General features: G+C 41.3%; 2 protein-coding genes across 3 annotated transcripts; one reads left to right on the top strand and one right to left on the bottom strand.

The window, feature by feature from the left end:
* Positions 1–54,531: 54,531 nt before the first annotated feature.
* LOC122625155 lies at positions 54,532–110,935 on the bottom strand. Its single transcript, XM_043805098.1, has 4 exons — positions 110,926–110,935; positions 110,617–110,855; positions 54,787–55,139; positions 54,532–54,720 (listed from the first exon to the last, which is right to left on the bottom strand). The coding sequence occupies exons 2-4, from the start codon at positions 110,774–110,776 to the stop codon at positions 54,679–54,681; spliced, it is 555 nt and encodes a 184-aa protein (XP_043661033.1). The 5' UTR covers positions 110,777–110,855; positions 110,926–110,935; the 3' UTR covers positions 54,532–54,678.
* Positions 91,429–92,073, top strand: LOC122625156. 2 transcript variants are annotated; one of them, XM_043805099.1, is made up of 4 exons: positions 91,429–91,577; positions 91,642–91,728; positions 91,812–91,896; positions 91,967–92,073. In XM_043805099.1, exons 1-4 carry the CDS (start codon positions 91,444–91,446, stop codon positions 91,979–91,981), a joined length of 321 nt encoding a protein of 106 aa, XP_043661034.1. In that variant the 5' UTR covers positions 91,429–91,443; the 3' UTR covers positions 91,982–92,073. The 2 variants fall into 2 exon arrangements, with proteins under 2 accessions (XP_043661034.1, XP_043661035.1); XM_043805100.1 differs by having other exon boundaries at positions 91,438–91,577; positions 91,637–91,728.
* Positions 110,936–118,514: the final 7,579 nt, after the last annotated feature.

Genomic DNA, 118,514 nt, shown 5'->3' with positions numbered 1-118,514 from the left:
GCTATTGTCAGTTTTTATGTGTGGGGAAGATATTTCCCCACGGTCACAATTGTTGTCTGATTTATTTCGTGCGTCAGTATTTGCAAGCGCGGGATTTTTTGAGCGTCTGTCCGGGCTAGTATTGATAGCCTTGCTCGTGTGTGTGTATTTAAGAGAAAGTGGGGAATGAGAATTGGAGTCTATTTTGGTTGATGTGCTAAGATTTTTGTCCGTTCTATTATCACTGTGTGTGAGGTAGGGTCACTCTTTTTGTCGTCCGTGTAAGTGGCTGTAGCTGTATTAGTATGGAGCGCTGAGTTGGGTATGCTCGCTCTTAAGTGTGTGTTAGAGGGGGCAGTTGTATTAGTGTGGGTCACTGTGGTCAGTTTATTCCCCCTATTAGTGTGAGAAGGAGAAGGAGGAGAAGCCAATTTCCCTTTTGAGATGCTTCTTTTGGCGCCATCTGTTGTTTCGTTAGTATTAGTAATTGAGAGCAGGTCATTTTGGTAATTTTGGTCATGTTCGTTATTCGTGTCCTCTTTTCCCTTGTATGAAAGGGAACAATTTTTATGGCAGTCTCTGAAGGGTTTTTTAATCTTTTTATTGCTGTGTCAGAGGATAGATTCTTCAGGTTTATAATACTAATATTAAGCTGAGAATTGTCAGATCCGTGGGACATGGGCGATGTTTCAAGGAAAAACGGGGTATTTCGCCGTTCTGGGCTCGAGAAAAGTGAGACCACCTCGTCATTGGATGAAGCATCAGAGAATATTATATTAGCCATAATATCTGCTGTGTTTCTGTCTTATGATGCGATACTTGTAATGGTATAAATACCCTTGCTTTTAGTTTTGTCGGGTCCCGTGATTTAATTTCGTTTCCTTTGTGCTTCTTGTCCTTCTTCCTTGCCTCTTTTGGCTTTCTTCCTTCTTTTCATCTTAGTGGTTGTTCTTTAAAAAATAGCTACAGCTCGCTGGGTTTGTCCAAAGACATTAAAATAATAGTTAGTTAGTTAGTTAATGTCCCAAGACATTAGAATAACTATTATTCTAATGTCTTTGGTTTAGGGGTGCAGTTTTTAACAGAAAATTCTAACGTGTCCCCTGTGCTTCGTGGAGTATAACTCATTTTCTGACAAATGTTAAACACGGCAGTTTGTACCTTTAACTATTGTCTTTGACGGTAAACTAATATCTTGTGCCCATTTTTGCTCGTTTTCTAAAAATTTGAGTTTATATAGGCAAGTTCGAGTTCAGACATTGCGACCTCCTGGACATTTGGAGGTGTAACAATCGGCAAATAAGGTTTGTTTCAGATTACGTTTATTCCGCAATCAACAACAATAATCTGGAATCGAAAATGACAGAAAAGATTGTGACGTTCAGACGTGCCTCGTGTAGTCAGGGCTGGCCAGGGTCGTCCAGGAAATTTCTTTGTTTCAGGATAGTGGTGCTAGAGAGGAATCCCCGACCCGAGTCCCAGTGATAACGCGCAGAGTTAACCTTAACTAGGCTTAAATATAGACGCAGAGTTTATTCATTCCTTTTCTTGGTTACAACAATTACGTAGAACTGTACGGGGCTCCCTCGGCCTAGTTTCCGGCTTCCACAGCGGGGCTCTTCGTTAGAGCTGGAAAACCATCGATGGCACTATCGATACTATCGATGTTTTTCAGTTTTTTCAAACCATCGATGGTATTCGAAAACAATCGATGGTTTCTCCGCACTAACAAATAGCAAGAGGGACGAGTAAGTTCGGTAAATTTTATAAGGAATAGAAATTTTAGTTTTCTTTTTCAGATTAGAGAAACAGTTTGAACAGTTTTATGAGTTTTGGTGGTGTTAAACAAGGTTGGGAAATGGAGAAGAGGGTGGATAAACATGTGAAAAGTAAGTACTTAGTGTGAATAAATGCATGGCGTCATTTTAATACATACACACAAAACGACGCGTCCGCGTACAGTGTGCAAATGTGTATGTGTAAACATACTCGTATGTGCATGTAGCCACAAAATATGCATATAAGTTAACAACTAAGAGTACCAACACTTTTGTCACCAATACACAAACACTAGTACTTCATATAAACAATGCTGACGCGCCCCAACCGAGTTCAGCGCTCCGCGCTACGAACGGTCAGCAACAGCAAACGGACACCCCTTATCCGGGGTACCGAGCTATGTTGCATAAATGCTGAGTCGGCTTGCCGACCATGGGTTTATGGCGTGATGCATTGGAGCCAGAGTACATCCACACTTTCATATTCTTTTGTATTTAGTCTTAAGCCAGAGCTTTAATAAAGAGCAGCTATTCACTCCGGCACGCAGCCGTAAAATATCATTTTATTATTTGAATACTCTCGCTGAGCCAAAAGGCCAGCGATCGACAAAGAGGGCAAAGTCACGCCCTCCAACCTAAACTTCGTAAGAAGATATAAATCCCTGGTGGCAGCATCGTACCGGATCCCACGGGAAGGAATATCCGCACCGTCAGGAGGCCATAGGACCAACCACGACGGAGGAACATATTAATTGGCGCCCAACGTACATTTAGTACCCGCACCTAATAATATCTTAACATAACAACGTAGTTAAGTGTACAGGCCATGTAAGTTTGATTAGTGAAGTCACTCGGCAACCTAAGGAATTTTGTGTGGAATATTTTTTTAATTAATTAACATCTTTATTTAATATTATTCAGGAACAGATCAATTAAAGCCTTTAACCTAAATGTTGTCTTAAGTAAATAATCTCTTAATTATAAAATATAATTTGTTTTCATCTTAATATATAGGAATAGGTCAAATTTCGAGTAGTGAGGTTTCAGGTAAATAATATATTCATACTAACATCTTAGAAGCAGCCCAAAATGTCTTCTTTTGAGCCTGCGAATCGGGATAGCCCCCTGTAATTTCCGGGCGAGACGATTACGGTGGGCAGTTAGTCGGTCGTTGTATCTGCTTGAGAAGAACGAGATTTGGTCTTCAACAAGGCTCAGGTTTAAATCATTGTGAAGCGTTTGGCCGCTAACGAACCAGTCACAGCCAGTGATTTGTCTTAATGTTTTGTTCTGGACGGTTTGGAATCGTTTTCGGTGGGACGCAGCCGCCACTCCCCAAATTTGGATGCCGTATCTCCAAGTAGGTGCGATGATTTGCTGATAAATCTGACGCTTGCATCTTAAAGGTAGTTTGCTTTTCTTATTTAGCATCCAGAATAGTTGGTTACGCTTTAGGTTGCACATTTTGACGACTCTGGCAATATGATCGCGGAAGGTTAGGCGTTTGTCCAGTGTGAGGCCTAGGTATTTCGCCTTAGTTGCTTGCTCTATGTCCACATTACTAATGTGTACCGCAGGAGTTGTGTTACGGCGTAACGTAAAGCAAACGTTTACGCATTTGCTTTCGTTAATTTTGATGTTGTTCGCCATGGCCCATTTCTCGAATTCGTTGAGATAAGTTTGCAGCATTTGTGACGACTCGGTCTCACTGTTCGAGGAGCTGAGAAAGCAGACGTCGTCAGCGAAGCTGGCCAACAGCATTTTGCTGTTGTCATAGGTCATTTCATAATAGCTTGGCTTGGGGATGTCTGCTGTATAGATGGAGTAAAGTATCGGTCCTAAGACGCTTCCTTGAGGTACGCCAGCTGCAATGGCAACATTTACAGAGGTTGCGTCTCTGGACTGGACGCAAAACTCTCTGTTTGTGAGAAACGATCTGATGAGCTCAAACAGGTTGGCTGGCAGCGCTGTTTTGACTTTGGCTAGTAGTCCCGGGATCCAAACTCTATCAAATGCCTGTTGAATGTCGAGGAAGATTCCGTTGCAGTATTCTTTATGGTCATAGGCCTTCAGGATATGATTGACTACACGGTGCAGTTGCTCAATCGTACTGTGGCCAGCTCTGAAACCGAATTGGTGCATTGGGATAGTATCATTGTCTTCTAGATGTATTATAAGTCGGGAAGCTATCAGCCTTTCCATTACCTTCGATAAGGAGGGCAGGAGACTGATAGGCCGGTAGGAGCTTGGATCCTGTTCCGGCTTCCCTGGCTTTAGAATCATACTGATTCTAGCAGTCTTCCATTTTTTGGGAAAGTATTGCACTCTAAGTATCGCATTGAATATCAATGTGATAAGTAATAGTGCTCTCTTGGGAAGGATTTTAAGTACTGCGTTGCTTATTAGGTCGTGACCTGGCGCCTTTCGTCTTTTGAGGGTACGTATCATGTTTGAGACTTCTTCCAGACGGATAGGTCTTATTGGAGGTGACATCTGGAATGGGCGCTGTAGTACTTCGTTTATACTGTTGATATCCCCCTCGGATGCGAAATTAAACGCAGTGAATCTGTCGCCAAGGTGTTCCGCAAATGTTTGTACTTGCTCTTCTAAGGAGCGACACCAGTTAAATAAAAAAGCTAACAGCCCTTTTTTGCATGCTTTTAGGGAGGATTATTTTCCACAGCATACTTTTACCAACAGAAAATTCTATAGCATACCCCAAACGTAAATTCTACTTTACTTTACCTCGACCCATTGATTTTACACAGCCTACTTTTTACAAGAGTAAATTCTGTCGCATACCCCAAGTTACTTTTACCAAACGTAAATTCTACTTTACTTTACTTTGAGCTATTGCCCAAAGAAATTAATAAGGAATAAATATTTCTTCTGTGCAGACCTTTTCTTTGTCTTTTTTAGGGGAAACACCTTTTTCCCTTTGTGTCGCCTTATATTTCTCGCGCGTGCAAATATCACGCCTCGCATAGCCGATCGACCGTGCTCGGAAAGAATTAATTTGCGTGGTGTCAACCAATGGTAAATGAGTTGGACGGATATAGAAACATAAAAGTCGAAGACGATAGTGACGACGAGCTTAGTTCAGAGCCAGTAGGTTTTTGTCCGAATACTACAAGTAGCACTGCAGCCATGGACGCCGCACAGCCACAAGCTATTATAGCTGGAGCTGTTAGCCAGGCTTTGGCTGAACAAGAACACAGACTAAAGCAGGACTTCCAGGCACAATTAGATGAGGTTAAACAGCAGATGCAAAACTTGCGTGTAGAAGCACCACAGGTAGAGGCATACAAAAAAATAATCCCAAACCCTGACGTACGGTGCGAGGTCAAGCTTGACATTGTGAAGACCTTGCCAGACTTTTCGGGGGAACAGGACGACTATGTGTCATGGCGGCAGTCAGCCGTAGACGCATACGAAATCTTCAAACGGTATGACGGTAGCGAGGCACATTACCAAGCTGTCTCGATTATCAGGAACAAAGTTAGGGGGCCAGCGAGAGGGCTACTAGTTGCCCATAACACAGTCCTAAATTTCGATGCCATTATTGCTCGACTGGATTGTACCTACGCGGACAAAACGTCGCTGCGCGTACTTAGGCAGGGACTCGAAACAGTTAGGCAAGGAGAGCTTAGCCTAATGGAATATTACGACGATGTAGAGAAACGATTGACGTTAATAACAAACAAGATCGTTATGACTCACGAACCGGACAGTGCGATTCTGTTTAATAATGAAGTTAGAGAGGATGCTCTCCACGCATTTATTGCCGGTCTTAGGACACCCTTGAGGGCCATAGTCTTGCCGGCGCAGCCCAAGGATTTGCCCTCAGCTTTAGCTTTGGCTAGGGAGTCCGAGGCTACCATAGAACGCACAAACTTTGCCAATACATATGCAAAGGTTTTAGAGGACAAGGCAACCACCTATGAGCACCGAAAGGATCGAAACCGCTCATAGGAGCCGCATGGAAAATATAGCAGGGCCGAGGACGGCCTAGGGAAAAACCCTCATTTTTACAAGAAGCAGGGTAAACAAAATAATTTTGCCCAGAATAATAACAGCTATCAGAATCAAGCACCTGAGCCTATGGAGTTAGGCTCCACTGTAACCCAACATAGGCAACCGACCTCCTTTGGAAACGGTCAGCCTACAAACGCCAAGGCCGAGAGTACTCGAGGCCAGAAAAGATTCGGCTCCGCTCGCATGACCGGGCAGAGGCGTCAGAGATTGCGGAACACTATGCAACAGGCTGAAGAGAATAATGACGGCGAGTATGATGGTGCGGCCGCAGCGGCCGTTACCGAGATAGATGACGAATCGGATGAAAATGATCAGATCAATTTTTTAGGGAGCGCTCCCGACTGCCGTTCATTGAACGACAGCTCCAAGGGAGACTACTAAAAATACTAATTGACACAGGGGCGGCGAAAAACTAAATCAAGCCCGTAAAGGAGCTTAAACATGTAGTGCCCGTCGATTCCCCTTTCACGGTTAGTTCCATTCATGGTTCTAACAGGGTTCACCAAAAATGTTTAATGAATATTTTTGGAAAAACATCTGCGTTTTTTCTTTTGGACGCACTGACACCATTCGATGGTATAATTGGATTTGATCTCCTAGCTCAAGTAGGAGCAAAACTCGACGCAGAGAAAGGTACGATAAATTATGGTTCTGATTCTGAGAAGCTTCAGCATCATAATTGCGATAATGTTAATTTTACTAACGTAAATGACATCGCCGTACCAGAGCCTGTAAAAGCGCAATTTCGAGGTATGATCGAAAACAGATCTAAGGCACTTTCAGCCTCTAACGAGGCACTGCCGTTTAACACCTCTGTTGTCGCCAGAATTCGCACAAGCGATGATAAGCCGGTATACTCCAAGCTATACCCGCATCCAATGGGTGTATCTGAGTTTGTTAAGCGAGAAATCGCAGACTTACTTCAGAAAGGCATCATTAGAACCTCTAAATCGCCTTACAACAATCCAACATGGGTTGTAGACAAAAAAGGCCAGGATGAATTGGGGAACAAAAATAAGCGTTTGGTTATAGACTTTAGGAAACTTAATGAAAAAACCATCGCTGATAAATACCCAATGCCAAACATCTCCATGATACTGGCGAACCTAGGAAAAGCTAAGTACTTTACGACGTTAGATCTAAAGTCTGGCTACCACCAAATATACTTGGCCGAGCAGGACCGCGAAAAGACCTCTTTTTCGGTAAACGGCGGAAAGTATGAGTTTTGTCGGTTACCGTTCGGGTTGAAGAATGCGGGAAGCATCTTCCAAAGAGCGATCGACGACGTCTTACGAGACCAAATTGGCAAGTCATGCTATGTTTACGTAGATGACGTCATTATTTTTTCTGAAAACGAAAATGACCACGTCAAGCATATAGATTGGGTTTTAAAAAGCCTGTGCAATGCTAATATGAAGGTATCCAGCGAAAAGACACACTTCTTTAAGCAGAGTGTTGAATATCTGGGATTTATTGTTACCAATGGAGGTGCAAAAACCGACCCAGAAAAAGTAAAGGCCATAAAGGAATATCCAGAGCCTACAAATTTGTATGAGCTAAGGTCATTTTTGGGTCTGGCCAGTTATTACCGTTGCTTCGTGAAGGACTTTGCGGCGATCGCGAGGCCCTTGACAGACTTGCTGAAAGGAGTAAACGGCTCTATCAGCAAACACATGTCCAAGAAAACACCTATTGAGTTTAGTGATTTGCAGAGAGATGCATTTGAGAGGCTGAGAAACATCTTGGCTTCTGAATATGTAATGCTCAGATACCCCGATTTCAAGAAGCCATTCGATCTGACGACGGATGCTTCTGCGAACGGTATTGGTGCGGTTTTATCGCAAGATAAAAGACCCATCACTATGATCTCTAGGACCCTGAAAGAAAGCGAGTCACACTACGCCACAAATGAAAGAGAATTGTTGGCCATAGTGTGGGCCTTGGGCAAGTTACAACACTACCTCTACGGCACTCGCGATATAAATATTTATACGGACCATCAGCCGCTGACATTCGCGGTGTCCGATCGGAATCCAAATTCGAAGATAAAAAGATGGAAAGCGTATATCGATGATCATAACGCAAAAATCCACTACAAACCAGGTAAAGACAACCATGTGGCTGACGCTCTTTCTAGGCAGAACATTAATGCCCTACAAAATGAGCCTCAGTCAGACGCTGCGACTATCCACAGCGAACTGTCATTGACCTACACGGTCGAAACGACAGACCAACCGGTGAACTGCTTCAGAAATCAGATTGTTATAGAAGAAGCACGTTTCCGACTAAAGCGAAGCTTGGTGTTGTTTCGTAGTAAAACTCGCCACCTTATCAATTTCGCCGACAAAAGCACCATTTTGGAAATGCTGAAGGAGGTCGTAAACCCCGAAGTCGTGAATGCGATACACTGCGATCTGCCCACCCTGGCAAGTTTCAGCTACGCAGTTCCGATACTGTAAGAATATGGTTATACGAGCCCCAACCACTATTAATTCGAACAGCATGTGATTTTTTCAGTGTGCAATGTTCAACACACGATAGTTTCGATACTATTACAGATAGCGTATGTCAATGTATTTTTTCTTAAAGAGAATTTTGTTCTCTTTACGATGATAAAAAAATATTTCTTGTATTTACAACAACAACAAAAATATGAGTACTTTATTCAAAACGTAGACTTAAGAGATAAGAAAAAATTGACCACTATTAATTCGAACGCTGCGCAAGCTTACCGTTATCTCAAAAGAAGAACAAAACAAAAGCAACCAATCTAACGGAATCACTATCTAGTTAAAATCTGCAAATAATAACACAATGCAGAATGCAAAAAAATTTAAATTACTGCAGATCAGTCAAAGTTTAGCAACGATGGCACGTGGTAAACCTATTTGCACCGAAATCAGAATATTGATTAGGGATTATTATAAATCTGGGAAGACAATCACAGATATAAGCAAACAACTTAACTTGTCTAAGTCGTCGGTCCATGGGGTTATTCAATTGTTCAAGAAAACTGGGAACATTGAAAGTAATATCGCAAAAAGAGGCCGAACATCAGCAATAACACCCCGTGACAAAAGGGAACTGGCCAAAATTGTCAAGTCTGATCGTCGCCAATCTTTAAGAAATTTGGCTTCAGAGTGGTCGCAGAAAATTGGAAAAACTGTGAAACGAGAATGGACGCGACAGCAGTTAAAAAATATTGGATATGGATTCTATAAAGTATGTTTTATTATACTTTTTATATCATAACCAATAACTTATCTGACTCGTAGGCCAAGGAAAAACCCTTGCTTACGCTTCGTCAAAAAAAAAAGCGTTTGCAATGGGCTCGTGAAAGGATGTCTTGGACTCAAAGACAATGGGACACCATCATATTTAGCGATGAGGCTAAATTTGATGTAAGTGTCGGCGATACAAGAAAACGAGTAATCCGTACAAAGGGAGAAGCATATCATAAAGACTGCCTTAAAAGGACAGTAGCCTTATGGTATGGGGATGTATGTCTGCCAAAGGGTTAGGAAAACTACATTTTATTGAAGGAACGGTTAACGCTGCAAAATATATTAATATTTTGGAAGATAGTTTGCTGCCATCAATACCAAAACTGGCAGACTGTGGTGAATTCACCTTTCAGCAGGACGGAGCATCATCGCACACAGCCAAAACAACAAAAAATTGGCTTCAATATAAACAAATGGAGGTTTTAGATTGGCCAGCAAATAGTCCTGATCTAAGCCCCATTGAAAATATTTGGTGGCTAATGAAAAGAAAGCTTCGCAATGAGCCACAAAGGAACATTTCTGACCTTAAACTCGATTTCTCGAGAACATTGCCAAAATTTGTTGAAATCAATGCCAAAACGTATTAAATGTGTAATACAGGCCAAAGGTGACGTTACACAATTTTAATTTATATTAATTTGTTATATTAAGCAGCATTTGAATTAATAGTGGTCAATTTTTTCTTATCTCTTAAGTCTACGTTTTGAATAAAGTACTCATATTTTTGTTGTTGTTGTAAATACAAGAAATATTTTTTTATCATCGTAAAGAGAACAAAATTCTCTTTAAGAAAAAATACATTGACATACGCTAGTCTGTAGTAGTATCGAAACTATCGTGTGTTGAACATTGCACACTGCAAAAATCACATGCTGTTCGAATTAATAGTGGTTGGGGCTCGTAGACGTTACGAATAGAAATGAGCAGTTGGAAATTGTCACGACAGAACATAATCGTGCACACAGGGCGGCTCAGGAGAATACCAAGCAAGTCCTCCGCGATTACTATTTCCCCAAAATGAGCAGCCTAGCAAAGGAAGTGGTTGCAAATTGCAAAATATGCACCAAAGACAAATACGACAGGCATCCTAAAAAACAAGAGCTCGGGGAAACACCCATACCAGGCTATACCGGCGAAATGTTGCACATCGATATCTTCTCAACTGATAAGAAGCAATTCTTAACATGTGTTGACAAGTTCTCGAAATTTGCAATAGTGCACCCAGTGCTGTCCAGAACAATAGTGGACGTCACGGGGCCCCTGCTTCAACTCGTAAATTTGTTTCCCAAAATCAAAACGATATATTGCGACAATGAAGCCGCCTTCAATTCGGAGACTATCACCTCCTTACTTAAAAACAACTACCACATAGACATTGTAAATGCGGCCCCGCTGCATAGCCTGTCAAACGGTCAAGTGGAACGATTCCACAGTACCTTGACAGAAATAGCCAGGTGTCTTAAGTTAGACAAAAAAATCAGCGATACGACAGAATTAATATTGAGGGCAACAATAGAGTATAATAAGACCCTACATTCTGTCACTCAGGAGAGACCAGTCGAGATTCTCCACACGGGTTCTGATGATCGCTGCCTAGGCATAAAAGACAGGCTGGTAAAGGCCCAGCAAAACAACATCGAAAGATGCAACCCAGCTAGGCAAAACCGTGTTTTTGAGGTAGGAGAAGAAGTGTTTGTCAAAAACAATAAAAGGTTAGGAAATAAGCTCACCCCGTTATGCACAGAACAAAAGGTGCAAGCAGACCTGGGAACGTCTGTTCTCATTAAGGGGAGGGTGGTCCACAAGGACAACCTCAAATAAAATTCCCACTTTTATTTGCCTATTCCTAGTAGTAAGCCAGATTTCAGTATTTGTGCCGTGGTCTCATTCTACGTTTGGTTTGTAGGTTCGCCATCATAACACTCATCACCCTGGCAGTGGCAAGTGCTCGGATTACCGACTTTTCCCACGCCAAATACATTCCCGTCGTAGATGGAGATGTATTGGTGTTCGAGCATCGTAATTGCCTGAGGCATTCGAGCAACCTGTCTGATTATATTTACATGGTAGATGAAACAAAGAAATTGTCCGCTTCCTTTCCACAATCGCATATGCGCAAGTTGTTAGACGTGGATACAGATCACATTATAAACTTGTTGTCCGTTTTAAAAATACACCACCGTATCGCTAGAAGCTTAGATTTTTTAGGTACAGCTCTTAAGGTAGTTGCAGGAACTCCCGACGCCTCAGATTTTCTAAAGATCAAAATGACCGAAGCCCAGCTAATAGATTCCAACTCCAGGCAAATTAATATAAATTCCGAAACCCAAATACAAATAAACAAACTGACCGACACCGTGAACAAAATTATTAAAGCCCGAAACAACGACTTGGTCGACACCCCGCATTTGTATGAGGCATTACTAGCGAGAAATAGAATGCTGACAACAGAGATCCAAAATTTAATTCTCACAATCACATTGGCTAAAGCTAACATAGTAAATTCCACAATCCTTAATCATGCCGATTTGAGCTCATTAATTGAACAAGACACTCCAATAGTTAGCTTATTAGAAGCCTCTAAGATTAGCGTTCTTCAGTCCGACAGCATTATTCACATACTAATAGCCTATCCTAGGGTGAAGGTCAGATGTAAGAAGGTTCTCGTATACCCCGTATCACACTATCAGACAATCCTGCGACTCGATGAAGACACCTTAGCAGAATGCGAGGAAGACACCTTTTCGCTCACCGAGTGCATGGAAACCACTCACAGCACTTTCTGCGAGCGATCCCGACGCGAAACCTGCGCCCGCTCACTCCATGCGGGAAATACAGCCCAATGCCATACGCAATCCAGTCACCTTAGGGCAGTAATGCCTATAGATGACGGCATAGTTATCATCAATGAGGCAACAGCTCGCATCAGCACGGACGGCGGCCCAGAGGTGCTCGTCAAAGGAACACATCTTGTGACATTCGAACGATCAGCTACCATCAACGGAACGAGTTCGTAAACTTCCGGAAAACAATAGACAAGCAGCCTGGCGTAGCAAGATCGCCGCTACTGAACATCGTCGGCCATGACCAGGCACTGAGCATGCCCTTGCTACACCGCATGAACAACGATAACCTGCGCTTTATCCAAGGGTTCAAAGACGAGGTTGACGCCGCGGGCCCCCCCAAACTTTGGTTCGCGGCTGGAGTAGTCATTAACATTGGTCTGATTGGTTCACTCATCCTTTTTCTGGCATTAAGGAGAAGGCGAGCCTCCGCTGAGATTCAACAAACCATCGATAAACTCAATATAACCGAGGACGGTCATAATCTTAGAGGGGGAGTAGTTAACAACTAAGAGTACCAACACTTTTGTCACCAATACACAAACACTAGTACTTCATATAAACAATGCTGACGCGCCCCAACCGAGTTCAGCGTGTTTTTATTTATATTTAGTAACCACTATGTTCTTGATTTCAGACCCTTCAACAACTGTGGATAACACGACTCCAAATCGTAAAAAAGAGCTTTCACTGGTTTGGGACCATTTCAAGAAGACTAAGGACGCTCAAGCAGCGATTTGCAACAGATGTGGTAAGCTCTATAAAACTTCCGGGAACACTAGCAATCTATTGGATCATTTAAAACGAGCACATCCCGAATATCTGGAGGCTGGCAAGGTTGCTTCTACGACTTGTTTGGATCGGTTCCTAAAGACTGACCTCACTTATCAAAATGGATAAGCAAAAAAAAACGGAGCTGGACAAGGCAGTAATGAGAATGATCGCGGTGGATGTCCAACCTTTTTCTATTGTAGAAGATAGGGGATTCTGTGACTTAGTTCGAAAACTAGACCCGAGGTACAAGCTACCCAGTAAAACCCATCTCAGGAATGTTGTTCTGCCACGTGATTATGAATGTTTGAAATTAAAGTTGAAGGAGGATTTAAATTACGTTGACAATGTATCCATAACTACTGATTGTTGGACCTCGCGTGCTAATGAAGGATATCTCACTATAACGTGCCACTTCATTAACGAACGTTATGAACTAAAATCAGCAGTTTTGTCCACGCAAAAACTAGTAGATGCAACTAACCACTGCGCAAGTAATATTGCCGACCCACTGAGCGCCGTTCTGAATGAATGGAACCTTTTAAATAAGGTAGTATCGATTGTAACAGACAACGACGCGTCTATGAAAAAAGCGTGCGAAATAATGAGAATCAAACATTTGCCATGTGTCTCGCATACTAATAATCTTTTGGTGCAAGATCTCCTGAAAACAGATTCAATAGTACCCTTACTAGCAAAGTGTATGAGGATCGTAGCGTTTTTTAAATCGAGTTCAATCGCAACAGAAAAACTAAAAATTGCACAAACTTAAGAGTCACGCTATGGACTTTTACAAGAAGTTCCAACGCGTTGGAATAGCGCATACTTTATGATTCAACGGATTATTTTTGTAAATGACTCGATTTCTGCAGTGCTTCTAAACTCAACCAAGGCTCCAAGTCCATTATCAGCCGACGAAATGATTATTTTGAATGAGATTTGTCAAGTTTTAGCTCCGTTTCACGAAGCGACAGTTCAGATATCGACTAACAAAACGGTTTCGATTTCGCTAATAATACCTCTTATTTATGAGTTGCACCAAAAATCATGCAAAGTATACAGCCAAGTAAAATCACAGCCTGCGCTTGATATTTGCGAGGTCGTAAAAAAAAGATTGCCAGAGCGTTTCTCGCATTACGAAACTCGATACTATCGATATTTTCTTAGCAAACCATCGATGGTGCCCACCATCGATTGTTTTCCAGTTTACTCTTCGTACCTCGCGTCTTCGTCCGGGGACGCGGCCTTTCGTATGCGGCCGCTCCGAATTTCGTCGAGTACCTCTCCAATAGTTACCACTTGTTGATCCTGGTCCTGATCTTGCTGTTTTGCTGCTCGCTGGTGACTTCCACCTTGGTCGACTCCGACCACCGACTGGTCATTCTGAGGCCAGCCGCCCGCTTTATATAGCGCTTGGCTTAGTGTGCCCGTTGGTTGCCGATTTGCCCGACTTAGTGTGGCCGGGTTTCGGGGTTAGTGTGCCCCTCTGGTTATTTATGCGCGCGTGCGCGCCTTGTTTGAATTTGAACTTGTTTATGATGGTTGTGCGCGGCCGCGTCACAAGATTGACAAAAAATTAGTCCATTTTAAATTATTATTTAAAAAAAAGAAAACTGCTCGAGTGTAACAGACAACTAGACTGATTTATTTCCAAACATACTAAGTGGATGGCGTCTAAGATAATAATTCTTGCTTGTGATTTTGAAAACTCCAAGACACCACAGCAAATGGGACGCCGAAACTTATCTTACCAAAATGCAGGAGCAAGATTAAAAAGGAAATCCAATCCATACAATCTGGCAAGTGAAAGTGATCACGACACAAATCTGTTGATTCATGCAGCAACTGTTTCTGCTAGAAAAGAATGCAAAAGGGACGTTGCCTTTGTTCTTAAAGGAACTTTAAAAATACCAGAATTTCCAAGCGATTCGAGGATGCAAATTCAATGGCAAAAACCAACTCCTCTTTCACCAGATGAAGCTCTATCTTATCTCCTGGAAAACACGCTGACAAAACACGCCGGGCCCCGCGATCAATTTTTTGAAAAAATGAAATAAAAATGTTTTTAATATAAGATTTTAAGGGGGCCCCGCAAAGGGCCCCAAATTAATTGATGACGTTGAGATTGAAAATCGACAAAGACGCAGAAAGAGAAAACTTTTACCAGGTGAGCTAGCCACAGAATCCCACTTGACCGTCCTAGAGGAAAATCGAAGATCAATGTACGAGTGTTTGGATCGTTTCGTTCAGGAACTTCAAGAGAGGTTAAGCGCAACACAGAAAATTTCTGATACATTCCAAGTGATCCAGTCTAATTTTCTCATGACTGCGTCGGAGGCAGATATTTCATCTGCTGTAAAAGAATTAAATCTTGTGTATGATGATTTTGATGAAGAAGAGATTTGTCAGGAAGTGAAAAGATTGCGGAGAAATATTCGAGTGACGAATACAACGATCGAAACAGCCAGTTCATGGACAAAGGAAACGCTTCAGTTTATCGTCATGTGGGACTTCAATGAATCTTTGCCAAATCTTTGCCTCATTTTGAAGTACTTTTTAACTATATGTGTGTCAGTAGCTTCATGTGAAAGAAGTTTTTCGAAATTGAAACTCATTAAAAATTACTTGAGGTCTACGATGTGTGAACAAAGATTAAACAGTCTTGCCATCTTGTCGATCGAGAGAAACATCGCGTCGACAATAGATTTTGACGAAGTAATTAACAAATTCGCTTCACTTAAAGCAAGAAAGCATAAATTTCAATTTGTTTGATTGTAAAACGCTCGTGTCGAATTGTAATTTAATATTCTGAATAAATTTATTTCTTGTGTATTTATGAAAAGCTGAGGGGGCCCCCGACTTAAACCCGCCCCGGTCCTCAAGTGTCCTTAGTTTGCCACTGCGAAGCAAGCTTCAGCCTTGTTATGATTGGATTCGGTTTATCTAGTCATAAAACAAAATGGTGATCAAAAATAGTCAGTCCCTAATGTGTACAAACGAGACGGGAATAGAGAGGGCGGCATCACCCGACCAATGAGATGGCTGTCCCAGCATGCACACTGCGCCATTGCAGTTATTTTGCATGTGTGTGTGTTTTGCTATCAATGCGTAAGAAAGGGACAGATAGTGAGTACTGGGAAGTTTGTAATGGCGTACAGAACAGTGATGCTCTTTTGACTTTGTAAGTGGTCTTGATACAGGAAGAGCAATCGCGTTATTCACGTGCTAAAAGTTAACAAGGGAGAAGGCTCGACTATCAAATACCCGTTACTCAGCTATTGGAAGTGCGAACGAGAAAGTTCAACAATCTTTTTGTCATATCTATGTAAAGTAGAGTTGGCTATCGATAGCTATCAACGTGCCCACTAAGGGATAGCATTACGATAGTTTTTAAGGAAGTAACATCACTAGCGTCGAGAAAATATAGCGAGTGCAAGGCATACGAAGAGCAGAAAATTACCATAAGATCGTAAAAAGTTAGAGTCCAGTTGTCAAGTTGAAAGTAGCCGTCGAGGGATCAAGTCCGAGCATATAAGTTGGTGTGTCGGAGGGTCAAGTCGTCGAGTCGTTGAGTCTTCAAGTTGCAGCCATCGCCAGCAGAGCCGAGGAGGCGCCATCTCAGTTAATTGTCATTCCGCAAGCTTTTGTTACACATCCAGCATAATTCTATTAATAAACTGGCTTTAATGCCTTACATTTGGGGGCTCGTCCCGGTCTAAAGCCTTACATTTGAGGCCCGATCCGGTCAAATCAGTTGGATACATAAGCTATTTGCAATCCGTGGTGAAATTCAAAGCGTCAGTACGTCATCAGAAGAGAGCGTGTACTTAAGCATAAGCGACGACGAGCGAGAGCAAGAGAGAACGCATGCTTTAACACGATCGCAAACGCGCAACGGAAGGGAAGTTGGAAAAGGAGAAAATCAAAAGAAAAACAGAAGTGAACTGGAAATACAAACTCAGGAAGAGATGAATAACGAGAGTCTTCAACAAATAATTCAGCTTCTAACGCTGAAAATTCAAGCAGACGAAGCCACTGACAGGGAGCGGAATAGAACCACAATTTCAGCTGAAAATTTTGCGAATGTGGTTCCGGACTATGACGGAGAGACTATTCCTGTGGAGAAGTGGTTCAATAACTTTGAGCAAAATGCCGAGGCATATGGCCTGAGCGAACAACAGAAATACGTACAAGCACGTGGAAAGATTTCAAAGTTGGCAAAACTGTTCTTGGATTCGGAAGTTGTTAATACGTTTGAGCAGCTGAAAAACGTATTAATAGGAGAGTTTAGGCGTACAATGAGAAGTGCCGATTTACATGCCCAACTGGGAGATCGAAAGAAAAAGAAAGATGAGAGCTTCCAAGAGTATATTTTGATAATGAAAAATATAGCAGCACAAGGAACGATTGATGAAGAGTCTCTTATTGGATACATTGTGGACGGGTTAGATATACCAAGTGAATTCAAATTTAACCTGTACAGCTGTAAAGAATTTCACGAACTGAAAGAGAAATTCGAGATATATCAACGCAAGTGCATGTCCAATCAAGCCAAGTCGTACAGTGGTGGCAAGAAAAACATATCCAGTGCCAGTCACCGAAATACTCGTTGCTTTAATTGCGGGTCAGCGGAGCACCTAAGGAAGGATTGCAAGATGGATACCAAGTGCTTTAAATGTGAAGGCGTAGGACATATTGCAAGAGAATGTCCACAAATATCCAGATCTGTGCAGGTGGTTCAGTCTTCAAAACGACATAAGGCGATTAACGTGAACGGAATTGAAATAAATTGTCTGGTGGACACTGGAGCGGATGTGTCAATCGTTTGCAACTCAGTTTATAGGAAACTGACCGACGTGAAATTGGAAAAATGTTTCACCGTACTGCGAGGCCTAGGAAATGTTAAAACCATGCCGCTGGGTACATTTACGGGAGCTGTGAGCGTCGATGGAGCTGAGGTGGAACAAAAATTTTTTGTGGTTCCGGATAAAAATATTGAAGATGACGCACTGCTTGGTTTTGACTTCGCTTCTAAGTTCCGGGTCACGTTGGACGAAGAGGGATTCACTTTCACCTTTATGATGGTTGTGCGCGGCCGCGTCACAAGATTGACAAAAAATTAGTCCATTTTAAATTATTATTTAAAAAAAAGAAAACTGCTCGAGTGTAACAGACAACTAGACCGATTTATTTCCAAACATACTAAGTGGATGGCGTCTAAGATAATAATTCTTGCTTGTGATTTTGAAAACTCCAAGACACCACAGCAAATGGGACGCCGAAACTTATCTTACCAAAATGCAGGAGCAAGATTAAAAAGGAAATCCAATCCATACAATCTGGCAAGTGAAAGTGATCACGACACAAATCTGTTGATTCATGCAGCAACTGTTTCTGCTAGAAAAGAATGCAAAAGGGACGTTGCCTTTGTTCTTAAAGGAACTTTAAAAATACCAGAATTTCCAAGCGATTCGAGGATGCAAATTCAATGGCAAAAACCAACTCCTCTTTCACCAGATGAAGCTCTATCTTATCTCCTGGAAAACACGCTGACAAAACACGCCGGGCCCCGCGATCAATTTTTTGAAAAAATGAAATAAAAATGTTTTTAATATAAGATTTTAAGGGGGCCCCGCAAAGGGCCCCAAATTAATTGATGACGTTGAGATTGAAAATCGACAAAGACGCAGAAAGAGAAAACTTTTACCAGGTGAGCTAGCCACAGAATCCCACTTGACCGTCCTAGAGGAAAATCGAAGATCAATGTACGAGTGTTTGGATCGTTTCGTTCAGGAACTTCAAGAGAGGTTAAGCGCAACACAGAAAATTTCTGATACATTCCAAGTGATCCAGTCTAATTTTCTCATGACTGCGTCGGAGGCAGATATTTCATCTGCTGTAAAAGAATTAAATCTTGTGTATGATGATTTTGATGAAGAAGAGATTTGTCAGGAAGTGAAAAGATTGCGGAGAAATATTCGAGTGACGAATACAACGATCGAAACAGCCAGTTCATGGACAAAGGAAACGCTTCAGTTTATCGTCATGTGGGACTTCAATGAATCTTTGCCAAATCTTTGCCTCATTTTGAAGTACTTTTTAACTATATGTGTGTCAGTAGCTTCATGTGAAAGAAGTTTTTCGAAATTGAAACTCATTAAAAATTACTTGAGGTCTACGATGTGTGAACAAAGATTAAACAGTCTTGCCATCTTGTCGATCGAGAGAAACATCGCGTCGACAATAGATTTTGACGAAGTAATTAACAAATTCGCTTCACTTAAAGCAAGAAAGCATAAATTTCAATTTGTTTGATTGTAAAACGCTCGTGTCGAATTGTAATTTAATATTCTGAATAAATTTATTTCTTGTGTATTTATGAAAAGCTGAGGGGGCCCCCGACTTAAACCCGCCCCGGTCCTCAAGTGTCCTTAGTTTGCCACTGCGAAGCAAGCTTCAGCCTTGTTATGATTGGATTCGGTTTATCTAGTCATAAAACAAAATGGTGATCAAAAATAGTCAGTCCCTAATGTGTACAAACGAGACGGGAATAGAGAGGGCGGCATCACCCGACCAATGAGATGGCTGTCCCAGCATGCACACTGCGCCATTGCAGTTATTTTGCATGTGTGTGTGTTTTGCTATCAATGCGTAAGAAAGGGACAGATAGTGAGTACTGGGAAGTTTGTAATGGCGTACAGAACAGTGATGCTCTTTTGACTTTGTAAGTGGTCTTGCTACAGGAAGAGCAATCGCGTTATTCACGTGCTAAAAGTTAACAAGGGAGAAGGCTCGACTATCAAATACCCGTTACTCAGCTATTGGAAGTGCGAACGAGAAAGTTCAACAATCTTTTTGTCATATCTATGTAAAGTAGAGTTGGCTATCGATAGCTATCAACGTGCCCACTAAGGGATAGCATTACGATAGTTTTTAAGGAAGTAACATCACTAGCGTCGAGAAAATATAGCGAGTGCAAGGCATACGAAGAGCAGAAAATTACCATAAGATCGTAAAAAGTTAGAGTCCAGTTGTCAAGTTGAAAGTAGCCGTCGAGGGATCAAGTCCGAGCATATAAGTTGGTGTGTCGGAGGGTCAAGTCGTCGAGTCGTTGAGTCTTCAAGTTGCAGCCATCGCCAGCAGAGCCGAGGAGGCGCCATCTCAGTTAATTGTCATTCCGCAAGCTTTTGTTACACATCCAGCATAATTCTATTAATAAACTGGCTTTAATGCCTTACATTTGGGGGCTCGTCCCGGTCTAAAGCCTTACATTTGAGGCCCGATCCGGTCAAATCAGTTGGATACATAAGCTATTTGCAATCCGTGGTGAAATTCAAAGCGTCAGTACGTCATCAGAAGAGAGCGTGTACTTAAGCATGAGCGACGACGAGCGAGAGCAAGAGAGAACGCATGCTTTAACACGATCGCAAACGCGCAACGGAAGGGAAGTTGGAAAAGGAGAAAATCAAAAGAAAAACAGAAGTGAACTGGAAATACAAACTCAGGAAGAGATGAATAACGAGAGTCTTCAACAAATAATTCAGCTTCTAACGCTGAAAATTCAAGCAGACGAAGCCACTGACAGGGAGCGGAATAGAACCACAATTTCAGCTGAAAATTTTGCGAATGTGGTTCCGGACTATGACGGAGAGACTATTCCTGTGGAGAAGTGGTTCAATAACTTTGAGCAAAATGCCGAGGCATATGGCCTGAGCGAACAACAGAAATACGTACAAGCACGTGGAAAGATTTCAAAGTTGGCAAAACTGTTCTTGGATTCGGAAGTTGTTAATACGTTTGAGCAGCTGAAAAACGTATTAATAGGAGAGTTTAGGCGTACAATGAGAAGTGCCGATTTACATGCCCAACTGGGAGATCGAAAGAAAAAGAAAGATGAGAGCTTCCAAGAGTATATTTTGATAATGAAAAATATAGCAGCACAAGGAACGATTGATGAAGAGTCTCTTATTGGATACATTGTGGACGGGTTAGATATACCAAGTGAATTCAAATTTAACCTGTACAGCTGTAAAGAATTTCACGAACTGAAAGAGAAATTCGAGATATATCAACGCAAGTGCATGTCCAATCAAGCCAAGTCGTACAGTGGTGGCAAGAAAAACATATCCAGTGCCAGTCACCGAAATACTCGTTGCTTTAATTGCGGGTCAGCGGAGCACCTAAGGAAGGATTGCAAGATGGATACCAAGTGCTTTAAATGTGAAGGCGTAGGACATATTGCAAGAGAATGTCCATAAATATCCAGATCTGTGCAGGTGGTTCAGTCTTCAAAACGACATAAGGCGATTAACGTGAACGGAATTGAAATAAATTGTCTGGTGGACACTGGAGCGGATGTGTCAATCGTTTGCAACTCAGTTTATAGGAAACTGACCGACGTGAAATTGGAAAAATGTTTCACCGTACTGCGAGGCCTAGGAAATGTTAAAACCATGCCGCTGGGTACATTTACGGGAGCTGTGAGCGTCGATGGAGCTGAGGTGGAACAAAAATTTTTTGTGGTTCCGGATAAAAATGTTGAAGATGACGCACTGCTTGGTTTTGACTTCGCTTCTAAGTTCCGGGTCACGTTGGACGAAGAGGGATTCACTTTCACCAAGGTGTCAGCGCGACCAGACAGCGCTGGACATAATGAGCTAAGTATTTACAATATTGTCGAGACCGAGAATAACATATGCGTTTCCGAACAGTTCAAGCCGATAATTCAGCCGTTGGTCGACAGTTACAAGCCAGCTGAATCTCCTATCGAGTGCCCTGTTCAGATGAAGATCGTACCGGACGAACAAATAAAACCATTTCGTCACCAACCAAGCCGATATTCAGCTGTGGAAGCGACCGCCGTTAGAGATCAAGTGGACGATTGGCTTAAGAATGAAGTAGTACGGAAGTCATCGTCAAATTTCGCAAGTCGAGTTGTCATTGTGAAGAAGAAGGACGGAACAAACCGAATTTGTATTGATTTTCGTCAGCTGAACCGGATGGTACTCAGAGACAGTTTCCCTGTACCCTTAATTGATGAAGTGCTAGAAAAGCTGCAATCTGCGAAAGTATTCACTGTCATGGATCTCGAGAACAGCTTCTTACATGTACCGATCGAGGAGTCTAGTCGTCGCTACACTGCGTTTATCACCAAAGACGGTTTATTTGAGTTCTGTAAAGCACCGTTTGGATTTTGCAACTCACCTGCCGTGTTTAACCGTTTTGTCAATGCCATTTTTCAAAACCTGATACAAGAAGATGTCATGCAGATCTACGTCGACGATATAATCATATTCGCTCAAACAAATGAGGAGTGCATAGTCAAGCTAAAGAAAGTCCTGGAGGAGGCAGCTAAATATGGATTGCGCATTAAGTGGAAAAAGTGTTCCTTCTTGGAAAAGAGGATCAGCTTTTTGGGTCACACAGTGGAGGACGGCAAAATCTGGCCAGGAAAGGAAAAAACACAGGCTGTTCAGAAGTTTGCTCGACCCAAAAACATTAAAGATGTCCAATCGTTCTTAGGATTGACAGGATTCTTCCGGAAATTTGTACGAGGGTATGCAGTAATAGCCCGACCGCTAACAAATTTGTTAAAGAAGGACACCGAGTTTATATTCGAAGCCGAGCAAATGAGCGCAATGAACCAGCTGAAGGATATACTGTCGAATGAACCTGTCCTGCAGTTGTATAACAGAGAAGCACCAACCGAACTACATACTGATGCTTCTATGAATGGATTTGGTGGCATATTAATGCAGAGATTCGGAGGCGAACTTCATCCAGTTGCATATTGGAGCAAGAAAACTTCAGCAGCAGATTCAAAGCGCCACAGTTATATTTTAGAAGTTAAAGCTGCGTATCTGTCGGTCAAGAAGTTTCGCCATTACTTACTGGGAGTCGAGTTCAAGTTGCTCACCGATTGCTCAGCGTTTTCTCAGACGGTGAATAAGAAGGATGTACCCAGGGAAGTAGCTGAATGGATTCTGTATCTTGAAGATTTCACATTCCAAGTTGAGCATCGTGCTGGAGATAAAATGAAACACGTCGACAGTCTGAGTCGCTATCCGATGGATGTTTTTGTAGTAGCGTCGGAGATCTCAGTTCAAATAAAGGCAGCTCAGCAGAAAGATAACTATATCTCAGCAGTTCTCGAAGTTCTCAAGTCGCAGCCCTACAAGGACTTCCAATTAAAGGGAGGATTACTTTTCAAAGTAGTGGATGGTAATGAGGTCATAGTCGTCCCTAAATCAATGGAGAACGAAATAATAAAGGAAGCACATGATATTGGGCATTTTGCCCTGCAGAAAACTATGCATTCCTTGCAGCAACATTTTTGGATCCCGCATATGGAGAAAAAAGTAGGCCAAATCATCAACAACTGCGTGAAATGTATTCTGATAAACAAGAAGGTTGGAAAGAAAGAAGGTCAGCTGTTCTGTATTGACAAGGGAGATAAGCCACTACATACTCTTCATGTTGATCATCTCGGACCGATGGATGCGACTTCTAAGCAGTATAGGTTTATCTTTGCAGCCGTGGATGCATTCACCAAGTTTGTGTGGTTATTCCCAACCAAAAGCACTGGAAGCGACGAGGTCGTGAAGAAGTTGCAGGGATGGTCAGCTGTCTTTGGCCACCCACTTCGTCTCATAAGCGATAGAGGAGTCGCGTTTACGTCAAATCAATTCCAAGAGCATATGACCACAAATGGAATTGAGCATGTGTGGACTACAACAGGAGTTGCCAGAGGAAACGGACAAATTGAACGTGTAAACAGATGCATTATCTCAATGATAGCTAAATTGTCTGCTGAAGATCCATCCAAGTGGTATAAGTTTGTAGCGCAAGTTCAAGGAGCTATAAATTCGCATGTCCACTGCTCCACAAAGAAGACCCCGTTCCAGTTACTATTTGGGGTACAAATGCACAACAAAGTGAGCGATAATGTGTTGTCGTTGCTGGAGGAAGAAATAGCCAATGATTTCGATCAAGAAAGAAACCAGATGAGAATGGAGGCCCGAAGACAAATTCAAGAAGCCCAAAAAACGTACAAGAGGAACTACGACAAGAACCGAGTCATGGAAAGGCTCTACAAAGAAGGTGACCTGGTTGCTATTAAGCGAACTCAATTTGTGGCTGGTAAAAAATTGGCCAGTTCGTTCATCGGTCCATACACAGTAACCAAGGTGAAGCGAAATGGGCGTTACGATGTTAAGAAGGCAGCATTCGGTGAAGGACCAGCTCTTACTTCTACCAGTGTTGATAACATGAAGCTTTGGAAATATGTAGCGGATAACGAAGATGCTGCGTCGTCTGGGTCAGACTCAGATTATCAGGATGGCCGAATGTAAAGTAGAGTTGGCTATCGATAGCTATCAACGTGCCCACTAAGGGATAGCATTACGATAGTTTTTAAGGAAGTAACATCACTAGCGTCGAGAAAATATAGCGAGTGCAAGGCATACGAAGAGCAGAAAATTACCATAAGATCGTAAAAAGTTAGAGTCCAGTTGTCAAGTTGAAAGTAGTCGTCGAGGGATCAAGTCCGAGCATATAAGTTGGTGTGTCGGAGGGTCAAGTCGTCGAGTCGTTGAGTCTTCAAGTTGCAGCCATCGCCAGCAGAGCCGAGGAGGCGCCATCTCAGTTAATTGTCATTCCGCAAGCTTTTGTTACACATCCAGCATAATTCTATTAATAAACTGGCTTTAATGCCTTACATCTATAAAAATTGACAAAATAATAAAATTTAAAAAATAAAAAATATTCAAGTGACTCGAAGGTTAGGGAGTAGGAGTAGGAGTGGCAAAAAATGTTTGTCATACCGATAGAAATTTAAAAGACAAATAAAATGAAAAAATGTCAACACATTTTTCAAGTGACGTGAAGGTTAGGGAGTAGGAGTAGGAGTGGCAAAAAATGTTTGTCATACCGAAAGAAATTTAAAAGACAAATAAAATGAAAAAATGTCAACACATTTTTCAAAACTGTGATCGTTGCAGTTTGTGGGCATTAGGGTGGGGTTGGCAACATGGGTTAACGCTCTTGCGCTGCGTCTATGTCTCTAAAATCAACATGCTAAGGCCTAGTAACAAACAACTTCATATAAAAAGTAGGAACAACATTTTTGGGACAGCATTGTGGTCGAAGTCTTTGGCCGGTATTATTCATTCGGCCAAAAAAACCACTATCGAGCACTCTCGATAGACCGCCGCGTTTTGTTTCAAATCTGGAAATGAGTTTTGATCATTCATAACCAATGCTGTAGCAGCAACTACAGCATAAGTTTAAATTTTTTTAATTACTATGTCCATGTTTATATTTGAGTTCTTATTAGTTATGTATTTATACTCGTTACTCGTAAAGTAAAAAGTATGTAACAGGCAGAAGGAAGCGTTTCCGACCATATAAAGTAGATATATTCTGGATCAGGATCAATAGCCGAGTCGATATAGTCAGAAACTATAAAACAGACGCAGCGCAATGTTGCCGCGCCGACAAACCGCCCAAAACTGCAACGCCCACACCTTTGAAAAATGTTCTGATATTTTGTCATTATTGTATTAGTTTTGTAAATTTCCATCGATTTGCCAATAAACTTTTTGCGACGCCCACTCTAACGCCCACTGAAGACTCTCATTCGCACTTCCACTAGCTGAGTAACGGGTATCAGATAGTCGGGGAACTCAACTATAGCGTTCTCTCTTGTTTATTTTAGCCTGTAAGTATCTTGACCGAGAAATTTATGGCTGAACTAGTTATTTTTGGACCAGTTTCTGTTTGCGTGAGTACTGGACCTAAACAGCAACGAGCTTAAGCTTAGCGCCTCTACCGGAATAGCGCTCTCCCTACTGTTCTTCCTATCGTTGTTGGACCAGGACCACCTATTGCGCAGTGAACTGCTCTCTACATCAATTACTGTCCAGTGTAGGCGCTACTCTTTACCGGTCGTTGAAATAGCTTATCGTCGTGCTATAGACGAACTGAAGAAGCTGCTGCATAAAACAAAAAACGACTATTTCGGTAATCTACTTCGCAATGCTGATCCCACAAAAGCGCATGGATTTTACCTCTGGAAAGCAGCTAGATCAGTAACACGGTACCCCCCTTGCAGAATCCCTATAAAGCGTGCTGACAACACTTGGTGCAGAAAGCTCCAGGATTCGACGGAAGTGATAGCAGAGTTCCCAGGGCTCTGCCAAAAAAGGGTATACTGTTTCTCGTGCTCCTGTTCAGTGGAAGTGTGCTGTGATATCGATGATGCCAAAGCCAGGCCTGGTTTATTCAATTGGTCTTGATTATATAAAAATATGGCTGTTCGCCGTACTTATTGTAGTACTCTTATCGAACCTTGACTCGATTTTGGATCTGTTTGCTTGTCTGTCTGTTTCTGACACGAATGGGAAACAGCTTTTTGTGGCTTTATTATAAAAAGGCACACAAAATGCGCGCGTATTACAAGTCAGTATAGAGAGAATGACGCTTAATAATTAAGTGTTGCCGTATCGCTTAAATCTAGTATTATTTTAGGGTAGCCAGCGCAGCGACAAAAGCGCCACCTTTGTGTTGAGGAGGCCCAGCTTCAGCTGATAGATCCAGCTGGTGGGGCAGAGGGGGCTGCCAGACCTTACGGATACGTGGGTGTTTACCAACACTAGATAACAGCTGATCTTAATGTTGGTATTGGTAGAGTGACTGGCATCTCCAGCGGAGGCAGACGAAGTTGTGAAAAAGTGCAGAGAAAATGGCTCTGCGACGCAGCGGAAAGCGACCCGTGGGGCGGTGCCTGCAGGATGGTAGTTGTGTGAACCAGCACCACGATGCTGAGCGAAGATCGACGGCCAGCTCTCTCTCTCGCGCTCTCGGCATTTACTTTACGTGACTCTCTTGTTATACATACTTGGTAGTGGGAGTCTGGCGTTGACTTTGGAAGCAATCACATTGGAATCTAATAAAATAAGTTGACAATCTGAATTGTGTGTGTTGTCCCTTAAAGTACGGGTTGTTACAGTAGTTAAGCGCATGCCGGCACCCAAGCTCTATCTGACCCGACTGCACTGGAAAATATCCTGGCGTGGAGCCAAAAAGGCACCAGGTCCGGATCGGATCAGGGCAACCAAGCTGCTGTCGTCCAAACACCCGAAGGAGACCGCGGATTTGTTCAACAGACGATGGAGGCACTCAAGGCCTAGGCTACTTGCTGCAGCTCGTAAGCAACTACTTCAGTGTTGAAAATGCAAAAGTCACACATATACAATATTGTGTGTATGTAAGAATGAGAAATCAAGAAGATCTTGGGAGGAGAGAACGCGCTCTCTTATGGTTCTCTTTCACACAGTTGTTGGTGCCTCTCAATTTTATGTTCTAGAGTAATAATTTCTTTCATCTGCAGACAACGAGAGCGTGCGAATGTGTCGGTTGTGTTGTATAAGGTAATCAATAAAAGAAAGATTTGCGACCAGCTATGAAGGAGTAATAACATCTTTAAAATTAAAATTTAATGCTTGAAGATAGTGAACTTATAAAAACGTACAATTATTTGAATTTGAAAAACACAATTTGAAAAACACAAAAACCAAGAAAATATTGAACGCCCTCTATTTGTAATTCATTCTGATGAATGTGGTCCGATTACGGCCTCAACTATTGATAATAAAAACTACCTTGTAGTATTTGTTGATCAATATACACATTACTGTGTGCCGTATTTAATAACTTATAAGTCGGACGTGTTCGTTGTATTTAAAGACTTTATAGCAAAGAGTGGGGCTCATTTCAATATAAGAAGGTAAGTCTATATAATGATGACGGCAGGGAATACTCTACTGAAAAGCTTGAATTTTTGATAATAGTTTTTTTTGGGAAAGTATGTGGCCGCCATTATATCGGAGAAGACTTTGGGCTTTCGAATCCTCCTTGTTTTGCTTGGTCAACCCTAAGCGATAGCTTTTTCAAAATAATTGCTGAATGTCCATTTTTCTTTCCGAAACCATGCTTTTGTCGACGAGACTCTCGATTCTTCATTTCTCTACACCGATTTTATATCCAGCATGAAGTACAAATTCAAAAAATCTAATCCAGCAATGTAGTGGATTTACACCATGTTTTAGGTTGCCCACAGTCGGTACAAACTTAAGGCTCTTAAAATTGTTCTTGCACAAAAAATCTTTTGGAGTCGCATTGCAAATGGGGCAAGCCTGGAATGAGTTCGTATTTGTAAGGGCGTTAAGGAATTATCCGTCAATAACAGTCAAGTACAAATAAAACTTAACGTAAAGATTTTTATTATTATTGAGGATTACTTTGCATGATCTTAAATTTTTGATTTCCGCTTGTACTATCAAATTTTCTTAAATAATTACATTTTTAGATTCTTTTAGAAGCTCGAGTTTCAAAGGCCGACCAAATCGTATGCTTTCCGGGTACGATTGTTTCACAAAACGTTGCCTGACGAATCTATAAGGCGCAGAGGCGTTACTGTCGTTGTAAAAAGGGATGCATCGTCTTCATCTGACCGGGAATCAGTGTGAGCCTGGTTGTATTTAGATTGTCCAGTGCTTCCATCAAAAACGTAACTTAATATCAACTCAGTGGATCTTGTAGGCTTACTTGCGCTACGGTATCTGTAACATATTGACTGGACGACATCATTCTTTTTCAGCCACTACCTTATAGTTGGGATAAATTGCAGCCTTTCTGTTCTTAGCGTCCTCCTGATTCGAACAGTACTGGTCCTTTGCTGTGTCATAACGCACAGAATTTTGTTCGGGCTTGCTTATCCACTTCCTAATAATCTTCGCTTTAGCTGGATTAAAGGCTTTTATATTTGGCACTGCAGCCAGATCATTGAGCCCATTATTACGTGCAGCTATACTCGACGCTTGCAAGAATAATCCATGGTTATGTTTCTGGATGCTACTTCACCTATACCCTCGCTTTCAATTTCATTATTTTTTCCCTTTCCTTAGCTGCTAATTTATTAATATATCTAGAGCCAACCATTTTCTTCCTTTGCTAATTTTAATGTCGACAGTAGAAAGACTTTTTTTTGCGTATTTAATTGAATATAATTTACTTATTTTTTTATTTATTTATTATATTATTTAATCTATTATAAGCTTTATCATTGTTGTGGCGCTTGGGTAAGAAATAAATAAATCACCCGTAGCACAAAAAACGACACTTTAACCCAAATAAGGCGACGCACTATGGAAAATTGTACCCCTCTTTCTGGCCAAAACCCATTTTCTGAAGGTCGGAATATTAATTAAGTGTACGCTAAAGCTGGGAAACTATCGATAATTGGGACATTCGATATTTCCGATGGTTTTTATTGAAATATTCGATACTATCACGATAATACTTTATTTTCTAAATAGTGGTTATACCCATTGTAAATTGAGAAAGAATTTTTTGGCTTATTTACTAAACGACTTTTATAAAACACAACATGTTTGCTTAAACTCATATATAATATTTATACCCGTTACTCGTAGAGTAAAAGGGTATACTAGATTCGTTGAAAAGTATGTAACAGGCAGAAGGAAGCGTTTCCGAGCATATAAAGTATATATATTCTTGATCAGGATCAGTAGCCGAGTCGAACTGGCCATGTCCGTCCGTCTGTCCGTATGAACGTCGAGATCTCAGGAACTACAAAAGCTAGAAAGTTGAGATTAAACATACGGACTCCAGAGACATAGACGCAGCGCAAGTTTGTTGATTCATGTTGCCACGCCCACTCTAACGCCCACAAACCGCATAAAACTGCCACGCCCACACTTTTGAAAAATGTTTTGATATTTTTTCATTTTTGTATTAGACTTGTAAATTTCTATCGATTTGCCAAAAAACTTTTTGCCACGCCCACTCTAACGCCCTCAAACCGAAAAAAACTGTCAGTGTTGAAGACTCGCCTTCGCACTTCCACTAGCTGAGTAACGGGTATCAGATAGTCGGGGAACTCGACTATAGCGTTCTCTCTTGTTTTTTTTAAAAACAAATAACATTCTTTCATAGAATTATATCACATTCGTGGATAGAAAATTAAAAATTCGATGTATTGATACGGCCTGCTGATTTTGATGGGGCAAGGCCGGCTAGCCAGTCATCAACAGGGCGGATTCTTCCCCTGTGCCCACAGGTCGCACCATAAATTCCACTCGGCTTGGAATCCACAAAAACAACAAAGAAACATCAACAGAAACTACAAGTGAAAGACTACTACCGGACGACACGACGCAGATTTGGGTCTTCGATGGAAAGGACCCTGACGCACCCATCCCTACCAAGGATCCGTCTATTTCCCATTTGAGGATCTCCCTGGCATGTGGTTCATCGGCTTCCTCCAGGTTATCGGCTCATCCGTTCATCGTCCCCCCCTAATTAATACACTCTAGCAATTCATCGTTATAATCTTTACTTATTTAAATATTCAATTATACTAAATAACATTTTTCAAATTTTCCAAAATTTCAGGCTTCCATCGCCCTAGGCCAAAGCAAAGACGATACAAAAAAAAAAACGACGAAAGAGCTGGAGAGGACAACAAAGACGCGAAACTACTGCACGGGTATTGACATATAAATATATATAAATTAATAAAATTAATAAACCCTCATTTCACTTCAGAATTCCTGCCTACATGGAGCTCCAAGGAGGATCAGGGGCTGAGACGGGTCAGGTGGTTATTTATGAAAGGTCCATACCCCTACACAGGATCGGCCTGGTCTTCTCGGAGGTCGTATCTCAAGATTTAGATTTAATTTTGCTTGGGCTCGGCGCGATTTAATTATACATAAGTTATTGGTTATTTATATCATATTTATAATTTTTTTATCATCGTTTTACGTGTTTTAGGTTTTATCGTCTTTCAAACAAATATTTGTGTGTTTGTTTATGGCATGCTAAACGCCACTAAAATAAATAAATAAATAATTACACACAGACGAATATTTCACATAATTTTTACACGGGCACATAAATAAGTTAAATAAATAAATAAATAACGATTAATAAATAAATGGAAATAAATAAATAGATGCGAATAAATAAGGCGGATTAAATAAATAAATAAATAATTGTAAATAAATAATTATTCTAATTTTTTTTTTTGGCGAGCTTCTCCCGGGCGGTCTGGCTTGGTCCTCGGCGGGATTTTAGGTTGGAATCCACCACGGGTTCCAGAAAAGGTCTCCCCGGGTCCAAACTGTGGATATCCCGGGGTCAAGAAAATGCCTGTATACCCTCTGCAACCCAGATATATAAATATAATGCCTATGCCCTCTCGGAACGGACTCACATTTATTTTCCACTTCCGGCTGCCGGGTCTTCCTGTTCTGCTCCCGTCCTGCTCCCGTCGATCTCCGGATCGGGTTAAATTATCTGAATTTTCCTATACCAACAATAAAAAAAACATCACTAAACGTTTCTTCGGAGCTTTCACCTCCGGTAGACCGACCGCACTCACACGTTTATGTGTGCCACCGATTTTAAAATACGGCCGTTAGATTTAGTTCGCGGCAGCGGGTCGTCCGATTCCCAAATTTTCTCTGGCCCACATGGCGGTCACCTTGCCCTATTTATGGGCTCGGCTCTGCCGGTTCCCTTTCCTATTCTTTTATTTTCCCCTTTCCCTTCACATAGGTCGAGAACCGACTTCAAGGCCAATGCCAGTGCTCATTTCCCGTCTTAGTGTGGGTGGATGCACTTCGTCGGTGTTTTCCTCTCTCCACATACCATCCACACTTCCCCTTTCTTGGGTGTGGACGGTAGGGGGCGCTCTACATACATCCCACTTTCCCCTTCTCCTCTTGGGACTGCCAACCTCGCCTTAGGAGCTCATTCCAGACGATATTTCTTTCGCCCGCGGCTATCGATCACCGTCAGAATGCAACAGTATTGCTACTTGTTTTATAAACTTTTGCACAATAAATGCACTTGGCAGACCGACCGTCGTTTGACTGGTCAAAGTGACCTCACGCTTTTGGTTTACCAACTTTTACTTTTTTCGCAACATGTGATTTATCCTTTTCTTTCCCCTTACCAGCAATCAAATATTCGATAGTGGCTTGAGAAGTAAATATTCAATATATCGATACTATCGTGAGTGGTCGCCCAGCTCTAGTGTACGCATTCATAATTGACCAGTCTTTAGTGCTGCATACTAGAAATTTTAATAGATGGCGCCACAACAAAGAAATCAGCTGTTGCGCGTGCAATAAATATTTATCTGCAACGATAAGTTTTTCCTCTGATACAAATATTTTAATATCCTTTGAACCAAAGCGTTATTTTTCATTCTGCAAAATGAGTTTTATTCAGTGTGGTTTGTATTATGTGTTTGTGATAGTCAATAGAAAAAAAAACTTGTTTTGTCCCAGTAATTTGGAAAAAATGTAAGTTGCTTTACAAGAGTACTTTTTTTTATAATGCCTTAACTTTGAATAGAGATTTAAAGTGATTCCAGCAGAGTCCATTGATGAAATATATCTCATGTTGTAGCTTATTTAATTCTTGTTTAGATAGTTGTAATTAAAAATTACACTTTTTACGATTTTGGGAGATATTTTAATTTTTAGGTGGTAACCTCACTTTTCAAAATATACATGTGTTCAATATATGGCTACAAGCCAAAGGAAAAGCTGCAAAAGAGGACGCCTTGTTAAATTATTTAAAAGCTTCTAGGCCAGAAGTTGAACAGGACCTGCATTATGGCATTTTTAAACAAAAAGCTAGAAATATTTGCTATCGCTTGGCTGAAATGTGGAAAAAAGCTGGATTCCAAAACGGTCATAAAGTTTCCGAAATCCAAAAAGACCGTGGGAAGGCCATCACTACCTTATAATGCAAAGAGCATTAGATCTCGAAAAAGACGTGCTGCAGGTCTAGCGTAAATGAATCTTAATATGCTTATTCATGCAGCGAGCATGGCTGCGCGAAAAAAAAAACTTGTAGATCTGCTCCCTTTTGATATGTCCCGGTAAGGCGAAATATATACGCAAAATTATGGCTCCAATGAAAAAACCAGAAGCTGTTTCTCCTGACGAAGCATTAGCTCTACTCCTGGACCAGCAATTCACAAAAGAGCAATATTGTGCTGTAAGGGAACTGTCAAAAAGAAAGCATTGCGATATTTATCCACTATAGCAGTCAGTTGCTGAATGTAAAACATGTGCCGACCTAATGATTTTTCAGTGTGCGATAAAAAAGCTGAAGTAACGCTTCAAAGTCTTTTAACCCATACTGCAACTCGCATCGTCCAATTGCGAGCTGACGTCGCTGAAAATATTATGCAGGACCAGGGGACGCAGTTTTTATCGGCGGAACTTATTTTAAGTTATGGATTTGATGGAAGCTCTGGCCAATTACAATCAGAAGAACTCATCAGGATTTCTTGAACTAAGTTCCAGTATATTTGCTACTACCGTAACGCCTTTACGACTTTTAGATGGGTCAAGCAATGTTTTATGGAACAACCGCACACCGCAATCCATTCGATTTTATAGGCCATTAAAATTGGAATTTGTTAAAAAGAGTAAGGACTGCATTACAAAGGAAGACGAATATGTGAAGCAACTTGGTTCCATGCAAAATTTTCTAAGACAGCTGAGAAACAAGGGTACTTCCCGAAGGAGTGGAAACGCGCCGAAATAATCGTCCTCCTTAAGCCTGGAAAGCCTGAAGCCCATCTAGCCTCCTATCGTCCGATCAGCTTACTGGCAATCCTCTCCAAAATACTCGAAAGAGTATTTTTGTGCAGAGTATTGCCAGTAATGGACGAGGCCGGACTGATCCCTGATCACCAGTTTGGCTTCAGACGCTGCCATGGAACACCCGAGCAATGCCACCGACTAGTTAAGCGCATACTGGAGTCATTTGAAGAGAAAACCTGACAACCTGCACATATGCCGACGACACCGCATTTCTTGCCTCATCTTCTGATCACCAAGAAGCCTCAAATACAATCCAAAGGCAACTGGACACGCTACATCCCTGAAAAGGTGGAATATCGTAGTGAACGCGGAAAAATCGACCCAAACCTCATTCTCGCTACGCAGAGGAGAGTGTCCTCCCGTTCTGCTAAACGGAGGCATTATCCCCAACGCATCCACTCCAAAATACCTGGGGCTGACGCTCGATCGCAGGCTCACATGGCGCCCTCACGCAGAGTCTCGTCTCAGGCAGCTACAATGGCTCAATGGGAGAAGGTCTAAGCTTCGACCAAACATCAAGCTGCTAGGTCTATAAAGCATTTCTGAAGCCAATCTGGACCTACGGGGTATAGCTGTGGGGCACGCAAGCCACTCAAACCGGCTTCAAATACAGCGGTTCCAAAACAAATGCCTGAGAATTACTCTCCAACGCACACCCCTACCATGAAAACTCGGTCATCCACAAGGAGCTTGGTATTCCGTCAGTCGCTGAAGAAATCTCAAGGCTCAGCGAGAGATATCTGAAGAGGCTCGACGACTACCCCAACCATCTGGCTATCAACCTGCTGGATAACAGCCAAACACTCGGACGACTGAGGAGGAAACATCCACTGGACCTTCCCCAACAATAAAATCTCTTACATCCCGACCCACCTACATCCTATTGTAATCCCTTAAGTTAATGTCTCCCCTTGAAAATTTAATTATTGTCTATCTGGACAGATTTTAAATGAATAAAATGAACGCTACCACAAATAAAACTTTTAGCCTGTATTTAACAGTAATAGACGGAAAGGTTAAAACCTGCGCTAACGGCTACCAACTCGTCTCAAGCTTTTCCAATTTGCGGAGCCACACTCTCTGATTTTCTTGGGAACAAGGACTTCAAGTGCGCAAAGTTTTTACCATTGGTCAGTCACTTAAAACACGGTCTAAGCCCTCTGCACAGCTGGATTCGTATATTCGGTTTTATTTAACATGCGGGCTATAAATGTAAGGTGAAAATTTGGAGAATTTCAGCAGAAAACGATATAAAGAGTTTCTTCAACAACAAAAAGAAGTTCAGGAAGTGTTTTGGGAACACCTTGCCTTGAAAGTCGATCAACCGAAAGTTGGAGGATTGGGAAGTACAAACGATGGAAACACAGCTCGACGTGCCTTTTCTGATCCTAATGTCTTATCCAACATCACAGGAATTGATGAGCAGCTCATTGCAAACTTGCAAACCATTTTAATATGCCTCTCGTGTCAGCTGCCAATAGCTATTCGAAAATTTCAAACCTTTTGTTATTACACGACCGAGTTAATTATTGATAAATATACTTGGCTTCCAATGAGAGTAACTGTGCACAAAATTTTAATTCACTTAAGTGATATTATTGAAAATAATTGGGTATTTTGGAGAAGAAGGAGCCGAATCTCGCAAGAAATATTATAAGTCTGATCGTTTACTGTTGTAATTATTACTCTTTTGTAATCAATAAACAAGAGAAGTTTTAGTTTTATGTTTTATTATTTTACTTAACCGCAACACCAGAACCACAACTTACCTCGTCCAAGAAAAAGGAAAGAAGGAAGATAATAATGTGACCAAAAGCTATTCATATAATGCCTGAAGTGACATATACTAAAAATGGTATTTCTGAATAGGGATGGGACATTCCAACATTTACATCACCCCAGAAAATGTGGAAAAATACAAAACCTAACAGACGTGTTTAACGGAGCAATCGAAACTTCAGATCCTATAATATCATCAGTAAATTTGGATAGGCGAATTCAACGACAAAAAAAATGTGTCTTCCTTCAGACGTATTGGAGCTTTTAGAGTGTCCATCCAACTTGGATGATTCAATAGAGGATGAAATAGAACTAGAATCTGAATTTCAGTACAATATTGAATTGGAAAACGAAGAGCATGAGTTTGTATAAAGAATTACACAATTTTTACAAATTATTTATATATGCTATTAGTTGCTTACAGGGCTGCAAGATTGTTTTTCTTCCTCAATTTGTTATTTTTTGTTGTAACTACTACTACTGATTACTGCTGTTGATTTATAAATATATATATAATAAGCAACCGAGACACGTGCTTGAGGCGCCACCATACCCGATGCATCGGGCATCAAGACAGGCAAATTTTTACGGCAGAGCAGCAGCAGCAGCAGCAGCTGCTGCTGTTCCAACAACAACCAATATTACATCTATTCCCGGCCGAGCGCTTAAATAATTGCCTGGAGAGGATTAAGTAGCGCCAAGCGAAGAAAACCCAATTTTTTTATATAATGTGTGAGGCTTCAGCCACTGCGAGTGCACGTGTGTTGGTCCAACAACAACCAAATCAGATAAAATCAAATTAATTTCCGGCGGGGTCCTATAGTTTCAACCTAAATCAGGCTGAGCCGAAAAAAAAATGTAGCTTAAAATCGCTGCTTTAGTTAAGTTAGTGATTAAAATCTAGGTTAGTTTTTGCCTTCTCTCTTAATTAATTTTCACTTTATTTTTTTATTATTTTTTTATTTGAAGAGTTGACTTAAGCTTGAAAGTTTAAGTGAACAGTTTTTGGAGCCATGGCTACTGAGGCCTTCGGCTAATGTACATTTGTCTGTTTTTTTTTTTTACATATTTACAGGATGGTATGATTATTATTTATATTGTTAATATAAAATTCTACAACTATGATTAACCTTATGAATCTTAATTTATTTTATATTATATGATATATGTTACATTCTTTTAAATATTTTATAATGGTTCTTATGTTGTCAGATGTTGGGTTTGTTACTAAAGATTTTAATGAAGATTGAGAAAAATATTTTAATCTGATTTGATTAAAGGTGGGACAAAAAGTAAGCAAATGTTCGAGGGTAATCGAGTTGTTCGTGTTACAAAAAGGACATAAGGCAGAGGCATTTTTATTCATATAGTGTGCATGTGTTAAATTCGTGTGTCCCAGTCGGATGCGAATCAACTTAATCTCATCTTTGCGAGGTATCATTAATTTATCCTTATAGTTCAGATAGTTCTTTATATTCATTTTATGTAAATTGATTGATTTGTACCAAGTGGATGTATCGGTGAACCTATTTAGTTGGTTTGTAAAATAAAATTTTTTTATGTGATTCTTTAAGTCTGTATTATTGTTGTTTTGTGTGTATGTTAATGGAAAAAGTCTAGAGTCTTTTGCTGATTTATCAGCAAGCTCATTTCCTGTTATATTAAAATTTTCACTTATAAAATAATTTGTTCGTAGATTTCTCTGAAAATAATTTGGCGTAGTAAAGAACGAAATATCTGAAATAAAAAACAAAAACCTGCGGAAAGAAACCAAGTTAAAAGTGAAGTGAAACATAACAAACAATATAAGTGAATATAAGCCTCCCAATATAAAATGATTTAAATAAAATGTGTGCGTTGAATATCGGTTAAAACAAAACCACAACAAGAGTAGCAGCAAAACATACAAAATTGATTACAGCTGCAGGTGCATTGCTCTTCTTCCTGTGCACAGCTTTCGCTGCACTGAGAGACGAAACAGTTGAAATGAATATAGTTATTTAATAATACAAATAAATTCAGTTGAACATTTCAATAAGTTAATAAATAATAATTCCTACTTTATGAGTAATTAAAATTAGAGTTACCGAGAAATATAATATTTAAAAATAACTCCTTCCCTGCGTGTTCTGGCAGTGTATGCCTATGATTATGCCAAATATTTCCCCGTTATAGGAAAACAGTTTTGTTATGATGGCATGCGCTGACAGAAATTGGTTGTTGAAATTTTGGAAGTGAAATTAATTTTTTAAATACTTTGAGCATTCTTTATAACGCAAATACAAGTTAATATTAAATAATAATTTTTGAATATTTATAAGTAAATTAAAATTTTTAAAATTAATTCAGGTATGCACGCTTATATTTAATTTTAATTTTTTATTACATTTTCGTCATTTTATATATGTAAATTTACTTCACCTTATCGCCAATAAAATGAGCCAATTAAAAATAAACGAAAATGAATAAATTAACATTATAAACAATTTATAATTAAAATAATAATGGAGTAAAATGAGGAACTATAAGAACTAAAATTGTTAAAATAATGAAGTCGAACTAAATACCTTGGCTGTAGCAAGCGATCGGTAGGGTGGGGTTAATGGGTGCTAAACAACACCTCAGCATCCATAACTTGTTGCCTTCTGCCACTCTCTTCCGGTTTTCTCTTCGGTCTGTCACCTCTCTCTTTCTTTCTTTTTGCCTTCCTCTGCACGCGAATGCATATAATTGCTAAATAGTATCGATTGCGCGAGTCTTTGCGAAAGCAGCTTCTCTCTTACTCCCACACCTATCTACCGAACTAATTTTGAGCCGGAACCAGCGCGTGAGTTACCATAACAGCGACAACCTTGTCTTTCATCACGAACTCGTCTCCTCTCTGTGCACATCGAACAACGGGATCATAAGCACCGACAAATATCAATAGCGACTTACACAAACATCCATAAGCTTTCGTCTCTACTCTGCGACCGTCGACTAACGGGATAAAAAGTTCTAGCATAGAAGCATATGTCGCATTACGAAGGTATTTTGACCACAGTATGTTTCTGTCACATTATTAACATAGTTTGACCACTGTGCTTGCAAGTCGCATCTGCGCAATGAGTTTGTTACATTTTGAAATCATTGTTAGAATTTGACTACGACGCATAATATGGCTGGCGCCAAAGTACCGCAACGAGTGAGGCGACAACGTTGTCGCGCTGTCGCCTAGTGTAGTCCAGCAAGCGTGTGTAAAGCATAGATCGGTATGTAGGAAATGCGGGCAGTCGCATGCAGACGATTCCACACGCCGGTTGGAATTCGCTTCACTCGAGGGGTTTATGTGTCAACATGGAAAATCAGGCGCAAGAAAATGACAACGCTGCAACACATACATAATTATTTTTCCAATAAAGCTCTTTCATTCTGAGTTGTACCATTTACTTGAACAGTCGATCGTTTTAATAGTCGCAAAGAAAATCGTATGTGTATGGATGCACATCGTAGCTTCCCACCGTCTCGACCTAGGGCAATTTGGTAACTCGTGCAATCCTCTGCTCTCTCACACTACCATCTGCTCGCATCAAAAACATTCGTTGTATGTTACATCATAAAATAATCATTAAAAATAATAATTACCACCAAAGAAGTCCACAGCAAAAAGCAACTAAAAAACAAAATTGCGTCACATAAAAAAATGTTTTAAAAATGTCGCGTTCAAAACCATATTTTGACTAAATTTCTATATTTCCTTAAGCGCAATATTTTTAAACCAATATTTTTATTTGGCGCAATTTTAATCAGGCATGCTCCGGTAATCGTAAGTTTTTTTCGATTTCGATTTGAGCCAAATCGTACGATTTCGTTTTAAGGTGCTCTGGTTTTCGTAAAATGTTTGCTATCGGAATGTTTCGTTTCTCATCGCTTCTGGCAGCGCAAACACCTGTTTTTATTTTATAAATATTTATCTGTTCATAATCCCAGATAAATAACTTCTATTCGGACTTCATTATAAATTTATTCATTAAAATGTTGTGTGATGTGTCCGGTAAACCCATAAGTTTGTCACAGTGTAGCCACCTCGTGGTATAACCAAAAATAATTGAACTGCTGAATGGTTTTTGTTTTCTTTTTTTTTTTCTACAGGTTTTATTTTTCACTGAACTTTTGCGGGGGGTAGATTAATTCACACTAATAACACTTGAATATAGGTCATTCGATGGCTTCGGCCGAAAGAGATGTTCTGTTGATCGATGTGCATCGGCTACTCTGCAAGAAAACGTGGGTGTGTTTTTGGGTGGTCGCACTTGTACGTCTGATCAACTCCAATGTTAAAACGGAAAGAGAACGACCGACATGGCGTTCACTAGTATGCCCAGGTTGCGTTTTTTATTTATTACAGTGTAAGCTTGCAATTTCGATATAACCCAGACTGCATTGGTAGATATAGGTTAATGGGTAGGTGGCCCTACTTAAAGCAAGTTCCTAACCCCGATAATGCTACTTTCGAACTATCCCAAAACCGCGACAAGCGCAACTTTTGGCCCTCTTTTTAATTAATTAATGAATTCTTTTATATTTTATAAGTACTTTTATCTGCCAGTTTCGTTTTGTAAAAGTACTTTTTGTTATGGATTTTTTCGCTTTATTTTTCGATTTATTAAAATTAAAATTTTCATGCTACTCTATTTATACCCGTTACTCGTAGAGTATAAGGGTATACTAGATTCGTTGAAAAGTATGTAACAGGCAGAAGGAAGCGCTTCCCACCATATAGAGTATATATATTCTTGATCAGGATCAATAGCCGAGTCGATCTGGCCATGTCCGTCTGTCCGTCCGTCTGACCATCTGTCTGTCCGTCTGTCTGTCCGTCCGTATGAACGTCGAGATCTCAGGAACTATAGAAGCTAGAAAGTTTAAGCATACAGACTCCAGAGATATAGACGCAGCGCAAGTTTGTCGATTCATGTTGCCACGCCCACTCTAACGCCCACAAACCGCCCAAGACTGCCACGCCTACACTTTTGAAAAATAATTAGATATTTTATCTTTTTCTTATTGGTATGGCAATTTTCTATCGATCTGCAGAAAAACTTGTTGCCACGCCCACCCTAACGCCCACAAACCGGCCAAAACTGCCACGCCCACACTTTTGAAAAATGTTTTAATATTTTTTCATTTTTGTATTAGTCTTGAAACTTTCTATTGATTTGCCAAAAAAAATTTGCCACGCCCACTCTAACGCCCACAAACCGCCAAAAACTGTCAGTGTTGACAGCTGAGTAACGGGTATCAGATAGTCGGGGAACTCGACTATAGCGTTCTCTCTTGTTTTTTATTCTTCTCATTCTTAGAACATCTTTCACATCACTTTCACATCACTTTAGATCACTTATTATTTACTTACAAAACTATAGTTAATACGATGTTCATCCTGTCAATGTCCTTGGGAGCTCACTGTTCGTAATACGACTGCGCCAATTACAGGTTCTCCAGATGCCAATCTGCACTTAGGTGGATTTCTAGGTAGTTTTCAGGTGCCAACTTCCCACGTAGTTATTAGAAAAATCTATGTTAATTGCCAATTTCCCAAATAAATTAGAAGACCAACGTTATTTGCTTGTGTCCAAATCGGAACTGAATCTTACTTTATTTTGAAAACTAACTAGGAGTCATGTAGACTGAGACAGTGGCCCTGACAAGTTATGGCTGGGTTGGAAGGTCTGTACGTTGCAGGCGGGTTCGGCTGGAGACCCGAGTCAAGACCCTTGCTAGAGGATTTGGGTGGACAGAGAGTTTTTCATTGTAGGACGCTTTTTGCTTGTCTATTTCATCTTTTACTGCGAGAATGCCGAGGTCCCTGTGGATGTTTTGGTTACGAATATACCATGGTGCCCAAGTGATAGTTCGCAGGATCTTTGATTGGGCTCGCTGTATGATGTCTATGTTGGTTCTGCTCGCGTTCCCCCACAGCTGGGAGCAATAAGTCCAGATTGGCTTAAGAGTGGAGTTGTAGAGCAGGACCTTGTAGTCCAGACACAAGGGCGATCGTGAGTTTATAATCCAGTGGAGGCTGCTGGCTTTCAGTTATAGGTGCAGTTTCTTGCATTTGATATGTCTACGCCATGTTAGACGTCTGTCGAGGTGGATGCCGAGATACGTTACTTCATTAACTTGGGGGATCTGCGTGCTATTCATACAGAGCGGAGGGCAAGTTTGTCTGTTAGGGGTAAACGTTATGTGTTTACACTTTTGTTCGTCAGATAGCCACTTCTCGACTACCACGAGGTGGTTGGCGAGTTGGGTTGTTGCACGGACTGGGCATCTGGAGCGGCTAAGGATCGCAGTGTCGTCGGCAAAGGTGGATGTTGTTAGTCGGTCACTCGTGGGAATATCTGCTGTGTAAAGGACGAATAAAGTTGGCCCAAGTGCGCTACCTTGTGGGACCCCAGCTTCGATAGTGTAGCTGTCGGAAATTGTTGTGTTACATCTTACTGCGAAGGCTCCATTGTAGAGGTAGGATTCAAGGAGTTTATGAGTGTACCCGGGCAAGTGAGTTTTAATTTTATGCATGAGACCTTTGAGCCAGACGCGGTCGAATGCTTGAGATACGTCGAGAAATATCGCGCTGCAATGTTCCCTATGTTCGAAGGCTGTGCGAATTTCTGATGTTATTCTGTTTACTTGCTCTATAGTTCCGTGTTTTTCTCTGAAGCCAAATTGATGGGCTGGGATAATGTTGTGGGCTCCCATATATGGTATTATGCGCGTTAGAAGGCATTTTTCGAATAATTTGGACAGGCATGATAATAAACTTATTGGTCTGTAAGATGACGGAATCGTGTGATCTTTTCCGGGCTTCGGTATCATTATAATAATTGATTTTTTTCATTTCCTTGGATAGTAGCCGAGACTTATGATTCCATTGAAGAGTTTACAGATGACCTTAATAGCACAGTACGGAAGTTCCATTATCATTTTTGTAGTTATTAGGTCACCGCCTGGAGCCTTTTTTGGTTTTAGCTCCCTGATGACTTTTGTGATCTCATTCGGCTGAAATGTAGTTGGCGTGGATTCAGTTTCGAGGTGGATTTGCGGAGGAACATAATCATTTGCTGCGGGGTTCGGCTGGAAGACGCCTCTGAGATGTAAGGCAAATGATTCGGCTCTATCTTTGTCGCTGCGGGCCCAGCACCCTGAAGAATTCCTTATAGGGGTGACGGTTTGAATTGGAGACCTTAGATTTGGGTGAGCGCTCCACAAGGGATGCTTTGTACTAGTTGGCGAGAGTTTTCCAATATATTTAAGTTGTTCATTTTCAGCTTCTTGCTTCAGGGCCCGGTTTAGATTGCGGGTGGCTTCAGTAAGACGTTGCTTGAAGCATGGCGATCTGCTGGTTTGCCACGCTCGTCGCAGACGCCTCTTTTCCAGAACCAGCTGTTCAATTTGCCGGTTGGTTTTGAACTTCTTAAATTCCCCATCCTTCCGTTTAGGGGTTGAGATCCTGGCTGCTGTGACGAGTACCTCTTCCAGTGCGGCGGTGGAGCAGTCGATGTCCGCTTCGATATTTAGTTGGGAAGTTAGCTCAATGTGGGAACTCACATACTTTCTGTATTTCATCCATTTAGTGTTGTGCGACGTCAGCCTATGGGGGTGGTCCGCAATTTCTGGGCTTTGAAGAAGGCTTATCAACAAAGGCGAGTGGTCAGATGAGAGATCCGGTAGTGCTATGGCGCTTATTAGATTGCGTGGGATGTTTTTTGTCACCGCGAAATCAGTTAGATCTGGGATCTTTTTTGGGTCTGCAGGCCAATATGTGGGGCTACCAGGAGAAACGTAGTCCAGTTTATTGCTCACCTTTATAAGTGCATTATACAGTTGCCTTCCCTTGGGAGTCACGAGGCGTGATCCCCAGTGCGTGTGTTTGGCGTTGTAGTCTCCTGCGGCTATGAAGCGATCCCCCAGAGTGTTGTAGAAGTCCATGAATTGACCTTCAGAGATATTAAATCGAGGTGGGCAGTAGACAGCGGCAATGCAAAGGTTGCCGTTTCCTGAGATCACTTTTATGGACGTGGCTTGCAGGTAATTTGTTGCAAACCTTTGATGAAAGTGGTGTTTGATGCGTTCTCTGATTAAGATGCCCGTTCCGCCGTGGGCCTTGCCATCCGGATGATCTGTGCGATCTGTTAAAAATGTATACAAGATTTCGTGTCTGTCTAAACATGTACCCAAGAAAACGCTAGTGCGGCAGTTCTCATTTCTGTTTATAAGAACTGTCGCAATGGACATCCTGTCAAAGTGCTGTGTCGGCACCTGCAACATTGTAATACATTCCATTGCTCAAGTGAGCAATGAACTGTGTCTCGGCGGCTTGGCTGGTGGTACCGAATCGCATATACTCTGTAATGCGGTATCGGTAACTCCTCCCCTCCTGGAATGAAGTGACGGCCACATAGATGGAATGGCCTGAACGTAATTTAAGGGAAGTTCCACCGGGGTGATAATGGTGGTGCTTCTTCTTTTAAACATCATGGTAAGTACTATGCATATGATCGAAAATGCAGACAGTATGTAGATCGTGAAGAGGTGGTTCGTGGTTGACGTCTTCATTACAATGATGTCGTCTTGACTTGCTAGGGTCTGTATATAGTTTTTTTGGTTTAATTACCTTGAGCGGAAGCTATCACTATTTGTGATTTCGTTTGCATTTTTGGCATATTTATTATTTGTCCCTTTTGAAGTCCTGTTTGCTAAGGTAATCGACATACAGGCAAGTCGTCCTTGACTTTTCTCTCAATATTTAATCAGATTTGCCTCGTTTTACTCGACTCATCTGTTGTTTCAACTTGAATAGCAGGCCGAGGTGCCACACCCTGTCAAAAGCCTGATTCACATCTAGAAAGACTGCTGCGCAATATTTCTTATTTTCAAAGGATGGCGCTATGCCCTTGTCTGAAACCGAACTGATGGTCGGGAATGACCCTCTTTTCCTCCAGGATGGGCAGCAGCCTCTTGAGGAACAGCTTCTCCAGGATTTTCGATAAGATGGCAGTTGGATTTGGTAAGCTTCAAGCACGAAATCTCATCCAGAATCTCCTGACAACCTATCTCTGCGATAGGAAGCTCCATCTGGCAGGCTGCGTCAACGAATTGCGTCGTCTCTTCAATGTCTTCGTCGCCACACAGGGCGAATGGCTGGAAGCTGCTTTCCAGATGGTCGGCAAACGCATCCGCTTTCTCCTGGCTCGACCGGCACCATACACATGCAGCTGTTTTAACAGGTGGCACCTTCCGCGCAGGCCTCTCCAGGCATTTGGTGGCGTTCCAGATGTTGTGCTCAGCATTGCCAGGCTCCAGTTCTACCAGGTACTCCTCAAGCGAGGAATGAATGATTTCCTTTTAGTAGTAATACTTCCCGTAGATAATTTAGGAACCCAACAGTTTTGGTTAGAATCAGGACACTTTGTGGAATGAATGATTTCCAAAAACTCTTTAGTAGTAATACTTCCCGTAGATAATTTAGGAACCCAACAGTTTTGGTTAGAATCAGGACACTTAGTGGAATGAATGATTTCCAAAAACTCTTTAGTAGTAATACTTCCCGTAGATAATTTAGGAACCCAACAGTTTTGGTTAGAATCAGGAGACTTAGTGGAAAGAATGATTTCCAAAAACTCTTTAGTAGTAATACTTCCCGTAGATAATTTAGGAACCCAACAATTTTGGTTAGTATCACTTAGTGGAATGAATGATTTCCCAAAACTCTTTAGTAGTAATACTTCCCGTAGATAACTTAGGAACCCAACAGTTTTGGTTAGACACAGTTTTGGCAGGACACTTAGTTCGTTAGATAGCTCCAGGGAAATACTTAAGTCTGTGTCAAGATATATCGGAGAGAGGAGATTCTACGTGAGGAGCAGTAACTCTAAATCATCCCAACACGTGGTGAGAGCTGGAGTACCCCAGGGCAGCGTACTCGGTCCTGTGCTGTACAGCATATTCACATCAGATATGCCAGTTTCTGAAGACAACAGAATAATGACGTGCACATTTGCGGACGACACAGCGCTCCTGTGCTCTGATGGAACTTCTGCTCTGGCAGCGCAAGGGCTGCAACGCGAGCTGGACATGATTCAGCCATGGCTGTCCACCCGACCATATCAACGGCACCAACATACCGACTACTGCGAAGCCAAGTACCTGGGACTAGCCCTGGACAAGCGACTCACGTGGAAGAATCACATAGGGGAGAAAGTAAAGCTCATGAGGCACAAATGCCGCTCAATGACCTGGCTCCTGGGCAGACGAAGCACGCTACCCATTAAAAACAAACTACTGCTCTACAAAGCCATCATAAAGCCGGCTTGGAAATATGGTATTGAGCTGTGGGGCACTGCCTCCCATACAAACATCAAAAGGTTACAGAGAGCAGAATGCTGCATCCTGAGATTTATCCTCAACTGTCCTTACTACGTGAGAAACACAACGATCAAAAGGGACCTCAAAATGCAGAGTGTTGCTGAGGAATCCAGGAAAGCTAGTAGTAGGTACCTGGAGAAGCTGGAGAACCACAGAACCATCTAGCAATTAGCCTTCTTGACAACAGCCTACAGCGCAGAAGACTCCGAAGATACCATCCCCTTGACCTGCCCTTCCGGATTCCCTAAATAAATCCTTTGATGACCATAGATATCAAATATAAGATTCTCTAGGGATTCTCTGGTAGCTCGCGCCCAGCGGATCCAGCAGGTTCCGGAGGTGTGCTGAATCTACACTCAGCAGATTTCTCATGTGTGATTGTGGAAAGTGGCCGAGCAGGCCGACCGTCTTCTTTACCACACGTGCGTACTCCGAAAGATTCGCGTAGTGCCTCACATAGGCCGTCGACTATGGGAATGTATTTGGCGCGAGTTACCGCCTCAGCATTTACCCTCGGCATCCGCTCCACTTCCATTTTAGCCCGGTCAGCAGATTATTATAGGAAACCAAATGTAGAAGGCAAATGAAAAGCTTGGAAATAAAATAAGATTCATTGAGAATTCAGAACTTAACAACCACAGACGTTTATTGGGGAACGGTTCTATCCACCTTAACTAGGAACTACTCATCAAATCTCCCGAACCTACGCTTAAAGGGAGGTAACTGGCGCATTCGGTAGTTCCAGGCCTAAGAACGAGTCAACAGGATTTCGTGACGACCGGGACATGCAGTTAATATTAATATTAGCATTGTAAGGAATAACAGTGAGTAGAGTGAAGTGTGTAAAATGGAAGTGGAAATAATAAGAGCCGCAAGTGACCAATTAGAAATGACCAAAGCAGTGGGAAAAAAGAAACGCAAGTGCAAAACAATATAACCAAAAATAATAGTAACAAAGGAAAGCTAAATGAGCCAAATCAAAATAATATATATATAAAGAAATACTACATCATTAAGGCCATAGTCTTGGTGTAACACACAAAGAAATGCAAGGCCGAGGTGCGGTTTAAATAAATAATTAAATTTATTCAATTGTGTCTAAAGAAATGAAAGAAAATGGGTTCGAACGAACAAACGGCCGGTGGTAGGTGTCGTGGCTCGAAGTCGCAGAGAACGGTTCGATCAAACGAACGACCGGTAGAGAACGGTGTTGGAAGTTCGATGCGACGAAGAGGCTCGCCGATCGAACGATCGTCGAACGACGGCATGCCGTCGGTCGAGAGCAAGAGAAGTTGGTGTGCTGTGGGGAGTGCCAACAAGTTCGAGTGTATGACAGAAAGGGGAAATGGTCGAGCCGAATGGCCCGACGTAGAAGTTAAACAGAGCAGATTCGGTCGCATGTATTAGGCGGGGCACTGTACAGGGCGGCCGCCTAGCATGAGGAAGAATTCGGTTGATTAGAGGAAGGGGCGGTAACCATTCACACGTATTGGGCGGCGCACTGTAATGTACAGGGCGGCCGCTTAGCGTAGGGGTGGTTATCTGAAAATATATCGTGGAATATTAACAAGAATCAAACTGGAAGGAATAAATTAAAATCCAGCGATCCTAACATTCACACGTATTAGGCGGCGCACTGTAATGCAAGGATCCACTACACACACTATATACAAGCAATTCGGAATTCAACACGTATCTTTAAGTAAACTACACAGCTATACTAAGCAGACAGCGATTCACCGCTTTACACAAACAACACACTTCTATTAATTAATAAGTCAAAATATTGAGATAAGGTACACAAGACAGTAGCACTAACACAAACAATACATATACGTGAGATAACTATGTCAAATCCAACAGAAGGACAGGAGGTTTGGAAGCCAGCGAGCGTACTAGAGGCCATCAAGGTAATAGACCTGGTGGAAACTATTCCGAAATATGATGGCGAAGGGGGAAAGTTAGATGGTTTTATAGCAGCAGTGGAACAGGTATTGAGCCTGATCAAGGGGGAAGAAAGATCGAATATAGAAGTGATAGCACTTCGAGCTGTCCGAAGCAAGATAGTAGGAGCGGCGGACAAGGTCCTAGATTTGGACGATTCAGAGTTGAATTGGGATCAGATCAAGAGAATATAAGTCTCCCATTTTAGAAAGATCGAATATAGGAGTGATAGCCCTTCGAGCTGTCCGAAGCAAGATAGTAGGAGCGGCGGACAAGGTCCTAGATTTGGACGAGTCAGGGTTGAATTGGGATCAGATCAAGAGAATATTAGTCTCCCATTTTAAAGACAAGAGATCGGAGCAAGATTTGATAATGGAGCTGACCCATATCAAGGAAAAGAAACTGGACGTAGAAGCCCTTTACACTAGGGTTATGACTCTAAAGAAAGCCTTAGTGAGTTTAACCAAAACAGGCGAGAACAGCATAATGCTGAGGAGCGAGAAAATTAAATGGTATAAGGAAATGGTGCTCAACGCTTTTATTTTGGCCTTAAGGGGACCGATAGGAGTAACCATAAGGAACATGGGAGTCCCGAATATAGCTGAAGCTTATGACATAGCTTGTATGGAGGAAAAGTTAGCTTCCTTAGAAGTTAATGGTCCGGAACCCATAACTCAGGGGACGGTAGAGTCGGGAGACAAGGTCAAGAAAGAAACTCAGAAACAGGAGCAGGAGAAGGAGGAACCCCAGGTGTTGGAGGCCCACAGGGAGACAGGCATTTGGTCTCAGTACCAGTGGGGGGGAAACAACCCTCCTCCGTTTCCAATGCCATTTGCCATGCCCAGTATGAATGGATGGCCAGGTTTCGGAATCCCTTATCCGATGATGGGTAATCCATTCAGGGCAGAGAATTTTAACCAGGGGGATACTTCAAACTATCAAGGTCCTTATCGCAGTTATCAGAAGAGGAACTCCAGATGGAATCAGAACCAAGCAAACCGAGATAGAAAGTGGAACGGTTACAACAGTAACAAGTACAATAACAATTATAATAATAGAAATAACAACAACGGTTATAATAGTAACAATTATATAGTACTCCAATTATAACAATGGGTATAACAGCACTGGTTATGGAAATAACGATGGCAGGGGACAGTTAGCGGTCGAACCACAATCAAACACGGAAGGCAGCGGCCAGTCCAGGATGTCCAGGAAATCCAACAATTCGGGACAGTCCAGGCAGTCGTATAACTCAAACAATTCTAGGAGGTCATTTAATTCAACTGGCACTGCGGATAGGAACGGCAGTAGAGCCTCGGTCAGTGGCCAGTTACATAACAGGATGGATGACGGAAATTTTCCACTGTCAGCCTCGAACAATCCACAGGATATTTAGGACCTAGGAAAAGCCATTCAACGTTGCCCTATTTGGTAGTAAAGATTACTCCAAAAACATCAATAAAATTGTTAATCGATACAGGATCTACCTTTTCTTTTATTCGACCAGTATTAGTGCACCCACAGTACGTGAGTAAACTAAAAGACCCAATAGCCATTAAAACCATCACACAGTCGAGGGAGGCATTTTTACCAATGTTCGCGGAGTTAGGCGGAGTTGGTAAAATAAGAATGTTCCTTTTTAAATTTCATCAATTCTTTGAGGGGTTGATCGGGATAGATATGATACAGCAGTTGAAGGCGGTTATCGATATACAGAACGGGTGGTTTGAGGTAGCAAATTTGAAACAGAAGATTCAGTTTGAGGCCTACAGAACGTCAGAATTGTATACGATAGAAGCCGAATCGAAAATGGTTATATCTGTTCCGGTACGACTGAACGATGGGGATTTCATAATAAACAGAACAATATTAAAGGAAGACCTGGAAATTTCAGAAGGTATCTATAGGGCAGCGGCAGGGCAGAGCTGGATGGAGGTGACGAATTATGCAGAGTCGGACCAGGAATTATTTCTGGAAGAACCAATAAATGTTGTGGAATTTAAGTCCACACAACATTTCGAACTAAACACTATAGAAGGGGAAAGGAAATGTAGTAACAGCATCCCATTTGATAAAATCAGAACAGACCATTTGAACAAGGAGGAACTTGGAGAACTTTCCAGAATTTGCAAAAAGTATCCGGGTATATTCCACAAGGAAGGAGACAACTTGTCGTTCACAAATGAGGTCAAACATCAAATAAGAACAAGGGATGATATGCCTTATAGATACGCATCTTATAGATGGGCATCTTATCGATGTAAGCTTTGGGAGTCGTCGGCTCGGCTTCTAAAACGGGAACAATCACATCAATCCATTTGGTCTTCTGAATGCTGTACAGCTTATCAGCCGATTGGTCTGGAGCAGCAATTTGTGCAAACATTGTAGATTTTCGTAGATTTGAGGAAAACAAAAAAAAAATGGAGAATAGAGCTGCTATGAAGGCAATAGCTGGAGGTAAGTCAGGTGCAGAGATTCGTCCTGTTATTTAGGAGGTCATTACCAGGAGATTTTTTAGGTTTGAGCTTTTTGATCTGCGTTACTATTTCTTCCACAATAACGGGATTGGTGGGGAGGGCCATTTGAAAAGGTTGGTCCGAGAGGTCAAAATTCAACACAGTGCACTATGGGGCGAACGACCACTTTTTGAGGAATTAATTAATAACTCGAGAACGAAGCAACATATTTAAGTTCTGTTTTTTTATTTATGTTAATGATAAAAATAGTAATATAATTGAGGAAAAATGGGCGTGGTTTTGCCTTCAAACAAAAAAAAACAACAGAAAAAAATTTTTTGATCTAAAAAATTTAAAATATAATCTTTAAATAAACCAATAAAGTAACAATTGGGGGTTGCTTATCTTGTTTTTAAAAAATATTGAAGTTTTTCTTCTTGCTTCACAGTTTTTTTTCTTTAAAATAGCATAAATATGTTTGTAAAACTAATGTTTCCCAAAAAACCTAAAATTTACGGAACTAGAATTTTATTGTAATAAATATATTTATGTTTCACACCTATCGTTCATCGCCATCCACGAATTAAAGCTTTAAAACAACTAAAAAGGGCGTTATTTTTTGCATTACTCGTCGTCTTTTCTTTCTATTTCTCGAACAATTTGCTGTTTTTCACTTTGAGGTTAGTCCCTTAAAAGTTAAATTTTGGAGAAAGTGTGCAAAAGTGTGCATTTATACTTATAGCATATACTAAGAATTGATAACTCTACAACATATAACAGGTTTTAGAGCCGGAGAGAGCCGGACTCACTTTGTTGCTCTATTTAAAAATTAGAATACACTACAAAAGTTGTGTTTTATTAGGGTTAGAACTTACAGAAGATTATTGGGACACCACAATTAATTTCAACATTTGACGATCACAAACACATATTACAAACCACAAGGATTGGATTTCATGTTATAAATAACAATTTTGATAATTGTTTATGCACTTTTTGTCACTTCAAACTTGCAAGATTTTTCAGCGATTAACAAAAATGCGGTTATCGGTGTGGCAGCGCAAACAAAACAGCTGACTTAACAGCTGTTCACTGAACAGTGGCGCCCTCTTTTAAAATTTCAAGTACGCAACATGATAGATTGATGTTTTTTGAATACATTTCAATTTACAACAAATTTTTTTAACGACTTTTAAAAAATGGGTTTATTCCACTAAAAGTGGTCGTTCGCCCCATAGTGCAGTGTTGTGAGACACAAGTAAGGCTCCAGAGGCGCCTCGAATTTTATTACTTAGGATGACAACAGCTTTGTAATGAGCATTGCTGCCATTATAAGGCTTGAAGACCTACTATATGGCTTGCTTGTTCTCCTCCTATAATCACTTTCGTACTCGTTCCTATAAGTACCTGCCCAACTCATTAGCTGTTGGTTGGCACTACAGAAATACACCTTTGCCGAGCCGAAACGATCGGATATTAAATGTGGCAAGAAAAGTATGCAATAAAATATTTTAAGAATGTATGCAATTTTTATTTATAAGGTGTACAACGAAATGTATGCAATATTTATTTATAAGGTATACAACGAAAAGTATGCTATATTTATTTAAAAGGTATGCAACGAAAAGTATGCAATATTTATTAAATGCAACAAAAAGTATGCAATAGATGCAACAAAAAGTATGCAATATTTATTTATTTAGGTATGCAACGAAAAGTATGCAATATTTATTTATAAGGTGTGCGACGAAAATAATGCAATTTTTTTTATTAGGTATGCAACGAAAAGTATGCAATATTTATTTAAAAGGTATGCAACAAAAAGTATGCAATATTTATTTACATTTATTTACAACAAAAAGTATGCAACGAAGGTATGTAATATTTATTAAATGCAACAAAAAGTATGCAATAGATATCTATACAACGACAAGTATGCAACATTTATTTATAAGGTATGCAACAAAAAGTATGCAATATTTATTTATTTAGGTATGCAACGAAAAGTATGCAATATTTATTTATAAGGTTTGCAACAAAAAGTATGCAATATTTATCTATAAAACGAAAAGTATGCAATATTTATTTAAAAGTTATGCAACAAAAAGTATGCCATATTTTTTATAAGATATGCTTTGAAAAGTATGCAACATTTATTTATATGGTTATTTAGGAGGTCATTACCAGGAGATTTTTTAGGTTTGAGCTTTTTGATCTGCGTTACTATTTCTTCCACAATAACGGGATTGGTGGGGAGGGCCATTTGAAAAGGTTGGTCCGAGAGGTCAAAATTCAACACAGTGCACTATGGGGCGAACGACCACTTTTTGAGGAATTAATTAATAACTCGAGAACGAAGCAACATATTTAAGTTCTGTTTTTTTATTTATGTTAATGATAAAAATAGTAATATAATTGAGGAAAAATGGGCGTGGTTTTGCCTTCAAACAAAAAAAAACAACAGAAAAAAATTTTTTGATCTAAAAAATTTAAAATATAATCTTTAAATAAACCAATAAAGTAACAATTGGGGGTTGCTTATCTTGTTTTTAAAAAATATTGAAGTTTTTCTTCTTGCTTCACAGTTTTTTTTCTTTAAAATAGCATAAATATGTTTGTAAAACTAATGTTTCCCAAAAAACCTAAAATTTACGGAACTAGAATTTTATTGTAATAAATATATTTATGTTTCACACCTATCGTTCATCGCCATCCACGAATGAAAGCTTTAAAACAACTAAAAAGGGCGTTATTTTTTGCATTACTCGTCGTCTTTTCTTTCTATTTCTCGAACAATTTGCTGTTTTTCACTTTGAGGTTAGTCCCTTAAAAGTTAAATTTTGGAGAAAGTGTGCAAAAGTGTGCATTTATACTTATAGCATATACTAAGAATTGATAACTCTACAACATATAACAGGTTTTAGAGCCGGAGAGAGCCGGACTCACTTTGTTGCTCTATTTAAAAATTAGAATACACTACAAAAGTTGTGTTTTATTAGGGTTAGAACTTACAGAAGATTATTGGGACACCACAATTAATTTCAACATTTGACGATCACAAACACATATTACAAACCACAAGGATTGGATTTCATGTTATAAATAACAATTTTGATAATTGTTTATGCACTTTTTGTCACTTCAAACTTGCAAGATTTTTCAGCGATTAACAAAAATGCGGTTATCGGTGTGGCAGCGCAAACAAAACAGCTGACTTAACAGCTGTTCACTGAACAGTGGCGCCCTCTTTTAAAATTTCAAGTACGCAACATGATAGATTGATGTTTTTTGAATACATTTCAATTTACAACAAATTTTTTTAACGACTTTTAAAAAATGGGTTTATTCCACTAAAAGTGGTCGTTCGCCCCATAGTGCAGTGTTGTGAGACACAAGTAAGGCTCCAGAGGCGCCTCGAATTTTATTACTTAGGATGACAACAGCTTTGTAATGAGCATTGCTGCCATTATAAGGCTTGAAGACCTACTATATGGCTTGCTTGTTCTCCTCCTATAATCACTTTCGTACTCGTTCCTATAAGTACCTGCCCAACTCATTAGCTGTTGGTTGGCACTACAGAAATACACCTTTGCCGAGCCGAAACGATCGGATATTAAATGTGGCAAGAAAAGTATGCAATAAAATATTTTAAGAATGTATGCAATTTTTATTTATAAGGTGTACAACGAAATGTATGCAATATTTATTTATAAGGTATACAACGAAAAGTATGCTATATTTATTTAAAAGGTATGCAACGAAAAGTATGCAATATTTATTAAATGCAACAAAAAGTATGCAATAGATGCAACAAAAAGTATGCAATATTTATTTATTTAGGTATGCAACGAAAAGTATGCAATATTTATTTATAAGGTATGCGACGAAAATAATGCAATTTTTTTTATTAGGTATGCAACGAAAAGTATGCAATATTTATTTAAAAGGTATGCAACAAAAAGTATGCAATATTTATTTACATTTATTTACAACAAAAAGTATGCAACGAAGGTATGTAATATTTATTAAATGCAACAAAAAGTATGCAATAGATATCTATACAACGACAAGTATGCAACATTTATTTATAAGGTATGCAACAAAAAGTATGCAATATTTATTTATTTAGGTATGCAACGAAAAGTATGCAATATTTATTTATAAGGTTTGCAACAAAAAGTATGCAATATTTATCTATAAAACGAAAAGTATGCAATATTTATTTAAAAGTTATGCAACAAAAAGTATGCCATATTTTTTATAAGATATGCTTTGAAAAGTATGCAACATTTATTTATATGGTATGCGACGAAAAGTATGCAATTTTGTATTAGGTATGCAACGAAAAGTATGCAGTTCTTTTTAAGGCATGCAACGGAAAGTATGCAATATTTATTTATAAGATATGCAACGAAAAGTATGCAATATTTATTTAAAAGGTATGCAACAAAAAGTATGACATATTTTTTTATAAGGTATCTTACGAAAAGCCTCGGGACCTGTAAATCCAGAAAAATTTCCCAAAAAACGTAAAAAATGTATTTGAATGGTAAATTAAATTTTTATTTTTTCTCTTATTACATTAATTTTTTCCTTTTTTTATTAGCGTTATTTTTTACAAATGCAAGTGCGTGGGCTAAGGCCGTCTCCGCTGGCAGCGTTTCTGTCAAAATACCCTTGATTGCCTTTTACAAATGGTTGCGCTTTAATATTTGTGTTATTGCTTCCATCTGAAAGAAAAAAATAAAATCACAGAATGAATTCACGATCACTTAGACTATAAATCCGTTACTTACATAGCGTTCTTTGGACTCTGGGCTTATTTCCAGCTCTATAACTACCAGGTCCTTTAACGATGCCACTGGGAACGCCACTTCCACAGCCACATCCTTCGCCTTCCCCTTTACAAAAACCTCCAACAAGGCCGTCATCCTCGCAACCTGGTTTTTGGTCTCCTCCAGCTGCTTTGTGTTCGCCTCCAACACAGTTTCTAAGGCCCCAACTCGTTGGCTGATCTCAGCCGTCTTCGCCAGCTGCTTCGGGTTCTCCTCCAACACAGTTTCTAAAGACCGAATTTTTTGGCTAGTCTCGGCCAATTGGTCAAAGATGGTTAGTAGTTGTCGGGTTTCCATGACAACATCATCATCATCTATTAAATAGAAATGGTACTGATATAAAAATAAAAGCAATATGATTTTATTTGGTTCACTCACTTGTGTGAGTTGTGAAATCTTCAGACATCTTAAAAAAAAACTATAAAAAATTATATTGTATTTTATATTTTTTTCTTGTTATATTTCAATTAAATACATTTTTTTTCGGTCATCGAACCGATAAAGATACCTAAAACGCCGTCGTATAAGGTATGCCCGATTCATATTGAAAAATACGCCTACGGACTAAACACCTCCATATTAGTAACCTTAAATCGTTCTAAATCGAGTGCCATATTCCCACTTGCTAAGCAAATACCTAGAGCCAATAAGTTTACAGGCGCATTATATCCTACCTATAAAAAATACCTTCTGCATCCTGTTCAAAAGAATCTACTTCAATCGGGATGTGTTCTTGTACATAACAATAACTATTTGGCCTTTTATTCCTAAGCGTACATCCCTTCAACTTCAAAACACTACCTACTAACTTTACCGAATCATTATCCACTCGAATTCCACCATCCTCAACAATCTTCCTATAAATTTGCTGTAAGATTTGTGTCGGCTTTTGGAAAAATCGCTTAGGAGTTTGTAAATAGTTCTCGAAATCGTAAGAAGAGCCTGAAACCGGATCTCCGATTTGCTTAATCGTCTCTTTTACATGAAGTAAACCGTGAACATTTTATGAAACACTACTTTCTCCATAAATAATTGGAAAATTATTCACGAATATATCCAACATATGCTGGGCATTATTTAAGTTTGACTCTCGTTGCAAGCGAGAGGGAAGTAGCCTGTAAGCACAGTGCAGCAAAAGGAATAAGTAATACTGGTCATCATTAATTATATCTTTAAGAGCAACAATACCAGTGTATAACAAAAATTGCCTAAACTCATCGGCTTTCCAATGCGGCAATTAATCCAACGTTCTTGGTTTTCGAGCAAACTATTGTGGGACGCAGCTGTTTCCTTCGTTTGGAAACCCTATATTCTTGCTCTATTTTATTTTCCACTATTCTTTTTAAAAATTTTCGCATGACACCCAAATCAATAAGGTGCATGCAATCTAAAGGGACTTGAGTTACAATTAGAACCCCAAGTTTTTCTAAAGCGGACTGAAAAGTTAAATATTCTACTTTATGGTGGTTACGATATGTCCTGTGCCTAAAGTTTTCATCTGTAATCAATTCACCACGTTCAGTGCTAAATGTCAATACAGAATCTACTTTTCGTCCTACCTGGGTACATTTGCTGCAACCATGGCTCCAGGCGTGGCAGTAATAAATGCTCGAGCAGGAGCATCACAAACTATGGCTCTAAATTCAAACCAATTTTTTTATTAGAAATTGTTAAACCATTTTTAATAATTTCGGAAGTTTCGGACACAAATTTAGATAAAAACTCTTCGTTATTTTAACCCTTATTATGTCCCATAAAAACTCCAATTGGCAATACGGGGCGGCCATGGATATTATTTATTCTTAGAAGAATGCCCTATAACTGTGCCCTAGAACTCTTAAAAATTGGAAGTCCGTCAATGTATAAGTTAACTAAGTTAACCGGACTGATCGTCCGCACACCAGCACCGGTCAAATTGCTGACCAAGCATTTGGCCGGAAGCTCATGCATAGCCGGCAGAAGCTCTGCGCATTGGCAGAGGCCGCTATGATGTTTTTCCCTTTGTTAGCTTATAGTCAGTTCGTTTTGGATATTCAAAGAATAAAGAGCAATCGCTCATAAAACTTACTCCGGCAACTGTCGTTATCATTATAAATTACCATAGCTATCTGAGTCCCTAGGCCAGAAGCCAAAAGGAAGACAGTCATCTTCCCAACATAATCAGCGTAACTCTTCAAGTGAACTTACTACCTCCTACTCCCGTACGAGGAGCACCTGAAGATAATCAGCCAACCGACAACATACCAGTGACAGCGGCGAGAGATCCCCTCTACGGCTCTTCACACTTACCTTGACTACCAGTGACCCAGTGACTGCGGCGAGGGATCCCCTCTGCAGCACCCCACACTTATATTAATTTATATATCGATGATCAGTACGTCCGGCAATTGGAGAAACACTGATAGTTTTTTTAATTGTTTTACTAAACCGAGGAGCCGCCCGCTACTTTACTTATATCGGGTTTTTCAAAACAATTAAATTTATAAAAGGGCTTAATATTCAACTTATGAGCATTTAAAATCTCAATAAGTTCTATGGCATATACTCGTGTTGGCTTATGCTTTAAATACCAATTTTTTAACTGTGTATTTAAGTCAGAGCTATCACGAACATGTGAATCTAAGCTGCCTACATCAAAATTACTAGCTCCTATCTCATCTTCCCCCATAAGTGGCTCCAAAAATGTCCTATTTACTGTTGTGCTAGGCCCTGCTACTTCACTCACCTATACCCTCGCTTTCGATTTGATTGGGCCTTTCTAGAGCACTTCGCCTCATAATTTTTTCCCTTTCCTTAGCTGCTAATTTATTAATATATCTAGAGCCAACCATTTTCTTCCTTTGCTAATTTTAATGTGGACAGTAGAATGAATATTTTTTCGTATTTGATTGAATGATATTTATATATATATTTTTTTATTTATTATTGTTATTTATTTATTATTTTTATTTATAATTATTATTAGTATTATTTATTTATAATTAATTTTATTTATTTATTTAGTTATAATTATTATTATTTATTTATTTAGTTATAATTATTATTATTTATTTATTTATTTATAATTATTACTATTATTATTATTTATTTATTTATTATTTTTTATATTATTTAATTTATTATTAGCTTTATCATAAAATAATCATAGAAAATAATAATTTCCACCAAAGAAGTCCACAACAAAAAACAACTAAAAATAAAATTGAGTCACATAAAAAAAATGTTTTAAAAATGTCGCGTTCAAAACCATATTTTGGCTAAATTACTATATTTTCTTAAGCGCATAATTTTTAAAACAATATTTTTATTCGGCCCAATTTAAATAAGACCTTTTTTTTCAAACAAATATATATAGTGTGAGTGGCTTTTTCTTGTGGATTTTTTCGCGCGATTAATTAAAATTAAAATTTGCATGCTATTTTATTTTTATATTGTTGTGCGCGAATTTGACTACGTTTGGTGCTGCAAAAGTTAAAGTCGTGCTCTTTTTAAGAAAAGTAAAAATACTTGCGTTCTAATTTTTTAACCCTTGTGAATTTTTTTGACAGTCTTTTTAAAGACTTGCAAAATTTCCAATATTGATTTGTGTTAAAATTTTGTGTTCTCGTGAATTTTGTTGACAGTCTTTTTAAAGACTTGCAAAATTACAATTGATACAGATTTACAGATTTTACAATTTCGTGAATTTTCATATGTGTCTATTCCTTTGTTTGTTGGTATTGTTTAAGTGATATTAGACGATGGATATTAGTAACAAATTGCAAGGAACAATCAGCGCGAAGACGCTAAATTTCTACGCCAGAATCAATCGGAATGGCATTATAACGGTGGTGAAAGAACGATGTGGCATTAAGCAGCTGGATAGCACTGGCAATAATAGCACATCTCCCGATGATGACCCAGAGTTCCAGATCATAGAAGCTTCTAAAAAATTACCATTGCCTATTTTATATATTAACCTGGAATTAGACCAGGAATTGTGAAAATCGATTGCCCCAAAACACCGAATTGAGATCAAAAAGCTATCAGCAACGTAACTGGACGGATATAATAGCCAAGCTGATATACGAAAAAGTTTCTTTTTCCGTGTGCATTTAACTTCATAAAGGCAAAACTTATGGCTTAGAATTGAAGGCTATTGCAATGAGTGCATCTCAATTTTAAAAGGACATTGCCTTGTGAAACCCGATGAACATTGCGGCATATCGATATCCGTTTCGGTACCGGACACACGAGGTATTCCCCATAATAAAAAACGACGGTGCACTGGATCCAGAAGACTTGAAATTGGGAACGAATAGCTTTTAAAAAAAGCCGCATTGTGGAGGAAGGAAGCCACCGACAATATGGTGAAGAGGCAACAAACAGGCACCTTGGAATCACCAAGGATCGTGATCCAGTTTCATCATTATACAGTTAAAAGTATGAGGGTGAATTGGCTGGATGCATCCTTGATATTGGACTGGATGAATTTGTTTGCATTTACTGCACGGGAGCCCAAATAAAAACATATGCATCAAGGATAAAAACCATTAGAAAAATTTCTGTCGACGCAACTGGAAGCGTTTGTGACGCGCCGAAACGCGCACTAAGGAAAAAATATGAAGTTTAATTAATTGAGTTATATTATATTTAAGCAGAAAAACATTAAGTTTAATAAATTGAGTTATATTACAATTAAGCAGAAAAACATGAAGTCAATAAATGGAAGTAAAACACACAACCCTCATTCAAATTCAAACACAATGCGCGCGAGTTACCACATCTACTTCCCCACCCCCTAAACCTCCACGCCAGAACCATTAGTTCGTTGTCCCGCAACTGACCACATCAGCAGTCTACGTCTTCCCTCCCCCTAAAAGCCTCCACACAGAGCCGCTATTTCGTTGTCCTCTCATGTTGCAACAGTGTAGGCGGAAACAGCTCAGCAAAACGGAGGCATTCCCCAAATCCGCTGGGTCAGCAGATTCGCCATCACATAGCCAAACATAAAACATTATTCTTCTTTGTAATAAGTCAGTCTTTAGCGAGTTGGATCGAAATAAAACCACAAAACCTTAAAGTGGAAATACTTTTAATTTAACTTGGGAAGAAACAGTAGAGACAAAAGAGGATCAAAGGACCACTGAAGGAAGACTGGAAGGCTTCATCTGTTAATTGGCGCAGTCGGAAACTGGACCTAATGCAGCTCCTTTTCATCGCAATTGTACTTAAGTGAGTAGAGTGAGAGAATAAAAAAAATAAAATAAAAATGCCAATACACAAAAATGAATTACAAATGCCACAACAAAACACACAAAATACACAAGAAATAAATAAAAGCAAGTTGAAAAGATGCAATAATATTAAGTGAAAATTACATAACTAAAGAAAAAAAAAATTTTTATATATAAAAGAAGAAATAAAATATCTGATCATGTAAAAGTTCAAATAGAACAATTATAGTGATCAAAAAAAAAAAAAAAAATCTTGGTGAAATGATTTAAACAAATCAGAAAATAAAAACACACATATTTATGTTGTGAATCAAAATGAAGGCTTCATCTGTTAATTCGCGCGCCAAGATCACGCGCGAATGGTCACACTGGCCCGAAATAGACCGGCCACACTAACACAGCATTAAATCAGTTGGGATACGCGGGCACACTATCTTCCGCCAAACCGCTATATAAGGCGCACCCCAACCCTCTAGAAGGGAGTCAGTTCGGCCGGCGATCGGCAACAAGACCTTCAGGAGGAGCTACCAGGAGCAGGATCAGCGGTAAGAATCCGACAGAGCCATAGGAGGCGAGCAATAGTAGTCTTTGCATATTACGTCTCATTCTCCGGCTCGGTTCACCGACTCGCGTGTATCATTAGCAGACCTCATCGGCCTCTAAACTCTTCTCATCCCTAGCAGACCTAATCGGCCTCTACACTGTTCTCACCGTTGGCAGACCTAACCGGCCTCTAAACTGTTAACTGGGCAGCCCCGAGCGGTCTCTCCCAATTATCTCCCGGTCTCTATCTCTCAGCATTTACCCTCGGCGGTCCCCCGCCAAAGCCGCCTTGACAACCGGAGACCTAGTGGAGGTCCAGCAATACTTTGGTACGACCACGGGAATGCCGAGTGGTCGTATCAAAAAACATTAAGTGCTGAAACAAACAAACACCAGCCCCATTAAAAGAAACCAAATGTAGAAGACAAATTAAAGCTTGGAAATAAAATAATATTCATTGAGAATTCAGAACGTAACAGCAACGGACGTTTACTTGGGAACGGGTTCTATTCACCTTAACTAGGAACTACTCATCTTATCTCCCGAACCTACGCTGAGAGGGAGGTAACTCGCGCGCGCCAAGATCACGCGCGAAGGCTCACACTGGCCCGAAATATCTTCCCCTCTGAGACCCGGGTCGGATTCTATTCCAGCAACCCCACCTGAATCAAATAAATATCTGAGACGACTCCTGGCCATCCTTGAGCCATCCGAGCACTGACAGATCGGCACACTCCGTCGTTCTGACCCCGTTTCTTCCGCAGACCCAGCAGAAAAGCCTCGGCGGATTGTTACAGGTTCTTGCCGCGTGTCCTGTTCCGCCACACCGCATGCAGATTTCCGCTTGTACTCGCAGCTGCCTAGGTTGCTCGACCCCTGTTTGGCCTTCGGAGGCTTCTATCTCCTTCTTAGCGTCTCGAACCCTGCTCTGCGCGTATATAGCTTTATCTTGCTTCTACAGTTTCGGTAGATCCGATCGAGTTTTTGTTCCTCTGATAGCTTGGTGAACCGCATCAGTTTCCGCAAGCTCATCGCATACTCCCGTACCGGTTCCGCAAGGCCTGCTCGCGTTGACGCTGGAGACGATCGCCATGAATTGAGGTCGTCGGAAATTCGGTTTCTGACAGGAACGAAGCTAAAAAGTCTGCGCCACGCTTTGTCTCTACGAACTTTAGTAATAACTCAGTAAACAAAAACAGATTTGACTGAAAATTTATAATTTGGACTTTTGATAAATTTATTATATATTTCTCATCAGAAATTAATCGGAATCGGATGAATCTGACGAGTCTGATTTATTTAAGTTGTTTTCGAAATGAATCAAAAGCCCAGCCACGGATTCATCAAAATTGAATTTCTTACAACTAGTTTTAGAAGTTTTCGACATAGCCTGGCTTGAACCTTGGTGCACAGGTCACCAAAATCCTTCTTGGGGCGACCCAGATCTGAGTTTGATGGTACATTGTATATTAAAAGTGGCTCATCAAGCCATTTCTGGTTTTTTTTTCTCGAAATAAGTTCTGTTGTAATGACATGATTCCAATTTTTCTGTAAGTCGGCTCATAAAACTAGTTAATTTTCTAGTAATACTTTCAGATTCCATTTCAGAAAGCTGGCGGTTCTTTACAATTGTACCAAATACCAATTCTTTTAAACCGATAGCTCTCTTTGCGGGATCATTTTCGCTAAGCCAAGTGGAATAAAGCACGAGTTACCGAATCTGCTATACAGGGTATACACAATTCGGCACCACCCGCCAAGCCACCAAGAAGTTCATTGCCCACACGAACCTAAGTCTGTGTACCACTTTGTCGCAATACTGACACCACTTTGTTGCAATGCTGACACCGCATTTAGACAGGATGCCAATTGCGACAGTTCTCATAAAAAGAACTGCCGCTTCAGCTAGAATCTCCGCATCAGCACTTTCGTAGATACATGTCGCTAAGGGAATCTTGTATACACTTAACTTAGCTTAAGTTTAACAAATAAAGTTGAGTTCAGTTCGATTTGAGAAGTCGTATTCAATTCATTTAAAAGGAAAACCCACATTTATTAAGTCAAGATCAAAAGGACTGGAGACGAGGACGTACACCAAACCAGCAGGACCAAGGAAAGCCTTTCAGGAGTTCACTCAATAACACATCAGGTGGGAGGCAAGCACTGGTAACTCACGCGCTTTTGGGATGACATTTCACCTAAAAAGTGCCACAGACTTTACAGTTGGTCGAAGTTGGATATAATTCTGGACATATTAACGACACAAAGACTCACACGACACATAATTGCTAAAATCAGCTTGAACAAGAGTGAACAAGGTTAGTTATAGTCCAAATAAGCTATTTTCAAGTATAATGCCATACCTGGTAAAATAACAAACTTCAAACACTTTTTTTTTACTAAACATAAAAATACGGGTCGCAAACACATTGTTTTATTTAGAACATACCTTTTCCTAAAGTTAACAGAAGTTGTTGAATTAATTTGTTTTACTTTGTTTCAATTAAAAGTTAATCAACAAACACGAAACTGTACGCGAAATATTTGCAGACCACCTGCTGAAACATATGTTCACTTTGAAAGCTCACAGCGGATGATGTAAACAAACAAAAACTCTTATATGCTCAGACGGTTATTCTCAGTTAAAAAAACCAAAAAAAATACTATATTTAAATGTTTAAAAAAGTGACTTTTGTCCCGCTAGAAAAATCATCTGGCCCACTGTGCAATGGTGCCATCCGCTTGCTCGCGAAGGAAGGTGAAGAGGTGAAGGAGGCTAAAGGATGTACGAAGACAAGCAACGATACACATGAAGGACGCCGCAGAACACCAAAAACACCACTATAACTTGCGAAAAAGAGAGTGGAAACCGGCCGTCGGAGATTTTATCTGGTGCAAGACTCATCTCTTGTCAAAGGCCGCGGACAAATTCAACGCGAAATTGGCACCGAAATACGATGGACCATGGAAGATTGATAAATTTGTGTCACCAGTGATCATCCAGGCAAAGGATCCGAAAACACGGAAAACCAAACGAGCATATATCGGGGATACGAAGCCATATATCGAAAGCCAGGACGCATTACAACACTAACCAACACGCAGTAGACAACACTAAGCTTCATTACAAACCAACACTAATTCATTCACACCTTCACACTAACCAATGTACATCACAGTATACGTTGCACAACACTACACAACAATGAGAATAACGACGCAATTAAATTCTTTACAGCGCACACTCACCAAGATGCAACGATTGCAAGAAAGCGTGAAGAAATTTCGAGAATCGCACCGGAAGATAGAGGCCGCTACGGGTAGAACCCAGCTGATGGAGGCAACGGTAAGGCCAGGCGGGGCCCGGAAAAGGCCAAAATGGATCATCCAAGACCAAATGAGGACCCGCAGAGACCACAACGGCGAGAACGGCCGGCGGGAGACAAAGAGTGGCGCACACGCCGCGGGCGACCACGAACCTCAGGATGCCGCAGCGAGGCAAAACATATGGATTAGAATGGAAGGCTATTGCAATGAGTGCAGCTCAATTTTAAAAGGACATTGCCTTGTGAAACCCGATGAACATTGCGGCATATCGATATCCGTTTCGGTACCGGACACACGAGGTATTCCCCATAATAAAAAACGACGGTGCACTGGATCCAGAAGACTTGAAATTGGGAACGAATAGCTTTTAAAAAAAAGCCGCATTGTGGAGGAAGGAAGCCACCGACAATATGGTGAAGAGGCAACAAACAGGCACCTTGGAATCACCAAGGATCGTGATCCAGTTTCATCATTATACAGTTAAAAGTATGAGGGTGAATTGGCTGGATGCATCCTTGATATTGGACTGGATGAATTTGTTTGCATTTACTGCACGGGAGCCCAAATAAAGACATATGCACCAAGGATAAAAACCATTAGAAAAATTTCTGTCGACGCAACTGGAAGCGTTTGTGACGCGCACTAAGGAAAAAACATGAAGTTTAATTAATTGAGTTTTATTATATTTAAGCAGAAAAACATTAAGTTTAATAAATTGATGTATATTTCACTTAAGTAGAAAAACATGAAGTCAATAAATGGAAGCAAAACACACAACCCGCATTCAAATTCAAACACAATGCGCGCGAGTTACCACCCCACCCCCTAAACCTCCACGCCTCTAACTCTGTCGGACACCGAACCGGGAAGACGAGCAACTGAAACACCGCATCCGGTCAAGTGCTGACTTCGCGTACAGAGTTGCACTACAACATTGTTTGCGAGGGACCCGGCCAGCCGAATGCTGAAGCGGCACAAAATATCATGTTTATGTTTACATTAAAAACCTATGTACTCTTAAGAACTAAACACTTTCATATGTAAGTTAACAATTAACAATGTATTGCTTCGTAGCAACTAAGTAGCTTTGTATAAACAATGCTGACGCGCCAGAATTGGGTTCAGCGCTCCGCGCAAAGAACGCCTGGCAGCGGAAAGCTGACACTTCCTATCGGGAGTGTTGCTTCACGCTGCAAGAAATGCTGAGTCGGCTTGCCGACTTGTGGTGGCGCGATGCATTGCTCGAGGGTAAACTTAGTTTCAATATTGTCTTCTACTCAGTTCAAATCTTGTGTCGAAATAAACCACAGCTTGCTCCGGCTTACTGCCGTTAAACACAATTGTTCTTATTTACAATCAAATCGCTATCGCCACAAGGCTAGTGATAATAACTAAGGGGGCGAAGTCAAGCCCTCCAACATAATCTCCGTAAACAGTGTCTAAGACGAACCTCAGCTAAAGAAGGAAGATCTCTGGACCCACCGGAACTTATATAATTGGCGCCCAACCAACAATCTGAACCCACCAATCTAATTTAACACACTTTGTCAGGCGACAAACAGGGTAGTTAAGTTAGAAGACCATGTAAGTTTTACAAGTGACTTCATTGAAGCAATCAAGAAATTTACTAGTGAAAAAAGTTGTGTATCTGGCCACGTAATAGTTGTGCGTTGTGGATTTAATCGCAAAAGCATTGCATATTTTCGGCAGAGTAAATTTTTGTTGCATACCTTATTAAAAAATAAGTGTTGCATACTTTTTAGAGGAACCAAAAATTTTTTTATTTGCATACCCGGTTTTAATAAAATAAATTGCATACCCTCTTTTAGTAAAAAATATTGCATACTTTGACGAAACAAATTTTCGTTGCATACCCAATAAAAGATTATTATATTGCATACCTTTTCCTGTCATACATAATAAGCCGATCGTTTGTGCTCGGTGAAAATACATATTTGTGTTGTGTCAACCAACCAATGAGTTGGGCAGGTACTTATAGAGACATAAAGGTTGAATACGATAGTGAGGACGGTTGGGAGGAGGAACAAGCAAGCCCGATAGTAGATCAGCCGTTAGCTAGCCCCCCTATAAACAGCACCATGGACCCAGCTCAGATCCAAGCACTTATCGACAATGCCGTCAGACAGGCATTGGCACAACAACAGACCCAGTTTCAATCACAAATAAACACCTTAGCTGCGCGGGTACAGAGTTTGCAGGTGGAAGCACCGCAAATCATCACGTACGAGAAGGTTACTGTGAATCCTGAGGTTAGGTGTGACTTACCATTAGACATAATCAAGTCTGTGCCAGAGTTCTCTGGCACCCAAGACGAGTATGTGGCCTGGAGACAGTCGGCCATATACGCTTATGACCTATTCAAGCCTTATAATGGCAGTAGCGCGCATTACCAAGCTGTAGCTATCTTACGAAACAAAATTAGAGGCGCAGCTGGGGCCTTGCTCGTGTCTCACAACACTGTACTGAATTTCGATGCCATTTTGGCCAGGTTAGACTGCACGTATTCAGATAAGACATCCCTACGCCTACTGAGGCAGGGATTGGAGATGGTCAGGCAAGGGGACCTGCCATTGATGCAGTACTATGACGAAGTCGAGAAGAAGTTGACGCTCGTCACCAATAAGATTGTGATGACACACGAACAAGAGGGCGCTGACTTGCTCAACGCGGAGGTTAGAGCCGATACCCTCCATGCTTTCACCTCGGGCCTCAAAAAGTCCCTTAGAGCTGTGGTTTTCCCGGCTCAACCTAAAGACTTGCCATCTGCCCTGGCTCTGGCCAGAGAAGCAGAAGCAAGCATTGAAAGGAGCATGTTCGCAACTTCCTACGCCAAGGCCGTAGAGGAACGTGCGCAGACGTCTGGAAACGGCAAGGGCCGCTTCCAGGGTAGACAGGGAAAAGACAACAAAGAGGAACAAGGCCAGGACAGAAACCCACACTTTGTCAGGCGACAAAAGGGTAATGGTAATGGTCAGACCAACAATGACAACCAGGCGCAGGCACCTCAACCTATGGAGGTCGACTCGTCCTCCAAGTTCAGGCAGCGCACTGAATATAATACGAATAAACCCAATGAGTCCAATGCCTCTAAGAGGAGAAATTCTTCGGACCGTTTCACAGGGCCGAGACGTCAACGCCTGAACAACATTGTCCAAGAGACCCCCAAAACCAATGACTCGAAGACAAAAGACCCCAAGCAGGAGTATGAGAAGGCAGCAAAGGCTGCCGTTGAGGAAATTGATAGTGACAATGAGTACGCTCCAAGCGATGACTCATTGAATTTTTTAGGGGGCGCTCCCGGTTGCCGTTCATTGAACGACGGTTGGCTGGGAGGACTTTAAAGATGTTAATTGACACCGGCGCGGCAAAAAATTACATTAAGCCCGTAAAGGAGCTAAAAAATGTAAGGCCGGTCGCCAGTCCGTTCTCGGTGAGCTCTATACATGGCTCCACCGAAATCAAACAAAAGTGCTTTATGAAGGTCTTCAAGCACAACGCTCCATTCTTCCTATTGAATTCCATTAACTCGTTCGACGCTATTATAGGCTTAGACCTGTTAACACAGGCCGGAGTCAAGTTGAACCTAGCTGAGGAGTCTTTAGAGTATCAGGGCATTTGTGAAAAACTTCATTTTTTCAGCTGCCCTAGTGTGAACTTCACGGATGTGAATGACATTGTGGTGCCTACCTCCATTAAAAAGGAGTTCAAGGACACAATTCTGAGAAGGAAAAAGGCCTTCTCTACTTCACACGAAGCTCTTCCTTTCAACACCGCTGTCACTGCCACAATTCGGACAGTAGACAACGAACCGGTGTACTCGAGAGCCTACCCAAACCTCATGGGTGTTTCTGACTTCGTGAATAACGAAGTCAAACAATTGCTAAAAGATGGCATTATCAGGCCATCAAGGTCTCCATATAACAGCCCGACGTGGGTTGTTGACAAAAAGGGCACTGACGCGTTCGGTAACCCGAACAAGAGGTTGGTAATAGACTTCAGGAAGCTCAATGAGCGCACTATCCTGGACCGTTACCCTATGCCTAGCATTCCCATGATTCTAGCGAATCTGGGAAAGGCAAAATTCTTCACTACCCTTGATCTTAAATCAGGGTATCACCAAATTTACCTCGCGGAACATGACCGTGAGAAGACGTCGTTCTCGGTAAACGGCGGCAAATACGAGTTTTGTCGTCTACCGTTCGGCTTGAGGAATGCAAGCAGCATTTTTCAAAGAGCCTTAGACGATGTACTAAGAGAACAAATTGGGAAAATATGTTACGTCTATGTAGATGACGTAATAATTTTCTCAGAAAATGAGGCCGACCATGTCCGCCACATCGATACGGTGTTAAAATGCCTAATCGATGCCAACATGAGAGTAAGCCAGGAGAAAACTAGATTCTTTAAAGAGAGTGTAGAATACCTCGGCTTTATTGTCAGTAAGGACGGAACTAAATCCGATCCGGAGAAGGTGAAGGCCATTCAGGAGTACCCTGAACCAGATAGCGTTTACAAGGTTAGGTCTTTCCTTGGTTTAGCCAGCTACTACAGAGTCTTCATCAAAGACTTTGCTGCCATAGCCCGCCCGATCACAGATATCCTAAAAGGGGAAAATGGTTCGGTGAGCAAACACATGTCTAAAAAAATTCCTGTTGAGTTTAATGAAACTCAACGCAACGCGTTCCAAAGGCTGCGAAACATACTAGCATCCGAGGATGTTATACTCAAATACCCCGACTTTAAAAAGCCTTTTGACCTTACTACAGATGCTTCGGCAAGTGGTATCGGTGCAGTCCTATCCCAGGAGGGCAGGCCAATCACCATGATATCGCGTACCCTTAAACAGCCCGAGCAGAACTACGCCACAAACGAAAGGGAATTGCTGGCGATTGTATGGGCCCTAGGTAAGTTGCAGAACTTCCTGTATGGCTCTAGGGAAATTAATATATTTACCGACCATCAACCCCTCACTTTCGCTGTTGCCGACAGGAACACGAATGCCAAGATAAAGAGGTGGAAATCTTACATAGACCAGCACAATGCCAAGGTTTTCTACAAACCTGGCAAAGAAAATTTCGTGGCAGACGCCCTCTCTAGGCAGAATTTGAATGCCTTACAAAACGAACCCCAATCAGACGCTGCGACCATTCACAGTGAGCTCTCCCTGACCTACACGGTCGAGACCACGGACAAACCGTTAAATTGCTTCAGGAACCAGATCATTCTGGAGGCAGCACGTTTTCCGCTCAAACGGAACCTGGTGCTCTTTCGAAGCAAATCTCGCCACTTGATCAGCTTTACTGATAAAAGTTGGCTATTAAAAACACTTAAGGAGGTGGTAAATCCTGACGTCGTGAACGCTATTCACTGCGACTTGCCCACTCTGGCAAACTTCCAACACGACCTCATTTCCCACTTTCCAGCCACCCAATTTCGTCACTGTAAGAATGTCGTGTTAGACATAACCGACAAAAACGAACAGATCGAAATCGTCACTGCTGAGCACAACCGTGCTCACAGAGCCGCGCAGGAAAACATTAAACAAGTCCTTCGGGATTATTACTTTCCTAAAATGGGCAGTTTAGCTAAAGAAGTAGTAGCTAATTGTAGGGTTTGCACCCAAGCAAAGTATGACAGGCACCCGAAAAAGCAAGAGCTCGGGGAAACGCCCATACCCAGCTATACAGGTGAGATGGTGCATATTGACATATTCTCAACCGACAGGAAGCTATTCCTGACGTGTATTGACAAATTTTCTAAATTTGCAATAGTGCAACCAGTGGTGTCTAGAACAATAGTGGACATCACAGCACCCCTGTTGCAGATCATTAACCTGTTCCCCAATATCAAAACGGTCTATTGTGACAATGAGCCCGCATTCAACTCGGAAACTGTCACCTCAATGCTCAAGAACAGCTTCGGCATTGACATAGTAAATGCGCCCCCACTCCACAGCTCGTCCAATGGCCAAGTTGAACGGTTCCACAGCACATTGGCAGAAATCGCCAGGTGCCTGAAGTTGGACAAAACGAATGACACAGTAGAACTAATCTTGAGGGCAACGATAGAATATAACAAAACCGTGCACTCAGTTACTCGTGAGAGACCAATTGAGGTGGTTCACCCAGGGGCCCACGAGCGCTGCCTAGAAATCAAGGCAAGATTAGTAAAGGCTCAGCAAGACAGCATCGGAAGATGCAACCCATCCCGGCAAAACCGCGTGTTTGAGGTGGGAGAACACGTGTTTGTAAAAAACAACAAGAGGTTAGGAAATAAGCTAACTCCACTATGCACCGAGCAAAAAGTGCAGGCAGACCTGGGAACGTCTGTTCTTATTAAGGGGAGGGTGGTCCACAAGGACAACCTCAAGTAGGCATCCCCTCTACAGTTAGGTAGTAAGTTATGTTAAGGAAAACCCGAGCACTGTAGTATCACCTTGTCTTTAATTTCCAGGTTCACCCTCATGATGTTCATGTCCTTGGTAGTAGCGAATGCTCGGATCACCGACTTTTCGCATGCCAACTACATTCCTGTGTTAGATGGGGATGTGCTGGTGTTTGAACAGCGTGACCTCTTGAAACATTCGAGTAACCTTTCCGAGTACGCTAGTATGATAGATGAAACGCAGAAACTGTCTGAGTCCTTTCCCCATTCACATATGCGTAAGTTGCTAGAGGTCGATACTGACCATCTTAGAACCTTGTTGTCCGTTCTCAAAGTCCACCATAGGATCGCTAGGAGTCTAGACTTCTTAGGTACAGCCTTAAAGGTGGTGGCGGGTACTCCCGATGCCACGGACCTCTTAAAGATTAAGATCACAGAGGCCCAACTAGTAGAGTCTAATTCCAGGCAGATAGCTATAAACTCCGAAACCCAGAAACAGATAAATAAGTTAACTGACACCATCAATAAGGTGATCACTGCCCGTAAAGGCGACTTGGTTGACACTCCACACTTATATGAAGCACTACTGGCAAGAAATAGGATGCTGTCTACAGAAATTCAAAATTTAATTCTCACTATTACTTTGGCCAAATCAAACATTATAAATCCCACAATTCTTGATCATGCCGACTTGAAGTCTCTTGTAGAACAGGATACCCCAATTGTCAGCTTAATAGAAGCATCTAAGATCAGAGTCCTCCAGTCCGAGAATAGCATTCATATTTTAATTGCCTACCCTAGAGTCAAGTTCAGTTGCAAGAAAGTCGCCGTCTACCCTGTATCTCACCAACACACCATCTTGCGCCTCGACGAGGACACACTGGCCGAATGCGAACATGACACCTTTGCGGTCACCGGATGCACAGATACCACACACTACACGTTCTGCGAGCGGTCTCGGCGCGAAACTTGCGTGCGCTCACTCCATGCTGGAAACGCTGCTCAATGCCACACTCAACCCAGCCACTTGCGAGAAGTAAACCCCGTAGATGACGGCGTTGTGATTATCAACGAAGCCGCGGCTCACGTTAGCACTGATGGCAGCCCCGAAACACTGATAGAGGGAACCTACCTGGTAACCTTCGAGCGAACGGCAACCATCAACGGCTCAGAATTCGTAAATCTACGGAAAACACTAAGCAAGCAGCCAGGCATTGTGCGTTCACCACTACTTAGCATCGTCGGCCACGACCCTGTGCTCAGCATCCCTCTGCTACCCCGGATGAGTAACGACAACCTACATTCCATCCAAAACCTTATGGATGATATGGAATCTGAAGGCTCGCCTAGACTCTGGTTCGTGGCTGGTGTGGTCCTAAACTTCGGCTTGATTGGCTCTCTCGCCCTTTATCTGGCATTAAGGAGAAGACGAGCCTCCAGGGAGATACAGCGCACCATCGACACTTTCAATATGACCGAGGACGGTCATAAACTTGAGGGGGGAGTAGTTAACAATTAACAATGTATTGCTTCGTAGCAACTAAGTAGCTTTGTATAAACAATGCTGACGCGCCAGAATTGGGTTCAGCGCTCCGCGCAAAGAACGCCTGGCAGCGGAAAGCTGACACTTCCTATCGGGAGTGTTGCTTCACGCTGCAAGAAATGCTGAGTCGGCTTGCCGACTTGTGGTGGCGCGATGCATTGCTCGAGGGTAAACTTAGTTTCAATATTGTCTTCTACTCAGTTCAAATCTTGTGTCGAAATAAACCACAGCTTGCTCCGGCTTACTGCCGTTAAACACAATTGTTCTTATTTACAATCAAATCGCTATCGCCACAAGGCTAGTGATAATAACTAAGGGGGCGAAGTCAAGCCCTCCAACATAATCTCCGTAAACAGTGTCTAAGACGAACCTCAGCTAAAGAAGGAAGATCTCTGGACCCACCGGAACTTATATAATTTGTATAAACTCGAAAACAGAGTAACGGAGAGCTAGAGGAGACTTCTCCGAGACAATAAAATTCACTCTGGTTTTAAACTCGAAACAAAGCAGTCGCACTTTATTCAATCTCTGAAATTCAACTTACAATATTGACAACTAAAAGGATTCATACTTCCTTGGCATCGAAATCCAACGTTGGCAACCTAAGGATCTATTCACCTTCATTATCCGAGATCACGCGTCGTTGCTCCTTCGTCGTCCTTCCTTCATATGCCTGCATCGCTTTCGATGGGAATCCGTACCGGCTCGCCTGGGGCTTAGGATGTTATGGGGCAGGGTGTATCGTCCGCGAGATAAGCTAGCGCTCCTCTCCGAACCACCGTTGCGACCACTGACTCCACCGTCCCTTCCTGCGTATGCCAGGCACTTGTCGCCCTTGCCGAAGGATAACCTGCGGGCTCGACCGGGGCTTAGGATGTTATGGGGCAGGGTGTATCGTCCGTGAGATAAGCTAGCGATCCTCTCCGAACCACCGTTGCGACCACTGACTCCACCGTCCCTTTCTGATCACGCTAGGTCCTGGTGTTCGCTCGTCCTTCGCTGATCTTCACGTGCGGAGATCCACTCTGGATGCTCGCTTGACGCACTTGTGTTTCCGTTGCTTCACTGTCACTCGGTATTAACTGACCGCCGTACTTTCGCTGACTTCCGTGTACTTCGCGTAACTATTCGACCGACTGTGTGGCTGTATGGCCCTTCGCGTACTTCTTCTTGACTGTCCCGAGCTGCGCCGGCGCCGTCCCTTATATCGGCTGCGGGAATCCCGTTATTTCCCCTTTTGCACACGGCTTGCTCGGGTACAAGGTCCAAACATGTCCCGTTAGTTCACGGTGCGTCCTCTTTGTGCCTGTCCACAGTCCGCACCGTTACCGTATGACCTCTACGCCCTTGGCGGGTTTGAGTCCAAGGTCCAGCGCGGTACCGTTATTTCACGGTCTCTCCGCTTTGCCGGGTCCAAGGTCCATTATTTCCCGTTTGACCTGACCGCCCTTGACTCCTCTCGCATTCCAGCCGTCTTCGCTGTTGCTACGCCGATCTCCTGCACCCGGATTTGTGGGGAGTTTTAAAACTCTTCACATCTCCCCCTTTCTTCGGAAGCTTTTGAAAAGGATGTTGCTTCCGGCGGTCCTCTGCTTTGGTTCCTCCTTGCATAGGCAACTTCCTCGATCTCCTCTCGTCGACCCAGCGCCCTTCGTTCTCAGCCTGGCAGTCGCAGCTTATTAGACCCCGTCGTTTAGCGTCTTGACTTGGCATCTTGAACATCCTTGCGCCTTCCTGATCGCAGCCTTACGTCTCAGCCTATTCGAGCATCTGGACGTGGCATCTTGATCCTCGAACAGTGTCGTTCCTTACTCCTCACGTCGACCTGCGCCTCCTTGATCTCAGCCCGGCAGCCTCAGCCTAGTAGACCCTGTCGTTTGATGTCTCGACTCGGCATGTTGATCCTTGCGCCCTTCTCCAGCCTCCTGTATCTGTTGCCGTCTGCATCTTGTCACCAGCTCCGCATTTAAATTTCCCGCCTCTTCATCGCTTCACATCCCTAGCAACTCCACCGATACTCACCATGATCGACTTATCGATGTTGGCGACCGGCGTTCCCACCTCTGATTCCTACCGATGTTGTCCCATCGCTGATTGCGCGATCGAGTTATCGATATTGGCGACCGGCGTTGCCACTTCCTGTTCCGATATTCCGATGTCGTGCCGATTGCTGCCAATAGTGTGACAGCGTGTTGAAAATCAATATCAAATCTAGTATTTTTTGTTCCCTATCGATCTCACTATCGATCGACCGCTATTATCGTAGCGCCCCCATCCCGATTTTCACTAAGCACGTGGATTTCGGAGTTGCAGCTCAATGGAGGTAAGTTACGGAATTTCGCGTAAAAACCCGCCATCTTTACTCATCCTCTCTTCGTTTCAGCTCCTCGAATATGACATGATGCCCCTTGATGCTCCAGGGTTGCCGGCCCTGGACACGGGCATCCTGGAGGCCCTTCTGCAGGGATCCCTGATGAACGCCCCTACATGCTCCGGGCGGCTGCCCCTGGCCCTCAAGCGCCCTGGAGGCCTCCTTCTTCGTCTCCGCGCCTGCGGCAGCCTCGCGTCGACTTGCTTGCCCGCGTGCCTGTTGGCTGCTGCGGATGACTCCTTTTTTTTTAATGTGAGCACTGTGTGCCCTTGCCCTCCCCTGTCCCAACAACTCTGTTTTCGCTTTCGTTTTTGTCTTTGTTTATTGTGGCACGTAGACTCGTATATCCCCGCCGCGACGCACCTTCAACCGGAACCGTTGGCCGTCCAGTACGAAGAGCTTGGTCCAGCGGTCCTTGTGTCGACTGCCCGCCTGGGCCTCGGCCTCCTCGACCACTTTGGGTGGCCACTCCGCGCGCTCGACTTCTCGCCACGGCTTCTCACACAGCGACTCCTGCCTGCGGAGGCAAGGTCGTTGCGGTGGCTGTCTCGCCTCGGGGCATGACTCCTGCCGCGCGAGTTTCGGTGGTGGTGGTGCGGGCCACACCCACGGACCCTTCTCCGGGTTCTCCTCCGCGCCTTCGTCCTCCATCCGTGCGCGACCTCGCGGGTCGCGCGCTCGCTTCTCAACCGGCCTCCACCCGACCGCGGCTGCGGCATCTCTTGGTGCTGTGGCTCCGGCGTCGGCGGCTGCTCCTGCTGCGTCGGTGGTGGCGGTGGCTGCGACGGCGGCGGTGGTGTCGGTGGCAACGGTGGCTGCCGCGGTGGCGACTGTGGCAACGACGACGGTGAGTGTGGTACCCACAGCGCCTCCACCTCCTCCTGCCACTCCGACAGGCGTTTTTGCCACGCGGCCTTGGCGGCGGCTGCCTTCCGCTCCACCACCATCCGCTCGAACCGCCGCAGCGTGGCGATCCGTGCATCCGCGAACTCGCGCACCTCCCGCGGGTCCTTCGACGGCATCGCCTCTCCCAGCCGAATCCGACCGTGGCCCTGTGTCGCCCGCCGCACGCTGCGGTAGGCCATCCTCGCCTTCGCGCTCCGGCCTCCTTCGTCCTCCTCCGAGGATACCACCGGGGTGACGGTCTCACCCCCGTCGTCCTCCTCGCTCTCTGAAGAGAGGGACACATAACCCACGGGTTCTTCGTGGATCGCCTCCATCGCCTCGTCCTCCGACAGCTCCGTGTCGGGCACCTCCTCCGTGTCCTCCTGGACCGGGGATGGGGATCGCGACACCAAGGGTGACGCCAGAAGCTGGAGGTAGGACTCGGAGTCCGCCCTCCATATCGCTCCGGGCTGTTCCCCGGTGCCGGTCACCCTCACCTCCCGGTTGTTCTCTGCGTTGCTGCTCATCTCGTGCCGACTTGATTTTAAAAGAAAGCCTCTAGCTTTTTCCGCCGCGACGAAACCTCGGTTTTCGATTTACTCCTTTGCGCCGTTATTCCGCGAGGCCTGTACCGGTAACGGGATTCTCCTCCGTGCACCTGCCTCCTACGGAATTCGCAATTGTGTGCGTTAGCCGTTAACGGTTTTCCGGCTGTGTACCCTCCCTGTCCCGCTCTCGCGCTCCAACGGGCCTTTTGTGTGTGTGTGTGTGCGTGTGAGTGTTTATCTGCGACTTTCGACTTTTCGAAACCCTGTATCGTCTTCCCCCCTTCTTCGCGAAAGGGTTTTATTGTTGTGTGTCGCTCTCGTTGTCCTCTGGCCCGCCGGCGCCCGCGCTTCCCGGCTTCAAGTCGCTAATATGAGCCATTTTTGTTTTCCATGTTGTTGCGTGTTCCAAAATACAAATTACCGGCGACGTGAATTTCTTTATTTTGAAAGGCCCGTCGAACCTTGGTGCCAGCTTTGCCGCGAAGCCCTCAGCTGCTTTTGACAGGTGGTGCTCTTTGGCCCATACAGTTTCTCCCACCTTTGGTTTCCACGGCCTCCTTCGGAGATTATAGTGGCGCGCCTGATCCTGCGCTGCCTTTTCCATGTTTCTCCGCACAAGTTCGAAGATCTCCTTGAGTTTTTCTCCGTTTTCTGCTGGCGTCTGTGGACATCTGCCCGTTCCGGCCGTCTGTTCGTCGAACAACGCATTCGGCAGCCTCGGTTCTCTTCCCTGCGTTATAAATGCCGGCAAGTATCCGGTGGTTTCCGCCACGCCCGTGTTTACAGCCAGTTGCAGCTCTGGCCAGTTCTCGTCCCATGTCCTCTGATCGGCCCCTGTGAACTGCGCGATCATTGTCTTCACGGTCCTGTTGGCCCTTTCTGTCGGGTTTTCTTGTGGAGTATATGGAGCCGTGAGCTGGTGTTTTACGCCCAGCTCCTCCAAAAACCTCTTGAACGCCCTGCTCGTGAACTGGACCCTGTTGTCCGTGATCATGACTTTTGGCACTCCGTACCTGGCCACTATCCGCTCTCGCACGGCCTTTCGTAGCGTCTCGGTGGTCGCCCTACGCATCGGAACGATCTCGGTCCACTTGGAGAACCTGTCCACCAGGACCAGCAGCATCGAATTGCCGTGCTTTGACCTCGGCAAGGGGCCCACAAAGTCCGCACATACGGTGGCCCATGGTTCTTCCGGCACCTGTGTCAGCATTTTTCCGGCTGCTTGCAGCTGGTTGGGCTTGTATTTCATGCAGCTCTGACGTCTCGGTGCATTCCTGGCCAGTGGTACCTGGCTGCCACCCTCGCCATTGTCTTCCGACTTCCCAGGAAGTCGGCGACATGAAATCAAACGATGATAATCATGTCACCGGTACGCATACACCCTGGCGGCAGCATCAAAATACCCACGTGCAAACGGTATAATGTAGCCACAGCAGCGCGAAATCAAACGATGCGATCATCGATGCGACGATTCGCGATGCTGTGCTATATACAAACGTACGCCAAAAGCCTTTTATACACATATACACACTCGAACGAATATCTTTATCATATTCGCTTGCAAACGGCACTGTACAATGTAGCCACAGCAGCGCGAAATCAAACGATGATCGTCGCGATGCTGTGCTATATACAAACGTACGCCAAAAGCCTTTTATACACATATGTATATACATTCGGACACATAATATGACACAACGTACTCATGCACCACGTTCCCGCGTCAATGGGGAATCAAACGCTGATCACCACACTGACGACGAGCACATATGCATGCAAAGTGGTTTACCATATTTCGAAACAAACAAAGTCTCATTCGGCGTATCATGGCAACAACAAGGCCGCATGTGTGACTGCAGACCCATGTCCAAGGAGTCGAAACGAAGAGTGAATGCTTGAGTATCGTCAAGATATCTCGCCCTTTCGCTTTAATGCTTCGGACACACACACAACGACCCATCATGTCCGGCAAGAAATGTGACTTGCAATAAATGCTCGAAGCCTGGACACTTTGCCAGGAAGTGCCGAACTAACTTGAACGGCCGATTCCTTAAGTCCCAAAGGAATAACCTGAAAAGGCCTCGCACGTATATTCGCTCTGTCGAAGAGGAGGCCACCAGCTCCAAACTCAAAAAGGGCGAGGCACATTGCTTTAAAGTGTCAAGCGAAGATGAAGAGGAGTTCATACGATGCCGAGTGGGAGGCCGTGAAATGTCTTTGATTATTGACTCGGGGTGCAAGTTTAATCTTATCAGCCACGCGGACTGGTCTCTGCTAGTGAAGAGAAAAGCCACAGTCTTTAACGTAAGAACTCATACAGAAAAGCAATTCCGAGCCTATGCCTCTAATAAATTACTACGAGTAATGTATATTTTCGAGGCCCCAATTTCCGTTGAGCCGGGTACCGAAGAGATTGCCTCATTTTACGTGATTGAAAATGGAGAACAATCTCTGCTGGGCCGGGACACGGCTATAGAATTAAAAGTCCTCCGACTGGGAAGAAACATTAACCGTATTGAGGAAATGGAGCCTTTTCCAAAATGGAAAAACATTGAAGTAAGCCTTTCCATAGATTATGATGTGAAACCCGTTCAACAACCAGTGAGACGAATCCCGGCAGCGCTCGAGGACAAAGTCATGGAAAAACTGAATGAAGCCCTGAGTCGAGATATAATTGAACCAGTCACGGGCCCGAGTGCTTGGATATCTCCCATCGTGCTTGCGTTTAAGGAGAACGGGGACATCCGCTTATGTGTCGACATGCGACTGGCAAACAAAGCAATCCTACGGGAAAACTACCCATTACCAACTTTCGACTGCTTTATGACCAGACTCAAAGAGGCTAAGTTCTTCGCACGCCTAGACCTCAAGGACGCCTATCACCAACTGGCCCTTGATGAATCGAGCCGGGAAATCACAACGTTCATAACTCCAAGGGGACTTTTCCGCTATAAGCGTTTGAGGTTTGGAGTAAATTCTGCTCCCGAAATTTTTCAACGCCTTCTCGAGCAGATGCTATCTGCGGTACCTAACGCCATGAACTTCATCGATGATGTCATCATCTTTGCCGCAACTGACCTCGAAATCGACAGCGCCGTAAAAGAAGTATGCCAGATCTTCCAGGAAAATAATGTCCTACTGAATAAAGAAAAGTGCATCTGGAAGACAAGCAAACTAAAATTCCTCGGACATATTTTATCCGACAAGGGAATAGAAGTCGACCCTGAGAAAATTGACGTCATCCGATCTTTCAGAGACCCAAAGAACAAAGAAGAAACGCGGAGCTTCCTCGGTTTGGTGACCTACGTTGGGAAGTTCATTCCGGACCTTGCAAGTCATACAGATCCTCTAAGAAAACTGCTGAAAACTGAAAGCAAATTCACCTGGGGCGAAGCCGAGAAAAATGCTTTCAGCAACCTAAAGAATCTCCAATCCAAGGTACCCAAATTATCATATTATATTTCAATCCAAGGCATCGAACACGGGTGATTCGCCAGCCCGGTTGCCCTTAGGGCTGTGTTATTGCAATTCAAAGTCGACAACGAACCTTTAATAATTACCTTTGCTAGCAAGGCCCTGTCGGAGGTGGAGAAACGCTACTCCCAAACTGAAAAAGAGAGCCTAGCGCTGGTTTGGGCAGTGGAGAAATTTTACTACTATCTGGCAGGCCTTCGAACTCGTAACTGATCACAAGCCCTTGGAAGCCATTTTCAAACCAACATCCAAGCCCCCAGCTCGCCGGAAGAGACAACATATCAGATGCGTTGTCTCGACTCTGTCAACTACCGGCGGTAGAACCAATCGACCACAAGACGGAATACAGCATCCTTCGCGTCGTACAGAGCTCTATCCCAAGATCTATGACAATTCATGAAATAGCAGAGTCTTCCAAGAGGGATGAAGAGATTATGGATGCAATCAGTTGCCTGGAGAACGACTCCTGGAAACCCGATAGTTCAGTGGGCTTCTACCCGTTTCGGTATGAGCTTTCAGCGGTTGGCTCGCTCCTTTTGAGGGGAAACCGCCTAGTCGTGCCAACATCTCTGAGAGTAAAAATACTGGAGTTAGCCCACGAAGGATATCCCGGCGAGACAGCAATGAAACGCCGCCTGCGATCCAAAGTATGGTGGCCACAAATAGACAGAGAGGCAGAAAAGTTTGTCAAAGCTTGCAGAGATTGTTGCCTGGTATCACAAGACATCAGGCCACCCCCTATGGACAGGAATCCTTTTCCCACTGGCCCTTGGATTTGGGTAGCGTCGGATTTACTAGGTCCGCTTCCCAACAATGAATATGTTCTAGTCTTCATTGACTATTTCTCACGATATATGGAGCATAAGTTTCTTAAAACCATATCTTCAACGACCCTGGTAGAGGCAATGAAAGAGATCTTCTGTAGACTGGGATATCCTGAGCACCTACGAACGGATAATGGACGCCAATATGTTAGCGAGGAGTTTTCTAACTACTGCAAAGCGTGCGGCATTAAACAAGTTCGAACCCCACCGTATTGGTCGCAAGCAAACGGGGAAGTTGAAAACATGAACAGAGCCCTTGTAAAACGCTTAAAAAAATCGTACGCAAATGGGAAAAACTACAAAGAGGAAATCCAAAAATTCGTTCTTATGTACAACGTAACCCCACATGGAACAACAGGGTCTGCGCCCACAAAACTGATGTTCAACAGAGTCATCCGTGACAAAATACCGGGCATTGGGGATATCTGCGAGAATACCTTAGACTCTGGAGAGAGAGATAAAGATATTATTGAAAAAAATAAGGGAAAGCAGGCAGCCGACAAAAGAAGAGGGGCAAAGGAAGTCGATATAGAAGTGGGCGACAAGGTGCTTTTGAAAAACGTAGTGTTCCCAAACAAACTTACATCAAACTTCGACAAGACGGAATTTACGGTTTTAGAACTACACAATAATATTGTGGTGATCGAAGGGGGTGGTAGAAAACTAACAAGAAATGCCTCACATCTTAAGAAAGTTCCAGCTAGCCAAACGTATCCAGCCTCCTGCCCAACGCCGCAACCAGATGACAGCTTACCGGAATCAACACCTACCTCGGAGAACGCAGTACTCCAGCCCACAGAAGGAAGCCTCGGGATCCAGCCACCCCTGCCGCCATATAAGCTAAAACTTGTTAATAAAGGAGGGATGTGGCGACCGGCGTTGCCAACAACCAAGCATCGGGAGAGCAGCGACGGGAGAGACGCTACCGATCGCCTAGTGTCTGAGTGAGAGAATGGATTACTCCTGAGCGTACTGCCAAGCAGCGTGGATGTGCGAATACCATAGATCTGAATAAACGAACTGAATATATATAACTATAAATCATAACGCGTGTTACTCTTAGTAAGCGGGTCATTACAATTAATATTGATACAGATTAATTTATATAATCTTCAGAAGAAGATTCCTCTTAAGAGGAGTATTTGAACCATTTATGTGAACATTTATGAACATTGGAACAGAATTTTTCTTCTCTTGAGCGTTTTCCTTTTGGAGCGGCAACGCGGGACGCTTTAAAAGATCTAATACGAGACAATGGAGGCGACCACGAAATGCAATGTGCACAGCAATTTGATTTGGATAAACAGCACACAGATCCAATAATCTAAGAGTTTCCTGATGGTTATCATATCTTTGATCCGTTCATCGAGGCAAGTCAACCAAACATTTATTAACGAGCAGTGGATGACGAAGATGACCCTGCATTACTAGACGTTTTATTTGATCTAGGTTTTTAATTTGCCTATATTGAAAACAGAAATAGGTTTGTGCGAATTGAATATTTATCAGAAAATAAAAAAGTAAATTAAATTTTCCCATATAATTGTTTGAGTTTTCTTAATCAAACATCAGACTATAAAAGAACCTTAAAGAGTGAAACATTCAACCTAAAATGGACTTGAAACAAATTGAGCTCTTCTTGATGCAGTTCGAAGAGATGATATTTGAGGAGCACGTGACAAAGCTTAAATATTTGAAGAGCACTATGGAGAATTTGGAGGATAAAGAACTGATCCACTCTAAGTATGGATTCCATTACAAGCTTTGTCCCTGCAGTGATGATAACGCTTCGGAAGGACCAGATACGTGCCAGTGTCATAGGCTTCTGATTCCAAAAGACGAGGCCTTGAAAAACTTGTTAAAATACGGTACCGTTAGAAAGCTCAATAAATTCAGCGTAATCAAAAAAAAGCCGGAACAAGTAGATCTATGGTGGTGCGACAAATACAAGTCGGCAAATCAAGAGTGCGAAAGCTTTATGATCGAGTGCTCTTTGATAATGTGTAATGCGTTATTATGGACGATGAAACTTATGTAAAATTGGACTCCAGAACTTTAGCCGGAATCAATTTTATACCAAAACTAAAGGTGGGACTGTTCCCGATTCCGTGTCCAAAATTTAAGTGGAACAATTTGGAGAGAAAGTGCTAATATTGCAGGCCATTTGCTTCTGTGGCTTAAGAAGCAGTCCATTTTTCACAAGAGGCACAATATACGCCGATATTTACATGAGGGAGTGCTTAAAAAAACCTTTGGTTCCATTTTATAAAAAACACAATGTCTCAACAATGTTTTGGCCAGATCTCGCAACAGCTCACTACGCCCATTCAACTTTGGCCTTACTCCATTCGCATACATCCATTCACACCCATATATAAATACACACATATCGAAATATTCGCACACATCCATACACACTATATATAAGTTAACAACACGCTTTACCAAAAGCTCATAAAGAAAAGGTCAGCGTCTGCATTATTTCCTGCACGCGCCAACCAAAAGTAAACCAAATCATAACACAAGTAATATTAACAGAGCATTGAACTGCAGTTGCAAAACAGTTCACACGGGCACCTGCACTTCCTAATAAATATTAGCCACACCAGGAAATGGCCAAGCAGGTCACACGGGCACATGCAATTCATGCGAAATATTGACAACAACAGGAAAAAGCCAAATTTATTAAGAAGTCATCAGCAGAACTGCAATTAACCAATTACAGCCGACTGCACAACTGACAAACTGTTATCAAGCTTTGATTCGTCGCTGCCACCGTCGCTGCACCAGGGCTGCCACCATCGCTGCCACCGCTAGGGAGCTAGAGTAAAACTTTAATTTAGTCTAATTTTTGCATTCAATCAATAAAGTTGAAAAAAAATAGAATTGTAAATTTATTTTTTATCTTATTAATAAACAAATAAATTAACTGGCTCCCGAACAGGGACCGGTTTATAACACAACTGAGCAAAAAGCCTCTAAGTGTTCGCGAATAAAAGAGCAAAAAGGCTCTACGCTCGCGTCGTGACGAAAAACAAAAAGTGTAAGTCGCGAATAACCGTGTTCCGTTAAATAAAAGGGAAGACTCACATCCACAGTGGTGGCCCTAAAAGCAACGTAAAGGCAACTCATCGCCTACAAAGACCAACGCCGTGCAAGGCCCGTCCCCACGCAACCCTCCGAAGGAAGTATCGCACCTGGATCCTCAGTAGATGCAGCAAACCGGACCAAATCAAGACGATCGGGAAGGATGGCAACAATAACCTACTTGTAAGATAGTTTTAAGGAAAATTTAAAGAAAACTCACAATCAAACACGTAAAAAAAAATTAGAAAATTAACAATTCAAATCAAACAAAACTTAAAAGAAAACTAGAAAATTAACAATACAAGTTAAGCAAATTAAAAAAAATATATATATATATAGTAGCATAATATGCTTCTCATATTACGCTTACATAAACTTAAACCTGACAAAAACAACGCGCATACAATCTTGCGCGTGCATAAATACACAACATAACGTAACGAAACTTGAATCCACAAAAAAGTAAAGCGCATGATTGTTGTATAACTTCATCATTCTTTTTGCATGCACTTAAACACAAATAAATAAAACTGCTGACAAACACATTTCCGTTTCTCGCGACTCACTTCGAGCCGATCAAAACTCTGTAAATTTAGTCTTAAGCTGACAGTTTTAAAATAAAGACGCTCACCGAAATCGTTCGTGTTTCAATTTATACTTGGCTTCAGCGTTGATCTTTGTCTTCGTTACAGACGGATCATTTATTTGACTCAAAAATAGTAACTACGTAAGTGGCGCAGTCGGTAGGATGAAACATTGTTGATGCGATAGAAACCCTATTCAATTCTTCAATCATCATCCGCTAAAGAACTTTCGCAAATCGCGTCGGTAATATCGGTACAATCGGTTCACAACAAAAAGTGCCAACCAACGGTGTACCTAATCCCACAAAGTGATTGTAAACGTGAAACAACTTAAAATTATAAAAATTTTAAGAAGACGCCTTTGAATTCGCTGAGTAGTAAATCCACAAAAGGTTACCCAAAACAAAGCGAAATAGCAAAGTGTGCAACAAATAATAACAGCTAAACTAAGTGAAAACCAAATAAACGTAAATACAACTAAGTGAACTACAATAACAACAGTTAACCTAAGCGAAAACTAAATAAACTTAACCAGAAATAAACGAAAAATAATAATAACAGTGTAACTGAGTGAAAACTAAATAAACTTAATTACAACTAAGTGAACCATAATAATAACAGCTAAATTAAATGAAGACTAAATAAACTCAATTACAACTAAAACGAATTATAACGATAACAGTGCAACTAAGTGAAATATTATAATAATAAGTGAGCGAACTACAAGAAACCCTACCCAAGTTACGAACCGACAAATAAACCAACAGCAAATACACAAACATTAATCAAAATTCAAAGCCAACAAACCACAATGGCAGTAGCAGCGCCAACACAAATAGAACTGTCTGACTCGAATATGATTCAAGTCGAAAGACAAATACACGCAATCGAGGTTTTCAACGGAGATCCTAACACCTTGTACACTTTCATCAGTCGCATCGACTTCATCTTGGCTCTTTATCAGACTACAGATGAAAGGCAGAAGTTAATAATCTTTGGACACATCGAACGGAACATCAGTGGCGATGTTATCCGCGCCTTCGGAGTGACCTACCTCAGCAGCTGGAGTTAACTCAGGACTCAACTTATACTTAACTACAAGCCCCAAGCACCGAACCACCAACTTCTAGAGGAATTCAGGAACACACAATATCGAGGTAACATTCGTCATTTCCTTGAAGAAGCCGAAAGAAAACGGCAGATACTTATAAGTAAATTAGAACTAGAAAACAATATTACTGAAACCACTCTATATACTAGATCTATACAAACCAGCATCGAAAATCTAATTCAAAAACTTCCAAGCCACATTTATCTCAGAATAATAAGAATACAAGAAAAAGGTCTTTACGAGGCACCAACCTCAAGTAAAGATAATATAAAGCCAACTTCAATTCCAAACAAAGTAACAAACACTCCCCAAACCAGGCAAATGAGCAATCAAACCAGACCCCTTGCACCCTTCCAACCATTCTATAACAACGTCTATCAACCCTATCACCAAGCATATTCTCATGTACCCAGGTTTAACACAAATCCGATACCTCAATATCAAAATAGACCTATCTACCCACAACCTAACATACCTCTGACACAAGCACCCAGACCAAACACAGCTTTTAACCGACAAAATATTTTTGACCAAAATCGCTTTGGACCTAGCCACACTCACATGCCTACAACATATCCACAAACCGGAAACGTACAGACTAATAACCCAATAAAAAGACAGAGACCATCAGACAGCGGACAGTCTAAAATGAGCATAGAAGAGCTAAGATACCAAGAAGTATCGTCTAATCAACCCGAATATCCTTATAACTATAATTACTATTATCCCTACTATCCAGAAAATTTTCAACCTCAGCCTTATCCCTATCAATCGAACTATACCCCAGAATTAATTCAATGTCCCCCTAAACAGAACTATGACAATTCAGAAACAACAGAAAAGGAGACACCGACAACAAATGACAACAAACCAGACGACCCCGAACAAGCAGAAAATTTTCGGCTAGTAGCCCCGGATCAAGCCAATATATAACGATCAAACATAATAATACCGAATTGAAATGTCTAATTGATACAGGATCTACGATAAATATGCTCACGCGAAATATTTTTCAAACACCAACACAAGATACCAATTACCTAATCCACACCAGTAATGGCCCGTTAATAATTAATGAACTTACGAATATACCACCTAACAACTACTTCCCTATTGCTCAAGAGTTCTTGATCCACCAGTTCTCAGATCATTATGACATGCTGATTGGACGCAAATTGTTGTCCGAAGCCAAAGCAATAATCGACTATAAAAAGAAAACTGCCACTCTATTTAACAAAATATACAAGATAAAAGACGGTAACAACATTACAGAACAGAACCATATTCAAATGGACACTTCATTTCCACAAGACCCCACTTACTTAGAAACCTCCACACTTCAGGAGAACTTGTTCCGATTAGAACACCTTAACGTAGAAGAAAAACTGAAACTAACCAATCTACTGACAAAATACCAAGACATCCAATTTCGCGAAGGTGACAAGCTCACGTTCGCAAACCAAGAAAAACATATTATTAACACCACACACAATATCCCCGTCTACTCTAAAGTTTATAGTTTCCAACAGACATATGAAAAGGTAGTAGAAAAACAGATCCAGGATATGTTAGAACAGGACATTATCCGAGAAAGTAATTCACCATACTGTAGCCCCATTTGGGTCGTACCTAAAAAACTAGATGCTTCTGGACAGCAGAAGCTTCGTATCGTAATAGATTATAGGAAATTGAACGAAATAACAATAAACGACAGATACCCCATACCAAACATAGATGAAATATTAGGGAAACTAGGGAGGTCAAATTATTTCACAACAATAGATCTTGCAAAGGGCTTTCATCAAATAGAAATGGACTCAGAGTCAATAGCCAAAACTGCCTTCTCTACAAAATATGGACACTACGAGTACACACGAATGCCATTTGGGCTTAAAAATGTCCCCGCTACATTTCAAAGATGCATGAACAATTTACTCCGTCCACTTTTAAATAAATGCTGTCTAGTATACCTAGACGACATCATAGTTTTCTCCACATCTTTAGAAGAACATCTTCAAGCCTTACAAGCTGTTTTCAAAAAAAATGATCACAGGCAAACTTAAAATTACAACTAGATAAATGCGAGTTCTTAAAACAAGAGACAACTTTCTTAGGACATGTTATTACTAAAGACGGGATTAAACCAAACCCGGATAAAATCAAAGCTATAGTTAAATATCCGTTACCAAGAAAAACTAAAGAAATTAAAGCCTTTTTAGGACTTACAGGATATTATAGGAAATTTATACCTAACTTTTCAGACATTGCCAAACCCCTGACCAAGTGCCTAAAGAAAGGAGCGACAATAGATATAAACAGTTTAGAATACTTAGAAGCATTCCAAAAGTTAAAATTATTAATCTCTGAAGATCCGATCCTAAAAATACCGAATTTCAAAAGGAAATTTACATTGACAACAGATGCCAGCAATGTAGCTTTAGGAGCTGTTTTATCACAAGACGGACACCCTATTAGTTACATAAGCAGAACACTAAATGAACATGAAATCAATTACAGCGCTATAGAAAAGGAATTATTAGCAATAGTTTGGGCAACCAAAACTTTCAGACATTATCTATTAGGGCGACACTTCGAAGTAGCTTCTGACCATCAACCATTGTGCTGGCTACACAAACTAAAAGAGCCTAACTCCAAGTTGACTAGATGGAAGATTAGACTATCGGAGTACGACTTCGACATAAGGTACATCAAAGGGAAAGAAAACCATGTCGCGGACGCACTGTCTAGAACCAAAATAGAACAGACATTTTTCGGAGAATCCACCCAACATAGCGCGGAAGAAGATAGTAGCGGACTAATAGGACTATCTGAAAAAACAATAAACTACCATAAAAGACAAATCATTTTTTCGAAAGGCCCCAATAATAATACAGAATATGAAACCTATTTCAAGAAACAAATAGTACGTATCTCCTATGCAGAAATGACCTTCGAAACAGCCAAACAATACTTACTCAACCACTTTTGTTCGAAGAATAGCGCCCTTTACATCGAAAGCGATGCAGACTTTGAAGTGATTCAAAGCGCGTACACAGAAACCATGAATCCAAAGTGTACAAAGATTTTCCGAAGTCTCGTCTTATTAAAAAACATTCCTACTTATGCAAAATTCAAAGAATTAATCCTAAAACAAGAGAGAACGCTATAGTCGAGTTCCCCGACTATCTGATACCCGTTACTCAGCTAGTGGAAGTGCGAAGGAGAGTCTTTAACACTGACAGTTTTTGGCGGCTTTTGGGCGTGGGCGTGGCAAAATGTTTTTTGGCAAATCGATAGAAATTTACAAGTCTAATAGAAAAATGAAAAAATATCAAAACATTTTTCAAAAGTGTGGGCGTGGCAGTTTTGGGCGGTTTGTGGGCGCTAGAGTGGGCGTGGCAAAAAGTTATTTGGCAAATCGATAGAAATTCACAAGACTAATACAAAAATGAAAAAATATCAAAACATTTTTCAAAAGTGTGGGCGTAGCAGTTTTGGGCGGTTTGTGGGCGTTAGAGTGGGCGTGGCAACATGAATCGACAAACTTGCGCTGCGTCTATGTCTCTGGAGTCAGTATGCTTAATCTCAACATTCTATCTTTTGTAGTTCCTGAGATCTCGACGTTCATACGGACAGACAGACGGACAGACGGACAGACGGACAGACGGACAGACGGACGGACGGACAGACGGACAGACGGACGGACAGACGGACATGGCCAGATCGACTCGGCTATTGATCCTGATCAAGAATATATATACTTTATATGGTCGAAATCGCTTCCTTCTGCCTGTTACATACTTTTCAACGAATCTAGTATACCCTTTTACTCTACGAGTAACGGGTATAAACACACGAAAAGTTATTACACCCAGGAATTCAAAAAACTGTAAAACTCTTTAGCGAAACTTACTACTTTCCTAATAGCCAACTCCTTATTCAAAATATAATCAATGAATGTCAAGTTTGTAACTTAGCCAAGACAGAACACCGCAATACAAAAATGCCAATGAAAATTACCCCTAAACCAGAACATTGCCGCGATAAGTTTGTAATAGATATCTATTCTTCTGAAGGGAATCACTATTTGAGCTGTATCGATGTTTACTCCAAATTCGCCACTCTCGAACAGATAAAGACAAAGGACTGGATAGAATGTAAAAACGCCTTAATGCGTATATTTAATCAGTTGGGGAAACCTAGACTTCTTAAAGCAGACAGAGACGGCGCATTCTCCAGCCTAGCCCTTAAACGTTGGCTCGAAACCGAAGACGTAGAATTACAACTTAACACTACGAAAACAGGTGTCGCTGACATAGGGAGGCTACACAAGACTATAAATGAAAAAATTCGCATCATAAAAAATTCTGACGACAACGAGACCAAGTTAAGTAAAATAGAAACAATCCTTTACATCTACAATCACAAGACCAAACACGACACTACTGGACAAACCCATTTCATTTCATTCATTCATTCATTTATGCCGGACAACCATTTCTAGATACACAACACGATAAGGAAGTTAGAATTAACGAAATAAACAATAACAGAACCGAATACAATGTTGACACTAGATACAGAAAGGGACCATTACAAAAAGAAAAATTAGAAAACCCTTTTAAATTAACAAAAAACGTCGAACAAACTGACGAAGACCATTATAAAATCACCAATAGGAATAGAGAGACACATTACTACAAAACTCAATTTAAAAAACAGAAAAAAATTAATGAACTTCCCATTCTGCAGGCCCCTGGTTCATCATAATACTCCTCCTCACGTCTACAAAATTATGCCAAACCCAACAACTTCAAATCAACAACATTGACACTAACCACGGATACCTCCTATTTTCCGATAAATCGATTCAAATCCCTTCAGAATACGAACATCATTGTCTTCGCGTAAACCATTCCGATATAGATAACTGTAACGAACTGATTTTGTTGGTCTGCTCGCTACGGAATACGTGCGGCTAGCTCAGTAGAGTTTGTGTGTTCGTCCCACCAAATTTATAGAATAACGTGATCACCCGGTTACCAGTAATAACACTCGCAGTTTCGTTCTCGGGTCTTTATTTGATCTCAGTTTACAATGTATTTCAATTGTCCGGACGCCTCTGCTCTCTCGTCGTGGCCTCGGATCTTCGCCTGGTATTGCCGCTGACGCGTGAGAAGGAAGGTCGAGGGCTTAGGGAAGCGTCACCGTTCCCAGACTAGGGTGAACAATTGGCGGGGCTCTCAAAGGCATACGCCTCGCTAGCCACAACCTCTTGTCCCTTGCTCTGTCCCGGCCGGTCCCGCCAGACGCTTGTTCAGTTCCTTCCGACGCACCGCGCTATCGCCCGGATACGCCGCAGTCCCTGTAGCAAGACGCCCAGTGAAAGACGAACGTTCCACCCTACCTTTTCTCTTCTGCCGGTGCGGTCGGACCTGGGTGTCCTGCTCGGCGGCCTGGTTCCACTGTCTTACCGCCTTCGTCGTCCTGGGTGGCGCGGACCTTCGTTGTTGGGCGCTCGTCGCGTGGGCTGGGAATTGTTGTCGTACGCAGACTCACGGAAGCTCACGGCTGTGATCCCCAAGACAAACGCCTGTGGAACAGCAACGCGTCAACCCCACGTCTGGTTCGGACTGGTGGCGCCGGTACCACGCCTGCTTGGATTGCACGGACACACCAGGCTATCGCCTGGTTCAAGCACGCGATCTCCTACACAGTCCACCGGGTCTACACCACAATCCCTGCCGCTTCCTCGGGTGCCCGCTTAGGTCTGGCCTCTCCTGTTGTTTGCCTCCTGGCTACTCGTGCTTCGTCGTTTGGACCTCAGCTACCTGCGTCTCAGTTCGGAGACCTTCTCGTCCCGAACGTCTTGACGTAGCGATCTTGCTCCTTGGTGACTATCACGGTCGTAGGTCCTCTGCTGACTTCGTTCTAACGTTGTTGACTCGTACAATTGCTTTCCTTGATTGTCCGTCCTGCTTCCAGCGCTCGGCCCGTTTATATAGGCCTCCTCTAACGGTTTATCCCTTTGGTCTCCAGTCTCCGGATCCAAAGTCCATGATTTTACCGTTGGCCCGGTCCAAAGTTCGATTTGTCCCGTTAATTGCCTTTGAGCCTGCTGACTCTCCAAACTCTCTTTTCAGCAGGTCCGGGGTCTCCATCCTATCTCTCTCCACTTCCCGAGTCTACAAACTCTCTTCCTCTAGAGTCTCCAAACTCTCTTTCTCCAGCCCAGAGTCTCCAAACTCTCTTTCCCCGGGCTTCGCACTACCGTTACTACGCTTTACCTTGTTGCGTAACTGGCAACGGCAGGCCCTCCTTATGCGATCACTATTCGCATTTGTGCGGAGTTTTAACTCCTCACTTCTCCCCCTTTCTTCGGGAAAATTTAAAAACCGGCCTTGCGGTTACCGCGGGACACTCTTGGGACTCCGTCGACGCTCACAGCTCCGTCTCGAGTTCCACAGCGCCGATCTCCTTTGAGTAACTCCTCGTTCTTAATTTCAAACTTTGCCGCTCATTTGTTCATTCGTGATGCTTCTTCGTTCTACGCTCTTCTTCCCGCATTCCACTTTTCCGTCTTCTCGTCATCTGGTCACACCATTTGCCGTTGATCGATTGTTACCGATAGATCCCGATAACTCCCGTTGAGGCGGCGTTGCCACTTGGTGACCCTGGTATTTCCATAGTGTGACCCGTAATGTGCAGCTTTTCCGATGTTTTTGCCCATCGACTGACACTATCGAGTGCCGATCGACCGCCTTGTGATCGAGGCGCCCCCTTCCCTAAGCACATGGTGACTCCGCAAATGCTGACAACAGAAGGAATTTTTGGGTAAGTTTTCCTCTTTGAAATTTCCCTTTCCCTTCCTTCATTCCACTTTCTCTTGGCAGCTTAGGACTCTCTTCGGACCCCCCCTCCCTTCGATGGACCTAGATGTCGCGGATGGCTGCTTTCTCTTCGGGATTTCACCTTCGGCATACACGTGAGTGCCCTTTTTGGGTTTTATATATACATTTTCTTCTCTTGTGTTTGCGCATGCTGACCTTCTGCACTTCCTTGCTTTAGATGGCATCGACATGGACCCCTTTTTCCTGGAGGCGGACCAGCACTTGTGGATGGACTCTCTTTCCGGCCGCCCTTCGACCCACACGTGAGTTCCTGTCTGTGCTTTTTTTCCTTCTTTCACGGGTCCACTAACATTTACTCCTCTTCTCTTCCAGATTTCGCCCACATGAAATTCTTTTAATATGATGTGAATTTGAATCTACATATACCTAAATATATCTTGTATTTAGTGCGCGTTCGTGTGATCCGTCCTTTTAAATAATGTGCTACGTGTTTTGTGTTGCGTTTCATATTATTATTTTTTTTATTATTTTAAATCCGGGCGGGATTAGCTACCTGGACATCGTTCACCAACCCAAACAATCGGATCCCAGTCGCCGCTACCCTTACTCGGAACCTCTCATTTCCGCGGTGCAGGACCACGCACCGGCGGCTACCTCGGCGCTTGGCGTCCTGGATCACCGGCTCATCCACGATTCCCGCGGGCCATTCCGCCTCCGGAATCGGAGCCCACCGCTGGACTTCTGATGTAGACGCCGTCCGCACCCAGGACGGCCGGGACGCGAGGACACCCACCGCTGGAGCGGATGACTGCCGCTGGAGTTGGGGCCTTGGGGTGTCCTTGGGTGATGGCCACACCCATGGCCCCTTCTCCAGCTCTGCCGCAGTATCCGGAGTCGGCGGAGCCCAACCGCCATGGACCGGCGCCTCTTCTTCTTTGGGCACTTCGGGGCCAACCGGCCATGTCCACGTGACGATCTGTTGCCGCCAACGTCTACCTCCTTCCGTGTACTCCCGCACTTGGTGCGACATCCTGGCTTCTGGGGTCGGTGGGTCCTTGTTTTCCACGGGGTCCTGGGGTTCCGGGTGGGTGGGTGGAGCCGTGGGTGGACGGGCGGTCGGCACCGGGTTGGGTGGGGGGCTGGGTGGCCAGTGCCGTGGCCGGGGCCGGGGCGTAGGTGGGATCCTCGCCGACGCTATGGGTGACGGGGGTGGGGACGGCTCCGGGGTCTCTTCTTTCACCACTTCCTCCGAATGTATGTACCGCGGAGTGGCGGGTACCTCTCTTCCTTTGCCGCCGGCTTCTCCCTCCTCGTGCCAGGCGACCAGCTCCCATGCCGCGCACTCCTCCTCCTCTGCCCTTTCGAGCTCCTGGAGCCACCTTTTCTCCTCCTCCTCCTTGGTCCTCGACCTCTGCAGGGCTTCGTGCATGGCCGCCATGGCTGCCCGCTGCTGCATGCGGACGCGCGTTGCCTTGGCGGCCTCGTACCTCCCTCGCTGCCATCCGTTCCGGATGCGGGGCTCCCATGGCCACCACTCGGTCGGCCTCCAGTCTCCGCATCTTCACGATGGCGTTTGCCATAGCTGCTGACGTCCCCCCGCTTCCTCTAGGGTTCCGCCTCGCCTCCTCGAACACAGGCGCGGTCCCCGGAAGGATCCGGCTATCGGTTCCGCTCCTGGCCCTCTTCAGCCGCCAGGTCCTCATCTCCTTCTTTGGGTCCTCCTCCCACTCCAGCTCGCTTTCGTCCGACGTGACTACTGGCTCCGGGTCCTCTCCCCGCTCGTCCTCGGCACCACGCCTCGGAGCTTGGGTGGGCCGAGGGTTAGGCATACGCCTACCCCCCGACCGTCCTTGCCCCTCGACGGGTCCTTCGACCCTCTGACCCGTAGTGGCCAGCCTCCTTGTAGGGTGCATTTCGGTAGTTGCGCTCATCTTAGTTGTCGAACTTCTTGTGACTTGAGCCCCTTGCTCGGCTCTCCATTACACCTCGGTTTCGCCCCTCCCTTTTAGACCTTTACCGTTATATACCGTTATGGTCTCCAGTCTCCGGATCCAAAGACCATGATTTTACCGTTGGCCCGGTCCAAAGTTCGATTTGTCCCGTTAATTGCCTTTGAGCCTGCTGACTCTCCAAACTCTCTTTTCAGCAGGTCCGGGGTCTCCATCCTATCTCTCTCCACTTCTCGAGTCTACAAACTCTCTTCCTCTAGAGTCTCCAAACTCTCTTTCTCCAGCCCAGAGTCTCCAAACTCTCTTTCCCCGGGCTTCGCACTACCGTTACTACGCTTTACCTTGTTGCGTAACTGGCAACGGCAGGCCCTCCTTATACGATCACTATTCGCATTTGTGCGGAGTTTTAACTCCTCACATAACCTAACCCACTACGAGTATTTTAACAATAAGATAACTAACTACACTAATATTCCCCAAATTGACCTTTTGTACAATAAAATGCGAAGAGAACTTAGCGGAATAACTTTACACAAGACAAATAGACAGAAACGAGGACTAATCAACATAGTAGGATCAGCGTTTAAATATTTATTTGGAACATTAGATAACAATGACCGAACAAAGATTGAAAAACAATTAGAATCAGTAGCAACAAGTTCAATAAATCTACATGAAATAAATGACATAATTCAACTCATTAACAGTAACATACAAAGAACAAAAGAATTCTTAGATGAACATAGTAACAGAGAACAGTTAATATACGAACTTATCCAATTTACCGAGTATATAGAAGACATTGCAATGGGAATGCAACTTTCACGACTAGGACTATTTAATCCCAAATTACTCAATTACGACAGACTAGAGAACGTTGACAACAGTAACATCTTACAAATTAAAACATCAACCTGGATTAGTACTAACCAAATACTTATCATAGCACATATCCCCATTAAGCAAAAAACTGTCCACACAATTAACATAATACCTTACCCAGATAATAACGGGTACCAACTCGATCACAACGAAAAAGATACTTATTTTGAAGAACATGGCAAAAATTTATAATCAAAATTGTAAAGAAATAAATAACGAATGTATTAAGAACATTATAAAAAGAACTAAACCAATTTGCAATTTTCTCCCCACAACAGTTAACCAGATAATTAAATACGTTGAACCAAACAATATCCTTACTTGGAACATAAAGAATACTATTATAGAACAAGATTGCCAAGAAATAAATAAAAATGTAACAATTAACGGCAATAAAATAATAACAATAAAACAATGTAAAATTAAAATAGGAAAGATAACATTAAACGAAAACCAGCTAAATCCCGAAATAAATCTAACCCCATTGTACACACCCATTGAACTAATAAAAATAAAACCAATAGAACATAAGGACATTGTAAAACTAATATCAAATAATAATATTACAGTCTCTATTATTGTATCACTCATTAGCCTCACATTTTGTATAGTTTGTATCTACTTAAAACTAAAAACAACAAAAACAATTATGGAAACACAGGATACAAACCCAACTGCATTACCAAGATTATATGCGTCTACCCCAATAGAAGCATAAGCTTCCTTTTAAGGGGAGGGAAGTAGCATAATATGCTTCTCATATTACGCTTACATAAACTTAAACCTAACAAAAACAACGCGCATACAATCTTGCGCGTGCATAAATACACAACATAACGTAACGAAACTTGAATCCACAAAAAAGTAAAGCGCATGATTGTTGTATAACTTCATCATTCTTTTTGCATGCACTTAAACACAAATAAATAAAACTGCTGACAAACACATTTCCGTTTCTCGCGACTCACTTCGAGCCGATCAAAACTCTGTAAATTTAGTCTTAAGCTGACAGTTTTAAAATAAAGACGCTCACCGAAATCGTTCGTGTTTCAATTTATACTTGGCTTCAGCGTTGATCTTTGTCTTCGTTACAGACTGATCATTTATTTGACTCAAAAATAGTAACTACGTAAGTATATATCTTTGCGGGATCATTTTCGCCAAGCCAAGTGGAATAAAACACGCGCTTTTGGGCTGACATTTCACCTAAAAAGTGCCACAGACTTTACAGTTGGTCGAAGTTGGATATAATTCTGGACATATTAACGACACAAAGACTCACACGACACATAATTGCTAAAATCAGCTTGAACAAGAGTGAACAAGGTTAGTTATAGTCCAAATAAGCTATTTTCAAGTATAATGCCATACCTGGTAAAATAACAAACTTCAAACACTTTTTTTTTACTAAACATAAAAATACGGGTCGCAAACACATTGTTTTTTTTAGAACATACTTTTTCCTAAAGTTAACAGAAGTTGTTGAATCAATTTGTTTTACTTTGTTTCAATTAAAAGTTAATCAACAAACACGAAACTGTACGCCAAATATTTGCAGACCACCTGCTGAAACATATGTTCACTTTGAAAGCTCACAGCTGATGATGTAAACAAACAAAAACTCTTATATGCTCAGACGTATATTCTCAGTTAAAAAAACCAAAAAAAATACTATATTTAAATGTTTAAAAAAGTGACTTTTGTCCCGCTAGAAAAATCATCTGGCCCACTGTGCAATGGTGCCATCCGCTTGCTCGCGAAGGAAGGTGAAGAGGTGAAGGAGGCTAAAGGATGTACGAAGACAAGCAACGATACACATGAAGGACGCCGCAGAACACCAAAAACACCACTATAACTTGCGAAAAAGAGAGTGGAAACCGGCCGTCGGAGATTTTATCTGGCGCAAGACTCATCTCTTGTCAAAGGCCGCGGACAAATTCAACACGAAATTGGCACCGAAATACGATGGACCATGGAAGGTGGATAAATTTGTGTCACCAGTGATCATCCAGGCAAAGGATCCGAAAACACGGAAAACGAAACGAGCATATATCGGGGATACGAAGCCATATATCGAAAGCCAGAACGCATTACAACACTAACCAACACGCAGTAGACAACACTAAGCTTCATTACAAACCAACACTAATTCATTCACACCTTCACACTAACTAATGTACATCACAGTATACGTTGCACAACACTGCACAACAATAAGAATAACGACGAAATTAAATTCTTTACAGCGCACACGCACCAAGATGCAGCGATTGCAAGAAAGCGTGAAGAAATTTCGAGAATCGCACCGGAAGATAGAGGCCGCTACGGGTAGAACCCAGCTGATGGAGGCAACGGTAAGGCCAGGCGGGGCCCGAAAAGGGCAAAATGGATCATCCAAGACCAAATGAGGACCCGCCGAGACCACAACGGCGAGAACGGCCGGCGGGAGACAAAGAGTGGCGCACACGCCGCGGGCGACCACGAACCTCAGGATGCCGCAGCGAGGCAAAACTTATGGATTAGAATTGAAGGCTATTGCAATGAGTGCAGCTCAATTTTAAGACCCGATGAAACCCGATGAACATTGCGGCATATCGATATCCGTTTCGGTACCGGACACACGAGGTATTCCCCATAATAAAAAACGACGGTGCACTGGATCCAGAAGACTTGAAATTGGGAACGAATAGCTTTTAAAAAAAAGCCGCATTGTGGAGGAAGGAAGCCACCGACAATATGGTGAAGAGGCAACAAACAGGCACCTTGGAATCACCAAGGATCGTGATCCAGTTTCATCATTATACAGTTAAAAGTATGAGGGTGAATTGGCTGGATGCATCCTTGATATTGGACTGGATGAATTTGTTTGCATTTACTGCACGGGAGCCCAAATAAAAACATATGCATCAAGGATAAAAACCATTCGAAAAATTTTTACCGACGCAACTGCAAGCGTTTGTGACGCGCCGAAACGCGCACTAAGGAAAAAACATGAAGTTTAATTAATTGAGTTATATTATATTTAAGCAGAAAAACATTAAGTTTAATAAATTGAGTTATATTACAATAAAGCAGAAAAACATGAAGTCAATAAATGGAAGCAAAACACACAACCCTCATTCAAATTCAAACACAATGCGCGAGTTACCACAGTCACCACAGTCACCACACCCCCTAAACCCCCACGCCTACACCACTGAACACATCGACGCCCATGGGCACTCCGGTACAACGAACCGGGAAACGAATAAACAAATGAGTCAACAATGTATCTACAATGTATCGACATCCGGCCAAATGCTGACACTAACATCAGCAGACCAGACGGCAAGAATGCCGATGCAGCATAAGAACCTAGCATAACCCTTATATATAAGAACTATGTACTTAGATTGGTAGGCTTCTTGAGAAGAACGAAAGAAATATAGAATCACTCTTAAGTTTGAACCCAAAGCGTGAAGTTGTGTTACTGAATCCCATACAAGTGCCTGAACAAAATCTCATGCAAAGTGCCGACAGCCGACTACCCAACATCTTTACTGCTGTTATATTCACCTCCCATCATTCGGCCCGAATGGTAACTGGCGCAGCCGGTAGGATGCTTTCCTACATCTATACATTAACTTACCTGTAAGTAAAGAAAAATGTAAAAAACAAAGCATAAGTGATAGCTCAATAAGTAAAGAATCTTAAATAAAAAGGGAAAAATATATTCTGCTACAGTGACAACAAAATGTAAACAGTGAGTTGTGAGCTGCACACGGTGACGTATAAGTGCTTGGGTAAAATTAAAAAGAAAAATATTTAAACATAGCCAACAGACAACCCAAGTAATATGCGCGAAATTGTTTGCAGCGAACAACGCATTGGGTCAGCAAAATAAAAAAAAAAGAAAGAATTTTTTTTTATCGCATAACATGTTACAACACAAATTTTTTTTACTTTTCTGCTATTGTGACGACAAAATATAAACAGTGAATTGTGAGCTGCACATGATGACGCATAAGTAAAGTTTAAAAGAAAAATTATTAAAGCATAGCCAACAAACAAACCGAGTAATGTGCGCTAAATTGTGTGTAGCAAACAACGCATTGGGTCAGCAAAATAAGTAAAAAATAGCCACGGTATAACAAATTTAATAGTCTCTACCTAAAATTCCACGGCCTAAGGTATCCCCTACAATGGCAAATAGAATATCAAACATAACCATATATTACTTAATAAACTATCTTGCAATTATGTCACAACTCACATTAAATCACTGCAAATCAAATACTCTATGATATGGGTCTTATGCTATACGGCTCACGAAACAAGCGTGTTTCGTGCCGCTGTGGCATACCATCCATGCATACATATATATATACCTAAATACACAATATGCACACAAGCTCGCGAACCTGATACTCTGTGATATGGGCTCATGCTATACGGCTCATGGTACAAGCTTGTCCCATGATGCTGTGGCAGACCACCCATGCATACATATATATATACCTAAATACACAATATGCACACAAGCTTGCAACCAACGTATATACACACATATACACCAAATTACGCACACAAGCCTGCGAACCGATACTCTATGATATGGGTCTATGCTATACGGCTCAGGGTACAAGCTTGTGCCTTGATGCTGTGGCATATCACGCATATACGCATAGATATCCAACGTATATACACATATATACACCAAATAACGCACACAAGCCTGCGAACCGATACTCTATGATATGGGTCTATGCTATACGGCTCAGGGTACAAGCTTGTGCCTTGATGCTGTGGCATATCACGCATATACGCATAGATATCCAACGTATATACACATATATACAATAAATCACGCACACAAGCTTGCGAACCGATACTCTGTGATATGGGTCCTATGCTATACGGCTCATGATACAAGCTTGTGTCATGACGCAGTGGCATACCACGCATATACACATAGATATTCAAACACAGTATATGTACACATGCTACAACCAATAAATACGCTTATACATATAACCATAAAATTACTGCAATACGAAAAAACAATGAGACACTTTACCCCAACCTACCCTAACAATTAAAGTTTATACGCTTCCACTCGAGTACCGAATGGCTAATGTAACACAATACCAATAGTCACGCCGTCAGCATAAACAAACAATTTATACTCTTGCACACCAAATACAATATGTGTTATGCGATTATACTTGTACATATATATACGAATACGTATATGCATAGTGAGTGGCCAAGCCTATCGAGTCAAAATTCTTTCTTTTTTATAATCGTCGACATTCACTTATGCTATGTTCCGAATACTATAAACTATGTATACAACAATTTTATAATACCAACTATATTACAGATATTGAATCACATAAAAACCATACAAAACCTATATACATTAAGAAATTTATACGCACAAATACAATATATACATATACAATACAATACATACTTATACACACTTATAAAAAATTCCACATTATATTAAAACTTGTTCATTATTTTCTTTAATATAAATTCCACATCAGAAACAAATTTTTTTTTAATTAGGTTAAATGTCCAAGAAATTAACTCAGAATATCAAGAAGACCGCACAGTCTGTATTAAGAGTCCCCAAGAAAGCCGGGCCCAATGGGGAACAAAAATGGAGATTGGTTATAGATTATCGAAAACTCAATGATAAAACCATCTCCGATAGGTACCCAATACCAAACATAAATGATATACTAGATCGCATAGGGAAAGCCAAATACTTTACCACCCTCGATTTGGCGAGTGGGTTTCATCAAATTGAGATGAACCCAGACGACATTGCCAAAACGGCCTTTACAGTAGAAGGAGGGCATTATGAATTTATAAGAATGCCTTTCGGCTTAAAAAATGCTCCCGCTACTTTCCAAAGAGTAATGGACAGCATTTTAGGTGACGTAATAGGCCTCAATTGTCTGGTATACTTGGACGATATAATCGTTTTTTCTGCTTCCCTCCAAGAACATGTAATACATTTAACTTCAATATTTCAAAAACTTAGAGATGCAAACTTTAAAGTACAATTAAATAAGTCCGATTTTCTTAGGAAAGAAACCGAATTCCTCGGACACATCGTCACCCAAGAAGGAATCAAACCAAATCCAAACTAGGACAGGCCCAAACAAAACTTAATGCATTAACCCCACTCAAGAGAAACAAACGCGGATTAATTAATGGATTAGGCAGTCTCGTGAAAGCTGTCACGGGCAATATGGATGCTGAAGACGCCAGAGAAATAGGTAAAGACATCGAAAATATTAAAATAGCCCTTTCGACCGTTAACACAAATTACCAAACTCAAGATGTATTCAATAATGAAATTTTAATTAGATTCGAGAACATTACAAATCATATTAATAATGAACAAGTTCTAATAACAACATTCTTTGAAAATATGCAAAATAAAATTTATAAAGAAGAAAATACCTTGGAAAAATTACAGTATATAAATAGGATTAACTATAACTTAGAATTACTACTTAATCACTTGAACGATATAATTGAAAGCATGTTATTAGCTAAAATAAATGTAATACCTAGATTTATATTAACCGAACAAGAAATATATAAAATTAAAATGTTACTGGAAAATCAAAATATTACGATAAAAAGCGAACAACACATTTACGATTTGTTAAAAATGAACACGTTAAGCTACGAAAATAACATAATTTTTACTATCCAAATACCTATTTTTGAAAAAGATAATTACAAAATAGCCAGACTAATTCCCTTACCAATTAATAATAAATACTTTGTTATGATTCCTAACTATTTAATATATAAGAATAATGTTAATAAGTACTACTTGACTCAAAACTGCCCCAAAGTAGACGACACGTTTATATGCAACAAAGACGCATACATCAACACACCGCAAAATGACACCTGCACTCAACAATTATTGGATTCCAAGAACAGCTCCTGCGATGTGCAAGAGAGAGGCCCTGTTGCAGACGTATTCGAGGCGGAAAAAGGCTATATTTTCGCATTCAACGCCAATAACCTGAAGGCTCAGCTAAAAAACGGTAGCGAAATCACTATAAATGGCTCAGCTATCATCAAATACGTGAACGAAACTATACGCATCAATGGCATAGAGTACGACAACGGAGTTGAGACAACCTTTGAGCACTTAGACCTAATCCTACCCCCCCTTAAGGAAATGACCAGGAATAAAACTGTGGAAATACTGAGTTTACAAAACATTCACCTAGAGGCCATAGAAACATCAAATAAGATTCTGACTATCCACCAAACCGCCACACAACACGCTTGGACCCTTTACATTCTACTGGGTTTCGTCGCCATCCTCACTGTTACTGCATGGCTGCATCGACGCACAAAACACGTATTCCACGTACAGGATCACAATCACCACCTGCCTATTTACGCTCCAGCAATACCTTCGCTATGGCCGTCGCTTCAAACTGGGGAGGGAGGAGTTACCACAGTCACCACACCCCCTAAACCCCCACGCCTACACCACTGAACACATCGACGCCCATGGGCACTCCGGTACAACGAACCGGGAAACGAATAAACAAATGAGTCAACAATGTATCTACAATGTATCGACATCCGGCCAAATGCTGACACTAACATCAGCAGACCAGACGGCAAGAATGCCGATGCAGCATAAGAACCTAGCATAACCCTTATATATAAGAACTATGTACTTAGATTGGTAGGCTTCTTGAGAAGAACGAAAGAAATATAGAATCACTCTTAAGTTTGAACCCAAAGCGTGAAGTTGTGTTACTGAATCCCATACAAGTGCCTGAACAAAATCTCATGCAAAGTGCCGACAGCCGACTATAAGCGAACCACCCAACATCTTTACTGCTGTTATATTCACCTCCCATCATTCGGCCCGAATGGTAACTCGCGCGCGAGTTACCACATCTACATCTACTTCCCCACCCCCTAAACCTCCACGCCAGAACCATTAGTTCGTTGTCCCGCATCTGACCACATCAGCAGTCTACGTCTACTTCCCCTCCCCCTAAAAGCCTCCACACAGAGCCGCTAGTTCGTTGTCCTCTCATGTTGCAACAGTGTAGGCGGAAACAGCTCAGCAAAACGGAGGCATTCCCCAAATCCGCTGGGTCAGCAGATTCGCGATCACATAGCCAAACATAAAACATTATTCTTCTTTGTAATAAGTCAGTCTCTAGCGACACTCCAAAGGAGTTGGATCGAAATAAAACCACAAAACCTTAAATTGGAAATACTTTTAATTTAACTTGGGAAGAAACAGTAGAGACAAAAGAGGATCAAAGGACCACTGAAGGAAGACTGGAAGGCTTCATCTGTTAATTGGCGCAGTCGAAAACTGGACCTAATGCAGCTCCTTTTCATCGCAATTGTACTTAAGTGAGTAGAGTGAGAGAATAAAAAAATAAAATAAAAATGCCAATACACAAAAATGAATTACAAATGCCACAACAAAACACACAAAATACACAAGAAATAAATAAAAGCGAGTTGAAAAGATGCAACAACTGTGGCGAAAACCACACAGCCAACTGGCGAGGATGCATTGTTTACAAGGAACTTAAGAGTCGCCTAAACAAACGAGTGACTTCAGTTCGTGATCGTACCACACCAACAATTCACAAAGCAATGGAACCGGGTACAACTGTTGGAATAAATGTGTATGCCTTGATATGAAATGTTAATTAGCATAAGAATGAATCAGCTGATCGCGGATAATGTAATGAAATGTAATGTAATGTTAAATAACATAATTATGTCACTTGCTCAAAGAATGTAAAACTGAATGGAAGTGCACGAAGCACAAAACAAAAGTATTAATAAATATATTCTAACTAAAATAAAGCAATCCACTTTATTATCAACATGGTAGCAGAGCAAGGTTAGAAAAAATTAATCCAAGGTTAGAAAAAATTAATCCAAGGTTAGAAAAAAATTAATCCAAGGTTAGAAAAAATTAATCCAAGGTTAGAAAAAATTAATCCAAGGTTAGAAAAAATTAGTCCAAGGTTCGAGAAAAGAAAATAATCCAAAGTGTATAACTAAATCCAAGTTATAAAAATAAATGCTGTTCGAGTGAAGCGACAAAAAAAAAAAAAAAGAAAAACGTGTATAAGAAATAAAAAGAGAAAAACAATATTAAAAGTGCGAAATATTAAAAAATACGAATACGTAAACAAGACTATTGACTAATGCTGAACAATTAAACGGAAAAAGATTGAAAACATAAACTAAAAGGATTGATGGAAGCAGATTAAAAATTTAAAAGTTCACGTGCAAGCCTTTTTATTACATGGAAGTAGAAAAGTGTGACCCTATATGAAAATGTGCATGAAATGAATGACATAGAAAGAGACATAAAAGAAGTGTGCAAACAGATTAAAAGTGAAACGGAAAAAATGAGTGCTAACGCAAAAATCGAAGACATTGTTATGCCCATATTCGATGGAGCTAATTTTGGAAGCTGGAAATTCAGATTAATGACAATATTGGAATACAAAGAGTGCAAAGAACCAGCAGTGCGAACAAGAACAACGGAAGATAATGAAACAACATGGATGAAAACAGAATTAAAAGCGAAAACAATTTTAATCAGTACAATATCAGACAAACAGTTAGAATATATTAGTGAGTGCCAAACGACATTAGAAATTATGAACAAGTTAAATGAAATGTATTCGACAAAATCAACAGCCCTGCAAATACTGTGCAGAGGAAAAATCGACGAAATTAAACTAAAAGACTATGAAACAGTGGAAGAATTTTTTATAGAATTCGAGAAAGCAGTAAATAAATTAAAAAACGCTGGAGGCACCATAGACGAAAACGAAAAAATGAGGTATCTTTTAAAAGCACTACCAACAAGCTACAGTTATATTGGAGACTTCTTAGATGTAATTCCGGAAGCACAACGAACGGTAGAGTACGTAAAATCAAAAATAAAAGAAAAAAGTTTAAACAGAGGTCCAGTGGACAAACAAAATAACGTAAGCACATTTAACACCAAAACTAAAAAAGAATGCTATGTGTGTGGCAAAACAGGTCATATTCAGAGGGACTGCTGGCATGCTGAGCAAAATGCGAGAGGCGAAAATAAACAACAACAACAATTCAACAGGCGATATCAGAATACGAATCAAAGAGGCGGCCGAGGCAGAGGTCAACATCATGGAAATGGTCGAGGACGTGGAAATTACTCAGGAGACAGGAATCAAGGAAGACAACAAGAAAACAGCGACAGCGTACAGTCATGGACAACAAGAATGATAAGAAACGAAAAATTAATAAATTGTAATAACAGCGAAAGTAACAACGAAACTACAGTAAATTGGTTATTAGATAGTGGATGCACTGATCACATTATAAACGATTGTAAACTTTTTAAGAACTGTATTAATTTGAAAAATCCTATTAATGTTAAAGTAGCCGATGGCAAACAATTGCAAGCGACCAAGATTGGAAATGTAGAAACATATTTTAGAACATACAACAATGAAAATTTGATCGATATTAAAAATGTATACTTTGTAAAAGGCATAAAACAAAATTTGCTAAGCATATCAAAGATAACTGAAAATAAATGTACAGTCGTAGCCAGAAATAATGATACAAAAATCTATAACGAAAAGAGAGAATTGCTGACAGTTGCGAGTAAAATTGATAGTTTATATAATGTAAAAAGCTTCATGCCAAAAAATAAAAGAAATGAAATATATACAAATGTAACTAAATTAACTGAAAAAGAAAAATGGCACAGGGCATTAGGCCACGTAAATTTTCAATATTTGAATAGAATTATTAAGAATAAAATGTTAGATGGTCTGCCAGATAAAATCGAGAATACCGAAATGAAATGTGCGAATTGTATACAAAGTAAAATGTCAAACGAACCATTCGAGAACAATAGAAAGAAAACTAAAGAGACATTAGAGTTAATACATACAGACTTAAACGGACCACACAGCACAACAGGTTATTGTGGGGAAAAATATTTTTTGACATTCGTTGACGATTTTAGTAAATGCGCGAGAATATATTGTATTAAAAATAAATCCGAAACTGCGAGCTGCTTAAAAGAATATGTTAATTATGTTGAAAATCAGTTCAGTAAAAAAGTAAAACAAATCCAATGCGATAACGGTAAAGAATATTTGAATAGAGAAATATTAAACTTTGTAAAGTATAAGGGAATTCAGTTAACTACATGTCCACCGTATGTACACGAATTAAACGGCGTAGCAGAAAGATATAACAGATCGGCAATGGATATTGGAAGGTGCTTAATGAGAGAAGCAAACATACATAGGCGATATTGGCCAGAAGTGATGAACACAGTAGCTTATTTAAAAAATCGAACAATCGCAAATACAGCAGTAAATAAAAGCCCATATGAAATATTTTTTGGTATAAAACCAAATGTAGAAAATTTAAAAATATACGGAAGTAGAGTTTTTGTTAGAGTTCCAGAAGTACGCAGAAAGAGTAAATGGGATAACAAATCAGAATTAGGAGTATTAGTTGGTTATAATACAAACGGATATAGAGTTTTACTAAACAATAGAGTAATAAACGCAAGACATGTTCAAGTTGTGGAAGAGAAAACAAAATTAATTTGCCTAGAGAAAAACAAGCAGAATGATAATGAAAGTGAAATAGATGAAAATGAAGAAGATGATGAAGATAACGCTAAGACAGACGAACTAAATGACACGGAAGAAGTTAATTCAAAAACTAGCGATGAAAGCGAGGGTGAGGAAAACAAAGAACATTTAACAGTGCAGAGAACATCAAATAGAAATAAAAGACCAGTAAATCTATACGGTAACCCAGTAACACATTTTATTTATATCAATTATGTAAATGCCATTGTACCAAACACGTACGAAGAGGCGATGAATAGTAATGAAAAGAAAGAATGGCTCAAAGCAATGAATACAGAAATGCAATGCTTAAATAAAAATAATACATGGCAAATTGTAGAAAAACCGATAAACAAAAAGATTATAGATGTAAAATGGGTGTACAAAAAGAAAAGTGATGGGACATACAAAGCTAGACTAGTAGTAAGAGGTTTCCAACAAAGAGAACGACTAGAAAATGTATATTCACCAGTAGGAAAAATGCAAACATTAAAAATATTACTATCATATTGTTGTAAAAATGGTCTGTTTGTAAATCAGATGGATGTCGAAACAGCCTTTTTGAATGGCTATGTAAAATCAGAAGTTTATGTAAATGAACCAAAAGGTTACGAAACAGGAGAAAACAAAGTTTATAAATTAATAAAGGCATTATATGGATTAAGAGAAAGCCCAAGAGCATGGTACGAATGTTTGCATAAATATCTCGACAAATTAAATTTTATAAGAAGCAATTACGATTATTGTTTATATGTAAAAAGAAAGGATAAAGATGAAATATATATTTTAGTATTTGTAGACGACATATTGATATGCAGTAAGAACAAAACGAAAATAACTGAAATTAAAGACTGTTTAATGAACAAATTTACAATGAAAGATTTAGGAAAAATCGGAAGTTATATTGGAATAGAAATTAATTATAGTACTGAAAGTAAGAAAATGACGTTAAATCAAAAACGATATATTGAATCACTGGCAATTAAGTATAATCTGGAAAATGCTAAGCTATACGAAACTCCAATGGAAACAAACTTAAAATTAGATCAAGCAACTGAATGTGATGAGAAAATTAAATACAGAAATTTGATAGGTGAATTATTATATATAAGCGCAGGTACAAGACCAGATATATCATATTCCGTAAATTACTTAAGCAGATATCAAAGTTGTTACAATTCAACACACTATAAATACGCGCTAAGAGTATTAAAATATTTATATAAGACAAGAGATCTGAATTTAACTTTTGAAGAGAATAAGAATAATGAATTATTAGATTGTATGGTAGACTCCGATTATGCAGGAGATAATGTTGATAGAAAATCCACGACGGGATTTATAATTAGAATGTATGGAAATATAGTATATTGGAAAACACACAAACAACACGCAGTAACAAAATGTTCAACGTTTGCAGAGTACATTGCCATGTCAGAAGCAGTCACAGAAATATTATTTGTCAAAAACATGTTATGTGAAATATTTAATATTGATAACGAAAAAGCGATAAAGATTTACGAAGATAATTCAGGCGCAGTAGCCATTGCTAAATTTGGTAACTTTACAAAAAATTCGAAGCACATTGAAGTGCAGTATCATTATGTTAACGAAAATTATGAAAAAGGTATTATAGACATTGTGAAGATAGAATCAAGACTTAATATAGCAGACATGTTAACCAAAGCGTTAGACAAACAGAAATTTATACGAAATAGAGATGCTGTAAAGTTAAAGTAATGAAAGAAAATCAAGACAACAAATTTAAGAGGCGTGTTGGAATAAATGTGTATGCCTTGATATGAAATGTTAATTAGCATAAGAATGAATCAGCTGATCGCGGATAATGTAATGAAATGTAATGTAATGTTAAATAACATAATTATGTCACTTGCTCAAAGAATGTAAAACTGAATGGAAGTGCACGAAGCACAAAACAAAAGTATTAATAAATATATTCTAACTAAAATAAAGCAATCCACTTTATTATCAACAACAACTAACATCCCTTTGTCTACCAGCTACCGAACAGCGCCAAATATTTCCTTTGCAAGTGCACTAAAATCAGGGATCCAAACACCAGCAGCGGACACCCCCATTCATCAAACAAACACTCACGATAACATGCAACAGCAGCCAATTGGCGTTGAAGCGATTATGCTTTCGATGCAGCAAAGCATGAAAGACTTTATGGCCTTCATGCAAACAACTATGCAAGAGCTTATGAGGAACCAAAACATCCTTATTCAAATGCTCGTTTCCTCTAAAACAGTATAATGAATCCCCTAATAATAGCAACCTGGAACGCTAATGGCGTTTCGCGGCACAAGCTAGAACTTGCTCAGTTCTTAGCCGACAGAAACATTGATGTTATGTTACTCTCAGAGACTCACCTCACTGAAAAGTACAATTTTCAAATACCAGGATACAAATTTTACTTTACGAATCACCCGGATGGCAAGGCCCATGGAGGCACTGGCATACTAATACGATCGCGAATCAAACACCACTTTGTTAGTAATTGGCAAGAAGACTGCCTACAATCTACCTCTATAAGCCTCCAATGCTATAACGGTGCTCTCACTCTGGCTGCTGTCTATTGCCCACCCCGCTTCACACTATCAGAGGACAAATTCACAACACTCTTCGACTCGCTCGGTGAAAGGTTTGTTGCAGCTGGTGATTGGAATGCCAAGCACATGTACTGGGGATCTCGGATAGCGACCCCTAAAGAAAAACAGCTATACAACGCAATTATTAAACCGCAAAACAAGCTTAATTATGTTTCTCCGGGTACGCCTACATACTGGCCAGCAGATCCTAAAAAGCTTCCAGACTTGATTGACTTTGCCATCACCAAAAGGATATCCCAATCAATGATTACAGCTGAGGCACTTTCAGAACTTTCATCTGATCACTGCCCGGTGCTCTTTAATCTTTTGTACCAACTGCAACACATCGACCGGCCGTATAGACTCACAAGCATCAGGACCAACTGGGAGAGGTACAAAAAATATGTTTGTTCACATACCGACTTCTCTAGCTCATTGGAAACCGAGCAAGACATCGATCAGTTTGCTGGTAGCCTAGAATCAACACTAGTTGCAGCAGCAAAAGCGTCAACTCCACAAGATACCAACGGATGCAGTAAAAAGTTCAACACGACAAGTCGAGATACCGAACTCCTTGTGATTGAAAAACGACGACTTCGAAGGGAGTGGCAGGAGCACAGATCACCTGGCGCAAAGAGTAGACTAAAAGCAGCTTCTCGCAGACTTACTAAAGCGCTTAAGAAAAAAGTAGCGGACGCACAACTGCGTTACATCGAGAACCTCACGCCCACCAGCACAAAAAACTCATTGTGGAAAGCCCACAGGAATCTGCAGGCACCAGCAGAAACTGTCGTACCCCTCCGTAACTCTACCGGAAACTGGTCTCGTAGTGACATGGACAGAGCAAGAGTCTTCGCTGATCATCTCAAAAAGGTATTCCAACCCAATCCAGCCACTAACTCATTTACTCTCCCACCCTTAACTGCATCTGAATTAGCACCACAAGATCCCATAGAATTTCGGCCAAGCGAAATAACGAAAGTCATTAGAGACCAACTGAAGACTGGAAAATCGCCTGGCTTCGATTTAATAACACCGAAAATGATCATCGAGCTTCCAATGTGTGCAGTTCTACAAATCTGCCTACTCTTCAACGCTATTACCAAAATTGGATACTTTCCTTAAAAGTGGAAGAAATCAGTTATAGTTATGATCCCTAAGCCTGGGAAAGACAAAACACAGCCATCATCATACAGGCCAATAAGCCTACTTACTTGTCTCTCCAAGTTATTTGAAAAAGTACTGCTGCTACGAATCAGTCCCCACCTTAAAACACACGACACACTCCCATCGCACCAATTTGGTTTTCGGGCAAAACATGGAACTGTTGAGCAGGTTAACCGCATCACAACGGAAATTCGCACTGCTTTTGAGCATCGTGAATATTGTACAGCTTTATTCTTAGACGTTGCACAAGCATTCGATAGAGTATGGTTGGATGGACTTATGTTTAAAATAACCAAACTGCTGCCTCAAAACTTACATAAGCTTCTAAAGTCTTACTTATACAAAAGAGTGTTCGCGGTTAGATGTAGTTCAAGCACTTCAAGCGATTGTACTATAGAAGCTGGAGTGCCCCAAGGAAGTGTATTAGGTCCAATTCTATACACCCTATACACGGCGGACATCCCAACAGACTACCAGCTAACAATATCCACATTCGCTGATGACACTGCAATACTGAGTCGATCCAGATGCCCAGTAAAAGCTACGATGCAACTAGCACGCTATTTAACATGTGTAGAGAATTGGCATGCAGATTGGCGCATACGAGTAAACGAACAAAAATGCAAACAAGTTACGTTTACCCTTAACAAACAAAGCTGCCCGCCCTTGGTTATGAAACACACGCGCATCCCACAAGCCGATGACGTAACATACTTAGGTATTCATCTGGACAAGCGGCTCACCTGGCGGAAACACATAGAGGCCAGTCACTGGCTTATATATCTTATCCTTTCGTATTATCCTTTTGTCGCTTATCCTTTTGTATAACTCCGTTCTTAAACCCATATGGACCAATGGCTCCGAGCTATGGGGCAATGCATCGAGAAGCAACATCGACATCATTCAGCGAGCACAGTCTCGGATTCTGAGAATCATAACTGGAGCTCCATGGTATCTTCGGAACGAGAATATACACAAAGACCTAGAAATAAAACTTGTCATTGAGACAATAACAGAGAGAAAAGTTAAATACAAGGAAAAACTAGGCTCACATCCAAATCCCCTTGCAAGAAAACTTCTTCGAGTATGCAGCCAAAGTCGACTGCACCGCAGCGATCAACCAGCCCAGCGTTAAATTTGTTAGGCCACATAGCACAAATCATCTCATAAAATGATAATTAGCTAGCTTAGAATAAGATTTGAAAACTTATTGTTAGTCTGTTAAGTAAAAGGGAAGATTAAATAAATAAGAGAAAGAAGGAAAAAAAAAAAAAAAGATGCAATAATATTAAGTGAAAATTACATAACTAAAGAAAAAAAAATTTTTTATATATAAAAGAAGAAATAAAATATCTGATCATGTAAAAGTTCAAATAGAACAATTATAGTGATCAAAAAAAATAAAAAATCTTGGTGAAATGATTTAAACAAATCAGAAAATATAAAAAAATATATTTATGTTGTGAATCAAAATGTACAAGTGAGTGATTGAGGCTCGTATGTTGGAGCGTAGTTAGTGGACCGCGTCAAACTTGTGTGAAAGTTGGCCTCGACGGTTGGCGGCATGTGAAAAGAGTTCGATCGAACCAAGTTGCAGATTGCCGACGGTCGAGTATAAGTTTGAGGGTAGCTCAGCAGCGACGATACACTGGCGTGTCTAGCGGTTGGGTTGATGTTCGAACAAGTTGCGCTAGTTGTCAATACATGTCGAGACAGCTCAACGGCGACGATACACTGGCGTGTCTAGCGGTTGGGTTGATACTCGGACAAGTTGCGCTAGTTGTCGATTGCACTTCGAAGACAGTTCAGCAGTGACGATACACTGGCGTGTCTAGTTGTTGGACTGATGTTCGAAGAGGTTGCACTAGTTGTTCATGAGAAACAATTGGTTCGACGGCATTCGTGACGTGGTTGACCCTCAATTATTAGACTGTAGCAAACTGATTCAACCGACATTGGTATTCAGGGCGAATATCCAATGCGGCAACAAAACGATCCCTCAAACCTGTATGAGATAAAAACACCGACGGCCTGATTTAGGCAAACAATCCAACAAATTAAGACAAAAATAATAATACAAGAATATATTTTTTTTTTTTTCTCTCTCTCAATAAATATTGATATAAATATGAAATTATAAACATATATTAATGCATCTGTAATTACAGATTCAACACGAATCCATCGTTCATCATCTTCAAACAAAAAATATTCAACAATCACAATTAGTTAAGTACACTTACACACTTTCTCACCTAATTAAGTTACCAATCAATGGCACAAATTTTCTCACTCTACCCAAATATATATTGTACGATGATAAATTTAATTATATGTTAAGTTTTCAAGAAAAATTTGCAAAGATACATGGCACTTACATCTGCGACCCCGGAACTGCGGAAAATAACATGGACAACAAAGAGTGCCTGAAACAAATACTACAAGGAATGAACCCTATTTGCGAGGCCAAAAATATCAACACAGACGAGGCAGTAGTCGAACCGGAACAACAGTGGATTGTCATTATCAGCAAGAATCAACTAAGTGCTGAACCAAGCTGTGCTGAACCGTTCACTATTGAGGGAACGACGATTATCAATCATATAAACTGTTCCATATTTATAGACGGTACCAAATACGATGGCAGCGAATTGTTCTCCGAAGAAAGGATTAAATTATCACTACCAGTAACGAAGAACATATCTATAAATGCAACACTGGAGGATTTAAGCCTAAGCAAAATAGTACTGCATCTTCAAGAGAATAAAGCTAAAATATTCCAAGTCAAGGAATCTACGATTAACCTTCGATTCCTAACCTACGCATCAAGTATCATCCTGGTCATCTTTATACTGTATGCTTTAGCAGTAAAGAAGAACATTACTTACCTGCCCAACCCTGTTACCTCAGTCAACTACGTTCCGTCTATTCCTTCGTTATGGCCGTCACTTCATTCAAGGGGGGGAGGAGTTACCACATCTACATCTACTTCCCCACCCCCTAAACCTCCACGCCAGAACCATTAGTTCGTTGTCCCGCATCTGACCACATCAGCAGTCTACGTCTACTTCCCCTCCCCCTAAAAGCCTCCACACAGAGCCGCTAGTTCGTTGTCCTCTCATGTTGCAACAGTGTAGGCGGAAACAGCTCAGCAAAACGGAGGCATTCCCCAAATCCGCTGGGTCAGCAGATTCGCGATCACATAGCCAAACATAAAACATTATTCTTCTTTGTAATAAGTCAGTCTCTAGCGACACTCCAAAGGAGTTGGATCGAAATAAAACCACAAAACCTTAAATTGGAAATACTTTTAATTTAACTTGGGAAGAAACAGTAGAGACAAAAGAGGATCAAAGGACCACTGAAGGAAGACTGGAAGGCTTCATCTGTTAATTCGCGCATAGAACTGGTCGAAGATGGGACAATGTTCCTGTCTAATTTCAACGGGACGATGGAAGTCGGATCCAGGACCCACAACTTAAACTTACAACCACAACCGGAACTTACATAGTCCAGTTCGCAAATGAGACGATCAGTGTGGCCGGAAGAACTTACACGAGCTACTCCTCGACGCACTTTACAGTCATGCCGGCAGTACTCACTTCGATAACTGCCACGTGATACGCGCCTTCACTGCACTACGTCAACAACTTCAATATGGAGAGCCTGAAGAGACTCTCCGGTATGTCCGAGAAGGTCTCCTTCTCCTTTCTGGTGGAAGCATTGGTCGCCTTGGTTGTCGGTGTGACCCTATACACCGTATGGAGGAAGCTAACACGAACCAAGGGGATCCCGATCATGAGAGACGGCACACTGGACCTGGAGGTACAAGAAGCTGACAGGGCACCCAAAGCCCAATAATCTGCGGGACGCAGATCTTGAGGGGGGAGAGGTTATGAACCCTCTTCTTGCGCTCTTTGTCTTACCCCCTCCCACCAGCCTGTCTCACACGAGTTACCGAATCTGCTATACAGGGTATACACAATTCGGCACCACCCGCCAAGCCACCAAGAAGTTCATTGCCCACACGAACCTAAGTCTGTGTACCACTTTGTCGCAATACTGACACCACTTTGTTGCAATGCTGACACCGCATTTAGACAGGATGCCAATTGCGACAGTTCTCATAAAAAGAACTGCCGCTTCAGCTAGAATCTCCGCATCAGCACTTTCGTAGATACATGTCGCTAAGGGAATCTTGTATACACTTAACTTAGCTTAAGTTTAACAAATAAAGTTGAGTTCAGTTCGATTTGAGAACGTCAAATGAGAAGTCGTATTCAATTCATTTAAAAGGAAAACCCACATTTATTAAGTCAAGATCAAAAGGACTGGAGACGAGGACGTACACCAAACTAGCAGGACCAAGGAAAGCCTTTCAGGAGTTCACTCAATAACACATCAGGTGCGAGGCAAGCACTGGTAACTCACGCGCTTTTGGGATGTACATATGTACATATGTATGCAAGTATACAGCATAAAAGAAATGTATTATATATTTATATTTATTTATATTATATGTAGTCTCTTCTCTTTAATTTTTGTAGAATCTGGAGTGACCTTGTCTTTACTAAAAGATATTACAGACGACGAATTAAAAGAGGTGATTCCCAAATTAGGAGTTCGGATGGAATTTAAAAGAGCACTTTGCTCATGGAATCAAAGAAATGTAAGATTTTTTTTTTATAATTCGATGTCCTGAATACCTTATACCTTTTTGTAGAACTGTGAGAAACCTTCTATAAGCAACGACCATAAGGAAGACCATGAAAAAAACTTCGTTCTAAACAAGGTATTTATTTGATAATTTTATCCCTATTTATCCTATATTTATAACGTATCATATTTACAGAGCATTCGTTCATTATTATCAGAGAATGAACACGGAAAAGCATTACTAAATAAGAACACTTTGCTGGAAGTCGACAGAATTTGGCTAATAAACACTATAGTGGAGGAAGCCATCAACAATTATTTTATGTATTATTAGTTTCAAATAAAATTGTTTTTCCTCATATAAAAGACGCGTTGATGTTGAATTTAACAATAAACATTTTAAAATAGGAACGATTTGTTCTTAAACTAAAACAGTTTGCTCTGAAATTTGAATATCTAGTTCACAAAATAGGAACTTTTCTTACTCAAAGTAGACGTTATTCACACTTCAGTTGTCAACTTGTATTCTTGTATTCTAGTATTTTAATTACTTAATATTAGTATTTCCCATACTTAAAGCAGTACATGTATCGCTCTTAAATTAGTACTTTATCGTTCTTAATCCCATCAACTGTTAGTGCTTGGATCCAGAACGTTCGTTCTCAAATTCATAATTTCGGTCTCAAATTATTCGTTCTTGAATTTAAATTTTTGTTCTTAAATCAAAAAAATTCGAGTTTACCGTACTTTCGATGCGGTTCGTTCTTGATTTGATATCGAAAAGCGTTAATTTTTCCCTGAGTGTACTGTTAAGAGGTGAAGATGGACACGTAAGCAAGAAAGCAGCATTAACTAAAGCAATAAGCTTCAACCAAGAAGCCATGAACGCATTTAAGAAACTAAAAAATTCATTTATATCACAAGATCTGATACTTATATACCCCTATTTTAAAAAAGAATTCCACATCACCACCTATGCATCAAACTATGCCATTGGTGCAGTTTTCTCACAGAACAGTCAACCTATCTCATTCATCTCACGAGCCCTCTCCAAAGCTGAAGAAAATTATGCAGCTAACGAGAAAGAGATGTTGGCCATTATATGGACCCTTAAAGCGTTACGTAACTATCTATAAGTGAAAATATTCACTGACCACCAACCGCTTACACATTCATTGAGTAGTTGGAATGGCAACGCTAGAATTAAAAGATGGAAATCTCACTTAGAAGAATACGACTACGAGTTACTCTACAAACCAGGAAACGACAATGTAGTAGCAGATGCATTGTCTCGCATTTCAAATTTAGGTCAGATACTGAGTTTCCACTCAACATAGCTACGAGAGTTCAAGCCATAACCTCATCCCTAGTATAGAAGTACCCATTAACGCTTTTAAAAATTAAATCTTTATCCATAAAGCAAACACCACGACTATAAATTTAGCATACCTTTCCCTACGTTTCATAGACATGACATATACTTACAATCTTACGAACTTGACGAACTTATATTAATACTTCGGAAATACCTTAACCCATCCGTTATTAACGGAATACAAACTTCTGAAGATATCATGGGGAAAATACAATCAATATACCCAGATAACTTTAGTAAAGTTAAAAATTTGCTTTACTCAAAGTAAAGTTACCGACTTCACTAATGAATCAGAGCAAGAAGAGGAGATACTTAAAGTCCACAATAGAGCCCATAGAAATGCTACGGAAAATAAAACTCAATTTTCCGAAAAATTGTACTTTCCCCAAATGAAGAAAAAAATAGAAAATTTGGTAAAACAATGCAAAGTTTACAAGGAAGAAAAATACGATAGACATCCGACTAACCCCGTTTTAGAGCAAACTCCTATTCCGGAATACCCCGGACAAATCCACATCGAAACAATAGAGGAAATAAGCAGCGGGCTTATAATGGTTAACAACTACAATGGCACACTACAGTGGAACAACAAAATGCAGAAACTGGAAGGAACATACGTCATCAACTTCTTCAACGAGACACTCACCATCAACGGAAAAGAGTTCAACAACGTTGAGACGAAGCCCATACAATCATCAAGGCCCATGATCCAAATAACCCCTGCAGATAAAGAACGAATCAAAATACTATCTCTTAACGCTTTGGAAAGTTTATATATTAACAACACCAAACGTTTGGCAGAATTAGAAACAGATAGCAATTACAACAAATGCTACGTCACCCTTCTCTTCGCTACCTCCACAATCGTCGCAGGGTTTTTATACTGTTGCAAACGAAAGCAAGAGAAGATTATTCTACAAGTGGCATCTCCCGAACCCCTGAAAACCACCAACAGAGTTAATCTCAACACCATACCATTCTTCTAACGAACGTCGCTTGAGGACAAGCTCAAAATAGAGGGGGAGGAGTTAACAACACGCTTTACCAAAAGCTCATAAAGAAAAGCTTAGGTCAGCGTCTGCATTATTTCCTGCACGCGCCAACCAAAAGTAAACCAAATCATAACACAAGTAATATTAACAGAGCATTGAACTGTAATTGCAAAACAGTTCACACGGGCACCTGCACTTCCTAATAAATATTAGCCACACCAGGAAATGGCCAAGCAGGTCACACGGGCACATGCAATTCATGCGAAATATTGACAACAACAGGAAAAAGCCAAATTTATTAAGAAGTCATCAGCAGAACTGCAATTAACCAATTACAGCCGACTGCACAACTGACAACTGACAAAGCTTTGATTCGTCGCTGCCACCGTCGCTGCACCAGGGCTGCCACCATCGCTGCCACCGCTACAGCAAATTCTGATTCACAAAAGGCCAGATTAGGGAGCTAGAGTAAAACTTTAATTTAGTCTAATTTTTGCATCAATAAAGGTGAAAAAAATAAAATTGTAAATTTATTTTTTATCTTATTAATAAACAAATAAATTAACTTATATATATTTATAGTGACATATCCATAAGTCCCTAAGACTTAAGCACATGCCCACACAATAATACACATACAACATGTAGAATTAAGCACATGCCTACACATACAACATGTACACCCAAACACACCCTACACTACTCTGGATGTACCCAACAGATACCAGATAAAAATAAGACGGTCATATGATCCTCAAGACAAGGTTGAGTGGAAAAACCCAAACTCCAGATAAGTCACCCACTGGTAGACTAAACATCCGTTGCCTAATTTAAACATTCCTTGCTTAAGCCCTCGCACCATCGTCACGTTCCCACGTTCAAAGCTCGGACTCGCAATCCCGAAAAACAGAAGTATTAGATTTTAATAAACAAAATTATAAGAATCTAAGAGCACTTGTATCCAATACCGAATGCACTTGAATCCAATAGAAATGCAAAGACTATTAAAGTCAGCAACTCAAAAGCTCTCCCTCTTCATTTGATCAGAACCCTAAAGTCTTAAGTCCATATTAGAAAAGCTCGACACCGAGGCTTGAACGTCAATCAAATCAGAGTAATTATCAGAGTTCAGTTTGAGGCCTAATTATAATCGGTCGGTGTTCTTCTCAAGAATAAATATTGTAAGCATTCAGTAAAATAAAATTATATTTTTTTTTTACATATGAGTATTGCAATTATTTAATTGGCGCAGTCGGTAGGATCTGTTAAATAAAGAGTTCTTTTAGTACGGTACTGATCCATTGAAGGATACGCTATACAACTAGCTATCCAGGATCGGCGAATTAAAACAGTGATTCTAAAATTATTTTGAGATCCGCAAAAGAATCTACGTGAAAGTAGTATTCAAGAAAATTCCCATGTGGTCAGTAACATCTGCAAAACAATTTAAAAGAAAATCCCGTGCGGTCGGAAACAAAATTAATTAAAATTTTGAATCCCCTAATTTAAAACCAAATTTAAAATACACTCCGTGTATCCAGAAACTTATACAAATACACCATGGCAGTTCCACAACTTTCGGAAACCCACCTAAATAAATTATTGAATCAAATTAGAG

This window comes from Drosophila teissieri, chromosome X (genome assembly GCF_016746235.2).
Source record: "Drosophila teissieri strain GT53w chromosome X, Prin_Dtei_1.1, whole genome shotgun sequence".
Classification (NCBI taxonomy): domain Eukaryota; kingdom Metazoa; phylum Arthropoda; class Insecta; order Diptera; family Drosophilidae; genus Drosophila; species Drosophila teissieri.
The sequence above is the reverse complement of the archived record's forward strand: the minus strand, read 5'-3'. Positions and strand labels throughout refer to the sequence as shown.

Bases quoted from the DNA above. Each gene is read 5' to 3' on its own strand.
- LOC122625156 (XM_043805099.1), top strand. From the start codon at position 91,444: ATGTGCAGCTTTTCCGATGTTTTTGCCCATCGACTGACACTATCGAGT. The intron at 91,578-91,641 runs GTAAGTTTTCCT...TTGGCAGCTTAG, and splicing joins ACAACAGAAGGAATTTTTGG to GACTCTCTTCGGACCCCCCC. The intron at 91,729-91,811 runs GTGAGTGCCCTT...TCCTTGCTTTAG, and splicing joins ATTTCACCTTCGGCATACAC to ATGGCATCGACATGGACCCC.
- LOC122625155 (XM_043805098.1), bottom strand. From the start codon at position 110,776: ATGATGTCGATGTTGCTTCTCGATGCATTGCCCCATAGCTCGGAGCCA. The intron at 55,140-110,616 runs GTGAGCCGCTTG...TCTATTTAATAG, and splicing joins CCTCTATGTGTTTCCGCCAG to ATGATGATGATGTTGTCATG. The intron at 54,721-54,786 runs GTAAGTAACGGA...TTTTTCTTTCAG, and splicing joins CAGAGTCCAAAGAACGCTAT to ATGGAAGCAATAACACAAAT.